Raw genomic sequence first — 122,914 nt, 5'->3', positions numbered from 1 at the left:
AGCAGCAGCAGCAGCAGCAGCAGCAGCAGCAGCAGCAGCAGCAGCAGCAGTGTGTATATCATGTATATTATACAACTTGGTTTGCTATAGTTCAGTTAGGCAATGAATAAAAATTTTAGGTCTGAAAGGAATCCAGTATCATTTTGGTACATCTAGTGGAAGGCGAAGGAATTATGTTTCAGTCCACTGTGAGTGAGAATTTGCTGAAGAAAATTGTGATTTAATAAACCATTTATGAACCTCTTGGTGGCACAATGGGCCTACTAAAAATTTGGTGGGCTGCTTGCTATTTCTTCAGCAAAGAACAATCAGTAAAGCACTTGATGGGCACTTGGGGACAAGAGAGGCAACCATGTGAAGGGCCGCGTGCATGTGACTTTCATAGAAAATACTATTTGGTGATGATGAAGTACGCAAAGGGCAGTTATGCTGAAAGAAAAAACCTAGGGTAGGGGAAGATCAAGGGTGGTTGGCATGGAAGCTTACCCAGCAAAAACACGCAATGCTAAGCCAATTACAGGGATTATATAGTGTCTTAATTTTTAGGAAGGATTCCTTGTTGAAGAGGCCACATTCAGCCTGGGGAGACACCGAGGTAAATTTGAAAAAGACTTGACCACGTACTATTTAGGTACCTTTTCTACATCTCCGAGAAAATTACGAGGCGCACCTTCTCAACATTCTGGTCCCCAAACCAGGCATTTAAAATGCATTAGAGAGGTCTGGGGCCTACAGTTGGCCTCCACTGAGGTCTTTTCGCTCCTTTTTTCCACCCTACCCTTCCCCGAAGAAAAACACAGCTGGGTGTGCCCTCTCTTTTAGGAGCGCAGCCCCCATCTGAGGGGGCGGGTCCGGATCCCGGCGGGCTCAGGCCCCGCAGGCTGGCGGGACTCGGCGGGGGCGGGCCAGCGCGGGTCTGAGAGAAGCCGAGAGAATGCTGGCTGGCGCGCGCCGCGCTCAAACTCGCGCCACCACTAGCTCACAAGCTGCGCCCCACTCCCTCCGTCACCAAAGGCGCCCAGCCAATGAGCGGGCCGGAAAGGCCGGGCCTGCGGGCTAAGCAATGGGAGGGGGAGCGACGGGAGGGGGCGGGAAGTCAAGGGCGGGCCACACTTGATTGATAGCTCTCTGGAACCAATCCTCCGCACGGCTTCTCTTCGCTCTCCTCTTTGCTCGGCTCAACTCTTCGTCCCACCTCCTTCTCCTCCACCCGGCTCCTCGTTCCTTTGCGACCCGCCCCGCTTCCCCTCCCCCACTCTGCGGGCAAATCGCTGCTGGAAAGAGGCGGGGGCCTAAGCAGCGGGCTTGTGTGGCGCCTTGAAGTGGGATTGACAGGCTGCCTGACCAATAGAAGGTACGCTGATGGCGCGGCTGTGGCTGGTACCGGCCAATGGGCTAGCGGGCTGGGGGCGGAGGCCCAGGTTCCAAACGCTCCGCGGCGCCATGGGCTGAAAACTCAACCGAGATGGAATCTCCCAGTCTGAACCGGTTTCAACCGGTTCCGAGTTTGAGGCACTAGGAGGAGGGGGAGAAGCGGCTGCAGCGGCCGCGGCAGGAGCAGCGGGAGCTACAGCATCAGCAAGAGCAACAGTAGCTACAGCCCGGGCGGCGGTGCCTGTTCCAGTCTTTGCTGCTGCAGTCCGTGCAACCACCCAGAGGGGGAGGGGGGAACCACCAGTCGCTGAGGAGCAGGAGAAGGGGGGAAAGTTTAGGCGAGCCTGGGTGGGGGGGGCCAGCGCCGGAGCCGCGTGAGAGAGGGAGCCGTATTTTGGTAGGGGGAAATCGGACTGCAACTGGCAGCAGAGCGTCCCCCGGCCGTGTGGACTCTACAGCCCCTACTCCTGCCGCTCCTGCTGCCGCCTGTGGCTGGAGGGTCCCCCTGGGGCTGAATCTCTGGGACTTGACCCCGTTCCCCTCCCCCTTCTCTCACTCCCCAGCCAGGCGGGAGCATTTATCCACAGATTAATTCCCTTTTTTGGGGGGGGGCGGGTGAGTGTGCGTGTCGGCGGGAGGTGTCCCCGAAATAGTAAATATTGTTGAGCTTTTTTTTTTTTTTTTGCCCTCATCCTCTTCGTTTGTAAATTTCTTTTTTAAGGTGGGAAAACTGTGAAACCCACCTTGATTTTCCACCCCTCTTCCCCCTCCCCGTCCTCCCTTGCCCTAATACCCCGACAAGGAAGGAAGAAGCAGTTGGTTCAATCTCTGGGTAAGTCGACTGTGTCTTCGGGGCCGAGGGTCGGGCGGCGGCGGCGCGGCTGGGCGGGAGGAGGCTGGCGTGGGGCGCGGCGGCGGCGGCCGCGGGAGGCGAACCGGGGAGGCGGCGGCGGGCCCATAGCAGAGCTTGCGATTGAATGGAGCCGCTTCTGCTGCTGGGGGATGGAGGCGGGGAGGCGGCCGCGGAAGGGGAGCGCTGGCTGGGTCATTCGTGTGTGCGGTGAACGGTGGCGGAAGGCAAGGAGCGAAATAGTGAAGTCGGGCCCTGCGCGGGGGTGGAAGGGCTTCTCTCAGCCCGGTGGGCTGGGGAGAACTTGGGGAGATTTCAGGAACATTTCTGTAAATTATTAGGAGTGGAAGTTTCCAGAAATATTTAGTGCAGCAGCATTGAAACGTCCGCCTGCATCACGTGGCCCTTCGGTGGAGAGCTTGGGATCGCGGGAGGGAGGGGCTGTGGAGTCCTTGCTCCTCCTGCAGGTAAACTCAGAATCCCTGGGTTTTTTAAGAGTAGAAACAGAAGCAGGAAAGGTTAGTTGCTTTTTCAGGGATCTGCAGATGAGGTTCCGTGCTGTAGTTTGTTTCGGGGGACTTGGGTGAGTTAAAAGTGATCAACTCATTTACTGCTGGCATTGTACAGTAGGTGATACCCTGATTCTCCTTTATTCCGATGCCTGAGTTTGGGGTGGGTGGGAGGAAATGGTGTGCTGGAGGAAGTATTAAAAGATTTGCCCGACGCGGACCTCCTCTGATCACGCAGAGGCCATGCTGCATAGAGAATGGGGCGGTGAACTTCAGGCGCCTGGTCTAAATGCCTCCTCCCGAGTATGGGCGGGGTGAGAGCGTGCTCCAGTCTGCTATAGTTAGAAGTGCTGCACTTCGCTTCGGGTGGGAAGAGAGGGGGAGGGCGGGCCTTAGTGAGGTGTGTTTCTACTGAATGAAGCAGGCAGTTGCTCACACACCTAAAGTAGCAGTTTCTCCTTGTAGAGACTTGCTTTTTTGACCTCCTATGTAGTTATCATAAAGCAGCGGTTATGATTTTCTGGTTTTGGGATGGGAACGCGCAGTGTGTAGCTGCCTGCCTCTTCAGTTTGAAGTGGCAGTGGAGGTATTTTGTTAGTTACTTGTGGAGTCACCACATGGATGGTTAATACTTTATATTTACTATGCTGTGAGTGGAATTTAGGATTGGATGTCTCAAGAAGAAAAGGCTTTTGTGGTCTCTCTCACCTCTCCCTCTATGGCTTTTTGCTATCTGCCTGATTGTACATCTTAAGCATGTGGGACACTGCTGTTAGTGGAAAGAATGTTTTGGAAGCTATTTGATTTGGGAGACTAAATGTGCTTGGCATTGACCAGAAAGCCGCCATTTCTGTACTACTTACAGTTAAAGAATAGGTAGGTCATTTGGAAGATAGTAGCTAGTTTTAAGGGTGGCATGCCCTGCTGTATTTAATACAAGCTTCTATTCTGAACCTGATCTTTTCACAGGAATTTGTTTCGAAGGAATTTGTAAGGACAGTGTACTTGAAAACTGTTTGAGTCACTTTATTTTTGGTTTTGGCTATTAATTTTTAAGATCGTTCTGATTTTTAGAATTGTATGGCACTCGAATGGGGGGAATTTACATTTGACATTTGTGCAGTATATATATTTTTATTAGTATTTAGATCAAATATTGTGTGTCCAGTATTTTGTATTTGAAATACATTTAATAACTACTGTAGAAAATTTTGAAATCTCACCACTGTCAATAGTGGATGGAAAGACTTAATTCTTAAATTCATAATTCCTCAACTTTTACGTTATATCTAACCTAACTGATCATTCAGACTTTGTTGTAGTTGACATCATTAAAACCTTTGAGTTAAATATTGAAATTGCTGCCGTTATTAAGAACGTTTTTAAACTGTTGTAAAATACCTAAGAAATAAGCCTTTTTCCTAACAAGCTAGTTTGTTCAGATCCAGTGTAATCCGGTTAGCCACCCCATTTCCTGGTCTTGGAAGGTTAAAAAGAGGGGGAGAAGTAGAGACGACCATATGACCTTGTTGGGGTCTAAGTGTTGTAAACCAGGAGTGCTTAACCCAAGGTTTCGTGTGTGGCTTTCAGAATATCCTGAATAGTCTGTAATTGTATATGAAGTTGTGAATTTTTTTTAAATTGGCAAGAGCCATCCTGTTCGTTTGATGAGGCATCTTGACCCAAAAACGGTTGAGTACTGATTTAGCCAGACTTAAGCATCACTTGACTTTGAAGAAAAGTAAAGGGAAAGATTTTTTATAATGTTGGACAATAAAAATGTGCACATGCGCCAGCCCCTTGGAGTAGAATCCTCTTAAAAGGATACCATTGCATGTGAACCAGTAGATTTCAGCCAGTACATTATTTGATGTGAAGAAGCTCCTTTTTCTGTTATGGTAGAATTTGCTTTTTTTGCATGGTGAGTTGTCAGGATAGTTAGCAAGCTTTTTGCTTTGCTAGCGAATACCTGGGAATTTTTCTAAAAAATCTTTAGACATTACTATGAAGTTTTTTTTCTAGACCATATATGTTCAAGGAGCTTGTGCACTTGTAATTTAAACTCCCACATTTATTCAAAGAAGAAACAATATAGATGGTTTCATTGTATGTAGAAGGGTAAATTCTATGTAAGTTGAGGGTATGAGATTGGTTAGACTTGTAGTTCCTGCAAATCATTGCTATATATAGGGAAACTTGGATACCACATTTAGTTTTTAGTGTCTTAGATATGTTTTTAAAATTAAAGTAGCATGAAATAAGGGAAAGTGAACTTTTACTGAGCTAAAAGGCCCTGCTTAGGAAGAGGGGGACATCCATATGAACTTTATCTCCATTTAAAAAGTTGAGATCAGGATTTTCAATTGTATCATGTTAAAAACGGGTTAAGATAACTTTATATGCATGTTAGTAGAAAGAACAGTACGATTTTTCTCAGGTCTAAAAATAAAGTAGATCCTAATAATCAATGTAGTTATGGAGTACCTAAGTAGCTTCAGGATTTGCTTTTACTATCTCAGTTGTTTAGGTAAAAATCTCCAAAATACAAAGTAAAGTATTTGGAAGAACATGGTGAAAGTGAAATAACTAGAGTAAAAACTTTTTGACTGATAATGTCATAGGCGCCTTAAAGTTTTTTTTGTTTATTTTCAGTAATCTATGCCAGCAATTATGACAATGTTAGCAGACCATGCAGCTCGTCAGCTGCTCGATTTCAGCCAAAAACTGGATATCAACCTTTTAGACAATGTGGTGAATTGCTTATACCATGGAGAAGGAGCCCAGGTAAAGTAGCTGACCAAAATATTATTGCAGCATAATAGTTGCCGGGTTTAGAATAAAATTTGAAATTACCACCATTTAAAGAAGTGTTCCATAGTTTGTATTAAGTTGGAATTATATATTAACTCTGAGAAGTGGTCTGTAAAAATAAATCGCATTATATTTTCAAACGGTTTAGAGTGGAATGTTTTGGAATATTCTTGTTCTGTCCTTCAGCAAACTTTATCCCATTTACTGAAAGATCCCAGTGTATTAAATATTTTGTAGATATTAAAAGTCGTATGTCCCCTATATATTGGAATTAATAGAGTCTTCTATTTTGAAACATTTAAATTGTAGAAGTACTTCACAGATAAAACTTTTTTTAGAAATCCAACAGTACCAAGTGTCTGAATTTTAGCACATGTAAAAGTGCTGCTGTTAAAGTAGGAGATTGTCTTAACATATAATGTTTTGATAAGTTTAAGGCATTGAGGTTTTTTTTTTCCCTAAACAGAAGTGTTTGTAAATTTAAACTTTTATATGTTACAAGAAACAACAATCTTGAGTCTTCACCTTGTGTACTTAATAGTGTAAAGTTTTAAATGAGTAAAAGTTTTTGCTTTGGGGTTAAAAAGACCTTTTAAAGTGATGTGACAGATATCTTATTAGTACAATTTTGTTGCCAGAAAGTACATTTCTGGGAGATAGTATATCTTTAAGATACTGAGTTATATTGAATATTTGCCTAATTAAACCCTGGCTACTTTGATAATTTTTAGAAACCTCTGAAAGGTGGACATAGTAGAAGATAGTCTAAAAAACATGGTACATAAATATTAGCAAGTATATAAATATTTCTGTTCCCTTCTGAAATCTAACATTGAGGACCATGTAAGTTGTATGAGTGGAAAAAATAACTCTTCAGTGATTTTGTAAGCTTGTTAGTGCAGTTTTACACTCCTAGGGACTTTTGATCAAAAGCATTCTGAAAAGTATCTGTATTTACTACACTTAGCTTGTAGTAGTTGTTTCCTGATGATTATATGTTCAACATGAAGTTTTAAGCTCCATTTCATCCCAACATGATGTATGCAAAACAGCTGCTTTGGGAAGAAAGTATGAAAGTAAGATTGAAATGCATGAAGTGAGGGGTTTGTGGCTCAGTGCTAGAGAATCTGCCTGCCATTGCAGGAAACATAGATTCCATCCCTGGGTCAGAAAGATCCCCTGGAGAAGGAAATGGCAACCCACTCCAGTATTCTTGCTCGGGAAATTCCATGGACACGAGAGCCTGGCGGGGCTACAGTCTATGGGGTCACATGTTTAGTGACTGAACAACAACAACAAGGTTGGGCTCAACTTTGTATTAGAAGCACAAGTCTGTAAGCCACTAGGAAGATTGACGTTTAATTTTATCACATTATTAAGCTACCACTGCTGTCTAGTCTTTGTTCTTTTTTAACCTGGTTCACAGTGTCTAAAAGTATGATGACTAAAGAGACCAGGGCTCTACGCTTATAATTGGAATAGTGGTTATGAAGAATAGGGTGTAATACTACTATTAGTAATGTTTCATAGTGTTGAGGTATAGTGATTTTGTTTTAAATTTGATTTCTGAATAGAGAGTAGATTTAGAAAAGTTTTACAAATATTTTCACATTTATAAAAGCAAAATTAACTTTCTCAAAAGTAAAAATTTTATGTTAGATCTCTCATAGGACAAATCAATTGTATAAAGATAATCAGTAAGTTGATACTTGTTATAGATTAGGAAACAGGCTTAGAGCCTAAAGGCAGCTAAGAACCCTTTTTCTGTTGGGGTATCTTTAAACTTCCTTGTTCAGTTGGTTTTTTATATACCACCTCTTTGAGGGTTTTTATTTTGGATAAAAAGTTTGGAAAGCATTGTTTTAATGTTAGATGTCTTAATTTTATTCCAGTAAGGTTTCTGGTCATTCCTCTGGAGTCTCATCCACAAAGTGTTCCCTACCTTGGAAGAGACTGGAGGGTTAGTGATGAGGTTTTGTAAAGCACTTGTTACCAGTGACTGCTACTTTAAGGGTACTTTTGAAAGTATAGTAAAGAAGATATGTGATGTAAATGCACATGTATGTGATGTAAACTCATTGTTTTAATATATGGTTTGGTGGGGAGTGTTTGGTTTTGGTTTGTCATAAAATACACGCTGATTAAGCTTTCAAACTCACCTTTATGTAGCCTAACTTTTTAAAAATGATAACATAACTTTGGAGAGAAATTATTAGAAGAGTGTAGGTAGAACTTTTGCTTAGATGGGTAGTATAGTAAAATTTTAGCACTGTAATATTAGGACTACCTTCTGTTATAAACATTTTTAGCCAAGTAGGCCACCAGGAGAAAAAAAAAATGATAGAGTTGGGTGTTTTCTTCAATGCTGTGTTAAGTGTCTTGAACTCTTTTATCTATTGCTTAGCAACTAAAATACTTTCACCATTCAGTTAGTAACACAGGGAGATGCCAGATTTTCTCTTTGGTTTCCTTTTGTGTCTTTTAACCCCTCCTGGGCTTTTAAGTTAGGAAAAGAATATGTTATATAAGGGGACAGTGGGATTAGGATAGTTTTTTAAAAAGATGCAAATACTAGAAGTAACTTTTGAGAGTAAAATTATGACAGAATGAATGATATAAAAGGAAGGAACATGATTTATGCAGAGTTTGAAATGAAAGTAATACTGTGGAAAGTATTCATTTATAATATGTAGAATGCTCATCACTTCAAAACTGATGAAGTTGTATCATGACCAAATAACTTTCTAGGCATGGATGTTTAATACACCTTATCCTCTTAATATGGGTTACTATACTACATTCAAGTCTTTATCTAGTTGGATATTGTCTCTAGTTAGATATTCTCAGGGGAAGAATCAAAACACTGCTAAAATGGGCTTTGACCCTGAATAATTCACGTGACTATTTTTTCTACTTTTGTTGGTTGGTTATTATATAATACAGTTAGAACCCTTTAAAGCCATCAGTGCTTTAATGAAATCAAATTAAAAAATGTATAGTTGTGTTTCAAGACTTGACACTCTGGCTCTAATCCTGGACCCTTAGAGTGAAACCCAGGCACCTAATTTTTCTTTGACGTTCCACAGTGTTTCTGGTGTTATTGTTAGAGTACAGAACCATTACCTAATTTAGTGAGTATTTGTCAAAGTTTTCTTTTAAACAATAAGCAGTGTGTATTGCTCGTTGATAAATGAGAAAAAAATCATGAATGTGATATCTGTTCCCTGAGGAAAAGACTTCTTTCTTAACATCAAAGCTACAAGAGAAGAATGATTTTTTTTGTAAATTGGAATAAAAGCCAACTTAATATTATGAGATGTCTCTGTCAGAGATGATTTAAATAAGAATGCTTTTCTCCTGCCTTTTTGATGATTTCTTATTAATTACCCATAGAGTCAAACCCTTGATCAACTAAATGATCTAACCAGAAGGATAACTAACTTTTTTTTTTTTTTTTTTGGTTACGACATGTGGTAGAAACAGGCAAAAGATAATTAGGATCCAGTTGAGCTACAGATCAGTCTTAAAGGTGAAACGCATTAACCTGTTGGCTTCCTGGCGGGTGGGGGTGGGGGGCGGGAATCAGTAGACTTTATAGCCTTCGGTAAAACATAGTGTTCGTATTATACGAAAAACTAGCAGTTAAAATGAAGAAACTAGATAATGTCAACATGGCTACATGTTTAAAACTGTAAGGTGTCAATCATAGCTCAGTAAAGCGGAGGGGGGGAAACTGTCAAATGGAAACAGCAAGTTGCAGGAGGATTTCCATAGTATACTATTAATATAACATTCAGTAACTATACAGCTATATTTATGAAATTCATACACATGCTGTGAAAATCAAGAAAAAGACATCAGATGATGAAAGTGATTGTCTAGAAAGAAGGAACAAAGAAAGGAAATAGCATTTAAGAAAGGTACAAAGTTCCATAAGTTTTAGATCTGATATTTAAAAGAACAAGTGTACAACAGCATCTAGAATTGACAGGTTTTAAAAACACTAATTTTATTAATGTTCTAGATGTTTTTGTAGGTTAAATTATTTCTGGGTTTGCATTTTAGAACTACAAAAGCAAAAAAGAAATCTCAAGCTAGGAGTTAATATATAAAATTAGAAGGTTTTTCAGAGATAAAGGTGTGTTTATCATAAACCGAAGAGACTGTCTTAATGTTTTGTATGTATCAACAGGTATTTGAGATTTGTAGACTTACTTAGACTTAGCTTTTGTCTGTCTCCCATGAAATACAATTTTATAGATATTATTAAAGATACCTTGGTGACTCTTAACAAACCAGAGTATATACCATTACACAGTTTATCTAGTAGATGTGAATTTTTCTGTGTTGCTTTTTTTTTTTTTTTGGTTGATTGTGTGCTGAGAACCCCTTTATGTCAGAGTAGCTCTTTGTTAGAATTTAAGTTCAGTTTTGAGAATACCAAATAAGGCAGATTAAGGGGAAAAAACACTTCTGTGTTTCAGAGGTATATTTCCATTCTTAACTGAAGTTTTAAGACTGATAATGGACACATTTTTATTTCTGTAAGGAGTTTTTTTTTTCCCCAGTAGTTCCAAAAGTTGATAAAATCATTCTTCTATTTGGACTTTTGTCTTGCTTGATACCTTTGAAAAGAACAAGTTAGCTTAAAATTGTTTTTGTGTACTATTTTAGCAAAGAATGGCTCAAGAAGTACTGACACATTTAAAGGAGCATCCTGATGCGTGGACAAGAGTCGACACAATTTTGGAGTTTTCACAGAATATGAACACAAAAGTAAGCAAGCGGTGGTTTTAAAATCCATTGTTTCTTCTTTTCTTCCAGTCATAAACTTTGAGGAAGGTATCTCATTTTTAGTATTAGCCTTTGTTATCTCAAATCATTTAATAATGTTGACTTATTTCAAAATTTAGTCTTAAACATAGAATTAATTCTTGCAAATAGTCCTAAGAATTATGAATGAAGTTTTGTAATTGGGACTAGTATGCAAGGTGGCTTTTTCTTTTTGTTGTTTTGGGGGTTTTTTTGTTTTTTTGTTTTTTTCCTTTTTAGAATATGTGTACAGATCTCAGCATAAATTCTGAATGTTATTCTGAATGTTATTCAGAGATGAAACATCAGAAGTGTTATTTTGGGCAAGTGATCAATATAACACAGGCTAGGCACCTCCAAAACCAAGTTTTGTGGGCAGCGTAAAACCCGACTCCATGGTACCGATGCTTTTAATGGGACAGCACTCAGTTTTTATTTGCAGTTGAAAATGTTATCATTTGGGTCCTTTTTTCTTAAGTTTGAACAGAAAGGTTGATCAAAATGTGTTTTGACTGTTTAGGCTTGATGATTCACACTTCTCTTTAAACTGCCTTGAAGTAATAAAATACCATGCATGGCATTCTGTTTAAATACACACAAGGTTTCCACTTGGTATACATTGTGTTAAAACAGAAATTAGCCATGTTCACCTCTGTTTCTGAAATCAGACTGTGTTAATTAACAGTTTTAAAATATTAACTAGTTTTGACATCTTATAAATTTTAGGGCAAAAAGACAGTCCAGAACTTCCTCAAAGTGCTAACCTTAAGTAACATAACAGTGTTTGCCTGTTTGCTTGCCTGGTAAATTTTGCTTTTTATACTGACAGACATTACTAATGTTTAAGTTGATTTATCAACAGTATTTTTAAAAACTCAAATTTGTCTTGTGAAAAATGAGATGATTAGAGGAACAGAAAGAAAGCAACAGGTAAAGAATTCTTCAATTTACATAAATTACAAATGATTTGGTGCTAAATTTATGCACTATGACATTTGGCTTTTATGCAATCATTTTTTTTTTCTTTAAAGATGTTAACACTACCTGATATTAATCATAATGTTCCATTATGTTGATTGCTTGTAATAGGAAGAAAAGGGGTGTCTTCCTGTGCAACTGACACAGCTAGGCTTTGACGGCAGGCCTCCACAAGGTCTACCCTTTTGATTCCCTTTAACTGAATTCTGTTCATCAATTGTTTTTGTTTCATGGGTGGTGGGAGGGGAAAGGGGAATTCAATGCGTAAAATAAGTATTTCTAAGGGCTCAGTAGAAATTTCTACCATAGGGATCATTTCATGCATTTATTTTTTTTTTTTTCATGTAGTCTTTGCTGTTATCTGTCCCTCATCTTCATAACTCAGCAGTGGATTTCTCAAGTCCTGACATGTAAAGCAGAAATGTAATACTTCAAAATGATATTTGGATTATTTATGTATATTTCCAAAGTAGTTCTTTACCATTGGCCCTCAGATTTGGCTGTCACTTCCAGATTTTTTCATTAAAATACTCCCTTTTCAAATAACTGAATTCTCATCATTTGTAAAGTCTCAATGTCTAGGAAAGATTGTGTTTTAGGGTATTCTGAAAGTGATCTGTGTCTTCCTTTGAACTAACTTGTAAACAGCTTTTATTGGGCTTCCTACTTCAGCCCTCCTAGCAGAAAGATGAAAATATGAATTGTATCTTCAACAAACTTGTGCTACTTTTTTACAGTTGAAGAAAGGACTAGAGGTCAGTAAATTGGTAATTTAGGTAACAAAGTATCAGATACAAAGGCAGAAGTAAATGAATGCAGCAAAATAAAGGGGGGATATCCTTAGATTAAAAAAGGGGTAAGCTAAAAATATATCAGCTGAATATGGTGAAGTTGTCCTTAAGATTATTACTTCTTAACTGGTGTATTTATGGTGGGTTTTGTTTCTTAGTTTCTTAAAGATCTTTGTAATTGGTTGAAAATTAGCAAGAGGATGTATATTCATTCCATGTAGTAGGAAGTGCATTTGTTTTGACTTGGTAGAACTTTAGCCCCTCTTGACTTCATGACTGTAAAATTAAAGCAAGTTTAGAGTAGTATGTTTTTAAAGTTAATTTAGAATTTTAGTCAGTGAGAACTTTGTGTACATGTGTCTTGAGAGCTAGACCTTTAAAGAGGATAGAAAGCTTCACCATTTGCTGCTGATTATGAAACTTTTGATAGCATCAAATTTATAATTTCAGAATTTTGCTTTGGCCTTGTTTTTATTTATGAAGTATTTTTAAGGAATGTTCTGCAAATGTAGGATTTGGGTTTAAATGGCAAAATTTCCCTTAAAAAGTACAAAATGTTAAAAATGAAAGAAAACAGCAAAAACATTGTTTGAGCACAATGTAGTTTGGGACAGTCTATATTGTGCTTTGGATAAAGTGTGCATTCACATGATCCCTTTGGTTGAAATACTAATGCTCCTATTTTATTGTGTGGTGACTAACCATTTTAAAGATGAACTCTTATTCTCAGCCAAAACTTGCAATCTGAGGTTGTATGTCTATATATGAATGAGTTTGCCTTTCAGGTATTCTAGCTGATTCTTCCCTAGTTCAACCAGTTGAAACATACCACAGCGATTTTGACCCTTTTCTTCCTCCTGTCTATCCACACTAATTGGTCATGGTAATAATTTTGGGTAGTAACTGCTGTAGCCTTATAAATTGTTATAAATATTGTTGACTGTTTAGAGTGAGTAATCAACAGGGGGGACAAAATGGCTTCAAAGTGGTATTTGTATTTATTAATTTACATTTTTAGTTATTTATATACTTGGAAGAAATACCTGAAAGGTAGATACAGATTGCAACATGCATTTGTGTATTATTTTGACTGTGCACAAAAGTTTATCTTTAAATTAGTAGAAATAGCAACTATAAGGGTGGGGTTAAATTTTTAAATTAAACCCGTGGGCTGTCTTGCTGCTCCTTAAGTAACACACCAGTGATGTTTGTAAACAGTTTCTATAGAAAGTATCTGTGACAATACTTTAATACTTGGCCAAGAGTTTACAACTCCTAGAAGATGGTAGGAAGCTTGAGAACATCCAAGCTGCTAAATTCTTAGGAGCCTGGTTTTGTTAAAGTACGTGAGCCTATAAGCAGTCATTTATGCTGTGAATTCATATCTGGCTGCTACATTTTCCTTCTGCAGACCTAGCCCATTTGGCTGCTAAGGGCTTTTTATTTGGTTTTTCCTCCTGGTGTGAGCATGTATAAACAGCAGGACGTTAAATAGAGTAGTAAACAATAAAATGAGGAAAATGCATGAAAATTCAGTATATGGGCGAATGAATAGATCCTTGTTTAATATATGTAATTAAAACTTGGTAGCATACTGTTTTTGAAACTTTAGATGTAAATGTGTGAATGTCTGTCCATTTGTGAATCCTGGAAATTGCCAGTCTTATAGCAATATATTCACATACTTTTATTCTCCAATTTTCAGTATTATGGACTACAGATTTTGGAAAATGTGATAAAAACAAGGTGGAAGATTCTTCCAAGGAACCAATGTGAAGGTAGGAAAGTGTTTTAAAGAATTGCAAATTCAGAATGTATTATCCCTGGCATTTTTGTTAGTTGACTATTAGGAGGAATGTGTCAAATCTTTAATAGTTTATTATGCACTAATGGTTTGTTTACTGCTTTCATCATGTTGCAAAGGCAGATGCTGGGGGCAGGGGAAGAATAAGGTTTTATTTGGGAGAAAGCAGAAACCAGACTGGTCCAACTTTCTCCAGTAAATATTGTGAAAAATTTTTATCAACTCATAGTTAATCTGGACCTGTTTGAAGTGAATGAAATTTGAATATGTGCTCTTATGCATTGTTTTAAATTCATCACATGGTAACAAGTAATGAGTATTAAAATACAAGGAATAACACATAAACATAACAGCACAGGAAAAACCAAGTTTTAAAAATCATAGGACTTTACCTTTTGAAATTCTAAGCATACCTTACAAAAGATTTGCTTCTAAAATAGGAAAGATTTTTTAAAAATGAAGATTTGATGATGCCTGGTATTAATATTTTAACTTTTTCCTTTGTACTACCTTGATAAAAGTAGTCATGGTTTAAGAAACAAGGGGCAAAGTTAGTCTCGAAATTCTTTAATGTGGTTTTCACATACTGCCTTATTAACTACTTTGTTACTTGTTTGTCTGGACTTTATAATGGGGTTACTCTACTTTTGATGGCGTTCTATTAAATCATGTTCCCTTTCTTGGACTGTTGCTTTTTAAGATGTCGTCTTTGACCTGCTTTTTCATATCATCTTTATAATGGGATAGTGACCTGGATTTATGAAATCCTGACTTAAATCTTGACATCTTCATAGCACATTTAGAGGTGAATGGGACAGTTTTTTAACAGCAATATCCCTAAAACATCATAAACTGTGAATTAAGAATGATAGTATGGAAGTATTTGAATACTGCCACCCAAAGAGGTTCTTTAATGTTTTATTTTGGTTTGAAACCATTTTAGATCATGTTCTGTGACTTTAGAAATTAATAAGTATGGTTTGACTCCTATCCCAAATAGATCCTTTGTACTTCATCACTACTTACTTTTAGGGACTTCAGTGAAGTCCTGGTTCCTTTATTATTGTTGTTTCATACTTGTGGCTTGAGCCATGGCTTACCATACCAACAGAAAGTGTTTATTTTTTATTTCATTGCCATTTTACTGTGGTAAGTCCCTCTTTAATTTCTAAACACATAAACCTTTGCTTCTTATTAGATAAGGATTATGCTCGATGATCCTCCCAAGTTATTTTCCAGCTGTAAAATTAAATTATTTGAAGTAATATGTGCTTATAATATCAGAGGTTACAGTTATCCTTGAGAACTTGACATTTTTTGCTTTCCACATGAATAATGGGAGTGGCATGTTTTGGCTTTTATCACAGTCAAAAATTTCCATATATTTCTGTGCATATTCCAGGACATGAGATTTTTCAGTTTTGAAAGTCTTGTTTGGAAAAAAACTGGTGGAGGATTCTTCATGTGTTCCTATTCTGTATTAATGATACACTTCATTTCTCTGAAAGTTATACTTAAAAGAAGACATCTTATCAGAATCACCTTTCTCTTTACATTTCCCCTTAACACTAGTGGTAAGATTGAGTGGGATGTAAATCTTTTCTAAAAATACCTGAAGTTACTATCACTACATACATGGTCGTCGCTGTTGGTGAAGTCATTACATGGAGGGGAAAGTGTAGTGTAATTTCTAGGGTGTTGCAGAGGTTCACTATCAGAAGAGGATGTAGAACAGCTCCTGGAGAATGTTAGTGAACTTTAGATCTGCAACAACAACTTTGCATGATGAATGTAATTGAACTTGTTTACAAAACATTGAGACATAAATTTATTCACTGCTATATTTATGACTCTTTCCAACTTTGTCATTCCTAAGAGGCTTGTACCATCCTAAGATTTTATATCTCACAAAGTATACTAATATTTCCGAATGTTAATTTGTCTTCATCTTTAACTTTGATGTTTGAAATAAATCAGGATAACCCCTGAAACACTATACATTCCTTTTGTTTATAATTGTCAATCTTTTAAGCTGTTACCTTCCATTTGTTAGCTAGTCTTAGTATATATGAGTGCTAGCATGTGGTGAAAGAAAATCTGGTTGGCCCCTTTAGACAAGCTTATTCACAAAAGTGGCAGTGCTTGATGTATTTTCAGAGAAGGATAGGTGTGGCTGTACAGCCAGCCAAAAGAATTTTTGTAATCATTTATTTCAGTCTAGTACATACTTTATGACCTTTCAGTTTCTTATCCATCCATAAGCGGATGTTAATTTCACATGTTTTTAGGGGAATGGCGTTTTCAATTTAGGGCATTGTCTGAAGCACTTTGCCAGAAATAATACCTGACAATTGTAGACAGAGTTAGATGTCTCTTGCCTTGGTTTCCCTTAGTGTGTCCTTCAGTTCAGTTCAGTTGCTCAGTCGTGTCTGACTCTTTGCGACCCCATGAATTGGCAGCACGCCAGGCCTCCCTGTCCATCACCAACTCCTGGAGTTCACCCAAACTCATGTCCATCGAGTCGGTGATGCCATCTAGCCATCTCATCCTCTGTTGTCCCCTTCTCCTCCTGCCCCCAACCCCTCCCAGCATCAGTCTTTTCCAGTGAGTCAGCTCTTCACATGAGGTGGCCAAAGTACTGGAGTTTCAGCTTTAGCATCATTCCTTCCAAAGAACACCCAGAACTGATCGCCTTTCGGATGGACTGGTTGGACCTCCTTGCAGTCCAAGGGGCTCTCGAGAGTCTTCTCCAATACCACAGTTCAAAAGCATCAATTCTTTGGCATTCACGTTTCTTCACAGTCCAACTCACATCCATACATGACCACTGGAAAAACCATAGCCTTGACTAGACGGACCTTTGTTGGCAAAGTAATGTCCCAGCCTGTAGGTTGGTCATAACTTTTCTTCCAAGGAGTGAGCGTCTTTTAATTTCATGGCTGAATCACCATCTGCAGTGATTTTGGAGCCCCAAATAATAAAGACTGACACTGTTTCCACTGTTTCCCCATCTATTTCCCATGAAGTGATGGGACCGGATGCCATGATCTTAGTTTTCTGAATGTTGAACTTTAGGCCAACTTTTTCATTCTCTTTCACTTTCATCAAGAGGCTTTTTAGTTCCTCTTCACTTTTTTGCCATAAAGGTGGTGTCATCTGCATATCTGAGGTTATTGATATTTCTCCTGGCAGTCTTGATTCCAGCTTGTGTTTCTTCCAGTCCAGCGTTTCTCGTGATGTACTCTGCATATAAGTTAAATAAGCAGGGTGACGATATACAGCCTTGACGTACTCCTTTTCCTATTTGGAACCAGTCTGTTGTTCCATGTCCAGTTCTAACTGTCGCTTCCTGACCTGCATACAGGTCTCTCAAGAGGCTGGTCAGGTGGTCTGGTATTCCCATCTCTTTCAGAATTTCCCACAGTTTATTGTGATCCACACAGTCAAAAGCTTTGGCATAGTCAATAAAGCAGAAATAGATGTTTTTCTGAAACTCTTGCTTTTTCGAGGATCCAGCAGATGTTGGCAATTTGATCTCTGGTTCCTCTGCCTTTTCTAAAGCCAGCTTGAACACCTGGAAGTTCACAGTTCACGTATTGCTGAAGCCTGGCTTGGAGAATTTTGAGCATTACTTTACTAACATGTGAGATGAGTGCAATTGTGCGGTAGTTTGATCGTTCTTTGGCATTGCCATTTTTAGGATTGGAATGCAAACTGACCTTTTCTAGTCCTGTGGGCACTGCTGAGTTTTCCAAATTTGCTGGCATATTGAGTGCAGCACTTCACAGCGTCATCTTTCAGGATTTAAAATAGCTCAACATACTCTATCACCTCCACTAGCTGGTATATAATTATTCCATTACTTGCTTAGTATTGAATTATTTCAGTGACTAACACCACTCCTTATTTGGAATTCAGTCCTTTATTTAAGAGCCTAATGACTTTCCCAATATTTTTGCTTTTACATTTTTAAATTACATGTGTACGTATTATATATAGTTGATTTCTTTGAGGTTAAGTTTTGAAGTGAATAACATAGATCAGGTACTATAAGTCAAGACATTTTTTAAAGCTACGGAGTATAGTTCCTTGTGCTGTACAATAGGTCTTAGTTATCTATTTTATATATCGTATGTATATTTTAATCCCAAATTCCTAATTTATCCCTTCCATCACCTTCCTTTTCTTTTGGTAGCCATAAGTTTGTTGCCTTTGAGTCTGTATTGATTGTATAAATTTCATTTGTATCATTTAAAAGATTCCAGATATAAGAGATATCATAGGATACTTTGGTTTGCTTTACTTGGTATGATAATCGTTTGGTCTTTCCATGTTGCTGCAAATGGCATTATGGTTTTCTTTTTTCTGGCTGTCATTGTGTTTCACATCTTTATCCATTCATCTGTCATGGGCATTTAGATTGCTTCCATAGTTTTGTTTCATTTATTTATTTTGGGGTGCACTGGGTCTTTGTCACTGTGCATGGGCTTTTTCTGGTTGTGGCAAGTGGACGCTACTCTAGTTGTGTTGGCTTCTTTTGTAAGAGCATGGGCTAATTCCCCCACCCCACTGCATGTGGAATCTTACTGCACCAGGGATCAAACCCCTGACACCTGTATTGGTAGGCGAATTCTTAACTACTGGACCACCGGAGAAGTTCCCTTCCATAGTTTCTTAAGGAACCTTCATAACTGATCTCCATGCTGGCTGTACCAATTTAGAAGTTTCTTTTTTCTCCACAGCCTCTCTAGCACTTATTATTTGTAGACTTTTTGATGATGGGCCATTCTGGTCAGTGTGAGGCGATACCTGATTGTAATTTTGGTTTTCATTTCTGTTTGGCCGTCTGTGTGTCGTTGGACAAAATAACTTTAGATCTTTTGCCCATGTTTTGATTTTTTTTTTTTTTTTTTTTTGTCTTTTGAGAAGGGTGTTTATATTAAGCTGTGTGAGCTGTTTGTATATTATGGAGGTGAATCTCTTGTCATTTGTGTTATTTGCAAATATTTTCTCCCATTTTATAGAGTGTCTTTGTTTTGTTTATGGTTTCCTTTGCTGTGCAAAAACTGAAGTTTTAAGTCTCAGTTGTTTGTTTTTATTTAAGGTAATGGTTTCAACTAAAGAAAAAGATTGAATTTTAATATATGAAGGGAAATAATTTCCAAATAGGGAGTGGTTCATTTAAACTAAAGGTAGTTTACAGATCGTTACATTTTTATGAAATATATACAGACTTGCTGACATTGAAAAGAGCAATGGTGAAGAAAAGAGTTCATAGTGATAAAGCCATACTATTTTGATTGTCTTGCATGGTTATTGGAACAGGATATAATAAGTAAAAACGCTCTGCATATCTGGGTGCTGACTGTGGATAAACACGTGTATTGTTAGCCCCTTTCCATAAAACATACTTCCACTTCTCTCCATTTCACCAAACACTCAGTATACTACTCTCAAGTTGGCTTGAAATTTCTGCAGTAACATCCTAACTGGGCTCCTTAACACCCACTTCTGTTTGTCCGTCGTGATATATTTTCAGCAAAGGGTTTAGTGTATTTTAGAAACAGAACTAATCGGGTCATTCCTATGCATAAAATCGCCCATTGTACTGAATATCACATTTAACTTGTTGCCTTTAAGCAGTAGTGAGTTTTTAACATTTACAATTAACTATACAAGTTCAAGTATACAATTTGATACATTTTGACTCATGCGTGAAACCACCACTATAATCATGACCTTTTTTTTTGTGAATGCCTTTTCCTTTACCTCCCCAGACCCCAATCTGCTTTCTGTCACTCAATTGATTAGCTAGGAGTAGAATGGCTAGATCATATGGTAGGTGTATGGTTTTAACTGCCCAACTGTTCTCCAAAATGATTGTATCACTTCACATGTTCAGTAGCAGTATGCTTCCCATCCTCACCAAAGCTTGGTATGGTCCGTTTTTTAAAATTCTAGCCAGTGCAGCACATATATAATGGCTTTCCACCGTGACTTAGGCTGTTCAGCATCCTACACATCATCTCTGTATGTATATTTAAGGTAATATTGTTAGGCTTATTGAGCAGAGATAGTTGTTTCCTTTGTTGGTCATTTTGAAAAGAACTTTTAAGTGTTTGGACTCTTAAGGCCATGGCTTTTAAGCAAATCCATGAGAAATTCTCCCCCCACTCTGCAATGTAATGTGTACCAGTCTGATCTCAGATTTAACAAGCACTCTTACTGGTGTATTTTTGCCAGTTTTATAACACGATGGGATAATAAAGCAAACTATTGATTACATTTTATCTGATAACACAATATTTTTTATAATATTATTTTGTATGTCAGCATCATATGTAATTGACAAAAACTGTCTTCCTACCATTTCTATTTAAGGTATAATAACAGTGTGGTCCCCGACCCCCCCAATATTTCCTAGTTATGTGGAACTTCATAAGCGGTCTTTATTTAAGACCTCACAATGCCTAATCCTTACATCACATCCACACAGGAGACGCGAACCCCTATAGATTTTATTAAAGAGGTTTGGAGGAACTGGTGGTCCAGTGGTTTGACTCCAAACTTTTAATATAGGGGGCGTGGGCTTGATCCCTAGTTGGGAAACTAAGATCCCTTAGGCTGACAGGCATGGCCAAAAAATTATTTAAATCCAAAAAATTTTTTTAAAGAGTAGTGGATTTTCTTATGATTATTCTTTTGTTATAGAAAAGTTGAATTTTTAGTAAAATAAAAACTCTTCTGTGATTAAATATACATATTTACCATTTTAAGTGTATGTATGGTTCATTGTCAGTAAGTAAAATTCATAGTATTGTGCAACCATCCTTACTATTCATCTCTGGAATTTTTTTGTCATTCCATTTGAAACTACCCATTAAACCTTAACTCTCTGTTATACTCTTCCCAGTCCCTGTTAACCATTATTATACTTGTCTTTATGAATTTGCCTATTTGGTAACTCATATGTACAGTCATGCAATATTTTGTGTCTGCTTTATTTCAGTAGCATATGTTGCCAAAGTTAATCCATGTTGCAGCATGTATCAATTTCATTCCTTTTTTTAAACACTGAATATTTTATTTTACTTTATCTACCTGTGGGTTGTTTGCAAATATTGTATATTATGAATTTAATAGAATTTTAATTGCTCTTTCTCATTAGGAGTTCTTGTTCAGTACTATTTGCAGTTATAAACCCTTTTAAGAATAATAAATAATAAAGATCCATTCTTAAAACTACTGAACATATCGGCAATAAATTAGTCTAATTCCAATTTATAATCTCTGGGGACTGTAAAGAACCCCTGCTTTTGAATTATTTTTTTCTATTTTTCATTTTGTGGTTTGTTCCCATGAGTATTTCAGTGAATGAGGAATAGGAATATTGTTCTGGATTCCTTTGGCTGATAAGGTAAATAGGACAAATAGCTATATTTTAGCAACTCTGATTATTGGTGGTGGTTTAAGTGGACAGGTTTGTAATAACAGTGTGACATGGGAAAAGCACTTTCCTTTCTGGCCAACAGGCACATATAAAGATGCTCAGTATCACTAGTTGTTAGAGAAATGAAAATTGAAACTACAGTAAGGTATCTCACCACATGCCATTATCAGAAAAGCCTACAAATAATAAATACAGAAGAGGATGTTGAGAAAAAGGAACTCTCCTATACTGTCAGTAGGAATGTAAATTGGTGCAGTCACTATGGAGAACAGTATGGAGGGTCCTTAAAAAACTAAAAATAGAGTTACCATATGAGCCAGTAATCCCACTCTTGGTCCCATATGCAGAAAAGATGAAAACTGATTCAAAAAAATACATGAAACCCAGTGTCCATAGTAGTACTGTTTACAATAGCCAAGATGTTTTTTTGTTCAGTCACTAAGTCGTGTCTGACTCATGACCCCATGGACTTCAGCACACCAGGCTTCCCTCTCCTTCACCATCTCTGGGAGCTTGCTCACACTCCTGTCCGTTGAAGTTGGTGATGCCATCCAACCGTCTCATCCTCTGTTGTTCCCTTTCCTGCCTTCAATCTTTCCCAGCTTCATGATCTTTTTAATGAGTTGGCTTTTTGCATCAGGTGGCTGAAGTATTGGAGCTTCTGCTTCAGTATCAGTCCTTCCTATGAATGTTTGGGGTTGATTTCCTTGGTATCTCAAGGGACTCTCAGAGTCTTCTCTAGCACTACAATTTGAAAGCATCAAATCTTTTTCAGAGCCAAAAAAAATAAAGTCTGTCATTGTTTCCCCATTTATTTGCCATGAAATGATGGAACTGGGTGCCATGACTTAGTTTTTTGACTGTCAGTTTTAAGCCAGCTTTTTCATCCTCTTTCACCTTCGTCAAGAGGTCAAGAGCCAAAACATGGAAGCAGCCTAAATACCCATGGACAGATGAGTGGGAAAAGAAGTGGGTTGTGTGCATACTCAGTGGAATATTGCTCAGACATAAAAAAGAATGAAATAATGTCATTTGCAGACACTTGGATAGACCTGGAGATTATCATACTAAGTGAAAGAAGTCAGAGGACAGATATATGTGGAATCTTTAAAAGCAATACGAATGAGCTCATTTAAACAAAGACATAAGAAACAAATCTATGGTTACCTAAGGGTTTGAAAGGGGAGGAGGGATTAATTGGGGATATGTGATCAATAGAAGTAATATTACAGATAAAATAACAGAGACCTACTATGTAGCACATATCTTGTGGTATATTGAGTATCAATAATCTTGTAATAAACTATAATGGAAGAGAATCTGAAAACGTGTATGTTCTTGCTATTTAGTTACTAAGTCATATCCAACTCTTTTGCAACCCCAGGGATGGTGTAACCCACCAGGCACCTCTAGCCGTGGGATTTTCCAGGCAAGAATACAGTAGTGGGTTGCTATTTTCTTTACCAGGGGATAGTCCCAATCCAGGAATTGAACCTGTGTCTCCTGCACTGGCAGGTGAGTTCTTTAGCACTGAGCCACCAGGGAAGCCAAAAGTGTATACATGCATGTATGTTATATATATATAACTGAGTCACTTTGCTATGCATCTGAAAGTAGCATTTCTTTCTTCCTTTTTTTGGAAAAAGTTTCAGTTACGCATGGCTGTGATGAAGGTGTGTGATTATAGAATACACATTTAAAGTGAGTTTAAGTATTGCTCAATGGTTTGGACTGGACTGAACTCAGTTTTGCCTGGTTGTAGCTTTACTTTTGTGATAGTGCGTCAAGGCTCTCCATTTTCTGTGGTGTATGAAAATTAGCCACTATAAAAGCAAGGGATAAGATTCTGCAACTTTTTCACTCCTATTTTTCTCTCAATGGGTAGAATTCTATACTTGGTTGAAAATATAATGATATTAATGATATAATGATAGTCTGTATCACTGACTAGCTAAGATGCTCATGAACAAACTTACAATTTAAATTTAGAAAGGGCATTTTGCCTCTACAGGAATATGGCACCATCGGTATGTTGTAGTCAGTAAGTTCTCATTTTAAAGGGTTTTAGTGAATCACATTCTGTTAATGCATTTCTTTTACCTTGTCATTAAGTGTCAAATATTTACAAGATGTTCCTAGGGGGTATGACTGTTAATATTGCTGTGTAAATAACTTTCAAGATGATATATGTAACTATTAAGTCTGATGGGAGTTCAGTTGCTCAGTTGTGTCCAGCCCTTTGCGACCCCATGGACTGTAGCACCCCAGGCCTCCCTGTCCATTGCCAACTCCCAGAGTTGACTCAAACTCATGTCCATTGAGTTGGTGATGCCATCCAACCATCTCATCTTCTTGTCCCCTTCTGCCTTCAATCTTTCCCAACATCAGGGTCTTTTCCAATGAGACAGTTTTTCGTGTCGGCCAAAGTATTGGAGTTTCAGCTTCAGCATCAGTCCTTTCAAAGAATATTCAGGACTGATTTCCTTTCGGATGGACTAAGTTGGATCTCCTTGCAGTCCAAGGGACTCCCAAGAGTCTTCTCCAACACCACAATTCAAAAGCACCAATTCTTCAGTGCTCAGTTTCATTATGGTCCAACTCTCACATCCATACATGACTACTGGGAAAACCATAGCCTTGACTAGACAGACCTTTGTTGACAAAGTGATGTCTCTGCTTTTTAATATATTGTCTAGGTTGGTGATAACTTTTTTTCCAAGGAGCATGTGTCTTTTAATTTCATGGCTACAGTCACCATCTGCAGTGATTTTGGAGCCCGAGAAAAGAAAGTCTGTCACAGTTTCCATTGTTTCCCCATGTGTTTGCCATGAAGTGATGGGACCAGATGCCGTGACCTTAGTTTTCTGAATGTTGAGCTTTAAGCCAACTTTTTCACTTTCTTCTTTCACTTTCATCAAGAGGCTTTTTAGTTCCTCTTCACTTTCTGCCATAAGGGTGGTGTCATCTGCATATCTGAGGTTATTGATACTTCTCCCAGCAATCTTGATTCCAGCTTGTGCTTCCAGCCCAGCGTTTCTCATGATGTACTCTGCATAGAAGTTAAATAAGCAGGGTGACAATACACAGCCTTGACGTACTCCTTTCCTGACTTGGAACCAGTCTGTTGGTCCATGTCCAGTTCTAACTATTTGCTTCCTGACCTGCATACAGATTTCTCAAGAGGCAGGTCAGGTGGTCTGGTGTGCCCGTCTCTTTAAGAATTTTCCAGAGTTTGTTGTGGTCCACACAAAGGCTTTGGCATAGTCAATAAAGCAGAAGTAGATCTTTTTCTGGAACTCTCGCTTTTTCGATGATCTGGTACATGTTGGCTGGAGAAGGCAATGGCACCCCACTCCAGTACCCTTCCTGGAAAATCCCACGGACGGAGGAGCCTGGTGGGCTGCAGTCCATGGAGTCGGGATGAGTCGGACACCACTGAACGACTTCACTTTCCACTTTCATGCGTTGGAGAAGGAAATGGCAACCCATTCCAGTGTTCTTGCCTGGAGAATCCCAGGGATGGCAGAGCCTGTTGAGCTGCCGTCTGGGGTCGCACAGAAAGTTCAGGGTTCACACTGTTGAAGCTTGGCTTGGAGAATTTTGAGCATACTTTACTAGCGTGTGAGGTGAGTGCAATGGTGTGGTCGTTTGAGCATTTTTGGAAATTGTGTGTACTTAAATCTCACCTTTTTAGCTAGCTAGTATTGTTATTATCAGTTTGAGATAGTGTGGATTATTTGATGTTAATTTGTTTCTATTTGAAATGATACTGTTAAAGACATTTTTCTTGATATTGAGAAAAATAAGAGTTATAAAAGATTATTAATACCTAAACTCTTGGATAAGGAGCATAAGCCACCTTCATATGCCATAAGCCACTTTCCAGTGAGTATTTGGGCATTTTTATACTAGTGTACCATATTTTGAAGAAACTATGCATGGATGGTCCTTTTTTTAAAAAAAGTAGTACTTTTCAATAAATGATTTGAAGGTTTACTTTAGAAACTTTGGAGGTGAATTTTTTTGTTCCTATTTAGAAGAATGGGATGTGGGGGCTATTGATAGAAGTGTGCTGGATCATTGTAGGAGTCCTTTGAAAGCCTTGGCATAGTAAGCAGTAAGAGCATAATTGTGTTTGTCAGAGGCATACAACCTATGTATGAGAACTCTTCAGTGAAGTGTTCTTTGATCTGTTTAATACATATATTTTACAAGTTTTCCTGATTCCCAGGAAAGAGCTTAGAAGACTGCTGGAAGGAGTATCCTAGTCTCTCCACATATGCTTTCTGAAAAATTGGAGAGAGATAATTTCTGATTAGTATGGTTTTTTTTGGATATGAAGTCTTGTAAAGATAGTTCTTGTTTTAAGAAATTTGTTTTATTTATAAAACAATTGAAGAAACTGAAAGAAAACTTTATTTTTCCTTCCAGCTGGCAGACGAGTTAACTCATTTGGCACAAAGAAATGCTGGGAATAAAGGGGTTTTGTTTTTGTCAAGTCTAGGATCATTTTCTGTTAAATCTGAGAAGCTGAGCTTTCCCTGCTACTTGTAAACATCTGACTTTTCTACCTTGATATGTGTGACACCATTTATTTATTTATTTATTCTTTTGGCCAAGCCACATGGCTTGCAGAATCTTAGCTCTCAAAAAGGGACTGAACTGAAGCCATGGCAGTGAAAGCCCAAAATCCTAACCACTAGGCAACCAGGGGATTCCCACCATTTTTTTTTTAAAGGTGTAATTCACAATTTTAGAACTACTCTTAACTGACTCCTTTTACTTTTTTAATTTTGGTAAATAATGGGAAGAAATTTGGGGAGGGCATTATGGTACTTATTATAAGCTACGTAGCAGGAGATTCTAAACACACTATGTGCAGCAGTACTTGATGGAAAAGGTTTTTACATGTAGTTTAAGTGCTTTGAATGGACACTGATAATTTTAGAGTGATAATTAGTGGTACTAAGTTGAGACTTAGTTTGTCTCTGAGATTCTTACAGGTTGCGTGTGTGTTTACTACTTACTTCACATTTTTCCGGTTTCATCTTCTACTCTTTGCTCCATCTTATAGATGAATTTCAGAAGTTTCTGAAAAGAAGTTATTTAGTCGCTAATAGAGTTGTAGGCTCAGTCTGATTCTGTTTTCTTCTGAGGCTGAGAGAAGCCTCCAAACTCATATGGAGGTAGAAATTGTAGTTCCACTACTGTTCCATGTTTTTGCCTGTATTTAGAGGTTTCAGAGTGATGTTTTCTGTTTATTCAGTATGGTTCTTTTTCTTAAAATTTTTTTTAGGGGCCTTAATGACAATAATTTATCTAAAGAGCAGAAAGGTCAACAATACAAGAATTGTTTTGATAATGATCTAATGGATATAAGGACATGAGATGATTGTGTGGGTTATCCTAACTAAGTGACTTCCCTGGTGGCTCAGATGGTAAAGCATCTGCCTACAATGCGGGAGACCCAAGTTCGATCCCTAGGGTTCGGAAGATCCTCTGGTGAAGGAAATGGCAACCCACTCCAGTACTCTTGCCTGGAAAATCCCATGGACAGAGAAGTGTGGTAGGCTACAGTCCATGGGGTCTCAAAGAGTCAGACATGACTGAGTGACTTTACTTTTTTTTTTATCCTAACTAAGTGGTATGATTTAGCACTCATTTTAAAATAAAACTAGTTCCCCTAGTTCTGGGTGTTTCTTTCTTTTTTCCTTTTTTAAAATCACTTTATTGAATCTAAATCTGATTTTCTTCAGGGTGTCCACAAAGCCTTTTTTTTGAAAAAATAATTTTAGACAATAGAAACATTGTCTAAAATGTTGCCCCCATAAGTACAGAATGTACTTACACCTTTTAGTTTTTCCTACTGACAACTTAGAGACAATTTGTCCTGGAAGTTTTGCCCATTTCTTTCATTTCATTCATTGGGGCTTCCCTGGTGGCTCCGATGGTAAAGAATCCGCCTGCAGTGTGGGAGACCTGGGTTCGATCCATGGGTTGGGAACATCCCCTGGAGGAGGGCATGGCAACCCACTCCAATATTCTTGCCTGGAGAAATCTCCATGAACAGAGGAGCCTGGTGGGCCACAGTACGTGGGGTCACAAAAAGTCAGACCTGACTGAGTGACTAAGCACAACACAGCATGTTCATTGGTAGATCCTGGCTACAACAGTTATTACTGGGGCCTTTGCCTAGTGTAGAAGTTTTTTAAATGTCAGTAACATAATTTTCACTGGATTTTATGTGTTTGTGTATATATAGTTAAATCTTTGGTAACTGGCAGGCAGTTTTTTAAATGATTCTTACATTGTGAATATTGATAATACTTACTATTACATTTTCAGTTGATTAATAACCCTTATTATGTGTCTTTATTTTACTTGTGATATTTTTCATCAATTAGGAAAATGTTTTTATAATTAATGCTTTTTAAAAGTTTTGTCTTTATTTGGAATGTTGAAATGTCCAGTTCCACCATAACTAATAAAAATTATTTCAGTTACCAGTGAAGGAACCTGTGGGTCAAAGAGTGAATTTAACACTTAACTCATGAAAATTGCTCTATTTGGGTAGTTTTATAATCAAATAGGCATTTTGTTGCCTAGGGTTGATTATATTTCTGGGTAGCTGTTTCTTACAAATTATCCAGTGGATAATTGGTCAATGGATATTGAGTCCAATGTAGATTTGCTAGATGAGAGTTGGGACACAGTTTTATAAATGTTCATCTGTATTTCTGAAGTTCAGATAGCTTTGAAAATTTGAAAATCTTCATAAAGCATTTTGTGGCAAAAGCTAAATTATTAAACAGGTGTGAGATTAGTCTTTGTTTTTCATAGGGAGAGATAATTTGTTGGATTAGGAAATCCTGTTTCAGGTCCTTTGGGTATATTAATTTAAAGTGAACAACATTACTTTAAAATTTTGAGGGGATATATAGTAGATGCCCAGTAAATTCTGAATGGTGCAAATTAAAATGAAAGATGTGAAATGTTAACTGTTGAAAGAATAGGTAGTGCTATAAAGATATCCTTAATCATATAAATAAAAACTTTCTTCTTAACTGTTTTTTTCTACATTGTAGAACAAACAAGGTAAAATTACATACAGGATTAGCTTAGTGCTGTAAATAAATCTGACAGGGACTAATCTGACCTTGTGTTTCTTTAAAGGAATCATGTTTCCCCCCCTTTTTTTTTCCTCTTAATTTAAAAATCACAGCTTGGTATAGTTGGCTATCTAGCATTAAATAATATCTTAGAAGATAATTCATAGTTGTCAAACCAATATTTTGTCATTCTTCATGAAACTGAAAAATTAAAGTAGTAGTACTCATTTTCCCCCATAATGTCATAACTGGTGATGGGATTCAGGTGTATGATCTGATCTGGTCTTTACTCTGCCCTCCCCGTACCCAATTTTATAGCATGCTATAAAGTTGAATAATTTTTTTTTTAATAGGAATTAAAAAATACGTTGTGGGCCTCATTATCAAGACATCATCTGACCCAACTTGTGTAGAGGTAAGAGCTTTATTGGAAGCTACTGTGAGAGTGTAAATCATTTAAATATTGGATCTTGATCTTAAACCCACTTCTGTCACAGACATATAGACACATATGCAAATCATTTATGATAGATCTGTAATCACTTTGTTCTTTCTGGCGGGCATGGGTGGGGGGCTGCCTGCAGTTGTTATTGATTATATCAATTTTTTAAAGTCCTTGTTTGAACTTTTTTCTTTTCTTAGAAAGAAAAGGTATATATCGGGAAATTAAATATGATTCTTGTTCAGGTAAGTTTTTACTTGATACATTGTTTTCCCTGAGAATTAAGTGCTTCCCTGAGAATTAAGCTGATAAGTTGAACAAAGTATTCTTTTCTACTTTTATTGATTAACTAAACATCTGGCAGTGTGGTGATAGTAGTTCTCACAGTGTTTATAATAGTTAGCCCATTGTCTAACATTTAAAGTTATTAAGATGCTGTGGTAGTATTTACAAAGAGTACTACAGTATTTACAAATACTATAAAAACTTCACTTCTTTGGCTCCAATATGAGTTAGACTCGTTAAAAAAATTTTGCCTCATATTGTACGTTTCTTTTCCATGTCAGCTATCTCAGTCTTACTGATTCGTTAAAAAATTGCTTTGAATTCAAGCATCCGTTTAATTGATCTTTATACTTTACCTGTTTTTTAAACTTTCTATATTATCTAACTAGAAAATTTTAATTTACCTAACTTCTACAAATACGTACAAAAATCTTCCTGAGAATGGGGCATTTAAGACATAGGACTTTGTAGTTTCTAACTCAGTATATTCTGTGTAGAGACTGGTACATTTCCTGTCTTGATAAAGGGGAACAAAATGAAGGCTGGTTGATGATTTGCTTCTGCTTTTGGTATCACACAATTTCTGTGAAGTTTATTTGCAGTTGACAAGTGAAATGAAATGAACACTTTCTGTTTTATTTTAGATACTTAAACAGGAGTGGCCAAAACACTGGCCAACTTTTATCAGTGACATTGTTGGAGCAAGTCGGACCAGTGAAAGTCTCTGTCAGAATAATATGGTGATTCTGAAACTCTTGAGTGAAGAAGTATTTGATTTTTCTAGTGGACAGATAACCCAAGTGAAAGCTAAGCATTTAAAAGACAGGCAAGTAATTGTTTTAGAATTTTTAAGCAATTTTTCAAACAATTTCAAGGAATTGAGGTAGATTATAAATATTTAAGGAACAAGTTAATACATTTTTAATTCTTCTTGACTCCAAATTTAAATAATGCTTAAATGGCCTAATACTCTAAATTGGGGAGGTTTGAAAAATATGTATGGTATTACAACAGAGTAACTTCATACATGTTATGTGGAAAGAATATAGATTAAGAATTCCCAGAATGCTCTTGGGAGTCTGTTTTATATGGTGTCTAGTTAATTATAGATCCAAGGACATGACTTGTGTCCAAATGTCTACAGAATTCTACTGTTCCTACGTTTTATCCATTTTCCTATAATTAACACCAGAAACATGGCAGATTTTATTTTCTTCAACATAGTAATAAAAATGTGTTTAGTCATTATGGAACAAATATTTTACCTTTATGTGTTTAAAATAGCTTCAGAATTTAGAATTTTTTTCTCTGGTTCCATGTGTAAGCACAATGGATTAGGGATATCTAACACTGCCTCTCTTCATTTGGAGAGTTTTATTTCAACTGTCTGGATTTAAAAGACTAGATTGAGGGACATCCCTGGTAGTCCAGTGGTTAAGACTCAGAATTTCCACTTCAGGGAGCACTCGTTTGATCCCTGGTTGGGTAATTAAGCTCCTGCATGCCATGCTGCATGACCAAACTAAAACATTAGTAAAAGACTATGTTAATTGAAAATTTTCAAATAGAGTAAGGATGACATAAAAACCAAACCTTTAAAGGAAATTAACGTGCTCTTTATAGGTGAGTTTAAAAGAATGATATTTACCCATAGTTTTAAAAACCTATTTATTTAAATATTTATTTATTTATTTACCTGGTGGCTCAGATGGTAAAGAATCTGCCTGCAATGTTGGACACCTGGGTTTGATCCCTGGGCTGGGAAGATCCTTGGAAGAGGACGCAGCAACCCATTCCAATATTCTTGCCTAGAGAATCCCTATGGACAGAGGATCCTGGCGGGCTACAGTTCATAGGGTTGCAAAGAGTCGGACACAAGTGACTAAGCATGGCACATTTATTTATTTGGCTGTGGCATGTGCGTTCTAGTTCCCTGACCAGGGATCAAAGCCAGGCCCCTGCATTGGGAAAACAGTGTCTTAGCCACTGGACCACCAGGGAAGTCCCAACTTTATAACTTTCGATGAAATTATTGATACCTGTGTTTATAAATAGAAGTAACTTGGCTTTTAATGGCTGCTGAAATGTTGTTACTCTGTAAATAGTTATAGCATTTCTTCTAAACTGATCACTTTTTTGTTTTTCTTTAGCATGTGCAACGAATTCTCACAAATTTTTCAGCTTTGTCAGTTTGTGATGGTAAGTGTTTTTAATTTGACTTAAAAAAAATAACTTATTATAGGAAGATGTTAATTGAAAAATATGTTTTTGTTGTAGGAAAATTCCCAAAATGCTCCACTTGTACATGCAACTTTAGAAACGTTGCTCAGATTTCTTAACTGGATTCCACTTGGATATATTTTTGAGACCAAGTTAATCAGCACATTAATTTATAAGGTACGTGAATGCATTTCAGTTATTTTCTTATAAATAAAGCTTGCACAACTATGCTCTTTTGAATAGAAAAACCAATCTGCATTCATAACCATAATCAGTTTTATTTCTGAGATGAGAAAACTACTGAGAAGAACTTTTCTGCAGTTTCAGCTAATTTTTAAGAACAGTGTCAGAATCTTTTGATACTGTCACTTTACTAGGCAGTCTCTCATATTCTCTGTGAACAACTAATAATTTGTTTGCAAGAGCATGTAATGCTTATATAAAGTCTTGTAATTGTTTATCGAAAGATAATTACCAACTGGTTGTATTTTCAGATGTTTTCTAATCAAATGTAATGAATAAATTATGTATTTAATCAAGACCCTCTAAAAGCAGACTGTTATAACTTACATTTAGGGCTTTGTAGATCAGGACTTGATAGGGTCATATTCTAATGTGAACTTACTATGTTGGAGCCACCATTTTATTGATAGAAAGTTTATTTTAAATTGCTTGCTACTGTCAACAATACCACAGGAAATGTTGGGTATTTATGTACTTGTCCAGATACTTACTTTGTGCAAATTTTAATATACGTTAAGCATTGGTATGTCCATTTTTAAGGCTTTTGATGCTCATCAATTGCTACCCACAAACAGGAGGCTACATTTATTCCTTCTCAACAATAAAATAAGAAAGAGCCAGTTTCCCTACACCTTTGTTAATCTTAGGTATATTGCTGATCTCTTAGGATCTTAAACAGTTACAGTTACAGTATTTTCAGATTATACAGAAAACATATCTTTAAAAGTCATGTAGTAGTTCATGGGGAAAGTTTCTAAGCAACTTCGTGTTTTTCAGATGTCTAAAGACACATCAAAGAAAGCACAGTTTGCTTTTAAAGCATTTACTATCTTTCTAATGAAATTTCCTTAAAATATAGATACCAAAAACCTGTATCACCACCTGTTTGCCTGTTCCCCCCCCCCCCCAGTATTCCTGATTTCTAAATCCTTCATTATTTTTTTAATTGTTAATTTTAAGTAAAGTGTTTCAGGCTATTTAATTTTATGCTCCCTCTCTCCCCTTTGTTTTAATTAAAATAGTTCCTGAATGTTCCAATGTTTCGAAATGTCTCTCTGAAGTGCCTCACTGAGATTGCTGGTGTGAGTGTAAGCCAGTATGAGGAGCAATTTGTAACGCTATTTACACTGACAATGATGCAGCTAAAACAGGTAATGTAACACTCTTATTAAACTGACTAAACAGTTTTAGTGCCTTAGAAAAAGTTGGATTTCAGTTTAACCATTTCACCACAGCTTAACATAAATTAGTGCAATGCTGTGTTTGTTATATAAAATGAAGGGTAAGCTAGAAATTCTGAGAATCCTTGAAATGTTCTGGGAATGTTTTGATATGTAATTTCTGCAGAATTTAAAGTTTTGGTTACCGGGGGTTTAATATTCTGCCTTTGACCTTTCCATCTTTTAAATTAAAGGAATTGGGTAAGTCCTAGTTTGACTAGGTATATATGAAATTATCTAGAAGGTTAATCATAAAACTACATTGCTACATAATATGTTTGTAATCTGAATCAACTATATATTTGAACATTTTTAATAACACCAAGGGGGGAAAACTGATTTAGGAAAAATTTCAAAGGATTATCTTTGAGGAAATCTTACTATGTTTTTGATTTAAAAAACAAAAGCTAGGACAGGAAGGTACAAAAATGGATATACTAGACCAAAGCATTTTATTGAAAGATAGCTATTTATTATGTTTTAAAATTAATAAAATGTGGTGGAAATTTAGAACTTAAATGTAGTAACTTTGTTGTTATTTTGAAGGCTTACGATCCATACTTAAATTTGCAGATGCTTCCTCTAAATACCAATATTCGGCTTGCATACTCAAATGGAAAGGATGATGAACAGAACTTTATTCAAAATCTCAGTTTGTTTCTCTGCACCTTTCTTAAAGAACATGGTCAACTTATAGAAAAAAGATTAAATCTCAGGGAAACACTCATGGAGGTAGGCTTTGTGGAGCTTTTGGCTTCTGAAATTAATAATAATTTAAACTGCTTTTGTTCTAAAATTCTTTTGACATACTCTTTGACATATCTTATTGTTTGTCTGCACAATACAATACATGCTCTCAATTCTGGATTCTAGTCAGAAGCCAAGTGTCCTGATTTCTGTGTTCTATTCAATGTCAGATCAGTAATTTATGATGAAAATTAAATTCCAATAAGTGTGCATATGTGTCATTTCTAAGGCAAAGTCTAAAAACCTTATTTTAAAATAGAGGTGCAATAACATACAACTTTTAAATTGTATGAGTGGTATTTAGTACATTCACAGATTGCATGAGTGGCATTTAGTACATTCACAGTGTTTTCAACCATCTATCTATTCTAAAACATTTTTTTCATTACCCACAAAGGATAAGGTACCCATTGAAACAAGTCATTCCATTCTGCTCTTCCCTCTAGTCCCTAGCAACAAGTAATTTGCTTTACAACTCAGTGGATTTACCTATTCTACACCTTTCATATAACTGGAATTATAATGTGTGGACTTTTGTTGTTACTGCTTTCTTTCGCTTAACGTGTTACCATGTTATATAGCATATGTCAGTACTTCATCCCTTTCATGCTGAATAATATCCCTTTATATGGATATACCTCATTTTTTGTGTCCATTCATCTGTTGAACATTTGAGTTATTTCTTCCATTTTGCTGTTACCAAATATCGTTTGATGTCCATATTTTTAAACAATCATGTAAGTTTCTTAGCATGTTCTAGGACATGTCAGAAGAAAGCACACTTTGCTCCTATACAATTTCTATTGTATATTTGATAAATGATGAGACTTCAGAGTGTACAAAAAGCAATATGAATTTTTATTTCCCATTAATATAGCAAATGGAAAACAGTTTGAGGTTGTTAGTAATGTCTAAGGATTGTTTTAATAGTTTTGGTATTCTGTGTAGGCCCTTCATTATATGTTGTTGGTATCCGAAGTAGAGGAAACTGAAATCTTTAAGATTTGTCTTGAGTACTGGAATCACCTGGCAGCTGAACTCTATAGAGAAAGCCCGTTCTCAACATCTGCTTCTCCGTTGTTATCTGGAAGTCAGCATTTTGATGTTCCTCCTAGGAGACAGCTATATTTGCCTGTATTGTCCAAGGTAACAACAGAGTGTGGTTGAGTGTGCTTTTTCTGATTTTGGAGAACCAGATGAAAATGCTGGCTTTTATTTTTTGGCTGATTCTATCCAAGAACAATCTGTGAGTTTGTTAGAAATGCAAATGAGATGAAGGAAAGTTAACAGTTGTTTTTGTCCATGTTTAGATTGAAATTTATTGTAGAATTACATTTTAAGTTTATTGTTTTATATTGTGGGCATGATTGTGTTTGGTATGTTGGTGTTACGTGCCATTTTTTGAGAGTGGGAGTTATATTTGATGTAACTAATTTCAGAGATCTAACAGATTTTTTTTTTTTAATTGCTGAATAGGTCCGTTTATTAATGGTTAGTAGAATGGCTAAACCAGAGGAAGTATTAGTTGTAGAAAATGATCAGGGAGAAGTTGTAAGAGAATTCATGAAGGATACAGATTCCATAAATTTGTATAAGAATATGAGAGAAACATTAGGTAAGTTAATAAATACTATTAATTTAATCCTTATTTTTTAAAAATTGTATTCTTTTGTGGAAATACTGTTTAGGAAACATGCTTAGTTTCTGAGTCTGTTAATAGCCATCCTTACTAGAGTGCTGTTGGTCTTAGTAAAAATCTTCTTGCTCATTAAGTTTTGGATTTTGAAACGTGGAATTTTTTTCTTTCCTGTAGTTTATCTTACTCATCTGGATTATGTAGATACAGAAAGAATAATGACCGAGAAGCTTCACAATCAAGTGAATGGTACGGAGTGGTCATGGAAGAATTTGAATACATTGTGTTGGGCAATAGGCTCCATTAGTGGAGCAATGCATGAAGAGGATGAAAAGCGATTTCTTGTTACTGTTATAAAGGTATGTAAGAAATAGGTGTGAACTAGAACCTTGTTTGTGTATTTTACTATAGATGACTGAAATTTTTCTTACTTTACAGGATCTATTAGGATTATGTGAACAGAAAAGAGGCAAAGATAATAAAGCTATTATTGCATCAAATATCATGTACATAGTAGGTCAATATCCACGATTTTTAAGAGCTCACTGGAAATTTTTGAAGACAGTAGTTAACAAGCTCTTCGAATTCATGCATGGTAAATCCTGTTTGCTTAATATATTTTATTTTTGCTTAATGGAAAAGGCAAAAATTTTATTGATATTTGTTTTTGTTTTGTTAAGAGACCCATGATGGAGTCCAGGACATGGCTTGTGATACTTTCATTAAAATAGCTCAAAAGTGCCGCAGGCATTTCGTTCAGGTTCAGGTTGGAGAAGTAATGCCATTTATTGATGAGATTTTGAACAACATTAACACTATAATTTGTGATCTTCAACCTCAACAGGTATGTGGATCAGTAAGCATATTTTTCTTAGAAAATAACTAATGAGAATTCATTAATGGGGGTAGAATGCCACTAATGGATTCAAGTGTTTCTGTGTTTAAATTTTCATAGTGAGGCATAAATTCAATTAGAAGTGTGTTAAACTGAATTACTACTTATTACTGACATGTTAACAAAATTAGCTTAAGTTGTGTAAATGAATTATTTGTATGTGATTTTCCTTATTATAATGCATACAAGTAACATGTCTGCCTTTTAATATAGGTCCATACATTTTATGAAGCTGTGGGGTACATGATTGGTGCACAAACAGACCAAACAGTACAAGAACATTTGATAGAAAAATATATGCTACTTCCTAATCAGGTTTGGGATAGCATAATCCAGCAAGCAACCAAAGTAAGTTTTAGTTACTGTCTGTAAAAGTTCTAATGGAATCTAAGAAAGTTAAATTTACAAAAGTAGTAAATTTAGTACCTTGACATGTATATCTGATCCATAGTGCTTTTGCACATTGCAAGAATGGTAACATTTTTATTCTGTTTAGATGATATTTTGGGAAATACTTTGCTCCATTCTTTAGTAATAAAGGCTTTTGCAGTACTTTTACACTTTATATATGTGATGGTGGTTTTTAGTGATGTGGGTAATTTTTTTTGCTTTGAAAAAGAATTCTGTTATGATAAGTGGAGTTGTGTTTTGTTCTTAAAGAATGTGGATATACTTAAAGATCCTGAAACAGTCAAGCAACTTGGTAGCATACTGAAAACAAATGTGAGAGCTTGCAAAGCAGTTGGACACCCATTTGTGATTCAGCTTGGGAGAATTTATTTAGATATGCTTAATGTATACAAGTGCCTCAGTGAAAATATTTCTGCAGCTATTCAAGCTAATGGTAAGCAATTCTGAATTCTTATGGAATAATATATTAAGTTCTACATTCACTGCCTTCAGTTCAGTCGCTCAGTGGTGTCCGACTCTTTGCGACCCCATGAATCGCAGCACGCCAGGCCTCCCTGTCCATCACCATCGCCCGGAGTTTACTCAGACTCACCTCCATCGAGTCCGTGATGCCATCCAGCCATCTCATCCTCGGTTGTCCCCTTCTCCTGCCCCCAATCCCTCCCAGCATCAGAGTCTTTTCCAATGAGTCAACTCTTCGCATGAGGTGGCCAAAGTCATAAGCATTTAGCACTTTTGACAAAATACGTCCTGTGTTTTAGGCAGTCCTCAACAATTTTTAATGAGTTGCACATGCCCCTTTCCCTTATAAAATTACTCTATTTTCCCAGGAAATTCATCTGTGTCCCCTTGTTTTTTTGTGGCGTTCGGGTAGCTCAGTGGTAAAGAATCTGCCTCCCAATCATCTGTGGGTCGGGAAGATCCCCTGGAGGAGGAAATGGCAGCCCACTTTAGTACTCTTGCCTGGAAAAATCCCAGGAACAAAAAGATGCTGGCAGGCTATAGTTCATAGGGTTGCAAAGAGTTGGACATGAATGAGCAGGAGCACTCTTTGTCTTTAGGTTTTCTAATGGAGAATGGAAACAAATAGTATCTGAAGTACATGTAACTGCCAATATAGAATTTTAGTTGTCAAATTGGATTCCACCTTATTTTGTTTTTTAGGTGAGATGGTTACAAAGCAACCACTGATTAGAAGTATGCGAACAGTAAAAAGAGAAACTTTAAAGTTAATATCTGGTTGGGTGAGCCGGTCTAATGATCCACAGATGGTAAGTGAGATGTCATTTTTGTTTTTTAAAGTTAATACTGCATTCTATAGAACGTGTATATATTCTGTATGCATTTAGCTACTTAAAAGGTAATTTAGATGTTTACATTTGGTATTACTTTATAGCATTCTAGAATAGTAAGATCCCTTCTCCAGCAGATCTTCCCAACCCAGGAATCGAATACAGGTCTCCTGCATTGCAGGCAGATTCTTTTACCAGTTGAGCCACCAGGGAAGCCCAAGACATACCTTCCTCCAAAGAAATTGCTGTTGGTAGGGGGAGGGGTGGTGATGTAGTAAGATAGTTGAGATGATTGGGTCGTTTTTATTTTCCACGGATAGAGTTCAAATGAAATTTTTTTTCCTGATGGTTTTGGGAGCAATTTGTAAAGCTGTCATAAGAGCTGTTTGCCTCCTTAGTGGGAATAAGCAGTTTCCTAGTTGAAGGTTTGAAAGTCTCTTGTTCTGTCTTATTCCTGTCAGTCTTAAATGGTTTTCAGAAAGTAATTAGCTCCATATGCATGAACGTGGGGGAGCTATTTATGTTTAGTTATTGTTAAACCTTTTGTTCTTTGGATCCTTGGAACATTACGATAAATCCTTTTCTGTTCATCACTATTGTGTGGAAGTAGCATTGAGAACTGCGCTACTTACTTTCATAAATTTGATATTTCAATATTGTTCCTGTTAATACTGGAAAATTTTTTCAGGAAATTACCAAGATATCAAACTAGTTCACAGCTAAGATTTATGTTGAACTTTGGGGCTGTGAATCCAAAGATAGTCAAATAATTCAGATTTAGGGTGTAGGAAAGTAAATTTAGTGTTAAGAGTGGAAATATGAGAGTGGTCAAGGAAAGGATAAATGAGGCATGGGTATGAAGTGTACAGTATGGGAAATAGTGTATAATAGTCAAGAACTAATATTTTTAAGGTAACAGACTATAAATTTAATGCGATCATTTTAGAATATATAAAAATATTAAATCACTAGACTGTTAATAGGAACTAATGTCATGTTGTAGGTCAAAAAAAGGATGTAGTGTACAAACATGGTATATAAAATTTACACTGCTGTATGTTTTGTAAGAAAGTTGAGTAAATCTTAAGCATTTTTATCACAACTTTTTTCCTGTTTATATCTATATGAGGTGTTATATAAAATATCTATGATCACTAAACTACTCTTCTATAATCATTTCATGATGTATGTAAGTAAACTTGTAGAACTTAAACACGTCTGAGTAGAACTTGAAGAAAAAGAAGGGAGAATCGTTTTAGTTAAGAGAAAACCTAGTAAGTAAAAGAAAAATAATTTTGTGCTTATCCTTCAAATCTTGCTAGGCCTGTTTTGTATATTGGGACACTACTACTGTTTAGTTAAATGAAACATGATCATATTTATTGAGCACATCTTAATGGAGGATGCATTATAAAGCATAGAGTTTACACTTTAGACTGTGTTTATTGGGAATCTTGGAAAGCCTACCACAGTCTTTCTGGCATAGTGTAGTTCCTTTTTTGAGAGTAAGTAATGGTTATTATTTCTGATTATTAAACTATCGGTTAGTATTCATTAAATTTAAAAAAAGCATTGATGGTGGATGTCTGATTCTGGTTCGATATGAATACTTCAGTGTACAGTTAGGCTTTACCCTCCTCGTTCCTCACGCACACACAGTATCCCTAGAATCCTGGTCCTGCCAGAATACTTAGAGCTAGTCAGTTGATTTCAGGCCCCAGTTTTCTTTAATAAGTATAGATTTAAGCTGTACAATATCCGTGGCCCTTTTCTGCCTATTCTAATTTCTTGATTTTTCTTTGTAATGTTCTAATACACCAGAATTAAAGCCATAAGAGTTTCCATTTTTCAGTAGATGATCAACCTAAATTAAGTCTTACAAGGTGACAGTGACATAGCTGCTTAGTAAAAGTTAGCAAGTGCCTGAATTAAAATTAAAAGTTTTTTTTTTTTTAAACAGGTAGCTGAAAATTTTGTTCCTCCTCTGTTGGATGCAGTTCTCATTGATTACCAGAGAAATGTCCCAGCTGCTAGAGAGCCAGAAGTGCTTAGTACTATGGCTATTATTGTCAACAAGTTAGGAGGACATATAACAGCTGAAATACCTCAAATATTTGATGCTGTTTTTGAGTGCACATTGAATATGATAAATAAGGTATGCAATTTGCATTTCAGTTACATAATGGCAAGTTCTACAGTTAATCCATATTACTTTTAAAAGCATAAATGATGGCTGTCTATGAGCATAGCATAAATTTTAGGCTCTGATGTTAAAACATTTGAACTTCTAGATAAGAAAAGTACTTGTTTTTTAATTTGGCCAAAGTTTTTTAATCAGATAGCAGCTAGCATTTATTTAAAACTTGAAACATTTTAGTCACTGGGTTTTTAGTTAAAGTTCAGTAAAGTGTAGTATATGTTTATAAAGAATGGGAAAATGTATTAACCAAAAAGAAAAACATGTAGATATACGTGTACACGTTTACACAATAGACTTCTCTAATCTGTGTTACTGATCTCAAAGTCACTTTAAAGTGGTAGCAAATCTCTAGCGAGTCTCAATGCTAATAGAAAATGTGATGGTCTTTGTGGGTTTTGTTGAATTCTCTTTATAATAAGATGACCTTGTATTCCTTCATATTGACAATTCATTTGTGTAATAGTATTTTTGTTCTCCCTTACCAGGTGAATTGTATTATCTGTGAGTTTGACTTCCAGTAGGCCATATATCTTATGGGGTCCACTAACAACTCCAAATATCTATGATGAATTAGAGCTTGCTTTCCCTGTTCCATTAAATACAATTTAAGGCATTGAAACTTCTATTTTGTTCCCACCATTTATTTTTAGGACTTTGAAGAATATCCTGAACACAGAACGAACTTTTTCTTACTACTTCAGGCTGTCAATTCTCATTGTTTCCCAGCGTTCCTGGCTATTCCACCTGCACAGTTTAAACTTGTTTTGGATTCTATTATTTGGGCTTTTAAACATACCATGAGGAATGTCGCAGATACAGGTAAATAAATAAAAATGATGTTCTTGATTCATTTGCCTGCCAACCCACAATCCACATACAGGCACTTACAAATAGACACCCATCTATCTGTGTATTTATAGTTGCAGACAAGAAGTATCACTTCACTTGTCATGGGTTTTTTTGAGTGCATCAGTAATGGATGTGGGAGAGAATCAACTAAACCTTAAGAAATAATGGAAAGGTGGTAATGGTTAATTAGTCTGTAAGTAAGCAATCATTGATTCTAATTTAACTCCATTACTGAGTCAAGATAATTTAGGCAAATAATTGTCTTTAGCTTAAAAAAAAAAGAGAGAGGGACTTTGAATTAATAGCTGAAGTACTATTGTGAATGTTGTCAGTATGGAATAAGTTGGTTGGCTTTATGTGTCTTTTAGGCTTACAGATACTTTTTACACTCTTACAAAATGTTGCACAAGAAGAAGCTGCAGCTCAGAGTTTTTATCAGACTTACTTTTGTGATATTCTTCAGCATATCTTTTCTGTTGTGACAGACACCTCGCATACTGCTGGTAAGAATTTAAAGCTGTAAAAATTCTATGTTCCTTCTGATTGTTAGTACATCTGAGAGTTTAATGATGTTCTTCTTATCAATAGGTTTAACAATGCATGCATCTATCCTTGCATATATGTTTAATTTGGTTGAAGAAGGAAAAATAAGTACACCATTAAATCCTGGAAATCCAGTTAACAACCAAATGTTTATTCAGGAATATGTGGCTAATCTTCTTAAGTCTGCATTCCCTCATCTACAAGAGTAAATATCCCTTTTTATAAACTCAGATTTTTTAAGGTTTTTTTTTTTTTTTTAGGTGATTAATCATTGTGTTTTAACTTGCAGTGCTCAAGTAAAGCTCTTTGTGACAGGACTTTTCAGCTTAAATCAGGATATTCCTGCCTTCAAGGAACATCTTCGGGATTTCCTGGTACAGATAAAGGTACGTATTTTATTTGCAGTTGCAGAAATATTGAGAGTAAATACTGATTGCATTCTTGCATCCAGAATTGACCACTTTTTGTAATGAGCAAAATGAGTGTGCTTTTAAAATATGTACAGTCTTACTCTTTTAAGATAGATTACAGAAAGAAAAACTTAAAATCAAGGCCAGAAGAGGAGATAGGTTTAAAATGTTTGGGGTAACTTATGTCTGTTACAACATTGTGATTGAATCCCGTAGATATGTTTAAAGGAGTGGGGGGAATGAAATACATTGATAGTTCTTTTGGGGGTTTTCCCCATTATTAGTAAAGAATTCATTTTAGGGGGGGAACCATGGTGATTGGCAGATACCGGCCTGTTATTTACTGCTGTTACAATGCTTCGTTGACTTAGGGGAAGAGGAATTTTTGTTGTATCATCGTGTTCTAAAGAAATCCAAAAGAGCTGATGAATTCTTGTCCATATCTATTAAATAAGAATTGATCACATAACATGCAGGTTTTTTCCCCCTCCAAAATACAAAGGTTTTTTTTTTTTTATTAAGTGTAAAAAAAGCTAATTCATACAGTTATAAAGGATGAAAATTGATAACATAGCTATGAGGACAGTGATAATATACTTAAACTTGATCATTAGTCTTTCTTATTATCATTACTCCTGAAGTATGTTTTACATGTGGCATTATACTATCTCTCTTTTGTAATCTTTCCCTCCTAACTAACACATTTAGTCTTTAATTCAACTGTGTAGAATTATATATATAAGCCCAACAATTGATGGATAAATTACATTGCTAAGTATGTTGACAGTTAACTGTCTTTTCACAGGAGTTTGCAGGTGAAGATACGTCGGATCTCTTTTTGGAAGAACGAGAAACAGCCCTTCGACAGGCTCAGGAAGAAAAACACAAACTTCAGATGTCTGTCCCAGGCATCCTTAATCCACATGAAATTCCAGAAGAAATGTGTGATTAAAATCAGAAGTCATGCTGGTTTTTTTTTTTTTTTCCTTTTTTTTCTTTTCCTCTGCAACTCTTGTTAGCAGATGAAAACAGCATCTGGATATTTGTCGACCAAAATGATGCCAATTTGTAAATTAAAATGTCACCTAGTGGCCCTTTTTCTTATGTGTTTTTTGTATAAGAAATTTTCTGTGAAATATCCTTCCATTGTTTAAGCTTTTGTTTTGGTCATCTTTATTTAGTTTGCATGAAGTTGAAAATTACGGCATTTTTAAAAATTTTAACTTCATCCCCATTTTGTGGCTGGGATGGGGGGAGGAGGCAAATCCAATTTGAACATATACTTGTAAATTCTGATGCAAAAGTATACAATTTTTCCTGTAAAGAATACCAATTTTTAATTAGGGAGCATTTTCTTTCTAGCCTGTATTTCAGTCTAGAAGAAAAGATAATGAGTAAAACAGATTGCGTTGTTAAAAGGATTATAGTGCTGCATTGTCTGAAGTTAGCACCTCTTGGACTGAATTGTTTGTCTAGACTACATGTATTACAAGTCTGTATGGCAAGTTTGCAGCAAGATCATGTGCATATCATCCCATTGTAAACGACTTCAAAAAATATGGGAACACAGTTAGTTATTTTTACACAGTTCTTTTTGTTTTTGTGTGTGTGTGCTGTCGCTTGTCGACAACAGCTTTTTGTTTTCCTCAATGAGGAGTGTTGCTCATTTGTGAGCCTTCATTAACTCAAAGTGAAATGGTTAAAAATATTTATCCTGTTAGAATAGGCTGCATCTTTTTAACAACTCATTAAAAACAAACAAAACAAAACTCTGGCTTTTGAGATGACTTATACTAATTTACATTGTTTACCAAGCTGTAGTGCTTTAAGAACACTACTTAAAAAGCAAAATAAACTTGGTTTACATTTATTTTCCCTTTATTGGCTCAAACTTATTCCTGTATTAATGAAAGTGGTTATTTATGTTTAGGTATTAGGTAACATTTTAAAATGAATTTTGATAACTGTTGACTTCCAAGTATTATTTCTAAGGTTATTGAGTAAAGGCAGCATTTGTATAAAATGAATATGTTCCTGAGATATCTTCTGTTCCCAAGAAACAAACCCCTTCTGTGACAGCTTGGCACACATTTTACCTTTACTTGCAGTTAAAAAGCATCTTTCCTCTGGTTAGGAGCTGGGGGTAACAAAGCTGTAGATTCCCTACAAAATATGAAAAGGGAATAGAAAAAGGAAACCAGCTTGGGTGAGCCTGTTTCCAGATGATTCTATATACTTTAACCTAAGCATTTGAAGTGCCTCATGTTTGTGGAGAGTCAGCAATTTCATATAATTGCTATTCTCCTAACTTTTTATATAGGTCTTTGGCAAAGATTGGCATTATTTCAGTAGAATGTAATCATGCATAAAAGTCTTTTTAAAACAACAAATAGTAAGATGTTTTAAATATACAGAGAGGAATGTTGAAGTACTTTGTTTAATACTTTAGCTTTGTTAAAAGCTTTGATTTTCTTACTGGTGTTTGCATATAAATAAGTTTTCTTAGAACAGTAAAAAGAGTTCAGTTTCAAATCATATGCTGTATTTGAAATCAGCTTTCCATCAGTGGTCATGTATAATTTTCTTACCCTACAGCCCCACTGCCTACCTTGATATGTTTTGAATGTTAAAGAAACCAAGCTTTGGCCAAAATGAGAACATGCTAATAGAAAATTAAACTTATTGTGGGCATTTCTTGCTTGAATAAAAGTTAATCATATCAGGCCAGCCTCAACGTGTTTTACAAGAAAGCATACTGATAAACTGGCCATTTGAAATGTTTGGCTCAGTGTTGTTTAACTCTTGAAAAAGGCAGCGTCTCAGTTATAAATTGTGAGAGAGAACTGGAATTGTTTTATAAGTATGTCTGAATCTTGGTTTAGACACCCATTAGAATCATAGACACGTCGTTTGAACTGAAAATGGTCTCACAAAAGCTAATTCCTGAGTCAGGAGGATATCAACAGTTGGATGCTGTTCTAACATTTTAGCATCTCTGAAGATCTGTGGCACCTTAAAAACTGGTGGCTAGGCAGTATTGTTGATAAATTTCCCTGCTTGTCCATGTGCAAACTCAATAATTGTATGCATTTATTGCTATTTAAAATTGTCTTACTAAAAGTGTCTTAGGTTGGTCAACAACAAAATATTACTTCTATGCAAAAAGGCATATGAAGGCAGCAGGATATAAATTTGATAAGGGGGAGTAAATAATCATTGGAAGAATAATCACACTTCCATATTTACTTACATTAGTTGCAACCAAGTTGTTCTTGGGACCTAAGCAGGGAAGCTGTCAATAAGCTATAATGCAAAGAATTGTTCATCAAATACCTCGCAGTGCAGTTTTATTTATAAGAAGTTGATACTGAAGTTTCAAAAAGGCTTCTGTAACCAACTTTTATTTTTAGTAAGGACTATTGTCATAATTGAAAGTGTTTTCTTGTTCTTGATGGTGCATAAGAATACATCTTGCAATTAATTCCTTAGAGTTGGAAAAAAAGAAAGTAATGAAAGTGAATTCAAACTTCACTGGCTATCAACTCCTCATTGAGTCAGGTCTATGATAGGATCTAGGATGCAGATTTGATGCCAACAGACATGCAAGGATAAACTTGGTAAAAATGCAGTATTAGAATACTGTAAGATTAATAGGTCTGATGTGGTGGTGTATGTATTGGGTATTCCTCCCGGAAGGTTTCCAACAGAATTCCATTTTGTAATGTGTGAAGACTCAAGCCTATAGAAAAGTTAAAAGGTTTTGGATGTTCTGATTAGAAGAAACTCAAGGACAAAATGTCTGGATTATAAACAGTTACATAAAAATATAAATAGTACTTTCGGTATTTAAAGTACTGTAGTAAAATGAACAGTAATTGAGTAGAGTTGTAAAGTTTCTTACCACTTTTTGTGCTTTTCATCTCTGACACACTGTTGGTAAAGTTAACCATAATTCCATAATATATCTAGTCCATATTTAGGTTTCCCCAGCAGTTCCTAAGAATGTTTTTCATAGTTTGTGTTTTTCCCAAATGAGTACCCAATTTAGGTTCATGCTTTTTGCATTTGTAGTTTTTAATTTCAGTGATAATTGTTCTCTTGAAAAATATTTGGTAACTATGCAGATCTGTATTTTAAAGTATCTTCTCTTTTTTCATGTTTAAGCATAGTTTATATTCTGTATTGTCTGCTGTCCCAACTAACAAATCCCTCCTGCGTACCTCTATCTGATAACTTTGCTTTCAGAGTACACTTAATTTTATTTACTATTTTATTCTAGAGTCCACAGGAAATAAGCCCCTATTAGCTTGCAAAACAGTTACGCATTTAATAATATTTTTATAAATCAGCATTTTAAGGTGTTTTTGCTCGTGTTACAAGAAATAGTTACTTGTTTATTTTGCGGTGCTCATATCAGTGGTGTCTAGAGAACCAATACAGATCTTTGGGAAGTGTAGCTTTATGATAGAAGGTTTAGGCAATTTAGAAATTTTTTTCTATCCCCAGCACCTGGGTTATACCCCAAGGTCACATATGGTTGTGGAAATTTCGGGTTTTATACTTGGATCCTGGGCAGCATGGAAAATAAAAAACTTCCCTTTTTAAGACCCAGAAAAAGTTGGAGAACACTTTGGAATATTCCAATTTCCATAACCCCGCCCAATAAGAAGCTGAGAAATACCATGCTAAAGCTGTATGCATTGCTGCTCTGAATAAAACTGGTGTTCTATTAATGAGAAAGGGGGAGAGTGAAGTAAGTCTCACTATAAAAGTTGAGCGAAAAGGACAAAAGGCAGTTGACTCCATGAGAAAATAAGTCTAAGCTTTGAGGTATTGAAAATACCAAAGAAATTGCTCCTCTTACAGTGGCAGTTGTTTTTGTCATTCACTGTACACAATTGAAAAAAATCTGTACAAGGTGGCAGACAAAACCATTCACTCCTTGTCTTTGTTACTAATGGCCTTGTGTTGATCTTCAAGGTAGCTGCTGAAGCTAGTATCCTGACACACCAAGATGAAGACTTGAAAGCCTAAAGGAGTGGAGGCATTAACGGAAGTTGAGAGAGTTAGGCCATGCCTAGGAGTTGGGAAAGTTTATATGGGAAACCTGCTATTTACTTTGTGAAAAAGGGTTAAAGCCATAGTTCTTGCAAGCTGGGATACACTTTTTTTTTTTTTTTTTGTACTCCAGCAGGATTATCCATAAGAGATCCATTATGGGTGGACTGAACGTTAATTTTCTGTACTTGCTACCCTAAACTGAAGTTCCTGACCCAGAACATCTTTTTTCTACAACTGTGACAGGAAACTAGGCCTTCTCCCTTTGATCTCAAAAGTTCTGAGATCAGATATTACCAGACTTACTCTGCATGTCTGCATCAGGTAAGAACCAACCATTCTTAAAGTATTTTTGGCCTTCTAGTGATTGATCCAGCTCTTAGACACAGAAAGTAGTGGTGTGTTTTCCATCTTGTTCTTAAGACTGTTGGCCCACAAGAAGTATTCCACCTCAAGTCTGAATCTGAATCAAAGACATTTGAAAAGGTGGGACCAAGTCCTGAGCTTTGGTGTTGACAAGCCTGCCTGCCCTTTAGGTTACATTAAGCATTACAACTGGTGTGTTTGCTTGCTTATTTTAAAGACTAAGCAGAAATGGTTAGTCTGTCTATAGAAGAAAAATTTCTGCTTCTGAAGGTGTTTACAACTAGATCACAAGTGAGCTGTTAAGAGGCTACAACGTTAAAAATAGACCATGTAACAACTACTTAGATTTATCTGTGCCTAGCCACATAGAAAAATCATCCTGATTTTAGTAAGCTAGATTGCTCCCCCAGGATGTTTCTCTTTATTCTGTGAGGTGATGTGCAATAAATTCCACTTGTGTAAGTATTTACACATATAGAGCCTTAGCTGACTACGCATTGCTTTCACTGGGCTGGGTAGGCTGTGCTTGTCTCTTAATTTAAAATCTCTTGTGCTTTCTGACCATCAAGATAAAGAAAGGACTCTCTTAGAAACAATTCTTTTAAAAAAACATAATTTTTCACCTTTTATTAATTCAAACTCTCCAAAACTTCTATTAATTTAAAACAAATTTTGTTTCTACAACTACATGTAGTTATATAGCTAAGGTAGGAAATGGTGTTAGTTTATAAATTGTACCTGTTAATACTCACCTAAGTTATCAAGTTGTCAATCTCCTTAGTTCTTCAGGGTGACCCCTGAAGCCATGTTATTTTGTCATTTTGTCTCCATGAAGCAGCTGTGTGAATCTTGTATCATTTAAAAGAACTTCCAGAGTTCTTCTGAATTCAGTCATCACCTCATAAACATGATTAATATTAATGAGTTTCCTAGATTCAAAGAAACCATAATCATTGAGTAGCTACAGCATTCCTTAGTAGATGTAAAGTCACAACCTCAGGAAAGATTCACAGTTTTTGGTAAATCTGAACTACAAGTTTCTCAGGCTGCCTTTGCGAATAAATTTTAGAATGTGCCTGCATTGTTGGTCATCTACTCCATCAAGATGATTCATTTCAGAATATCCATTATTCTAAAACTTGGAATAAATCTTGGAAAAATATGCATTCAAACTGCATAGTCCAGCTGAGGTTCTGTGAAAGCATATTGTTTTTCATGAAACTACTAAAATAGAAGCTGAAAGCTCTTGAGTTTGGAAAATAGTTTCTCACTGATTCTTAGAAAAAGGCTTTCTAAGAAAATTCCAATAACTATGCATTCAAATGTCAAGAAACCATGTATTCACAACTTTCTTCTGATTTTTGAATTCGAAGAAGGGGAAGAAAGACAGAGGTGACAGTGTGAAACCCCTTACCAGTTTTACCAGCATGATAAAGTTATAGTCCCTCTCTTCCACAACCTTTACTTTGCTCACAAGGAACTTACGAGCTATGCCTTCTGGAATTGTCCCTTGGAAATTTTCACTGTGAGCCAATAGAATGAGAAGTACGACTTTTGTAAAGTGGGAGGTAGAATATTTGAAAGAGAATTGAGTTAAACTAGCAAATGGCTGAAACCTTTTGGGGCAGATCACTTCATAAAGTTCATATTGAGGAAGCTGCTGCTGCTGCTGCTAAGTCGCTTCAGTCAAGTCTGACTCTGTGCATCCCACCAGGCTCCCCCGTCCTGGGATTCTCCAGGCAAGAACACTGGAGTGGGTTACCATTTCCTTCTCCAATGCATGAAAGTGAAAAGTGAAAGAAGTCGCTCAGTCGCGTCTGACTTTTAGCGACCCCATGGACTGCAGCCTACCAGGCTCCTCTGTGGGATTTTCCAGGCAAAAGTACTGGAGTGGAGTGCCATTGCCTTCTCCACATATTGAAGTTGATTCCCCTTAAAAGTACTTAAAGAGTACCCATTGAGAAGCATTTGTGCACCTAAAAGAAGTAAGTAAGCCACTGTGAAGACCTCTGATCTTCAATATGCAGTATGGGTCAGGCTATACCTGTTACCTTATCAAGTTTTGCACTTGGAGAATAATTAAACGAGGTTCATGAAGTTTAGACTTCAGAGCCCCTGTCTCACAGGAGTCCTTTCCAAAGACCTTCGGGGATCTTAGCTGTTTATCAATAACTTCAGTAGTTAAGCCATAGCAACCCCAAAGTATAATAATACATTAGAGGTAAATTTAGAGAACAAAAAGCTTAATTGATTAATTTATTTTAAGATTTGGAGATTATTTAGTTTGACTGTAATTGGTCTTTGCTGCTTTGTGAGGGCTTTCTCTTCTAGGTCCTCCTGCGCCAGCGCAGCGACCACTCCTTGGAGGTGGGGTTGCTCCTCCCGGCCGCCACCCCTGACCTCGGATGGCGGAGGCGGGGAGCTCCTCTCAGTTGCTCCAAATTCAGAGTTAAATTGAAGAAAGTAGGGAAAACTACTAGACCATTCAAGTATGACCTAAATCAAATGCCTTATGATTATACAGTGGAAGTGAGAAATAGATTTAAGGGACTAGGTCTGATAGAGTGCCTGATGAACTGTGGACTGAGGTTCGTGACATTGTACAGGAGACAGGGATCAAGACCATCCCCATGGAAAAGAAATGCAAAAAAAGCAAAATGGCTGTCTGGGGAGGACTTACAAATAGCTGTGAAAAGAAGAGAGGCGAAAAGCAAAGAAGAAAAGGAAACAAACATCTGAATGCAGAGTTCCAAAGAATAGCAAGGAGAGATAAGAAAGCCTTCCTCAGCGATCAATGCAAAGAAATAGAGGAAAAGAACAGAATGGGAAAGACTAGAGATCTCTTCAAGAAAATTAAGATACCAAGGGAACATTTCATGCAAAGATGGGTACAATAAAGGACAGAAACGGTATGGACCTAACAAGCAGAAGATATTAAGAAGAGGTGGCAAGAATACACAGAAGATTTATATTTAAAAAATTAAAAAAAAAAGAATACACAGAACTACAAAAAAAATCACGACCAAGATAATCACGATGGTATGATCACTCACCTAGAGCCAGACATCCTGGAATGTGAAGTCAAGTGGGCCTTCAAGTTAATAAGTTACTACAGTATTGCTGACCATATTCCTTATGCTGTATATTACATCCTTGTGGCTTATTTATTTTATAGCTGGAGGATTGTACCTCAATCCCTTCACCTGTTTCACTCCAAGTCTGTTCCTGTTTTATGTTTATTTTGCTTTTCGTTTTTACTTTATCTTTTTATTTTTTGTCTGTGCTGAGTCTTCATGGTTGCTTGTGGGCTTTCTCTAGTTGCAGCACGTGAGGGTTGCTTTTCATTGCAGCACACAGGTTTCTTTTTGTGGTGGCTTCACTTGTTGCAGAGCACGGGCTCTAGAGTTGTGGCATATGGGCTCAGTTGCCCCATAGCATGTAGAATCTTTCTGGACCCGGGATTGAACAAATGTCCCTTGCATTTCAGGGTGGATTCTTAATGACTGCATGACCAGGGAAGTCCCTGTTTTGCTTTTTAGATTCCACCTTTGTAATCATTTTAATAATTGGCCCATCTGGAATTTTAGTGTAAGATGCTATTATTCCACTGCATATATTTAATATTTTCCTATTCATATTTTTATAGATGTAATCCTAGTATATATACAATTTATATGTATTCCTCAGCCTGGAGAATTGTAATCAGTTTGGAGGAAAATGTAATGAAAGTTAGTAACCCTCCTTCTAGGCAAATGCCTATGTCCCCTAAATTTTGTATATAATTCCAGGTCTCTAATTTGATGTAGTTTTTACACAAATAATACCTTACATACACTGGGCTTTTTCACCTAGTGAGGTGACAATCTTGCCTGTTGTCCCATATCAGTATTAAAGAGCTTCCTCTTCATTTTTTAGGGCTGTGTTATATTCCATTAGAAGAATATACCATCAATAACTTTACCATATAGTCTATAAAATGGGAATAACACCCACCCATAAATTACCTACACGTAATACTTAACCCATAACGTTATACCTACCCATCTATAAGATGGGAATAATACCTACCTCATAAGGTTATGAGGATTAAATGAGTTTATACATATAAAGAATTGAGAACAATGTTCAGTCCAGAAATAAGTGCTAATTTCTTGCTACTACTCTAAAGAAGCTTATACATGTGTGACTATATACAAATGATAAATTTCCAGAAGTGAAATAGTTGTATCAGTGGGTTTGTGTGTTTGTAACTTTAATGGATATAGATATGGGCTGAAGTATGACTTGACTTGCTGCAATGTGAAAAATTACATAAATTCTATAAGTGCATTAGTTCAAGCTAATTATTCTAAGATACCATGATGATCACTGATAAATGGGTCTCCTGTGATAGTGACATCTGAGAAACATTTGCAGCATTTCTGGCAGTTCATTTCATAACAGGAAGCCTGCCCTTTAGAAGGATCTATTTATCCTTATCATTTATTATGTATAATAGTTGCTGCTACTCCTAAATAAAGTTTTTACTCTGGTTTTATTTTTCTTGTAATTTTTCATATGTATACACTGGATACCTTATAACAAAATATTAAAAACAAACACCCAGGATATTAAGACAGCAAAGTGGGAAAAGTTTCATAACTCTCTTTTAAAATATAAACTTGAATCTGCTGGAGGAGAAAAGGGAGAGAGTACTAATGATGAACTGAAACCTGATTTTGGGATACCATACAAAATAGGAACAGTCCAGAATATCTTTTGATACTGTGGAAGAATTGGTACAATAATAAAGCAATTAGCTGTATTTCTAGAATGAAAAATGACTATTATTTTAACAATCTACATTGTTACTATATATTGCTTATTGTGGTTTACCTAAATGTAGATACAATTTAAAATAGTTTAAAAGTGCTGCTGCTGCTACTGCTGCTAAGTCATTTCAGTCTGTCTGATTCTGTGTGACCCCATAGATGGCAGCTCACCAGGCTCCTGTGTCCCTGGAATTCTCCAGGCAAGAACACGAGTGGGTAACCACATATTCCATCTAAATGGCAATTGTTACAGGTTGTGAGTTTTAAAACTTGGAGTTATCAGTAGGGTACTTTTTAAAATAAAAACAATATCATGTTATTATTCAGCAATAAAAGAAAAAAATACTAGTTATGTATGCAACAAAAGGGTACATCTCAAAAGCATTATGTAGATGAAAGAAGTCAGACACAAAGGAGTAAATACCTCCAATTGCATTTTTATAAAATTCATGAGAAAACAATTAATGTAAAATAATAGTGACTACATGGGTACTAATACAACTTAACTCATCAAAATGAAGATTTAATATGTACATTTTTATATTAATTAAACAATTGAAAATATAGTAACAGTTAAGATATAGCATGTTTCTGTGCATGCATTCTGTATGTACAATAAACGATTAGAAACCATAACTGAAGAGTTTTAAAAATCAAGAAAAATTGTGTGTATTTACATTTATGTTAATATGTAAAATATATTTAAACATACTTACAACCATCAACTGATTTTAATTCTATAATTAAAAACTTGGCAACAACATTTTCAGGTATAAAATATTTTTAAAGACTTGCAAAAAACAGAACATACTATTATGTATGATCTAGATAATGGTTCTGGTTTTTGCAAAACATACATCTACTGAAATGTGAAAACTTAAGAAAGTATATATCAAAGTGGTAAAATTTTGTCATTGATGACATTTCAGATGTTTTATAAGTGAATTGTAATAATTAAAACAAATAGAAAAAATCACTAATATTTATTAAGTTTTAAAGCTGTTAGTAGTTTTTAATGATTTTATGGACATGATAGAAACATCTGAAATAACAGATCAAACTTTATTGGTAGTATATTAAAAATAAGTTCAATAAGAAATCTTACATAAAATTCAAATTGGATTTAGTACAGACTGGTTAGAAAGAAAGTCTGGACTTGTAACCAAAAGCTTAGAAAATTTTCTGGATATTTTATTCTAGTTTTTTTTCTCCCATTCTCCATTTTTAAAATATTTTAAAATAATTTTTTTCATGACAGTAGCATTTCAGCAAACAAAACTGCCTAATTTTAAACTAACACTAATTTACTGTATGCAACTATCTCTGGATGATGTGATTTAAAAATGTAAATCACCATAGATAGTTTGATTTTTCTATATCAAATCAAAAGATCAAAGAAATTATATGGCTGAAAGGTAGGGAATTGAAATAAAAAATAATAATTGAATAATCAAAATAATTAAAAAATTGGAAGAATATTTGGACTTCCACAGGTAACCTGTAGTACAAGAGCTGAAAAAGCAGTTTAGAAATTGAATCAAACCTCATATATTTAGAAATTTAGAAATTGTGGGGAATTCCCTGGTTGTCCAGTGGTTAGGACTCTGTGCTTTCAGTCCCTGATAGGGGAACTGAAATCCCACAAACTGCACAGTGCCACCAAGAAAGAAAGAAATGAAATTAGGAAATTGGAGACTTTGGGAAATAAAATTTTTTAAAAGATTCAACTTTAATAAAATATTCTAACATGTCAGTTTTTTTTGGCTTTATAAGAAACCAGTTTGAGTTATTAAAGCTGATTAGTTCAATAATTTAAATGATTAAATTATACAAATACAAAAAATAAGGAAACTATGAAAGATAGTGAAAGATTATATAAATGAAGAAATATGAAATATAAAACAAAAATTATCAAAATTACATATATATAAACATGTTTGTTGTTTGATCATTAAAGTGAAGTGAAAAATACAATGAGCAGTTCTTTCAACAGTGAGTTCAAAATCTCGGCCAGATTATAATTAGCATGTTCTGCGGATTGAAGCTGAGTGAAAAATAATATTACTAAGCTAAGTAATTATGGAATTCCAATAAATAAATTTATGACTTACTTGATAGAGAAATTAAACATACAAAACCTCAGTGTTAGAAAATTTTCAAAGTAATTTATAGGGTAGTTCAGCAAAACTGAAAGATAAATTCTCAACCTTTTTAATACAGCTACTGACTCTCAGTTTAATAGGGAGGACATTGGAACAGTCTCTTAAATCTCTGTAGGGCTACATTTACTTAGCTAAGTGACAGTTGTATCAAATAAAAACTAACACCAAAAATTTCTTAAAATGAATCAAAGACTTGGTAATTATAAGGACAATTTCATGATTGTATCCTAACTTGATACTATATAGTTATGTATTTTTAGTTTATTTAGGGAATAAAAAGGGATATATTTTAATTTATTAATTTTTAGATATCATTCCTGCCTTGCAGAAATACTGTTTTTTTTTTTTTCTTCACAAGCATTTATGAGAATTACTGTTTCTCTTTTTTTTGAAAAGGTGTTTTGTTGCCTGGAATGTTTTGAGAATTTTCAAGGACAGAAGGTAAGTGCAGATTACCTTCCTTTCATTTAGTTTTTTTCCATCTGACTCAGCTACAAAGATAAAATTTTTTTTAAATAGTGCAATTTCACCTTTCATAAGATTCTTTGCTATTATTTCAGTCTGATAGGGATCTTTCAGACTGATCTTTAGCCTGCTAGGGCTACCCCTAGTGGCTCAGAGGGTAAAAGCGTCTGCCTGCAATGCGGGAGACCCAGGTTTGATCCCTGGGTCAGGAAGAAGGAAATGGCAACCCACTCCACTATTCTTGCATGGAGAATCCTCATGGACAGAGGAGCCTGGTGGGCTACAGTCCATGGGGTTGTAAAGAGTCGGACACGACTGAGCGACTTCACTCAAGGATCTTTCTAATCTGTTGACTAATAGTGGGCACACATTAGAAAGCAATTTCACAGTGTCCCAGTATCTTCTAAACTTGTCTAACAGAATGCAAGTTGCTGTCATTCTCTATAACCCAAAAGTGGGTTGGTGGTCTTATGGCTGTAGCCAGGCCACCATGGCAGCATTGTGAGCCCCTGGTACTTCTGAGGAGGTGAAGTTCAGGAAAATGTTTAGTGAGTAAATGTTTTTTAATTCTACAAATGCTGAGTCTGATTTTTGTGTACTGGGTCCTGTTAGTTGCTAAAGTTGCAATGATGAGTAAAATACCTAGGGCCCTCAGTTCAGTTCAGTTCAGTTGCTCAGTCGTGTCTGACTCTTTGCGACCCCATGAATTGCAGCACGCCAGGCCTCCCTGCCATCAAAGATACAAAAAAAATAAAGTGCTCAGTGTTATGAAAGGAGTGGGTACAAGTTGTGATAAGGTATGAAAGCAGGGACCTAATCCAGAATTGACTGGGGGTGATGGGGAAGGCAAGGGACACTTTTGAGTAGCCTTCTAGAACCAAGGAGTCAGCTTTGTGGAGAAGGCAGAAAGGGCAAGAGAGACAGAGGTAACAGCAGGAGTGAATGCCCCAAAGCACAGAGTGGTGTGATGTGTCTACAGTACACACAAGGGAATACTGAGGCAGAGAGTGGTTCTTCTCTCCCTCATTGGCTATCCTTCTGTATAACAAGGGTGGGAGTTGTTGGGGATCTGATGATCACTAATCATAAGCTGCTATAACATTTAATCCTGTCCAAGAACCTTGTCAGATGCCATCATCCCTGTTTTACAGATGAAAGGAATCTAAACAGGTCAGGTTTTCAGTTGCCCATGGTGACAGAATGAAGGAATGATAGAGCAGTTAGGATGCAAATCCTGGCCTGGGTCCATGTGTTCTTTCCACCACTGTTAGGAACGCACAGTGGACTCCAGTAGAGGAAGACAGGGATGTGTAAGCATCAAAGAGGATTACAAATAAGGTGTGAAAATGATGCTTTGATGTTAGAGAATTCTGTCTGAAAGTAATAGCATTAGGTCTTTTAAGAATGCTCTGTTGCTCAATCTCAGTAGTAATCTTGAAAGTACAATTTAGAACAATGAGACAGCATTTCACACAAAGATTAAAGGTCTTAAAAGACCAAGTTTGGTGAGGATGTGAAAAAACAGGAAATCTCATGCTTGTTGCTGTGAGTATAATTAGCACATTCGCAGTGGAGAACAATTTAGCAATATCTAGAAAAGTTGTGGAGGGTGTATATTTCTGAGATTGTTTTGCACACATATCCAGGGAGTTGTATGAGAATGTTTATTGCACTATTATTTCTAACACCAAAAACTGGAAATTAACTAGGTGTCCAATAGAAGAATGGACAAATTGTAATATAGTCATATACTGGGATACCATGCATAGTTAACAATGAATGGACTAAGATAAATTTCAAAAAAACTTGAGTGAAAAATCTCAATTTGCAAAATAGTATACAATCTATGTGGGCTTCCTAGGCGGCACTTGTGGTAAGAACCCACCTGCCAAAGCAGAAGAAATAAAAGATCCCCAGGTCAGGAAGATCCCCTGGAGGAGGGCATGGCAACCCACTCCAGTGTTCTTGCGTGGAAAATCCCATGGACAGAGGAGCCCGGCGGGCTACAGTCCATAGGGGCACACAGAGTCAAATACGACTGAAGTGACTTAGCATGCACGCATACCACCTACTTAAAGTTTGAAAAATACGCCAAGTTGTATTTTTTAATTCGTATAATGTTATGTATTAGTAATATAAAGACGTGTAGTTCTGGGAAGATACCAAATTTAGATAAGAGATTATGATTACTTGGGAGAATAAGGGTGTAAAAAGGTTGTTCAGTACAGGGAGTTTGATGTTTTGTTTCATCAAAAAAATAAATATGGATAAAGGATTTAAAAGAGCAGAATAGTTGATAAATGGGTATTGTGTTAACTATTGCAATATTTTACAGAAATTTTTGAAAAACAAGGAAACTGACAGTTTAATTATCTGCAAAGTGAGAGGTTTTTTTTTTTTTTAACAAACTGACTTTTAAAACTTTTATTTATTTATTTATTTATGTTCTTTTACTTGGCTATGCCAGGTCTTAGTTGCAGCATGCAGGATCTTGGTTGTGGCATTCCAGACCTTTAGTTGTGGCTTACAGGTCCTATTTCCCTGACCAGGGATCAAACCTGAGCCCGCTACATTGGGAGTGCAGACTCACTGGACTGCCAGGGAAGTCCCAAGAGTGTTGCTTTGTTGGTGTTTTCAAAATTAGTTTGTAGAAGGTTGATAAATCAATTTAGTATTTTTTAAATGACTGATTTTTTAATAACTTAAATACGTGTGTGTACATGTGTATGAATGAGACTTTGAAAACATGAGAGTGCTTATATCTCCTTGACATCCTATTTTCGTTTCGTTTGGGTTTATACCCAAAAGTGGAATTGCTGGATCATAGGTAGATCTATTTTTAATTCTTTAAGGAAGTCCATACTGTTTTCCATAATGGCTGAACCCATTTACATTCCCACCAGCAGTATACAAAGTTTCCCTTTTCTCCACATCCTCACCAACACTTGTTGCCTCTTCTCTCTCTCTCTTTTTAAAACACCCCATTCATTTCTGGGAGCTTACTTTTTAATAAATACTTTCATTTATTTATGGCTGTGCTGGTTCTTCCTTGCTACATGGGCTTTTTTTCTCTCTAGTTGTGGAGACCAGGAACTACTGTCTGGTGCAGAGCGGGGGTTTCTCACTTCAGTGGCTTCTCTTGCTGCTGACCATGTGCTCTTGAGCACAGGCTCAGTAGTTGTGGCAAATGGGCTTAGTTGCTCTATTATGGCATGTGGGATCTGAGGACCAGGGATTGCACCCGTCTTCTATATTGGTGGGCCAGTTCTTTACCAGTAAGCCAGAGGGGAAGCCCTCTTGTCTTCTTGACAATAGCTATTCTAAGAAATCTGAAATGTTATCTCATTGCAGTTTTGATGTGCATTTCCCTGGTGATTTGGGATGTTGAGCATCTCTTCATTTATCTGTTGACTGTTTGCGTGCCTTCTTTGGAAAAAAATATATTTAGTTCTTCTTCCCATTTTTTAATCAAATGTTTAGTTTTTGTTATCTAGTTGATGAGTTCTTTATATGTTTTGGGTACTAATCCCTTATCCAATATAGGGTTTGTAAATATTTTCTCCCATTCTGTAGGTTGCCTTTTCGTTTTGTTGATTGTTTCTCTTGCAGTGCAAAAGTTTTAAATTTGAAGAAGCCAGCCTCACTTGCTGATTTGTTGTTCTTGTACTTTTGATGTCATTTAAATGACTAATTTTTAAAATAAAGTAGAAATATAGGCTACATTGTATATAGTAAGGGTAAATATTTTCTCATGAAACATGTTGCAGTTATATATAGATTATACATATAGATGGTCCCCAACTTACAATGGCTACATTTATGATTTTTCAAATTTATGACAGTGCAAAAATGATATGCATTCAATAGCAACCAGACTTTGAATTTTTAATCTTCATCTTTTCTTGGGCTAGTGATTTATGCTACAGTTTTCCTTCATGGTTCCGGGCGGTAGCAGGCAGCTGCAGCTTCCAGTAAGCCACATGACCATGAGGTAAACAATCAATTGACAATCATCCTGTACCCACACAATCATTCTGTTTTACACATTGAGCACAGCATTCAGTAAACTACATGAGGTATTCAACATTTTATTATGAAATAGACTTGTGTTAGATGATTTTGCCCAGTTCAGTTCAGTCACTCAGTCGTATCCAACTCTTTGCGACCCCATGAATCACAGCATGCTATGCCTCCTTGTTCATCACCAACTCCTGGAGTTCACTCAAACTCATGTCCATCGAGTTGGTGATGCCATCCAGCCATCTCATCCTCTGTTGTCCCCTTCTCTTCCTGCCCCCAGTCCCTCCCAGCATCAGGGTCTTTTCCAATGAGTCAACTCTTGGCATGAGGTGGACAAAGTATTAGAGTTTCAGCTTCAGCATCAGTCCTTCCAATGAACACCCAGGACTGATCTCCTTTAGGATGGACTGGTTGGATCTCCTTGCAGTCCAAGGGACTCTCAAGAGTCTTCTCTAACACCACAGTTCAAAAGCATCAATTCTTCAATGCTCATCTTTCTTCACAGTCCAACTCACATCTATACATGACCACAGGAAAAACCATAGCCTTCACTAGATGGACCTTTGTTGGCAAAGTAATGTCTCTGCTTTTGAATATGCTATCTAGGTTGGTCATAACTTTCCTTCCAAGGAATAAGCATCTTTTAATTTCATGGCTGCGTTACCATCTGCAGTGATTTTGGAGCCCCCCAAAATAAAGTCTGACACTGTTTCCACTGTTGCCCCATCTATTTCCCATGAAGTGATAGGACCAGATGCCATGATCTTAATTTTCTGAATGTTGAGCTTTAAGCCAACTTTTTCACTCTCCTCTTTCACTTCCATCAAGAGGCTTTTTAGTTCCTCTTTGCTATAGGCTAATGTTAGTATTCTGAGCACATGTAAGGTAGACTGGGCTTTGATGTTCACTAGAGTAGGTACAATAAATGCCTATTTGACTTACGGTATTTTTGACTTACTGTGGGTTTACTGGGATTTAACCCCATCATACATAAGAGAAAAGTCTGTACGTATGTTTGTGTGTGTGTTGTGTATGTGTGTAAGATGTGTGGGAGGTTAACCACATTTCCTAGTTTCTCTGGGAAATTCCTAGTTTATGCCTGTTAACCCAGGGTAATTTTCAACTGTACCCCTTTAAATCTAAAAACATCCTCATTTAGGAATATAAATTATATGATCATCCTGGTTCTAGGTCTTGTTATAAATTTACTATGACTTGCAATTCTTTAAAAACTATGAAAAATCCTGGCCTACATGATATCTGAAGTACCAGTCTTTCCACACACCTATGGGATCATATCAGTATCCCACTGACCAAAATCAGAGGAAGTCCACATATCGAAACGCTACCCAGAAGGTGAAAAAAATGCTATCCAGTGCAATCTTCTATATAATCATGATGTATATTTATATACATTCATTATATATATGTTTTCTAACATAATATGTGCCATTTATTGAGCACTTGTATTTGCTAATTATCATGCTAAGTTTTTTACATGTACTATCTCATTTAATTTCTAACAACTCTTGTAAAAGATGAAACTGACACAAATTAAAAAAAATTTGTTGGAATATAATTGCTTTACAATGTTGTGTTCATTTCTGCTGTACGACATCATGAATTGGCCATTTGTGTACATATATCCCCTCCCTCCTGACACAAATTAAATAACTTGCCTCAAATCATACAGATGGTAATATGGTAGAGTTGTATGGAATTCCTACAGTCTTCACCTGATTTTCATAATATTAACACAGAGAAGCTTAATAAAATATATTTGTTGTAAACTACTGTGTTGGAATATAGTAGAGGGGAATTCCTAATACTTAGAAATGATCTTCCTTTGACATATTACAAGCACAAGACTGTAAAAATTTACCCCCAAAGTGCGCATTACCCTTACATGTTTGTTTATTGATTGGAATTGTTGAAAAAAGATCTGGTAAGATTTGGGTAGTGGAAGTGAGGCAGTAGTTAATGATCTCTGAAGGCCATATTGATTAGAGGTGATGAGAAACAAGGATTCCAGCTTGACCATCAATAAAGCTATGTTCTTTATTAGTGTACTTTATGATTAATAAGAACTTCTATTATTTAAAAACTGTAACGATATCTTCATTGTAGAAAATGTGCCAAATACAGATAAGCAAAATGTTATCTGTAATGCCTTCAATAATAGTTAACTGTTCACCCATTTTTCCCTAGTCTTTTCAAATAAAAAGGCTTTACCAGGCTTCCCTGGTAGCTCACCTGGTAAAGAATCTGCCTGCAATGCAGGAGACCCCACTTCTATCCCTGGGTCAGCAAGTTCCCCTGGAGAAGGGATAGGCTACCCACTCCAGTATTCTTGGGCTTTCCTGGTGGCTCAGCTTGTAAAGAATCCACCTGCAGTGCGGGAGACCTGGATTTGATCCCTGGGTTGGGAAGATCCCCTGGAGAAGGAAATGGCTACCCACTCCAGTATTCTATCCTGGAGAATTCCACGGACTATACAGTCCATATGGTCGCAAAGAGTTGGACACGACTGAGCAACTGTCACTTCTTTTTAAATAAAGTAGAACAATATAGTTCATACTGTTTGATAACTTTAAAAGAGCTTATATGCCCATTTAAAAACTATTTTTTATTTTATTTTTGGCTGTGCACGTGGCTTGCGGGAACTTAATTCCCTGACAAGAGATCACACCCATGTCCCTGCTGTGTAAGTGCAGAGATCTAACTATGGGATCACCAGGGAATTCCCTAAAACTATTTTAGTGATTACATCATATTTCCCTGCATGGACACATAATTTCCCCGTTACTACTGGACTTTTAGATGGTTGCTGTTTTTTTTCCACTTGAACAAAACTTTGATGAGCATTCTTGTAGCCAAGTCTTAGCTTGCTAATTGTCCTTAGATAAATTATTAGATATGATTTTCTTAGGTCAAACTATATTTAAACATTAAATATTTTAGTATAGCTTCTCTCCAGAAAAGCTGACCAATTTTGTGTTCCAACCAATAATACAGTTTGTGATTTCTCTATACCTAGGCACAAGCTAGAAATTATTATTAAAATTTTTCCTTTCATAATATTGAATAAGGTTGAATTTTTTAACTTTTTAAAATATGCTTCTATCTTATGCCAACCTGTTTTAGTTCCACTTGGTTTTTTATGTTTGTCATTTTCTTTCTATTTTATTTATGATAGTTATATAAAAATTTTAAGATGTAGTCAAATCAGATTATAGATTATACTTTTCATGTCATGCCTAGAGTAAAAGGCCTCTAACAACCTATGATAATATAATATTCCCCTAAATTTTCTTTTAGTGCCTTTATATTAATAGCCTAACTCTGCATTTTTGATAAATAAGGTGAAGTAGGGAATATTTTTCCCTCCAAATGACTAAACATTTGTCCGAATATCACTTCTGCCATCTTATAATAAAATCTTAGATACACATTCTGTTTCTAGATTTTCTACTTTATAACTTTGTTTCACTATTCCTGTGTAAATACTGCTGTTTTATGCTTTATTTCTTATCTTGCTATCTATTATGCCCTGGTCATACAGGCACATCTGTAGTGGGAAAATTTGCTTTTGACAGTTTTGGAAATTATTTATTTGCTGCATCTGGTCTTAGTTGCAACATGAAGTATCTTTAGTTGTGGCATATGAATTCTTAGTCACGGCATGTGGGATCTAGTTCCCTGACCAGGGATTGAACCTGGATCTCCTGCATTGGGAGTGTGGAGTCTTAGCCACTGGATCACCAGGGAAGTCCCTGCTTGTGATAATTTAAATATCAGATGACTCAGTAAGTACCCTTGACAAAAACTCTGCCTTTATGTGGATCCTTACATGAATATTTTGTTATAACTTTCCTGGTGTTCTGCTTCCTATTTAACTTGCCTTGACTTCTTATACTAAAGAAAAATAAATCTCCAAAAGTATGGTCTTGCTGAGTTCATTGACTGAAAGTGCTTGCCTCCTTTACTTCCATTCATCCCCCCAGTCCCACACAAGTACAGACAAGTGACAGCATTTGAGAAACATTTTTTGCTAATGACTTTTTTTAAAAGCTGTAGCTTAAAGGAATTTAAGCTTCCAATAAAATCAAAGGAAGAAAAAAGAAACAGTTTCATACCTGTGGAAGCTCAAGAAAACTTTGGTTATGTTCATATGAAAATATTTAAGGCTTCAGTCAAGGAAAATAATATACTGGAAAATGTGTATGTAGGGGGAAGGCACAGAGTGAGAGCATGAAAGCTAAAAGAATAATTAGGACAAAAGGTGCAGGAATGAGGAGAGAGATGAAAGGAGAGGGAACCATGTGGCAAATTCTAGGGCGAATGTTGGTTTGGTAAAGTTCAATTCATGGAACATGCTTTGCTGTTAACTTGGGTTGTGGTAAATATGTTAATACCTGTCATAAATGGTCCTCAAAATGTTGTTCAGAAGTGAGATATACTTATTAAACTTTCAGTTGTTTCATAGGCAAATTGAAAGAGCCATTATTTTTATCTTTTAGTGGCTGGTGCCAGGGTAGTGTCTCCTAGCAAAGTCAGATGAAATAAAACTCGTTTTGTTTCGTGAATCACAGATGAATTTTGACACTTACGAGTCTGTCTTGGACATCAACCAAACAGTAATATCTAGAAGTACCTCACATAATAACCTAGTCTTGTAGAATGGATTGAGAGGCAGAAGTACAGTTAGACACCACATCTTGATATAAAAGGGTTCAGTTCAGTTCACTCACTCAGTCGTGTCTGACTCTTTGCGACCCCATGAATCGCAGCACGCCAGGCCTCCCTGTCCATCACCAACTCCCAGAGTTCACTCAGACTCAAGTCCATCGAGTCCGTGATGTCATCCAGCCATCTCATCCTCGGTCATCCCCTTCTCCTGCCCCCAATCCCTCCCAGCATCAGAGTCTTTTCCAATGAGTCAAGTCTTTGCATGAGGTGGCCAAAGTACTGGAGTTTCAGCTTTAGCATCATTCCTTCCAAAGAAATCCCAGGGCTGATCTCCTTCAGAATGGACTGGTTGGATCTCCTTGCAGTCCAAGGGACTCTTAAGAGTCTTCTCCAACACCACAGTTCAAAAGCATCAATTCTTCTGCGCTCAGCCTTCTTCACAGTCCAACTCTCACATCCATACATGACCACAGGAAAAACCATAGCCTTGACTAGACGGACCTTAGTCGGCAAAGTAATGTCTCTGCTTTTGAATATGTTATCTAGGTTGGTCATAACTTTTCTTCCAAGGAGTAAGCGTCTTTTAATTTCATGGCTGCAGTCACCATCTGCAGATATAAAAGGGTAGAACACTTTAATTTTATGTTCTGCCTTATTCTGAATTTAAGTTATCAAAGATATCTCTGCTTCCTAATGTACAAAGACCATGACTTTAGAGAAAATAGGTAAGATACATCAGTGACTTCAGAACATTTATACTTCATAATTTAGAATCAGATTGTAAAGAAAATACCTAAGAAAGCATGTATCTCAATCTCCTTTCCAAGACATTTCAGCTCCAGGTCATTTACAGAGTCATGTTGCATGTTTAGTGAATGCATTGACCTATAGGCACTGTATAGCAAGGGACAAGTGATGATTATGATCACTGTTTCAAATTGGTGAGATTCCTGAGGCAAACATTTCCCATAGGCATACATCATAAGTCACTTGGAAAGGGCAGGGAAAATTAATTATTTTACCTAGGGGAAGACAGGGTAGTGAATATTGAGAACAGTAATGTGATTTATAAATAGCAGTGTGTTGACACCAGTTTACTAAATGAACTTTCTTCAATATCCTATTGAATGGCATACAGAGATTTTTCAAAATAGTATTATATGTCTACCTACTATGTGTCAGACACCTGAGATAAAGACTAAATAAGATATACTTCTGTCATTGATAAACTCACTTTTAAAGAGGAAGGCAGATATGGAAGAAGATAATGTGCAATAAGGAATATGAACAAAATATTCTGGGAGCTACATGAATTCTATTGGAGATACGCTTCCCAAAGGAAGTGATATATAACTATGTTATTAGCTTGCAATTTAAAATGAGGAAACATTTTTCATCATTACTAGAAAACTATCTCATGTTATTCTAATGGCAATTTGATATAGTGAAGTTTAGCAATAGCCCTGGTACACTGAAAGTTCCTTGCTTGATTTAGAATTTCAGGTTTATTTTTCCCAGTTAGCAATTTGCCCTAAAACTGTGTGTTTCATAGTAATCTGTTGGGGGCCAGAGTGAGGAACTCCGCCCATGGCAAAGGTCATGAGGAAGGAGGCTTGGCATACGTAAAGGCGTGATCAAGCCTCAGGAAACCCCCTGTTCCCGAGCATTTACCCCAAAACCAGAGTCTGTTTTATGCTCTCGCCTACATCTCTGACTTTACGGGGGCTCTCCCCCATAACCATTTCTCTTGGAGAAGGAGTTAATGCAGCTCCAAGGCAATAAAAATTCCTGGGCGTGACAACAGTGTTTCAGCTTAGGGCGTGACAAGAGTGTTTCAGCTTAAGAACTCCTCTGAAGGTTATCTAGCCCACCAGTATAGGTTTGTCCGGCCACATATGATTGTTTACAGCCTCCCAACCTGAGAGGCACGAGATGTTTTAGACATACTACAGGCAAATTCTCTTGGGGAGTTAGAAATTATTAGTATAGTGGGTTGGTTAGGAATTATATTGGTGAAGGGTTTTTCATTTGTTGTGCCAATAATTGCTGCTAATTCCCTCCCCTGGGTGGGACAAGGATGTCTCAGGTCAAACCTCTCTGCTGACAGACTAGCTTGTGTGACAGGATTATCCATACTCCTGCCACTATGCACATGATTGTTTACTACCTCTCAACCATAAACAGCACAGAGAGTTTTGGAGTATTTTGAGAGTCTTAATTAGCATAGGGCTTTTTCTTCTCATTGAGTCAATGATTGCCACTAGGCGTCCATATCCTTAGGCACCTAGGAATATATTAATCAATGTATTTGGAATATAGAAAAGGAAATATAGTAGTTTTAGATGTTAGCAATACTAGACTTTTTGAGTTAATGGATTTTCTCTTTTGTAATAGATCACTGTGCTTTGCTATAAATCACTGTGTCCTTGTTATGTAAAAATGTAACTTTATCGCTATCTTAAGACTAAATAGATCTTAAGGGGAGCATTGGTAAAAGGATTTTCATTTGTTGGGCTGATGTTTGTTGCTAAATCTCCATATTCCCTGCCCATATAATGAATATAACTAACATATAGGAGAAAAAAGTCCTAACCTTTAAGCATATAGGAGAAATAAGTATTAACCTTTAAGATTAATCCTGTTAACCTTGGGTTAAATAAATTCATTTCTTGATTGTAACTCACTACACCCTCACCCTATGGGAATGCAACTTTATCTGGAGGGTGGTGCCTGGTTTAAGAAAAAACACTCTTGGAAGAAATAAGGTTTTTGGTTATCAGAAAGAAAGGATCATAGAATGTCAGCAGGTCTCACTCATGGCCAGAAGATGATGTAATATCCCTAAGACCCCTGCGTGATTCTGTATTCATCCCTATGTGTAACAAAAGGTATATAAGCAAACCCCAAAATAAAGAAATTGGATCAGTTTCCAGAAAGACTGATTCCACCATGTCGCTTCTTTCTTGCTCCCATTTCTCTGGCTGAATTCCCATCTGGATTTCCATCCTCAAGATCCAAGGAACAAAACAAAGGTCCACTCTCATAGAGCTTATTACATTACTCATAGAGGGAGGAGAAGACAGATAATCAAATGTATTCATAACATAGGTATAGTGGGTGACTGTTGGGCTGCTATCTTACACAGGGAGGGTAGTCAGGGAAGGCTTCTCTGATAAGGAGACTTTTTGACCAGCAAGTAAGGAAGCCTGGCATGTGGTTACCTGGAGGAAGAACATTCAAGGTAGAGAGCAGTGAGAGCAAGATTTCTCAACCACAGCACTATTGACATTTTGGACATGGTAGTTTTTTGTTATGGGTGCCATCGTGCACAGTGTGTAAGATAGTTAGCCACATCCTTGGCTTCTATCCTGCTTCCCAGGTGGCACAGTGGTAGAGAATTGCTTGCCAATGCAGAAGATACAGGTTTTATCCTGTGGAACTGGGTGGGATCTCCTAGAAAGTAAATGAAAAGATTGGTTAAGACTTGGGCACTCCAGTCTTCAGAGATGAAAGGAAGTGAATAAAGGAGATAGAAAACAAACATCCAGAACACAAAGGTTCTATCTGAAGATGGTCATAGGCAGTAACTCCATTTCTAAGAATTTACCCTAAGAGAATAAGTGAAACAGTACACAGAGATATGTGTCAGGGTCTTTGTTACAGTGTTGCTTACGAGGGGAAACTTGGAGACAATTTATTAATGAATGTTCATCAGCTGGGTTCAGTTTAATGAAATTATTGTGAAATCTATACAATGAAATGCCATGTTAAGGACAATAAAAGCGTTATGTATCTATTGTTGTTTAATCGCTATCATATCTGACTCTCTTGTGACTCCATGTACTGTAGCCTGCCAGGTTCCTCTGTCCATGGAATTTCCCAGGGAAGAATACTGGAGTGGCTTGCCATTTCCTACTCCTGGAGATCTTAACGACCCAGGGATCAAACCCAAGTCCCTAGCACTGGCAAATGATTCTTTACCACTGAGCCACCAGGAAGCCTGTTATGTATCTATACATGTTAATAAAAAAATTACTTATTTAAACATTTTAGTCCCATTTAAATAAAAAGATATCCATCCTATTTAAAGAATGAAAGGACACGTGCTTACATGTTGATAGTGCCTCTGATTGGGTATTGGATAATGGTCAATATTTTGTTTATTTCTCTGTGTAAACAAAAAAGTTATTATAATAAGAAATGCAAAATATTGCAAATTGGTTAAAAAAAACCCAATTGCATGAATACAGGGAGAGATTTGGCAGCAGGTAATGTGAAAGAGACCTAGATATATTTTCATTAAGTGTGGTTTAGAGTTGCCATATATTATTGCTAAATTAATTGGAGTACATTGTTTAAAACAAAAGGAAACATAATTTTATATTCCCAGATCTCCTGGAGATGGGAACGGCTACCCACTCCAGTATTCTGGCCTGGAGAATGTGTATTCTCCATAGACTGTGTATTCCATGGAGTTGCAAAGAGTCGGACACGAACTGAGTGACTTTCACTTCACTAGACAGGCTTAATTTCTCAATCAGAATTCTGTACAGACCTGAAATCATATTACATGAGGAAGAGGTACAAGAGCCCTGGATGTTCTGGGCCAAAGAGGAGTCAGTCACAATGGAAACCAGACTTCCACTTTCAAAGATAGGCAGGAGTGTGATGAATAAGTGAGATTAAACCTTATTGTAGTGTTTCAAATAGATAGGGTCAGACAAGAACCATCTGCATCAGAATTACAAGTTTTTAATAAAATAGTTGATTTTTGGCCCCAACTCAGGCCAACAGAATCAGAATCTCTGGGAAACAGGCAAAGAATATGTTTCTTCTCCCCACCCTTCCACACCCCCCATCCCCCGCCAAAAGCAAGGCACTCTAAGATCTCTTCTCATAAGAACCCAAGTTAAAGAATTACTGCAAATAATTTGAGAGTAACTCACCGGACAACATAAATTCTGATGCATTTTTTTTTCTCTCTCAAATAACAGATCATTTAATTCTGTGCTTAGTGTGAGTCAAACACAACTCTACACATTTCATCTGCATTAATTTATTTAATCCTTCCAACCCTGAGGTAGGTACTAGCATTAATCCTCATTGTATAGCTAAACAGAGGCATGGAAAGATTAAGTAACATGATCAAGGTCACAAAGTGGTGGTTATACAAAACATTCTTAGATGGAATGAAAGTCTTCTGCTCCGTAACATCAGGACCATAAATTAAGGATCAAATCCTGTGAATGTTTGGAGTCTTTATGCCTCAGCTAGGCAACAATGCAGAGATTTCAGAGCAGTGGTTTCAGACTAGGGTGCACATACTGAGTTATATGGACACCTTCCAGAAGACCACAGCACGGAATCGCTTTCTTGATCTTCAACTGCGGGTTCACCTAGGGGTGTATGGGTAACAAAATGACAATTCTAATGATTGGTTTTGGGGAAGTTTCCTTTCAGTTCAGTTCAGTTCGGTTCAGTTCAGTTGCTCAGTTGTGTCCGACTCTTTGCAACCCCATGAATTGCAGCACGCCAGGCCTCCCTGTCCATCAACTCCCGGAGCTAACTGAAACTCATGTCCATGAAGTCAGTGACGCCGTCTCTGTTGTCCCCTTCTCCCGCCTTCAGTCTTTCCCAGCAGCAGGGTCTTTTCCAATGAATCAGTTCTTCACATCAGGTAGCCAAAGTATTCATCTTTAGCATCATTCCTTCCAAAGAACACCCAGGACCAATCTCCTCTAGAATGGACTGGTTGGATCTCCTTGCAGTCCGAGGAACTCTCAAGAGTCTTCTCCAACACCAGAGTTCAAAAGCAAAAATTCTTTGGCATTCAGCTTTCTTCACAGTCCAACTCTCACATCCATACATGACCACTGGAAAAACCAGAGACTTGACTAGACAGACTTTTGTTGGCAAAATTATGTCTCTGCTTTTGAATATGCTATCTAGGTTGGTCATAACTTTCCTTCCAAGGAGTAAGCGTCTTTTAATTTCATGGCTGCAATCACCATCTGCAGTGATTTTGGAGCCCCCCAAAATCAAGTCTGACACTGTTTCCACTGTTTCCCCATCTAGTTCCCATGAACTGATGGGACCAGATGCCATGACCTTAGTTTTCTGAATGTTGAGCTTAAGCCAACTTTTTCACTCTCCTCTTTCACTTTCATCAAGAGGCTTTTTAGTTCCTCTTCACTTTCTGCCATAAGGGTGGTGTCATCTGCGTATCTGAGGCTATTGATATTTCTCCTGGCAATCTTGATTCCAGCTTGTGCTTCCTCCAGCCCAGCATTTCTCATGATGTACTCTGCATATAAGTTAAATAAGCAGGGTGACAATATACAGCCTTGACGCATGCCTTTTCCTATTTGGAACCAGTCTGTTTTTCCATGTCCAGTTCTAACTGTTGCTTCCTGACCTGCATACAGATTTCTCAAGAGGCAGGTTAGGTGGTCTGGTATTCCCATCTCTTTCAGAATTTTCCAGTTTCTTGTGATCCACACAGTCAAAGGCTTTGGCATAGTCAATAAAGCAGAAATAGATGTTTTTCTGGAACTCTCTTGCTTTTTCCATGATCCAGCAGATGTTGGCAATTTGATCTCTGGTTCCTCTGCCTTTTCTAAAACCAGCTTGATTAGTTAAATCACTCCATGCTTTTATAGGATCTTTCTTCCCTGCTATACATATTTTATTAAAATGTCAGGCTCTGGCCTATGGTCAGGTAATACCATATCCTTCAGAGGATACTCTAAGTTGGGTCTCAGACTGCTGCAGTGAACCCGATATTATAATTCTATTCATTTATTTATTTCTGGCCGTGCTGAACCTTCGTCGCGGTGCAGGTTTTTCTGTAGGTGCAGCAAGTGGGGGCTACTATCCGGTTGCAGAGCATGGGCTTCTCATTGCAGTGTCTTCTCTTGTTGCGGGGCCTTGGCTCTAGGGCACCTGGGCTTCAGCAGTTGCTGCACCCAGGCTCTAGAGTGCAGGCTCAGCGGTTGTGGTGCATGAACTTAGTTGCTCTGTGGCATGTGGGACCCTCCAGGATCAGGGATTGGCAAAGCTGTGTCTCTTGCATTGGCAGGGAGAGTCTTTCCCACTGAGCCACCGGGAAAGCCCTAATCCAGATGTTATAATTAAATAAGTTACATGGATTTTTCAGTCTTATAGTGCATCTAAAAGGTATGTTTAGGGAATTCTCTGGTGGTCCAGTGGTTAGGACTCCACATAGTCTGAGTCTGAAGTCGCTCAGTCGTGTCCGACTCTTTCAGACCCCATGGACTGTAGCCTACCAGGCTCCTCTGTCCATGGGATTTTCCAGGCAAGAGTACTGGAGTGGGTTGCCATTTCCTTCTCCAGGAGATCTTCCCAACCCGGGGACTGAACCCGAGTCTCCAGCATTGTAGGCAGAGGCTTTACCGTCTGAGCCACCAGGGAAATCCTCAGGACTCTGCATGCTCACTGTCAAAGGTCTGGTTTCAATCCCTGGTTGGTGAAATAAAATCCAGCAAGGTAGGTGGTGCAGCCAAAAATTAAAAAAAAGGTATGTGTACAGCATACTGTAGTGTGCAAAAGCCTTGTCTTTAAAAATGTACATACCTTAATTTAAAAATATTTCATTGATAAAAATAATAGTTTATGGTTGGAAAAAAATGCTGAGCATTCAGTGAGTGGTACTCTTTTTTTTCTGGTGGAGAGTCTTATCTTGATCTTGATGGCTGTTGACTGCTCTATTAGGTTGGTGGTTGCTCAAGGTTGGGGCAGCTGTGGCAATTTCTTAAAATAAGACAGCAGTGAAGTTTGCCACATGGATCAACTCTTCATTTCATGAATAATTTCTCTGTGGCACATAATGCTGTTTGACAGCATTTTATCCACAGGTGAACTTCTTTCAAAACTGGAGTCAATCCTCTCAAACCTGGCTGCGTTTAACAAACTCAATTTACATAATATCCTAATATTCTAAATCCTTTGTTATTTTAACAATTGGTTGTCTGCCACTTTACATGTGTGCTGTTTGTGACACCCCAAAACAATTAAAATAGCAACATCAAAGATCAGTGATCACAGATCACTGAAAAAGTATGGAATATTTCGAGAATTTCTACAATGTGACAGACACATGAAGTGAGGAAGTGGCATTGGAACAATGTTGCTGATAGATTTGCTAGATGCAGGGTTGCCACAAACCTTCAATACTAAGGCAGTTATTTCGGAAGCTCAATAAAATTGAGATATGCTTGTATGTAGATTGGTCTGGTCAGAGTGATTTGTCTCTTTCATTCCCAACAACAGTCAAGAAATGAATAGCTCTTGAGAGAGTGACCTTGTAGGCCAAGAAAGCCTCAAACACACCAAAATGGCTCATCTCCATCCCATATTTAAAGGTAAACAAATTTTTTTTTCAGCTCTTCAATTACTTATTTCTTAGATGTATCATTGGCTGGAAGGAAAATCATATTTGAATAGAAGAAGCAGTGTATTTACTGGTAATGGTGTTTCTTTTTAATTTGGGGAGGGGATTATTGGATACAATACATAAAATCAGGACTTCCCTGGTGGTCCAGTGACTAAGACTTTGTACACCAATGCAAGGGGCCCAGTTTCGATCACTGTTCAAGGAACTAGATCCCACAGACCACAACTAAAGATCCTGAATTCTGCAACTAAGACCTAGCATAGTCAAATAAATAAGTATTAAAAAATAAAATCAAAGTTAAATATTTTTATAGAATTTCTTTCAGGTAAGGTATAAATAAATCAAGGTAATTACAACTTATTTGTCAAATTATATAATATTTTATTCAAATTATAGTCAATTCTTATTTCATCTTATTAAATGTTTTATTTCCTACTCTTATTAAAAAATAAAATTATCTGCTGGTTACTAGGTCAATTAGAACTTAGCAATATATATTTTTGTTTCACTAAATACACAGGAGTTTGACCATGATCTGCCAAAATAAATGTATTTATTTTTGATTTTTGTATGTATGCTTAATAGTTTGCAAAGTCCAATGCCAAAATTTGATACATGTAAACATATACAGTAGTCTCCCCAATCCACCATTTTGCTTTCTGCCGTTTCATTTACCTGGAGTCAACTTTGATCCAAAAACATTTAAGTATAAAATTAATAGAAATAAATAATTTTGCCTTTTATTTCAGGAAAAAACCCAAAAGTCATCTGATGGGAACTCCCTTGACTCCTGATCATCAAATGTACACATGTGGGTACCCGTATCCCTTTCTTCCTTCCTGTCATCAAAGGTCAGTCTTTCTCTCTATGCAATAATACTGATTCCATCTCCTCTTACCTTCTTATAGCCACCACTCTGCCTTTTCTGTCCTAGGATCAACACCTTCTGTCTGTGGGACAAGTTACTTAACCTCCCTGTGTATTGTTATTCTCTTTGGGAAACAGGGAGAATAGAACATTCCACACAAGGTGGCTGTGAGAATTAAAGGAGTGCTGAAAACTGTCACACAGCATGTACCATGAAATTTACCTGTTATTTTCATGTTTCCATTAGCGTTTATACATATTAGTCTTCTTCCTCATCTAGTTACCCCACCTTCTCTTTAGAGTCCCAAGTCTTAAAATCGTCTTCTATTTTAAAAGTTTTATTATAAATGATCTTCTGTCTACTGTAATGAGGCTTCAGCATCTAGAATTCCTCCTCCCATGACCTCCATGCACTAAATCTAATAAATCTAATGAATACTGGATAGATCTCATTTTAGTTGACTTTGCAGCACTTAACAAGTGTAATTTTCATCCTTTTTGAGTTCTGTTCCTTTGGCTTAAATGGTACCCAAATCCCTCCTTCTCCACCATATTCTTTCAAGTCTTTGGGGCATCCTCTCTTCTACCCAAATTTTAGATGTTAAGAGTTCTTTGAGGCTCTCTCTTCTAGGTATTCCCTCTCCCTATATTATCCCATGGCTTCATTTACCACTTGCAGCAGATACTGTAAACTTGGTACTCGCAGCCAGCTAGCTTTTCCTTCTTCCATCATGCAGGCTGTAAAATGAAATACTGGATTTTCAAGCTTTCTTTGAGGCTTAAAGGAGGCCATGTGACAGAGTTTTGGGTAATGAGACCAAATGTAAAGTTAGGATTTCTGGAAAGTTTTTGCTTTCCTGATAAGAGAACAGTTGAGGGAACTGGTTTTTTCCTATTTCATGCTTGAAACCTGTAATGCTAAATATCCAGCAATTTTCTTTTCCCCATAAGGCAAAGAGCTAGCATACTAAGAATTGCTTTCATATTAACACTTCCAGCCCAGAATGTTCTTCTGTGCTTTAGATTCAAACAACTGCTTAATTAACAACTCCTTTTGGTTACCTCTCAGGTACCTCAGGCTGAACACTTCTAAAATAGTACCTGTGGGCTTCCCTGGTGGCTCAGTGGTTAAGAATCTGCCTGCCAATGCAAGGGACATGAGTTCAGTCCCTGGTCTGGGAAGATCCCACATGCCCTGGGGCAACTAAGCCCATATGCCATAGCTACTGAGCCCTGTGTTCTAGAGTCCGCACTTCGCAACAAGAAAAGCCACCACAATGAGAAGCTTGTGCCCTGCAACAAAGAGTAGCCTCTGCTCATGCCAGCTAGAGAAAGCCTGTTAGCATCAAAGACCCAGTGCAGCAAAAAATAAATCTTTAAAAAAAACATAGTACCTGTCACTATACTTCTCTCTGGCTCTCCTTTAAATGATCCCCATCTTGGTGAATGGCACAGCACCACCGTTTACCCACTTGTGCAAATTACAAATTTGGAGACGGCTCTAATACTATCTTCTCTCCCATACCCATCAACCAAGTATGTATTTATTTATTTTTGGCTACGTTGGGTCTTAGTTGTGGCACTCGGGATCTTGTTGAGGTATGTAGGCTTTGTAGTTGTGGTGTGCAAGCTTAGTTGCCCCATGGCATGTGGAACCCTAGTTCCCTGACTAAGGATTGAACCCTTGTGCCCTGCATTGGAAATCGGATTCTTAACCACTGGATCACCCAGGAAGTCCCTCAACCAGTCTTGTGTTTGTTTGTTTTTTTCTTTCTAACTCTAAAATAACCTTAGAATGGGCTCTCCCATTTTTTCCCTTTTACCTTTCTCCAAACTATCATCATCTTTCTGGATTAATATTAATAACCCTCAGTTGTCCCTATCTCCAATCTATTTTCTACAGATTAGTCAGAGTATTTTAAAATACAACCTGATTGTCTTGCTTCCACACTTAGAAGCTCTCCATTGCTTTTGGGAAGATCCGCTGGAGAAGGGAACGGCCAGTACTCTGGCCTACAGAATTCTATACAGTCCATGGGGTCACAAAGAGTTGGACATGACTGAGCAACTTTTAGCTTCACACAGTTTTTAATGACAGCATTGTGCCACAAAACTCCAATAGTGGCCTTAGGGTTTAATTTTTTGTTGGATCATCAAATGTGTTATATAGTAACAAGTAGTTGCTAACACTGATTCAGCTGCTCAACAATGCCACCAGGGACCCAGACCTTTTCTCTTTCTACTCTGTCATTTTCAGTGCCTTGGCTTTTGCTTTGTGCCTATAGATTTATTATTTTGAAATCGGGGCTGCTTCTCCAGATACCGTCCCTGTACTCAAGGCAGACAGAAGAGCGAAGTGGGGCATATAAGATACTGAGAGTGCTCTGCCCATATTCCCTAGATCTTATCACTTCATGCACAGAGGCCAAACTCCCAACTACTAGCACCTGGATTTCTATGTCTGAGGCTGTTCTCTGCCTACCTGAGCAAAGCCAAGCTGGCTTTGCTGCTCATACCCCTTCCTCCTAACAACAATCAATCAGTGACTAGAAGGAGAAGATATAAATACCTAGCTTCTTTGTCCCTCAGGTAGAATGATTTTAAGACGTTTTATACTGGTTTGTAGTTTCCCAGCAGAATCAGGCTCCAGTTACCCTTGGGAGTAAAGAGCTTAATAATTCTTTACTGATTAGTAGCCCCTTCCCAAATTTCCTTCTCACTTTTCAGTATCCTGTGTTTCTTGGGTGTTTCTTGGGATGACACCAAAATGAATTCTCTCCATTTGTGTCCTTGTTTCAGGGCCTGCTTTTGGGGGAATCCAATCCAAGGCAGGACATCACCATCTTTCCTTCTTCTTGTCTTTAAACCAGACAGTTGGTGCTGTGGTGTAAAGTTGGTGCTATGGTGGCCATCTTACAACTAGATTACAAGCCAATATACAGAAGTTAGAAAGAATCTAAGAGCTTGGGTCCATATCCTTGAGCCATTGTATCGGCCCTGACCTAGCTACTGTTGTCTGTTACAAGAGGAAAACAAGCCCTACTTGTTTAAGCCATTTATTCTGAAAAAAATTTTACTTGCAGTCTAATGCATACTGATACAAATAAACAGAAATAATTATAGGAAGAGCTACAGTGGAAATAGTGCTGTGATATAATATTACAGGGGAGTTTTTTAGATGGTGTGTAGGTTGAAACCTCAAGGATAAGAAGTTAGCCATTTCAGAATTAGAAAGCATGTCCTAGAAAGAAACATTCACCAAGAACCAGAGCAGGATGTTTTTGTTAGAAAGCACACTAGCGTGGCTGGAATGTAGAAACAGTGATGTTAAAAACAGGATAGGTGGGGAAGGCCCAAATAGAGTTTATTCTAAATGTAATAGGAAATGCTGAAGAGACCAATGCTGAAGAGACCTAAATAGGGAGGTGATATAATCCAATTTATGACAGCAGTTTAAGAACCAAACAGCAGTTTGCTGAGTTAATGTACAAAGCACTGATCTAGGTGCAGTGGAGAGAAAACAACAGCATACCTGCCTTCTAAGAATGGCCTTAAGTTTCACAAAATGACAATGAGTGTGGGTGTGAGGGAGAAGAATAAATTTTGTAATAACTGTTTTTGGATAGTAATGCCAGGCTTTAGCCCCAAACTCCAGAGACAAAAATCCTGTGATCAATAACTGCAATCAGAATGCTAAGAAGAGCAAATAATTTCCATGGTAATATTAATTTTCCAAGGTGTTTATGTGGGCTGGCTTTCAGTTAAGTACCTAGGAATATACCACACATACACTACAAACTCAAGAATTAGAAATTTTAAAGTAGATTGTATGATTTTACTGAAAGCATAATTCTACCACTAGATGGTGACATGTATACAAAATATTGAAGACAATCAGTCATCTTTATTAGTCTTGCTGTAGAGGGTGTATGGTGATTGCTTATTATTGGTTTGAAAATTCAGATTTGCATGAGGAATTTAGGGGGTATTTAACAGAGATTCAGCTTTATTCTTTTGGAATGCACATCTTTCAAATATATTCAAAGGTCTCTGTTGATACATTTAACAAGTCAGCACAGAAGAGTGAAGATTCTAGTTAGGAGGCAGGCAACGTTGTTTTATTGGCTTCTATGCTTTTCTCTCTTAAGCAACTGAAGTGGATAAAGGGATGGTGAACTACAGCCCACAGTCCAACTCTGGCCATTTTCACATCACATTTTTGTATGTACTGTAGGCTAAGAATGGTTTTCACGTTTTTAAGTGTTCGGAAAAAATCAAAACAAAAATAGTATTTTGTAACACATGAAAATATGAATATCAATTTTCAGTGTCCATTAAGTTAAAATTTTTATTGGAACACAGCCACACTTATTCCATGGTGTATCATCTATGGCTGCTTTTGTGCTAACAGAGTTGAATAGTTGTGATGAGAGACTTGGACTGCCTGTGATGCCTAAAATATTATTTGGCACATCACAGAAAAATTTGTTGAGAGCTAAAGTGATGACTGAAGCGCCATGATCATTCATGACAATAAATCTCAATAGACTCTCAAAAGCATTTTAAACTAAGCATCATTTCACATAATTCCTTAAACAATTGGGTGGCAATTGTTAAGAAGCTATTTCTTTAAAGATCAAAGTGTGTCTTGTATATATCCTGCATGTGCTAAGATGCTCCAGTCGTGTCCAACTCTTTGCGACCCCATGGACTGCCTGCCAGGCTCCTCTGTCCATGGGATTCTCGAGCCAAGAATACTGGAGTGGGTTGCAATTCCTTTCTCCAGGGGATCTTCCTGAATCAGGGACTGAACCCCTATTGCTTATGTCTCCTGCATTGCTGGGCAAGTTCTTTAGCACTAGAGGCACCTGGGATGTATTACACCCTAGTACTCTGCCTTTATAGTACTAGTTGTCCTCATTTTCAAGAACTGTTATGGGTTATCTCTGGTCTTAAAAACCATAGAGGACCGATTCAAAAATAACTGTATCAGTTAGCAATGTGTTTGGCTACAAGTAATGGAAATATAAGAGTGGCTTAAGGAAAAAGGAATTTATTTTTCCTTGCATAATCAGTCTAGGGGTGGAGAGCTGCTAAAAGATGCATCAGGGTCCTACACTTTATTATCAACTTTATGGTTGGCTTCTACCCTGTTGTGGTTTCGTTGTTTAAAAAAATCACAGACTAGATGCTTTATTAGAGCATCAGGATCATGTTTCAGGCAGAAAGAAAGAGTTAAGGTGCAGGTCTGCTGAATTTGTCCTTTTTTTAAAAATTAGGAATGGGAAATTCTTTCTCAAAGACCTGTTAGGAGTCCAAACTCGCTCTGCTCGCCACAAGACAGGCCAATGAAAAGGAGATGAGGTGTTTAGGCAAGGACTTTATTTGGAAAGCCCGGGCTGGATGGAGAAGATGGGAAACTAAAGTCTCAAATGACCATCTGGATGCTAGGATCTTTCACAGATCAGAGATAGGGGGTAGGTGAAGAAACAAAGTAAAAAGGCCATTAATCTTGCAAATATCTCCTAGAATGGCAAGCTCTGAGGCAGAGTATGTGTTAATTTCTTCCTTCCTGCCATCTACAGGTGGACAGGGTTCTGAACAAAGGCACTTTAACAGTAAGGCAGAGGGGCAGGATTCTCTGAAGCAGGCCATTATGTATGATTAAGATAACAAAAGCAGAGAAAAGCAAGTCATCGAAACAGTTCCAACGTGGAGTCAGAATTGGCTTTTCCCTGCAACAGACCTGCTCTGCAGATTTCTGCTTATATTTCATTGGCAAGAACTCAAAACAATATGGGTATCCCTAGAGAAACAATTACATAATGTTTAAAATTTTTTATTTTATATTGCTGATTAACAATGTTGTATTAGTTTCAGGTGTGATTCAATTATACATGTATTTATTCTTTTTCAAATTCTTTCCCACGTATGTTATTACAGCATACTGAGCAGTGTTCATGACATTTTAAAGCAAACACCAAGAATCCCTGGGGCTTTCCTTTCACGTATCAAGCTTCCTGAGTCTCAGCTGCCACCAGTAAAACAAACTAGGGTTTGATAAATTTCCCTGTAGGAAGAGAAGAGGGGTGGGTGGGAATGGATGTTGGATCGACAATGGCTGCTACAGGATCCAAAGTCTGCAGAAACCCAAATTTTCTGGGAAAGCTGGGAAGAAGAGAAGACAATGGCAAAATAGTTACAGCTCCTAAGGATCACCTGCTCGGATGGAACAACTCAAAACAGGTTTAACAGAAACTTTACAGCATCAACTTAAAGCGGCAGAAAGGCAAAGAAAACCGGCAAGGTGGTCCTCGAGTGAAGGGATGGTGTGATCTAACCTCGACAAACTCTGTAAAAGAATTCCCACAAGGCCTCCAAAGCTCTCTGGCTACGGATCTCAAAGATGCTACTATGTAAACTGGACTTCTCAGTCATATCTCTAAAGGAACGTACTAGATACAGAAATCAGTGAGGACAGTATCAGTGCAGGCGAGGAAGATTTTCCCCACGCTAGCTAGTTGTTACAACAACAAACTTCAGCTGAATGGCCTCTTCCCTCCACCTGTTCTTCATTCTCCGCTCTCCGACTTAATTCCCGTATTATGTGCTCTTCGCCGGGAAGCACACTACGTACGCTATTTCAGGCGAAAACTCTTAGGGTCATTCGTAGGGGGCCCTCTGGCGGAAAGAGAAGGAGATGCCCTGGGATACTCCACTCCGCCATTTCTAGTCACATCAATGTATCACTGCTCGAGGACACGCCCGCAGGTTAAGGCAGCCCGGGGCTGTTCCATTCTTCCAAAACCCCGCGGGGAGAGGGCTGCGTGTCCCCTCCTGGGCTGCGGTGTCGCTCCAGCCGGCTTCCCCGAACCCCAGCCTCCCGCAACCCTAAAGGCCTGAGTTTGGGTGAGGGGGACGGGACAAATGAGTACCAAGTCCCCCTGGGGGACCCAGAGTTAAAATGGCCAAGCGCAGGGGCGGAGGACAGGGCGGCGAGAGTGACCCGGCGCTTGCTGGGCCTCCGGGCCCGCGAAGCGGCCTCGGTGGGCGACGCCGCGCAACCACGACACTCTCGGAGCTCCGCCATCTTCTCCAACTCACCCGGACTCCCCCCGCGGCCGCGCTGGCTTCGCGCTTCCCTTCCGGCCGCTGACAGAGATCCGGGCTGGGCGGGGTGGGCGAGCGCGCGGAGGGGGTGGACCGAGGGCGGGGAGGCCGGACGGAAGAGGAAAGGGAGGGCGGCGAGTTGGCCGCGGCGGGGTGTTGGGCGTGCGGCGTGTGTGCGGAGGGAGAGGTGGGAGGCGAAGAGAGGGAGGGAGGCGCAGGAATGAGAGCGCGAGGCCCTTCTCGTCGGCTCCTTCGCCCGGACGGAAAAAGCCGAGCGCAGCCCGAACGCTCTAGTAAAATGGCGGCGGCGTCGGCGGTGGCCGCGGCGTCTGGTCGGTGAAGTGACTCTGCTGCTTCGCTCCCCACCCGCCCCCTCCCTCCCTCTCCCCTCCCCCCGTCCTCCCCCCCCTTCCCCGCCGCCGGCGCCTCCGCGCCCCTCCGGCCTGCGCACCTCCCCTCGCCCCCCTCCTCTCCCCCGCCCGCTCCGGGGACCGCCGGCCCCCTCCCCCATTCTCCAGCTCCCCGCCCCGTCCCCGCCGCCGCCCGCCCTCGTCGCCTCCCCGCCCCGCCGGCCGGCCGGCCCCCTCCTCCGCCTCTCTCCCCTCCCCCCCGCCGATCGGGATCAGTCAGTGCGATCCGAAGCGGGGGAGGGGGGGGGCGGCGGCCGAACGATGTGCGAGAACTGCGCAGACCTGGTGGAGGTGTTAAATGAAAGTAAGTAGCCGCGGCGGCGGCCTGTCGGGGTGTAGGGTTTGGGGTCCCCGCGCCGCTCCCCGGCCTCCCCGAGCTGCCGCGGCCTGCGGGAGGCGGCGGCCGAGCCGGCCGGCGTGCGGGCCTAGCGCCCCGGGAAGGTGCGCGGTGGCGCGGCCGCCGCGGCGCCTCGGGCCCAGCCCGGCCCGGTTACCTGGGCGCCCTAGATGGGCCCGCCGCGGAGCTCCGGCCAGGCCGGGCCTGAGCGCTGTCCGCTCTCGGAAAGTTTCCTCATTACAGGTGTCAATTAACGAAGGGACTAATGATCCTTCGCCCCCTTCGCCCTGACGGGAAGGTGAGGCGAGGTGGGGTCCGAGTACCAGTCTCTCCTCTGCAGTCAACCCTTCGACCCTCCGGCCGCCCTCTTTGATTTTCAGCGTGCGGCCGAGGCCTCTTACCTGCTAATTTTCATTAAACTCCCTGGGAGGTGGTTGGTGGTTTTCCCCTCCCTTGGGGGTGTATAGGTGTATTAAACCTTTCTGCCTGTCCTTAAATAGCTGAAAATGAGCTGTGATAGTGATAATTAGAACCCTTATATCTATTTAAAAAAAATTAATGATGTCTCTTAGTGTACCAATCGTCGTTTTAATGATCAATTCTCATATCAAGGAGAGCACTGTAGTAGATACCATCCCGGGATAGTCATGGTCTGTCTCCTGGAATGAAAGGCCTTATTTCGTATACTTTTGATTATTACAAAGCGTGCATTGCTCTTTTCTAGTTAGATTCCTTTAATTTATTTTACTCCAGACTCTTGTAAGATGGTATCTTAGCTTAAAGAAGCAAGGCATGTTGCAAGTTAACTATTTCTGGGCCCAAAGGCCTAGTTGGGCGAAGTGAATTAGATAAAAGATTAATTTACAAAAAGTTGAGGGTTGAGAAAATGTTCATTTACGAACAGCTTTTGTTGATTTTGGATTTGTATTTTGTGCCTGGTATTTCGAAAGCCTGCCAAACTGTTTACTTTCTAATATTATTTAAAACAACTTAATTATAAAATATATAATCTAGTTTGTGTTTGAGTTTAATGAGCAAAGGCAATAATAAAAGTGGAAGGGTTCTAGTTTACTTTCACCTCTATTTTCTTCCTGACAGGTGGAAGCAGGCTTTTGCACAAATTTAAACTATACTTTCAAGTATGTTTCATTCTAAAATTTCCTGGAATTTTAAGATTATTTGTATATATATATTTAAACTTTATAGTTGAAGGATAACTGCTTTATAGAATTTTGTGGTTTTCTGTCATCTATCAACAAGAATCAGCCACAGGTACACCTTTGAGGTTATTTGTATATATTTTAAGATACTGTTATTTTTGGTGCAAGTGGTTTATGATATGATAAACTTAAGTCCTTAGTACTTATTTCAGTGAACTGTATTTTATATATCTCAGATGCAAGTTGTGGGATTATGGCTTGATTATTTTGAAATTGGAAAGGATAGCTATGTTATTTTATATATTTTAATATTTTATTGAAGGATAATTGCTTTACAGAATTTTGTTGTAAGAACCTGCTTTTAATAGTTATGTTTAAAAATTAAAAACCTTAGACATGCTATCTAGAGAAGCTAAAGTTTGTTAATCCTTATCTTTTGAAAAGAGACATAATGAAAGAACCCCTAGAATTTAGCACTCACAAATGCAGTTGATTTATGGAGAGTTAGAAACTTGGCTTTTGTTACCTTTAATTAAATATGGTTAGTTGAGCCGGTTTCACAAACTGGCAGTGCAGACCCTCTAAAACTTCAGTTTAAGAATTTGACTTATAAACACTAATCTGACAAAGAAGCTTCCTTTAAAAAAAAATTACTTCAGTGATTTCATCTGTTGGTATATCAAGCTTTGACACGTTGCTTGCCCCATTCCTCCCTCTTAGGTGTTTTACATTTGTTTTCATTTTTCCTTTTTTAGTTACTATACCTCAAACATAAGATGCTTAAGTTCCCTGAGAGCAGAGGGTATTAACTATATCTCATTATAGTAACATTTATCCATGACTGGATGGGAGCATGATGGTTGGAACTTGATAAAACTTGTTGTAATTAAAGTAAGTTATGTCTTTCTTGTAATCTCATTCACAATAATTGTACATGAAATCTCTTTTTTTATCCACCATACAGTTGTGCAAAAATGAACATCAGTTCATCCTAGATTAGAAATTCAGTTAAAGCCCCCAAATACTGTGTCTATCTTTCTCTATAACTCCCTGAACAGTTTAACCAAAAGGAGAAATAAGTATATTTTTTAGGTGGTGTGTTGGGAAGATAGAATTAAAATAAACTAAAAACTTACTTCTTGTTAAATTTGCAAACACTGATCAAACTTCAGTCTGTCTGGACACACTAGTAAATGCATAATGTAAAAATTTCGTGTTTTAAGTGAACAGGTAGATATGATGTGGATAGTAGAGCTTTATATCTAATATACTTAAAGTTTTGATAAGGTTAAGGACTTGCAGTGTTTATTTTAAAAATAACAAAATGTAGTATAGTTAAAAATAGATGACAAAATATAATAGCTTCCTCTTGTCATCAGTTTTTGATGAGAATATTGATATTAGTTACACCTCTACTCCTGCTGAGAATCTAAACTTCTCACCGTAGAAATATGTACAGTATTCAGATAGAATTTTGTGGGTTAAGGGCCCACTAAAGTAATGTCTTTGGAACCAGGCTTAGGACTTGGTAATAAGGACCACATCATTCCCTTTTTTTAGTATAGTCTTGACAGATACCCTGAAACTTGAAATTAGTTTTCAAAATAACATTTGGCTTTAGTGTTAGAATAACCAGTTTCAACAATACTGACATATTTGAGTTTTCATATTCTTTCCAGTGCTTTGTTTTTAATAAGGAAGATGTTTTAAAAGTTTGGAATGTATTGAGTGAATTTTGCTCCTGTCAGTTTGGGGAGTTTCGTTCAGTTTAGGAAATAATTTTAAGTTTATGTTCCTTTCCTTGTTGAGTTTGTATATTTGCTGCTTTTATAGCTACTTTTTTGAACTAGGTTACTAAATCTAAAACATTTGTGGATGTTGATGCTTTGGGCCATTAGCATATAGCTAGCTCAACTAGTTAATTGAAGTCACTGCCTTGGTGAAGTAAATTTCTCTATAGCAGAGTGAAAATGGCTTTAAGTGTTCAGCCATCTTTTGAACCATTTGTTTGTTGTGGATTTTACTCTGTGTGTTTAGTGAATTGCACTTCGCCAGATGTTTTAAATGGGCAATTCATTTGTCTTTCCGAGCTGTCCTTTGTGATAGGCAGGAGCAGGTATTGGTATTGCAGTTTTTTTTTTTTTTTTTGGCCTTGCCACGTGGCTTTCAGGATCTTAGTTTCCTGACCAGGAATGGAACCAAGGCCCACTACAGTGAAAGCATGGAGTCCTAACTACTGGACCACCAGGAAACTCTAGTATTTCAGTTTTAAAGGTGAAAAAAGTTGACCCTCAGAAAGACTGATTGGCTGGAGATCACCTGTCACCTGCTTAGTAGTCTTACCTAAGTTAGAACTCGGGCTACTCTGATACCAGTATTGGCAGAATAATTGCTTGCATTTTTACTTTCTTAATGGGCTTCCCTGATAGCTCAGTTGGTAAAGAAACCACCTGCAATGCAGGAGACCCTGGTCCGATCCCTGGGATGGGAAGATCCGCTGGAGAAGGGATAGGCTACTCATTCCAGTATTCTTGGGCTTCCCTGGTGGTTCAGCTGGTAAAGAATCCGCCCGCAATGCAGAAGATCTGGGTTTGATCCCTGGGTTGGGAAGATCCCCTGGGGAAGGGAAAGGCTACCCACTTCAGTATTCTGGCCTGGAGAATGCCATAGAATGTATAGTCCATGGGGTCACAAAGAGTATAAGGCTAAGTGATTGGCTGAAGATCACCTGTCACCTGCTTAGTAGCATTATCTAAGCTAGAACTCAGGATACTCTGATATCAGTATTTGTAGAATAATTCTGTTTGCATTTTTATTTTTAAAGAATATTGAGCCATTTGTGTTGGGAACTTAATTAGTTCTTTGAGGTAGGTACCTTATCACCCCTTTTTAGATAAGAGAACCAAGGATTAGGGTCACTAGACTTTATTTGGTGGAGTCAGGATTTGTAGAGGGCTTAATCTCAGGTTGCGCTAAAAGCTCATGCTCTTTAACAATTAGGCTATGCTGTATAACGGAGAAGGCAATGGCACCCCACTCCAGTGTTCATGCCTGGAGAATCCCAGGGATGGGGGAGCCTGGTGGGCTGCCGTCTATGGGGTCGCACAGAGTCGGACATGACTGAGCGACTTAGCAGTAGCAGCAGCATGCTGTATAAACTTTATGATGATCTGTTCAAATGGAAGACATTATGAGTACACTGATTGGCAAAATAAAAAATTACTAAATTTTTAAGTGTTTTCACAAGTTTGGGCTTGATTCTGTACTCACTGTAAAAAGAATTTATAAGTGGTGGTAAATGTAGCCAAATGGTAGTCTGTCTTAATATATCTTAATATTTATCAGCAATGAGCTCTTTAATAAACCTCATATTTCTAGGGTTTTAAAAATGTAAGTATATAGGCATGAAATAATCATTAGTAATGTAACATTTTTTGGTAGACATTTAATTCTAAAACTTGAACTGATTGGAAATTTGATTTTACTGCAATATAGTACCAAATGACTAAATTTTTTATTTCAGTAAATCTTGCTAAGATTATATTCTCTTAAAATAGTTTGAAATCTTATTTTTCAAAAGTAGTAGAGTTTCAACTCATATATCTTTATAAAGTAACTTATAAATCATAAAGCACTAGTAGATTATTACTAGCTGACTATCTGCATTGTCAGTGATAACTATTGATATCTAGCTATAGCACTGTATTTATGAAATATGTTAATATTTTTAATATGTTTAATAATGATAGTATCTATATATTTACCTTACAAGTATTTATGTGTGGGTTGAATGTGTATTAATGAGAATTTTAATTTTTTTCAGAAAGTGTGAAACTTTTCAGTAATGACCAAGGTGTTTCCAAATGGGCTGTGCTCCCTTTCTCTCTTTCACTTACTCTTATTTTTCCTGATTGCAGGTTGCAGGGACTTCCCCTGGCAGTCCAGTAGTTAAGCTCCATGCTTCCTCTGCAGGGTTGTGGGTTACTTTCCTGGTGGGGGATCTAAGATCTCATGGCATGTCCTCTTCCTCCCTAAAACCCCCTCAAACTATTCAAGTTTAAATCACCCATAATCTTACTATCCAGTGATGATTTCTGGTAATGCTTTGAAATATTTTTACATCATATTTTTTAGGTACATATTTACATTTTTTTTTTTTTTTCTGATGGCACCACTTGGTTTGTGGACTCTTAATTCCCCTGCCAAGAATTGAACCAGAGCCCTCAGCAGTGACTGGGCCTCAGCCACTGGACCACCAGGGGGTTCCCAGCAGTTTTAAAATTGAGAATGAGATATATATATATATATATTTAGTAGCTTTTCTCACCTAAGATTGTTTGATCATTTCCCTTAACTTTTTTAAAACATGTTTTTGTCTGTATGATGTCCTAATTTGTATGCAATTTAATTTTTCCTCATGGTATTCTTGTTTTCAGTTCTTCAGTATTATAAATAAAGCTGCAAATGAACATCCTTGCATATAAATCTTTAATCACTGGGTTTTTAAAAATAGATTCTTAGAAGTGGTTAAAAATACAAACTTTTAGAAGTGGTTTTAAAAATGTAAACTTCTTTGTTTTATATGTCTAACTGCTTTCCAGAGAGGACATACTGATTTCTATTCTTTTAGTAGTGTTTTTGCAACTTAAGCACTCTCACTTTTGCTGAATATTTCAGCAAAAAATGTGATAACCAATTTTAAACACTCATTTTTATTGGCTGTTTGCATTTCTTATTTAATGTGGTGGTGGTATTCTTTTTCCTACTCTTTAGGTTTTAATGTTTTGTGTTATAAAAGCTGTTCACTTACTAAGTGTATCAACCCTAGGTTTAATTTATCAGGTACTTGGCCCCCCCCCCCCGTTCTTGTGTGCTTTTTCACTTTATTTTTAATGATGTGCTCAGTTGCTCCTCAGTCATGTCCAACTCTTTGCCACCCTTTGTGGACCACCAGGCTCCTCTGTCCATGGGATTTCCCAGGCAAGAACACTGGAATGGATTGCTATTTCCTCCTACAGGGGATATTCCTGACCCAGGGATCGAACCCGCATCTCCTGTGTCTCCTTCATTGCAAGCAGATTTTTTACCCACTGAGCCACATTGAGAGCTCCATCACAGCACAGTTTGGCCCAAACTCATGTTTCTAGCCGCAGTTCTCACATTTTTCTGTGAGGCTTTCTTAAAACTTTTCCAGTCTCTCTTAAAATGACAACATATACCTTTCGTTTAGAATATGCACTTAAGTTACAGCCCACCCCCCACCTTTTTTTAAAAGCGAGCCTTCCTTGCTGGATGCTGAATTCCTTGAAGTCAGGGATCATGTTTTGTTTCTTTTCTTAGTACTAATAGGGCTTCCCTGGTGTCTCAGACAGTTGAGAATCTGCCTGCAATGCAGGAGACCTCAGTTCAGTCCCTGGGTTGGGAAGATCCTCTGGAGTAGGGAATAGTAATCCACTCTAGTATTCTTGCCTGTAATATCCCATGGACAGAGGAGCCTGGTGGGCTACAGTCCATGGGGTTGCAAAGGCTCAGACATAACTGAGTGACCAGCATACATGTTAGTAATAATACAGTGCGCTGTAGAGAGTAGGTGCTTAGTGAACATTTTAGGTAATGGAAAGTTCTTGAAGAATATGATTGCCTAGGTAAACCAGTGTTCCTGGGCCTCTTGTGAGTAGTGATGTAGATATGAGAGTTTGTGGATGAAATATACAGATTGTATCACATATGTTATATACTTATACAAAATATCCACACCAAGCTGCTACATTCTAAATTAATAGGTAATGCAAAAAGGCTATTTTTTTTTCTATATAGATGGTGAGATTTGAGTCTGGGATGAACATACACTAAATTACATTTATTTAAAACTTTATATACTAGGAAAATGATTGGACTTTTAACTTTAATGTGATTAACACTTGTTAATGTTATTTTTCTTTAAAATTCTATAGAAATTAAAAAGTCTCCAAATGTAGGTTACTGAGTTAATTGGGATTTGATGTAGTTTACACTTGGCCTCCTCTTGTACTTTTTTTTTTTTAAACTGTGGTAGAGACAACTTTCTCTTGTCCTGGCTATAACCTCTTCTAGAGAGAGACCTTATCCAGCTTACATCCCCTGAAAGGCCCTTCTCTTTAGCCATCGCTGATTGGATTCCAGATAGACTCCCGACCTGGTGGATTGGTGGGACCAATGTCCATGAATCAGATATTTCCTGTCAGAATGTTTGAACTAAAGAACCAGGTAGCTGTGAGTAGCCAAACTAGAATTAGTGCTTTGGCTAGCTGACGTGAAGGAGCAGCAACATTGAGCAAGTGGAGGCAGCTATTTACAGAAGAGAATTGGGGCAGATTGTGAAAACAGTTGACATGGAAGCTCTGTAAAGAGACAGAAGTTAATATCCTGATGGCTTTCTTTCTTTATATACATATATATATACACACACACACACACATATATATATATTTACACATGCATATATATATATATATTTTTTTTTTTTTTTTTTTTTTTGGCTGTGCTGGGTCTTAGCTTTGGCATGTGGATCTTTAGTTGCGGCGTGTGGGCTCTAGTTCCCCAACCAGGGATTGAACCTGTAGTGTTTGCTGGCAGGAGAACATTTAGGAACCCGTATTGTTACTTACTTCTCTCTCTACCAGGGTGCTTAGTCTTTGAAGAAAATGAAAGTAGCTTTGTTGCTTTTCTTTCTAAAAAGGGTACCTGCTTTTTTAGAAAAAAAAAAAACAAATAGTGCGGAATATAAAGAAGAAAATTAGGATAATCTGAAACTCTGCTTTCAGGTAAGAAATCGTGTTGTAGCAAACATCTCTTAAGTCATTCGTTTTCTCTTTCCTCAGATACACGGTTTTATGTAGACAAACTAATTATATGTTACTCTGTTACTTTTATTGATACTAAGTAGGTTCCTTTCCTGTTCATATGTATTTACATTGTCCTTTTTTATGGCTTTAGTGTAGTATTCCATTGTTTGATCATACACTAACTTAACCAGTCCTCTCTTGATGAGCATTTGGGTTGTTACCTGACTTTGGAATTGTCTGATTATCACTTTACATATAGTCTCTCAAATCAGATTGCAGAGTAGCTCATAGAGCATATCTGGAAGGAAATCTGGCAATATGATGAAACTTTATTTTTAAAAAATATTTAGATAAAACTTTAAAAATTATCCTTATAGTGTTAGAGCTCATGAGTGTAAAGGCTTCATAGTCTGTGAAGTGTTTATTCTGACTCTGTGGTTTGTGAGCTGTTTTGGCAGTTTATTGGTTCTAAATCACCACAAGACAAAATTAGAAGGGACTTTTTACTCTGGGTAACTTTGCTGCTAGACTCATGAACTTTATTCTGATTATTGAGAAAGGCTCAGTAACCAGTGATAAATGTAGGAGTTTAAGAGCAGTAGTAAGAGCACTGCTATTACTAAGTTGTGTCAGTCGTGTCGACTCTGTGCGACCCCATAGACGGCAGCCCACCAGGCTCTGCCGTCCCTGGGATTCTCCAGGCAAGAATACTGGAGTGGGTTGCCATTCCCTTCTCCAGTGCATGAAAGTGAAAAGTTAAAGTGAAGTCGCTCAGTTGTGTCCGACACTTAGCGACCCCATGGACTGTAGCCTACCAGACTCCTCTGTCCATGGGATTCTCCAGGCAAGATTACTGGAGTGGGTTGCCATTGTCTTCTCCAAGTAAGAGCACTAGCTCAGAATAAATGGAAACTTAAGAAAATACTTAAGACAATAGAGCTTTTGCATTGTGTTCAAAGTAAGATAAATAAGGGGACAATGGACCCACTGCTTGGTAGAGTGGTATAATAGAGGGTGGTGGTCAGCAGAATGTTCTTTTACTCTAATACTTTGTTTCCATTTTCCCTTCTAAGAGGAATCCCCTAACTGTAAGGATCAATCATATATTAAGAGGGAATCTAACCTCTAGATTGGTAAGGAATGATGAGAGCTTTCTTAGAGTGTTAAGAGAAAAAATTTTCCGGAATGGTACATTACTTCCAGTGAAGGAGATAAAGCTATGGTTCTGTGTGATTATTAACCTTTAGCTTATTAAGTTTCAAGAAGAGTGGAAATTGGCAAGTATTATCTTTGGTTATTCCTCCCACCACCTCCTCATTTTGGGAACTGTGAGAGAAACTTGCCACTACTAAATAATCACTCACTAAAGAGTGAAGATAGTAAAAAAATTGATGTGATACTAGTAATTTATGTTAAACCTGTCATATTTTGATTATATCAAATCGCACAGAATCTGAAGCTATCCTTGTAAACAAAGATGAGGTTTTTTTGTTTTTTTTTTTTTTTTAGTTGACTTGGAGAGACATCATTGGTGGCAAGCCATAGGGTCTTATCCTTAATTTTTTTCTTCTTCAGTATTTTCAGTAAAGATCTGTGGTTTATGAACTGTTCCTTGGAGTAGCATTGCTCCTTTTTCAGTAGAGTGAAGTTGACTTTGGAATCTCCTTCTTTGTTTTAAAATGAAAAACTCATTTTGATCTATTTTGTAAATTAGAATTACATTAAGATTTTGGGAGGAGAAAGGGGGATAGTAGCTACTTTATAAATAAGCTCGAAAACCATTAACAATATTGGTGCTCAAAAAGTCAACACATTCTGAAACTCCATGTATAATGGGTAGTGCAGTGCTTATGAGTTGGAATATTGTGTTGAATTGTATACAACACAATGACAATCTACTTGTGAAGCTATTTGAATATTGTGTAATTTCACATATCTTCATGGCACCTCATAAAAATCGGGAGAAATAGAATGATTTGGCCAAGATTACACAGCTAATAAGTAGCAGAGCTAGGACTGGAATTTAGTTCTTATTCTTAGTATACCTTTCTCTAACCATGTTCTTTTTTTTTTTTTTTAAAGAGGAACTTCACTATGGGAGTTGGCAGTGAAGTGAAGTTGCTCAGTCATGTCCGACTCTTTGCAACCCCATGGACTGTAGCCTACCAGGTTCCTCCGTCCATGGGCTTCTCCAGGCAAGGATACTGGAGTGGGTTGCCATTTCCTTCTCCAGGGGATTGTCCCCACCCAGGGACAGAACCGGCTCTCCCGCATTGCAGGCAGACGCTTTACGCTCTCAGCCACCAGGGAAGCCCTTGAAAACCTGTTAAAGGAACTGTAGAGATTGTGCATGTGCGTGTTCAGTCGTGTCTGACTTTTTTCGACTCCATGGACTGTAGTCTTCTAGGCTTCTCTGTTCTTGGAATTTTCCAGGCAAGAATTACGGAGTGGGTCAACATTTCCTTCTCCAGGGGATCTTTCCAACCCAGGGGTCGAACATGTGTCTTTTCTGCATTGGCAGGGGGATTCTTTACCACTGGTCCACCTGGGACGTTCATAGGCAGATTAATTGTGACTAAAGTGGATTAGGCAAGGTTTCAAGGAAAGTGAAGGATGAACTGATCCTTTCAGTTCAGTTCAGTCGCTCAGTCGTGTCCGACTCTTTGTGACCCCATGAAGCGTAGCATGCCAGGCCTCCCTGTCCATCGCCAACTCCCGGAGTTCACTCAGACTCATGTCCATCGAGTCGGTGATGCCATCCAGCCATCTCATCCTCTGTTGTCCCCTTCTCCTCCTGCCCCCAGTCCCTCCCAGCATCAGAGTCTTTTCCAATGAGTCAACTCTTCGCATGAGGTGGCCAAAGTACTGGAGTTTCAGCTTTAGCATCAGTCCTTCCAAAGAACACCCAGGGCTGATCTCCTTTAGAATGGACTAGTTGGATCTCCCTGCAGTCCAAGGGACTCTCAAGAGTCTTCTCCAACACCACAGTTCAAAGGCATCAATTCTTCGGCACTCAGCTTTCTTTATGGTCCAACTCTCACATCCATACATGACCACTGTAAAAACCATAGCCTTGACTAGACGGACCTTTGTTGGCAAAGTAATGTCTCTGCTTTTGAATATGCTATCTAGGTTGGTCATAATTCTCCTTCCAAGGAGTAAGCGTCTTTTACCTGGATGGAATAGTTACTATGGTTTGTGGATCACTGCATGACACAGGCACCTCATCTCATCCCCACACCTGCTTTGTTTTCTTTCAGCGATGTTCTTTACTGCCATTGAGCTTTTCTTTCCCCTGGAACTTAATCGCCTTTCTGTGCCTTGAATTTTCAGAGAGGCCTTTATTAAACATCCACTCTGAAGTAGTTCTAGTTCTTATCCCTAATAGCACTTACCACAGTTGAGAATTATGTACTTATTTTATTTACTTGTGTAATGTCTTTTTACTTTTGGCTGCTTTTTGGCTTCCAGAATCTTAGTTCCCTACCAGGGATCAGGCCTGCACCCTCTGCAGTGAAAGTGCAGAGTCCTAACCATTGGGATTGCCAGGGAATTCTCTTCAGTGTCTTTGTTATGTAGGCTTGCAAGTTCTATGGTTGTGACTGTCTTAAATTAACTAAGTTTCGCAGTGCCTACACATACTGGGATCGATCTGTATCTGTTAAAATATTTGAAAAATCTTACGATCACTGTAGGTGGTTACTGGAAGATGAGGGTAGGCTGGATGTGGTAGTTTTTCCTGTTTTCTCAGTTTTGGGGAGTGTTTCAAAGTACTGTCAGTCCTTTTATGATGTCCTGCTTTGTACCCCAGCTTCATTAAAAGGTACTTCATTGATGAAAAAAAAGAAATTTTCATTTTGTCAGTTCCCCGCCACCCCTCATGTTCCTTGATTTTAGCACCTATAGAATAAAAGTCTAATATTGGGAATTAGTTTCTGAAGCCAAGTTAGGACTCTGTTTGGACCAGGAAGAAAACCCTATTTAGCAGAAAGAAAAAGGAATTTTTGAAAGCCAGTCAAGGCGTGTGCTGTGTTCTGGTGTGGTCTACTCTTTGTTTGATTTTGTTTTTTAACTTAAACAGTGTTGTGTTAATTTCTGCTGTACAGTGAAGTGATTCAGTTATGTATGTATACACATTATTTTTAATATTTTCTTCCCATTATGGTTTGTCACAGGATATTGAATATAGTTCCCTATGCTATACAGTAGGACCTTGCTGTTTATCTATTCTACCTGTAATAGTTTGTGTCTGCTAACCCCAAATCCCACTCCATCCTTCCCTCACCTCACCTTCCCCTTGGCAGCCACAGGCCTGTTCTCTTTGTGAGTCTGTTGCTGTTCTGAGGTAGGTTCATTTGTGTAATATTTTAGATTCCACATATAAATGATACATTCTAACTTACTTGACTTAGGGTGATGATCTCTGTGTCCATCCATTTTGCTGCAGATGGCATCATCTCATTCTTTTATGGCTGAGAAGTGGACCATTGTCTGTATATGCCACAGCATCTTTATCCGTTTGTCTGCCAGTGATTATTTACAACGTTCCATGTCTCGATACTGTGAATCGTGCTGCTGTGAACATAGGGGTAGATGTATCTTATTATAGTTTTGTCCAGATATGTGCCCTAAAGTGGGATTGCTGGATCATTTGGCAGTTTTATTTTTAGTTTTTTGAGGAACCCCTCTATACTGTTACCCATAGTGGCTGCACCAATTTACATTCCTACCAGCAATGAAGGAGAATTTCCTTTTTTCCTGGTGTGGTCTACTCTTAATCTAAGATCCATATAATATTACAAAGACTCTTATTTCTCTGTGGCTTGCTTTGCTGTGCTTCCTTGGTTTGGCATTTCTCATAGTAGCAGAAATGGCTACTGCACACCAGCTTTATACCACACCAGAAGCCACATATTTATACTACGCAAAGCAAAGCAGAATGTTTCCTGAAACCTACTGTATAAGAACAAAGAAGCTACTTTTTCCAAAACCTTGCTAGCAGATGGTGCTTCATAGATCGTTGGCCTTATTTCTAAAGTAGAGTTCAGAGAGGATAGATTTTGGTTGACTTGAACTGATGACCCATTCCTGAAGCTGATCCCAGCAAACCTCATAGATTTAAAAAAGGTGTTTTCCCCAGAGAAATTTGGCATGTTGTGATTATACAGAAGGTGAAATTGTTTTGGGACAGCAAGGACATAGATACCTAGTACCTTGTACTATACTGAAAACTCCATTTTTTTAACTTTTGGAAGTTTTATAATTTTATTTGACAATCAATGGTTAGTTCTCATCTATAAAGTTTTGGAAGTGATGACAGGTACCTGAGTAACCAGTGTATTGAGTTTGTTTATTGAATCTTCATCCTCATTGTGTTTTCTGGATAACCACACACAGATACAGTATGGGACAGTTCTTATTCCTTTGGCCCTTACTGCTTTGTTGAGCCCAGTGTCAATGGGCACATCTGGACATTCTGTCTCCTTAATGGCAAATTTCTGGATCTCTTTCAGTGCCTGAGAGGCACACTTCTTGATGCCCACTCTATGGATGCACTCATGAATGTTGATGGTATATTTTCTCATCACTAACCAGAATGGTTGAATGGTCTTATTCTCATCCCCCATCTTTGTGGGAGTCATTCTGCTGGGTTCAGGTTGGAAGACTGAAAATCATTTCTTAATATTCTGTTTACTGACTTGATTATTTTTTATGTGTCTTTATCTCTATATTTAAACACTCTTTTCAGTATATAACATATATTGAATATTTAGCATTTGTAAAGCATTTGCTGGGCTCTGTTGTTCTGTCACTAAGTCACGTCTATTTGTGTTGTGACCCGATGAACTTCAGAACACCAAGCTTCCCTGTCCTTCTGTCTTCTGGAGTTTGCTCACACCCTTGTCCACTGTGAGTCACTCTAAGCCTAGCTTGAAGGCTACTGTGGTAGATATAGAAATACATTTAGATATGTATCTACCCTTAAGGAAGATTAGAGAACAATACAGTTGAGGCAGTATGATAGTTGAGTGAGCTCTATGACAGACCTGAGTTCAAGTCCTGTTTCTGTCATGTAGTAGGTCTCTGGCTTTGGTTAAGTTCCTTAATCTCTTAGTGTCTTATTATTTACTTGAAAATGAGGGTGATAACACCTAAAATGCAGGGCTTTGTGAAGATTAAATAAGATAATGCATATCAGTGCTTAACATAGTGCCAGTTTGTAAGAAGTATACAGAAAACAATGGTGTGTGAGGAAAAATGTTAAATTCCATTAAAGTATGTATAGCTGAAGTGCAATGAAGGGAGTAACTTTGGTATATATTACTCCAGCTAATTTTCTGTGAATACTTATAAAAAATTGAGTTCATTTGTACTCTTCTCTTCTCTTATGAACGTTTTCTCATATCCTTATGCTTATTTGAGAACAGAATTTAATGGCATCCTACTTTTAGTCTTTTGAATGTAACACATATTTAACTAGTGTTTTCCTGTGAAGAAAATTAAATATCCTTAAGCATACAAACCTAGGTCATGTCCAAGGTCAGTAAGTAAAAACTTCTAAGACTTCTATTGCTCAATTGCCTTCTAGAAGGGTTCTACTAGTTTACACCCCAACAGCAGTGTTTGAGAGTGCCTGTTTGTTTGCATTAGATATTTTAAAAATTTCATGTAGTAGGGGGAAAACAGATACAGTTACTATCCTAAACTACTTGATTCCTGCAACAGTTCAGATTTTAAGGTGTTATTGCATTGTTTGTATTGATGTATTTGGTTCTTAAGTTTTAGTAGCGAGTAGTCTATTATTTAGAAAGACTTTTCCCATTCTGAGATCACATATTCTTTGCTATTTTTTCCAGTTTTTATGAATTTTTTAGGTTTTAATCCATCTGGAATTTATTTTGGTGTATTATAAAGTAGATCTAATATTCTTTCAAACTACTGTTCATTGATTCTAGCATCCATCTTTTTTTTCACTGTTTTGATATGCCATCTAATTTTTGAGTGTATTCCTGGAGGTCTGTTTTTAAGCTTTTTATTGTTTGTTTGGTTTTACTTTAGTCACTTGATGATACAGTGTAGCACCTGACAATATTAAACCACATTACTAGTGAAAAGTTATTTATTCCTTGAGACAAAACTTCAGAATTCTTTTGTTGTTGTGTTGCTCTCCTCCACCCACATTCTGTTGATTTAAAAAAAATTTTTGTTGGAATTTTTATTGAAATTGCATAATGTTTATAAATAGCAGGAATTGACGTCTTACAGTATTGATTCTTCCACTTCTGGAAGCATAATGTGCTTTCCCATTTATATATTCTTCTCTGTTTCTTTGTGAAATATTGTGGGGTTTTCCCTTTATGTAGATTCTGTGCATTCCTAGGTATTTTTGTTTCTTATTATTAATGGAATTTGTACACACTTTTATCATTATTTTACTTTATTTTTGGTAGCAATTTTTAGATACATACAAGTCACTCATTAAAACTGTACAACTTGATGGCTTTCGGTGTATTCACAGAATTGTGCAATTTTTGCCACAATTTTAGAGCACTTTCATCACCTCAGAAAGAAACACTACACCTTTTAACTATCACTATAAATCCCCTGCCCTCCCAGCCCTAAGCGACAGTCTACTTCCTCTATGTATTTGCCTATTTTGAATCTTTCATACAAATGGAATTATAGTATATCTTGTGACTGACTGCTTTTACTTAGCATTTTCAAGATTCATCCATATTGGAGAATGTATCAGATCTTCATTCCTTTCTGTGACTGAGTAACATGCCATTGTATGAACATACCACATTTTGTTATTAATAAGTATCAGTTGATAGACATTTGAGTTGTTTCTACCTTTTGGCTTTTATGAATAATGCTTCTGTGAACATGTGTGTAAAAAGTTTTCCATGGACTTAGTTTTTATTTCCCACAGGTTATACCTGGGAGTGGAATTATTTGGTTAAGTGGTAACTCAGTTTTATTTTTTCAAAAACTGCCACACTGAGATGGAGGTTCAAGAGGGAGGGGACATATCTAATATATGCATGATTCATGTTGATATATGGCAGAAACCAGCACAATAATGTAAAGCAGTTATCCTCCAATTAAATAAATTTAAATAAGTGGATTTATGTTAGCACAGTATTTGCAAAAAAAAAAAAATAACCACCAAAAACCACCAAACTATTTTCCAAAATGCTGCAACATTGTATATTCCCTTTAGCAGTGTGTGAGGATTCCAGTTTCTCAACCTCCTCAATCAGTACTTGTTGTTTTGACTGTTCTAGCCATCCTAGTGATCTTACAGTGGTATCTCATTGTGGTTTTGATTTGCATTTTTCTGATGAATAATGATAAATATCTTTTCATATGCTTATTTGTTACTTGTGTAATTTTTTTGGAGAAATGTCCTTTGAGATCCTTTGCTTACTTTTAATTGGGTTATTTCTATTTTTATTATTGGGTTGTAAGAGTTTGCAGTTTCCCCCCTCCCCCATACTGTAGGTAGTTGTTTCACTTTATCGGTACTGTTCTTGGAAGCACAAAAGGTTTTAATGTTGAAGTTTAATTAATTAATTTATTTTGTTGCTTATGCTTTTGGTATCTCATCTATTTCCAGAATCTATTGCCAAATCCAAAGGCATGAAGATTTACCCCTGTGTTTTCTTCTAAGTTTTATAGTTTTGGCTCCTATATTTAGATCTTTTATCCATTTTGAGTCAGGGTTTTGTACATGGTTTGGGATAAGGGTCCAACTTCATTTGTTAGCATGAGCCTGTCCAGTTGTTTTAGCACCATTTGTAGAAGGCGGCATTTTGCTGTGAGTGGTCTTGGCAGCTCTGTTGGAAACCTGTTGACCATGGATGCATGGGTTTGCTTTTGTATTCTCATTTCTGTTTTGTTGATTTGTATGTCTTGATTACTGTAGCTTTTTAGTAGTATTTGAAATGGGAAAGTGTGGATCTTCTTTTTCGAAATTGTTTTTGGCTGTTCTGGGTCTGTTGAGTTTCCATATGAATTTTACAGTTAGTTTCTACAAAGAAGCCAGCTGGGATTCTGATAGAGAGTGATGAATCTATAGATAAAGCTGAAGAGTATTACTATTTTAACAACAGTAAGTCTTGATACATGAACATGAGATGTCTTTGTATTAAATTTTTAAAAAACTTTTCAACTATCAGTATAAAATTTGCACCTATTTTTATTAAATATATTCCCAAGAATTTTTTTAATGCTATTGTAAATGGAATTGCTAAGTTTCATCTTTTCATTGCTTGTTGCTAGCATATAGAAATACAGTTGATATTTGTATATTGATCCTGTTACTTGCAGTCTTGTTAAATTTGTTCATTCTCTTTAGTGATTCTTTAGGACTTTCTTAGGATTTACATAAGATCATGTTGTCTATGGTTAGAAACAGTTTTACTTCCTTCTTTTCAATTGGGATGTTTTTTGTTTCATAATATAACCCTTTATTATTAAATCTTGTATCTTTGGCTGGCTCCATCAGTGGTTCTCAAAATTTGGTATGTGGACCCTAGGAGTCCCAGAGAGCCTTTCAGGGGGTCTGAGAGGCAAGACATACTTGCCTTTTGGTTGATGTTGTCACTGGTAGTGCAAAGGCATGATGGATAAAACTGGTTACGTTGCAAGAAATACAGTGGTGTTAAATAGGTAATGTAATCTTTGCTGCCAAGCACTTGCTGTTTAAAAAAAAAATTCACTTGATGCCTTTGAAGCAATGGAAATTAAAACTATTAAATCTCAAAAGCTTGTGTGCATGTCTTTAATATTCTGTGATGAAATGAGAAATGCATATAAAGCATTTCTTACGTGTACTGCAGTATACAGATGGTTGTTGTAGGGAAGTGCACTCGTGATTGGGTTGTAAGCTGAAGTAGTTCCTTTTTCATGAAATACTATATTTGTTTGAAAGAACGATTAACTCAAGTTATCCAGATGTGTGTGCGTGTGTATAATTCCCTGGGTGGCTCAGAGGTAAAGAATCTACCTGCCAAGCAGAAGACGCGGGTTTGATCCCTGGGTTGGGAAGATTCCCTGGAGAGGCTAATGGTAGCCCACTTCTGTATTCTTGCCTGGAAAATCCCATGGACAGAGGCACCTGGCAGGCTACTGTCTATGGGGTCGCAGAGTCAAAGGACTGAACCACAACAACAGTATCGTGTGCATTTTCTGGAATGAATGAAGCAAGCATGTCACTTCAGAGAATGCTGTCAGTGATAGAATTGAGCTTTCAAGAAAAAAAACTTGGAGAACTTGTACCTGTCACTGAGTTTGACAGCTGCCCAAAACTTAGATTTATTATGAGATTGATGGAATTGTTAATGATGTAATTTTTTGATATTGTATAATGAAATATGTGAACATTGGAAAGATTGGCATAACTTAGTGAACTGATATTTTACATATCTCCAGTGCATGATGTTATATAGACATTTATGGATGAAAGAGCTATTCAGAGACCAAGATAGGTCAAAGGATTTTCAGTTCAGTTCAGTTGCTCAGTCGTGTCCGACTCTTTGTGACCCCATGGACTGCAGCATGCCAGGCTTCCCTGTCCATCACCAACTGCCTTGTGGCTCAGCTGGTAAAGAATCTGCCTGCAATGCGGGAGACCTGGGTTTGATCCCCTGGAGAAGGGAAAGGCTACCCACTCCAGTATTCTGGCCTGGAGAATTCCATGGACTGTATAGTCTATGGGGTTGCAAAGAGCTAGACACTACTGAGCGACTTTCACTTTGTCTTCAAATTCAGCAAAAGTGAAATTGAGTACTTCGTGTTGTACTCATATTCATTTTCTTGCTTGCTGCTTTACCTGTATCTTGCTGCTGCTAAGTCGCTTCAGTCGTGTCCGACTCTGTGCGATCCCATAGGTGGCAGCCCACCAGACTCCGCCGTCCCTGGGATTCTCCAGGCAAGAACACTGGAGTGGGTTGCCATTTCCTTCTCCAATGCGTGAAAGTGAAAAGTGAAAGTGAAGTCGCTCAGTCGTGTCCGACTAATAGCGACCCCATGAACTGCAGCCTACCAGGCTCCTCCATCCATGGGATTTTCCAGGCAAGAGTACTGGAGTGGGTTGCCATTGCCTTCTCCACCTGTATCTTGCCTAACTATGAATTTCTCACACCGGAGTTTATTTTAGTACCTGTCCTTCCTTTCAGGCTTTAGGATAGTGCTTCTGAAACTTTAATGTACGTATGAATGACCTGGAGATTTTTTTAAAAGACAAATTAACTCAAGCAGTCTGGAACTTTGAGATTCTTCATTCTAACAAACTTTCCAGATGATGCTGATCTCTTTGGTCCTTAGAACATTCATTGAGTAGAAAAGCCTTAGAGTACATTAGTGTCATTATTCTGCTTTTGTTTTTTTTATACTGTTGTTGTATTTTGATTACATATATTTTTAAAGTTCCATAAGACATTAATCAAGTCAATATTCAATTAGGTTTACCCACATTTATTCTTTTTGTTGCTCTTCATTCTGTTTTGCATCTCTGGGCTTTCATCTGGGGTCATTTTTCTTTCAGCATTTTCTTTAATGTGGTTCTGCTGTGGATGATCTTTCCTGTATTTGCTTGTCTTTTTTCTTAAATTTTAAAAAGTTTATTGTTTTTCGCTGAGCTGGGTCTTCGGTGCTGTGCAGGCTTTTCTCCAGCTGCAGAGAGCAGGGGCTGCTTGCTACTCTAATTGTGGTGCTCAAACTTCCCATTGTGGTGGCTTCTTTTGTTTTGGAGCATGGGTTCAGAAGTTGTAGCTCCCAGGCTTTAGAGCACAGACTCAGTAGTTGTGGTGCACAGGCTTAACTGGTCAGATGCCTGTTGGATCCTTCCAGATTTGGGATTAAACCCTTGTCTCTTGCATTGACAGATTTTTTTTTTTTTTTTAACCATTGAGCCAACAGGGAAGCCCCTGTTTGTCTTTTAAAATAAAAACAATATATATTTTCAAACAAGCAAACACTGAAGTAGAGTACTGAATTACAGATTTGTGAATGCTGTTGCTTCTTTCAATAAATCATTCTATTAAAATTTTTGTGTGTGTGCCTTGTTTGTGTCAATTTTTGTATTTATTTGCTTGGGATTCATTCTTGAAAATCAGTTTTGTAGCCCTTATTTCTTCAGGTATATGTCCTGCCACGTGATTTTGGCCTTTTGGAGCTTGTCTTATAAACTCTGTGCTTTTCAGTCATCTTCCTTGTCTCTTTTGCTCTGTTCTGTATTTTCCATCTTTTTGTCTTTTGTGTGTGTAGCTCAGTCTAGATATTTTATTTAAAAAGTATTTATTTACTTGATTTTAGTTTTGACTGCATCGGGTCATAGTTGTGGCAAGTGGGATCTTCGTTGCAGTTTGCAGACTTCTCTAGTTGTGGCAGTTGGGCTTAGTTGCCCTCCTGCATTTGGGACCTGAATTGCCCAACCAAGGATCAAATCTGCGTTCCAGGCATTGGAAGGTGAATTCTTAACCCACTGTTCCACCAAGGAAGTCCCTAGATACTTATTTATATTTAACCTATCTTCCTTTTCCTAATCCTTCCTTAAATTGTATGTAATCTAGTATTAAAGCCATCTATTGAGAGCTTAATTCCAGTTCAGTTCAGTTCAGTCGCTCAGTCATGTCTGCCTCTTTGCGACCCCATGAATCGCAGCACTCCAGGCCTCCCTGTCCATCACCAATTCCCGGAGTTCACTCAGACTCATGTCCATTGAGTCGGTGATGCCATCCAGCCATCTCATCCTCTGTCGTCCCCTTCTCCTCCTGCCCCCAATCCGTCCCAGCATCAGGGTCTTTTCCAGTTAGTCAACTCTTCGCATGAGGTGGCTAAAGTATTGGAGTTTCAGCTTCAACATCAGTCCTTCTATGAACACCCAGGAGTGATCTCCTTTAGAATGGACTGGTTGGATCTCCTTGCAGTCCAAGGGACTCTCAAGAGTCTTCTCCAACACCACAGTTCAAAAGCATCAATTCTTCGGTGCTCAGCCTTCTTCACAGTCCAACTCTCACATCCATACATGACTACTGGAAAAACCATGGCCTTGACTAGATGAACCTTCGTTGTCCAGTTACTGTCTATTTAATTCTAAAGCTTTTGATTCTCTTTTAATAGATTTTAGAACGTTGTTTTAAAATTCAGGTCTGATAAATCTATCTCATTTTTTGTCTTATTGTTTTTTTTTTTCCCCCTCTTTGTTTTGATTATGTGGTTTATGGTCTTTTTTTTTTTTTGGTATACTTTAGTGTTTTTTTTTTCTTTTAACTTTGTTATAGAAAGAGTTAAACAGTCATGTGTAGAAGTAGGAAGACTCATAGTATGAACCTCTCTCCCAATCAGTAATTATTAACTCATAGGCAATTTGTTTTTGTTCCCTTTGTACATTTCAGTGTAGCTCTCTTAAAAGACAAATACTTAAAAAAATATGTATTTATAGTATCACTGGTACAGTTAAAAAGTTAAGAATAATACAATACAGAGTATCTAGTGAGCAAATTTCTCTCATAGTCTAAAGTTTTTAAAGTTTTATTTAATTTTTCCTTCATTTTGAATCTAGATTCTGTTGAAGTCTATTGTAGTTGCTAATTTTTTTTTTCTTTTTGTGGCCGTGCTGCATGGCTTTCAGGGTCTTAGCTCCCTGATGAGGGTTTGAACGCATGCCCTTGACAGTGAAATTGTAGAGTCCTAACCACTGGACTGCCAGGGAGTCCCCAGATTTATTCATCTTATAACTAGATGTTTGTACTCTTTGACTGACATCATCTCGTTTATCCCACCTCTGCTGGCAACCACCATTCTGCTGTCTTTTTCTCTTGAGTTGAGCTTTTTAAGATTTTATGCATAAGTGGGACCAAGTAGTGTTGTCTTTCTCTGACCTATTTCACTTAGCATAATTTCCTCAAGGTCCATCCATGTTATCACAAATGGCTGAATTTATTTTGTTGTATGTATGAGCCATATCTTTCTTACCCATTCGTCCATCAGTGAACATGTAGGTCGCTTTGAGGTTGTTGTGAAAAATGAGGTTGAGGTAGGTTGTTGTGAAAAATGCTGCATTGAACATGGGGGTATAGTATAGACGTCCTGTTGAGGTAGTAATCCATTTCATTATGATATGTACCCATAAGTGGGATTACTAGATTATGTTCTATTTTTGCATTTTTTGAGAAACCACCATACTGTTCTACACTGTGGCTGTACCAATTTACATTACCAGTTAGAGTGCAGCAAGGTTCCCTTTTTTCCAAATCATCACAAATACTTGTTACCATTTGTCTTTTTTTATAATGGTCATTCTAACAGATGTGAGGTAATAGCTCATTGTAGTTCATTTGCATTCCCCTGATGATTAGTAATGTTGAACATCTTTTAAGTACCCGTTGGCTATTTGTATTAATATGTTGTCTTTGAAAGAATGTCTGTTTTGGTCATTTGTCATTTTTAATTATTTATTTGAGTTTTTTGTTTATGAGTTTCTTGTATATTTTAGATATTAACTGTTTATAAAAGAAATGGTTTGCACATGTTTTCTCCCTTTCTGTAGGCTGATTGTTTCTTTTGCTGTGCAGAAGCTTCTTAGTTTGATTTAGTCCTAGTTGTTTATTTTGTTGTCACTGCTTGTGCTTTTGGTTGTGATAGCCAAAAAAATTGTTACCAAGACCACTGTCAATTAACTTTTTCTTTATGATTTTGGTTTCAGATCTGATGCTTGAGTCTTTAATCCATTTTGAGTTAATTTTTGTGTCTGATGTAAGATAAGGGTCCAATTTCATTCTGTTAGATGTAGCTATTCAGTTTTCCCAGCACGCTGTGTTGAAGAGACTGTTCTTTCCCCATTGAATATTCTTGGCTTCCTTGCCAAATATTAGTTAACCACTTATGCATAGGTTTATTTCTGGCCTCTTCGTTCTGTTCCATTCATCTCTGTGTCTGTTTTTATGCCAGTGCTGTACTATTTTGATTATCATAATTTTGTAATATAATTTGTAACAAGGAGTTGTGATGCCTCTAGCTTTGTTCTTTCTCAGAATTGCTCTGGCTATTTGGAGACTTCTGTGGTTTCATGTGAATTTTAGGAATTTTTTTCTACTTTTTTGAAAATGCCTTTGAAAGTTTGAGGGATTGCATTGAATTTTTAAATGGTTTTAGGTATTATGGACATTTTAACAATGTTAATTCTTCTGCTCTTTGAACACAAGGTATCTTTCCGTTTATTTGTGTCTTCTTTAGTTTTCTTCCTCCTTGTCTTATAGTTTTCAGATTTTCCACCTTTTTTTTTTTAATATGATGAATGTATTTACTTCTGAATATTTTATATAATGCTACTATAAATGAGATTGTTTTCTTTTTCAGATAATTCATTGTTAGTATATTGGAAAATAACTTATTTCTCTATGTTGATGTTGTATCCTGCTACTTGACTGGATTTGTTCACTCTTAACAGTTTTTTGTTTGTTTTTGGTGGAGTCTTTAGAATTATTTTATTTACTGTTTTTTATTTTGGTCCTTGGCTTTTCATTGTTGGGAGGTTTTGATTACTAACTCCATTCCCCTACTAATTATTGTTCTCTTCAGATTTTCTGTTTCTTTATGATTCAGTCTTTGTTGTATGTTTTTAGATATTTGTCCGTTTTTGTAGGTTGTCTAATTTGTTGGCTTATATTGTTTATATTCTTGTTGTTCAGTCACTCAGTTGTGTCCGACCCTCTGTGACCCTGTGTTCTGTAGCATGCCAGGCTTCCCTATCCCTCATCCCCTGGAGCTTGCTTAAACTCAGGAAAACATCAGGTTTACATCTTTTTTATATCAGGTGTCCATTAACATTATCTTAGTTATATTTATTTTTAGCAGTTTTGCCATTTAACCTTTATGCTAAGAGTTAACTGGTTGATACACCACCATATTATAGTAAAAGCCTTCATTTCTGAAGGACAACTTTTCTGGGTTTCTTGGTTGGCAATTTTTTTCTTTCAGCACTTTGAATATATCATCCCATTCTTCCTGGACTCGTAAGGTTTCTTCTGAGAAATCCACCGATAGCCTTATGGGGGTTCCTTTGTGAGGAAGCTCTTTTTTTCTCTTTCAGATAATTTCATTATAATATGTATGGGAAAAGATCTTTTTTGAGTTGAAAGTTTTGAGGAATTATGAGCTTCATGAACCATGGAGGTCCAAATATGTTTATAGATTTGGACAGTTCTCAGCCGTTATATCTTTGTAAACTACTGCTCCTTTACCCTATTTTTTTGCATAGATTGTTTCTCTCATTTGTATCCCAGTTTCTGTGGGCTTCCTTTACTCTTTCTTCTTTTTTTGTTCTCCTCTGATTGGATAATTTCAATTGAACTGTCTTCCACTTCATAGTTTCTTCTTAATCAAGTCTGCCATTGATGCTCATCACATTTTTATTTCATTCATTGTATTTTTTAGTCCTGGAGTATTTGCTTGTTTCTGTTTTATTATAATTTCTTTTAACTTCTCATTTTGTTTGCATTATTTTCTGATTTCATTGAAATGGTCTTTCTGTGTTTTCTTGTAGCTCACTGACCTTCCTTAAAACAACTTCTTTAAATTATTTAACAAAATTTCAGATCTAATTTCCTTAGAGTTGGTTACTGGAAAATTATTGTGTTCCCTTGGTGGTTTAATGTTGATTTTTCATGTTCTGTGGTGCCTTGAGTTGCTGTTTATGCCTATAGGGAAGAAGTAATCTTCAGTTTTTTACTTACAGGCTTTGGGAGAGGCATGTCTTCTGTCAGCCCTGTTAAGAATTGTGAAGCTTTCTCAGATCTTTTAAAGTGATGTGTCTGCTCCTCATTTCTTACTCTCTTTTGGAGCATAATTCTAAGATTGTGTATCCTCTCCTGATCATGCAAATCCAGGTTGAGTGCTGACAGCCTCTCATTTGCTTTTCTTGCAGCTGTGCTGAATTCTCAAGTTTGAGTACTTTCTCCCAACTCTGCAGAGTCTGGACAGCTTTTTGCTCATGCTCACTAACTGTCTGTGAAGGCTTGCTTTTGCTGCCCTTAGGGGTACAGTCAAGGGACCAGCCACAGGGTGAGAGTGTGTGAGTGAGGTACATGGAGAGTGCTGGGTGCTTATGTGGGGTTGGGGCATCTTCAGACAAGATCTCTCTTGGCACTGTGCTGTGCTGCCTTGGGGGAAGGGTGTCACAGGTAAAGTGAAATTGTTCCTCTTAATCTCTTAAGTGTGTCCCAGTCTTGGATATTTTTTGTGTGTGTGTGTCAGAACTTCTCTGCTGTACTCCTAGACATCCACAGAGGCACTGTTGTCTGTGGTGATTGTCAAAATCAGTGTTCTTTGGAACATGGTAAAAAGCTCCCATTTTGCTATTTTGATGACATCACTATCTACTGATGTACTTATACAACCCAAGCTTAGATTGTCTTTTGTGTAATATTAATATAACTAATTAAAATGGAAATAAACTATGTTCTCTATGTATCTGACATTTTTTTCATTTAGTATATCATTGTAAGTTACCCATGTTGCTTATTAGTGTATCAGTAGTCTGTTTCTTTTCACTGTTGAGTAGAAAACTATAATTTTTTTCTTCTTTGGACAGGTGGTTTGTTTCTAGTTTGAGACTGCTTCAGTTCAGTTCAGTCGCTCAGTCGTGTCCGACTCTTTGCGACCCCATGAACCGCAGCACGCCGGGCCTCCCTATCCATCACCAACTCCCGGAGTTCACCCAAACCCATGTCCATTGAGTTGGTGATGCCATCTAACCATCTTATCCTCTGTCATCCACTTCTCCTGCCCTCAGTCTTTCCCAGCATCAGGGTCTTTTCCAATGAATCAGCTCTTCGCATGAGGTGGCCAAAGTATTGGAGTTTCAGCTTCAGCATCAGTCCTTCCATTGAACACCCAGGACTGACCTCCTTTAGGATGGCCTGGTTGGATCTCCTTGCAGTCCAAGGGACTCTCAAGAGTCTTCTCCAACACCACAGTTCAAAAGCATCAATTCCCCTGGGTTCAGCTTTCTTCACAGTCCAACTCTCACATCCATACATGACCACTGGAAAAACCATAGCCTTGACTAGATGGACCTTTATTGGCAAAGTAATGTCTCTGCTGTTGAATATGCTATCTAGGTTGGTCATAACTTTCCTTCCAAGAGTAAGTGTCTTTTAATTTCATGGCTACAATCACCATCTGCAGTAATTTTGGAGCCCAAAAATAAAGTCAGCCACTGTTTTCCACTGTTTGCGCATCTATCTGCCATAAAGTGATGGGACATAGTTTTTATTTATGTTGCTTTTTTGTGTTTTTGTTGTTGTTGTTGCTTCATTGGCTACCTGCCTGGACTAATTCTATAGATTCTGGTTGCCCTGCTGTTTGTAGTCAGCCTTGCTGATGTGTTTGTTGTGGGTGTACATACAGACAGACCAAGATAGCTTTCTGTGAGTCCTTCCTCACTCAGCTTAGTGGTTTTGCTTATTTGTTTCTTGAAACTATTTTAGTTTCCTGGTACCCTTGTTAACCTTTTTTTGGTTTGTTTGTTCTTGTTATTTATCTGTTGAAGAAACTACTGATTACATGGATCATTCCACCCATAAAGGTTTTTCATTTTGGATCTTGTGATTATCCTTGTGGAATTATTGAACATTTTTCCTGTCTCCTCTATTTTTATAATTTGATTATTAGATTTAGAGGCTGGATCAGATTTAGATTAGATTTTTTGGCAAGAATTTTATAGAATGTGTTGTATTTTATCAGAAGGCAGATAATGTCATGTTGTTGCTTTTTTAGTAATGCCAGCAGCCATTGCCTAGATCTTTTACTTCATCAGTAGTTGTGAAATAGTGATATTCTTTTTTAAAAAATAATTGTATTTATTATTTTTGGCTGTGTTGGGTCTTTCTTGCTGCATAGGTTTTTCTCTAGGTGCAGAGAGCGGGGGCTACTCTAGTTGCGGTGTGTGGGCTTCTCATCGCAGTGGTTTCTCTCGTGGAGCACAGGCTCTCGGGTGTAGGGGCTTTAGTAGTTGTGGCATGTGCACTCGGTAGTTGTAGCTCCTGAGTACAGGCTCCATAGTTGGGGTGCACAGGCTCAATAGTTGCGGCACATAGGCTCAATTGCTCTGCGCATGTGGGATCTTCCAGGATCAGGGATCAAACCTGTGTCCTCTGCAGTGGCAGGTGGATTCTTTACTACTGAGTCGCTAGGGAAGCCCCTAAATAGTGATATTCTAACCCTGTCTTTTTTTTTTTTTTAAACTAGCTGGTCTGTCTGTATAAGGAGAGACTTTCTTTTAGTACCTATTACTTTGAATTACTATTTGTACAGGAAGGAGGATACATTTCTCAATTTTCTCTTTTTATTTACCAGCTTCAAACAGTGAATTCTTTAAAACGGTTAACATCTGATTGAAATTGGTCCTCTTTTTTTTCAGGATTATTATAAAATTATGCCATTAAAAGTAATGCTTTTACTTCACCTAACTTTTGGGGAGTTATTTTATATCGGTTTATAAAGAGAACCCTCTTTTTTCCTGATGCATAGTTTTCCATGGTCAGGATGAATTTAACTTGTATTGGTAGACTTTTAGGTTATTTCCAGTCTTTTGGTATTCAGAACAGTGTTGAGTTGAGTATCCTTGGGTGCTATTTTAGATGAGAAAAAGTGTGTTAGAAAAGGAGGATTAAAGTAGTACTCAGGGGATCAGTGTATTTTTCATTTTGATAAATACTGTCTAATTTTTACTGATGTATGAAAGCATAAGTATGTATGTAGGAGGAGAAGGGGATGACAGAGGATGAAATGGTTGGATGGCATCACCAGCTCAGTGAACATGAGCTTGAGTAAGCTCAGGGAGATGGTGAAGGGCAGGGAAGGTTGGCACGCTGCAGCCTGTCGCGTCGCAAAGAGTTGGACATGACTGAGCGACTGAACAACAACAAATGTTTTCTTCTGAGTTTACCAATACTAAGTGTTATTTAAACTTTTTGCAATCTATTTATAAGAAAACATAGTACTTCAGTGGTATATTTGAATCTGATATGTATCATTTTTTCTTTTTAAATCCTATTTACTCAGTTTTTCTAATGTTTTCTAATGTTTATTTGAGCTCAGAGAGGTTACCGTTTTGTAGAGACTTTTCCTGGTTTGTGGTTCCTTTGAGGTTTTGCTTTTTGTTGTTTTTATCTATAATTAAACTTTTTATGTGCTCAGATGTATCAATGCAGAACAGTTTAAAAATGCCACTGCCATCTTCTATGTTATCTAGGATTTCAGTTGACTTTAAAGACTCCCAAACTACAGATAGTACCTGACTTGCAACTTTGTGATGGTGAGAAAGTGATATACATTCAGTGGAAACTGTACTTTGAATTTTGGTCTTTTCCTGGGCTAGCAATATGGGTATGATACTCTTGTATGAGGATGGACAGCAACAGTAAGCCCCATAGCTTGCAATCAACCTTGCTCCCAGTCAACTTTGCAGTCTTGAGGGTAAACAGCTGATATACTCACCATTTTGTACCCGTAGATTCACTCTGATTTTAACTTTAAATACATTATTAAATAAATTGCATGAGAGGTTCAGCAGTTTACTATAAAACGGGCTTTGTGTTAGATGATTTTGCCCAGCTGTAGGCTAATATAAGTGTTCTGAGCATATTTAAGGTAGGTGAGGCTAAGCTCTGATGCTTGGTAGATTAGATGTAATAAGTGAATTTTCACAATTTATGGTATTTTCAACTTACAATGGGTTTATAGTTATATAATCACATTGTAAATCAAGAAAAGTCTGTCATAAGTATTTGTTAATTTTTCATGAGTTTGCTTATTTAGATTTACCCATGTGCTTATCTCCTTCTTTGCGATTTTTTTTTTTTTTTTTGCTTTTTGCTCTTAGATTCTTTTCCTTTTTTCCCTTTTCCCTCACTTTGGAAGTACCTCTTAATCTTTTTGAAAATTTGATTTTTCTATTCATGACCTATCAATGATAAACATATAATACATTTGTCCAAAGTTTTGTTTCACCCTTCCTCTTGAGGTCTACCCTTGGTATCAAATTCTAGATTGAGGCTTACTTGAGTGTAACATGGTAGATTAACCATTATTTTAACATCGTTTTAATGTTTTAAAGAACAGCTTTTTCTTTTGGTCAGAAGTCTGCCTCTCAATCTGTGGTGTTGTTATTCTATGTAGTTTTTTTCTCTGAAGATTTTACTAAAATTTTCTTTGGAAAATTTCTAATATGTGCAAAAGAATAATACACTTATGGTATTAAAAGGTAAATTTTGTCAGTAGTTCATCCAAGTTCATAACTATGTAGTACCTTTCTTCAATTGGCTTGTATTCACTTAATTGGCCCCTTGAATGGTCTTTTAAATGTGTTTGTAACTCTGTCAAGTAGATAACACTTTACCTTGAAGGCAACCAGTTTTAAAGAATTTATGACTTAGGATTGTTGATAGAATTTTCTAATAGCATCTTGTTACATTATTTAGTGAATCAACCTTAGATAATATATTAGCTGCCTCAACAGCTTTATATTCACATCCCTTTATTGAGCTGTTGTCTAGTACATAATGTTGCTCTTAATTGTCTCTTCCTTTGCACATGATGATCCTTCTGACTAGGATTCCATCCCCTGTGAGCTTCTTTGTCATCACTCCTCCTTCTTATTCCTTTTCTACTATCCTTCTTGCTTCCCTTTTTACTAATTCCTATCTTTCAATTATTTCTTTTAGGGAACTTTCCTTAATCCTTTCCAAGACTTTGTTTCCATTTCCTGCTTTTTAGGTTAAGAAAAAAAAAGCTGGAAAGAGTTAGTGATGATGAGTTGTACTAAAAAATTTCTCTTGAACTAGGTATTGTTCAAATAGGTTGGGAAATGTTTTAAAAGTGTAGAAAGTATTCTATATTTAGACTGCTTTGCAAACTGTTTAAATTACTGTAATAGCTGAAATGGAAATGACAGCCAGTGTACTGCTTTTATTCTTTTGAAATAAAAGATGCAGAACTCCAGTCATTGAACCAAAACCCTAAGAAAAGGTCCTATGTCTAAAGATCGGTGAATATATACTATTCCAAGTTTTAAAATGATGCATTAGTTGTAATTTCTGTATACCCAAGGAACAACTCAGGCTAGGTGTGCTAGCTGGTTCTGGTCTCCTGGGTTGTTTATACTTATTTTAACCATTTTACCCACCTGCATAGGTCTCTGTGGCTAACCTTGGTGCTGGCTAGGGTTCTGGATAGGGCCTAGCTTCTTGCATGTACCATTCTTTTGGGACTTTGCTGAGAGTATGCTGTCTCCTACATACAAATGAGTTTCATTCCAAGAGTGTGTTTTTAAGTCCAATGAAGTTAGACTAGGTACCCAACTAATACAATCAGCTATATCAGTTCAGTTCAGTTGCTCAGTTGTGTCTGACTCTTTGCGACTCCATGAATTGCAGCACGCAAGGCCTCCCTGTCCATCACCAACTCCTGGAGTTCACTCAAACTCATGTCCATCGAGTCCATCCATCTCATCGTCTGTTGTCCTGTTCTCCTCCTGCCCCCAATCCCTCCCAGCATCAGAGTCTTTTGCAGTGAGTCAACTCTTCGCACGAAGTGGCCAAAGTACTGGAGTTTCAGCTTTAGCATCATTCCTTCCAAAGAACACCCAGGACTGATCTCCTTTAGAATGGACTGGTTGGATCTCCTTGCAGTCCAAGGGACTCTCAAGAGTCTTCTCCAACATATATATAGTACTGTATTATAATAGATTTGACATGTTTCACAGAAATAATACATACAAGACAAAAACTAAGACATTTTTAATCTTTTAAATTTTAATTTCAAGTGCAATGGTGGCTCAGATGGTAAAGTGTCTGTCTACAATGTGGGAGATCCGGGTTCGATCCCTGGGTCGGGAAGATCTGCAGGAGAAGGAAATGGCAATCCACTCCGATACTATTGCCTGGAAAATCCCATGAACAGGGGAGCCTGGTAGGTTACAGTCCAAGGGGTCGCAAAGAGTCGGACACAACCGAGCAACTTCACTTCACTTCACAATACCTTGAAGAGTACAGTAGTATAGTACAACAGCTGGTATACAGGGGCTGGCATTGAGTGAATAGAAAGAGTTGCTGACTGTGGGAGGGAGAGGAGATGAGAGATGGTATAGTACTACTGTATTCTGTACAGTACTGTATGTATAATAAAGTACACAAGGACAACCACTTGTAGAGGATGCTTGCATGTCATTATATGTGAGGCACGTGAATTAACTTCGGTGATTGGGCATGCAAACACATGTTCACATCTTTGAATGTTTGCAACTTGAAGGTTCATATGTAGGGGACTTTTGTTCCCTTCTTACTGGCTTGTAAGAAGTATATGAGGTTGTGTTCAGCACTTTTGGCCTGGTAGTGATCATGAAGTTTTTCATCTGATAATTGTGAGATTGTGTATGGGAATATTTACCCTTTTCTTGGGGTAGGATCTTGGTCATATCTACTAATGGTTTCTTACTAGATTTGTGGGTTAATGCCTCCTGTCCTCCTATGTTTCCCTTTGGGATTCTGCTTGCCATCGTATTATCATAATGTCCATTTGTGGTCTTGAAGTTTTCATGAGCATTTTCTTTTTAAATCTTAAGTAATGAGAACCATTTACTTTTCACCTTATTTCTGTCCTGCTCCCTCACACATTGTGTCAGTTGGGTACATTTCTTTCAGTTACTGAACTTTCTTGCTTTTGAGGGATGTCTGATAACCCAGCCTTAATGTTTCCAATTCCACTTTGATCTTTTCTCTTGGGCTATTATTTTTGGTGTTCTTTAGATCTGTGTGACAATCCATCATTCCCTCTTAGCTGTCTGGGTGGTTGACCCCTTAGAGTTGAAATACAGTTTCTCTTCTATAGGAAATGGTGGAAGGATTTCTTAAAGTTGCCTTCCTTCTTTCCTGTATTTATTATATTCTGGACTTTAATAGATCTTTGATTTGTAAAGATCAGTGGCTTCTTTTAAACTGAAGTTTGGGCTTCTCTGTTATCTTTTTTTATTGTAGAAAACACATAACATAAATTTTCTCATCTTAGCTATTAAAAAAATATTGGAGTGCATTTCATTTATAATGTGTTAGCTCCTGGTGTATAGCAAAGTGACTTGTTTATATATATATATTTTTTCATGATGGGTTATTCCAAGATATTGAATACAGTTCCCTGTGCTGTACAGTAGGAACTTGTTTATTTCATCTTACTGTGAAGAAGGCTGAGCGCCGAAGAATTGATGCCTTTGAACTGTGGTGTTGGAGAAGACTCTTGAGAGTCCCTTGAACTGCAAGGAGATCCAACCAGTCCATTCTGAAGGAAATCAACCCTGGGATTTCTTTGGAAGGAATGATGCTAAAGCTGAAACTCCAGTACTTTGGCCACCTCATGCGAAGAGTTGACTCTTTGGAAACGACTCTGATGCTGGAGGGATTGGGGGCAGGAGGAGAAGGGGACGACCGAGGATGAGATGGCTGGATGGCATTACTGACTCGATGGACGTGAGTCTGAGTGAACTCTGGGAGTTGGTGATGGACAAGGAGGCCTGGCGTGCCGCAATTCATGGGGTCAAAAAGAGTCAGACACGACTGAGCAACTGAACTGAACTGAACCATTTCTAAGTGTATGATTTAGTGTTAAGAATATTCACATTGTTATGCAACAGATCCTCAGAGCTCTTTCATCTTGAAAACTGAAACTCTATGCCCATTGAACGATTTCTCACTCCCATCTCCTACTGACAGCCACCATTCTACTTTGTGTTTGGCGGGTTAGATTACTCAAGATCTTGTATAAGTAGAGTCGCACAGTATTTTGTCTTTCTGTGCCTGGCTTATTTACTTAGCATGATGTCTTCAAGGCTCATTCTTGTGGTAGCATGTGATGGGATTTTCATCCTTTTTAAGGCTAAATAGCATTCCTCTGTATGTATGCAGGACCTTTTGCTTATTCATCTGTTTGTATACATTTCGGTTACTTCTATCTCTTGCCTATTGTGAATAATGCTGATAGAAACATAGGTGTACAAATATCTCTTTGAGGTTCAGTTTTCAATTCTTTTATATATACCCAGAAGTGGAATTGCTGAATCACATGGTAGTTCTTTTTGAAGTCTTTTGAGGAAGTACTGTATTCTTTTCCATAGTGGTCGCACCATTTAGTATTCCCACCAGCATTGCTCAAGGGTTTTAGTTTCTCCACATCCTCATCTATATCTGTTATTTTATGATATTTTAATAGTAGCTATCTTTAAAAAAAAAATAATTCTTCAGTGGTTGTGCTGGGTCTTCGTTGCTCTTGGCTCTTCTCTAGTGGCGAGCAGAGGCTACTCTCTGGTGGCCATGCACGGGCTTCTCCTGGCAGTGGCTGGCTTCTCTTGTTGAAGAGCATGAACTCTAGGATGCGTGGGCTTCAGTAGTTGTAGCACTTGGGCTCGGTAGTTGTGGCTCCCAGGCTCTAGAGCACAGGCTCACTAGTTGTGGTACACGGGCTTAGTTGCTCTGTGGCATGTGGGATCTTCCCGGACCTATGTGGGATCTTCTTGGACCAGGGATCAAACCTGTGTTTCCTGCATTGTGAGATAGTTCTTTACCACTAAGCCACCAGGGAAGTGGGGAAGGCAATGGCAACCCACTCCAGTACTCTTGTCTGGAAGATCCCATGGACGGAGGAGCCTGGTAGGCTGCTGTCTGTGGGGTTGCACAGAGTCAGACACGACTGAAGTGACTTAGCAGCAGCAGCACCAGGGAAGCCCAGTAGTAGCCATCTTAATGGGTGTGAAGGGCTAGCTCATTGTGGTTTTTTATTTGTGTACTTTGTTTTGAAATCATGAGATTTGAGCCTTCCATCTTTGTTCTTGTTTTACAAAATTGTTTTGGTTATTTGGGATCCTTTGAAATTTTATATAAATTTAAGAGTAGAATTTCCTATTTCTGCAAAAACATTGTTGGGATTTTGGTTGGGATTGTATTGACTGTATAGATCACTTTGGGCAGTGTTGACATTTAATGATGTTAAAAGTTCCGTGGATATGAGACGTCTATTTATTTGTATCTAATTTTTGGAACCTGATGGACTGCAGTGTGCCAGGCTTCCCTGTCCCTTACCAACTCCCAAAGTTTACTCAAACTCATGTCCATTGATCGGTGATGCCATCCAACCATTTGATCATTCTCTGTTGTCCCATTCTCCTGCTTTCAGTCTTTCCCAGCATCAGAGTGTTTTCAAGTGAGTCTGTTCTTCACGTCAGGTGACCAAAGTATTCGAGTTTCAGGTTCAACATCAGTCCTTCCAATGAGTATTCAAGACTGATTTCCCTTGGGATGGACTGGTTGGATCTCCTTGCTGTCCAAGGGACTCTGAAGAGTCTTCTCCAACACAACAGTTCAAAAGCATCGATTCTTTGGCACTCAGCTTTCTTTATAGTCCAACTCTCAGATCCTTACATGACTACTGGAAAAACCATAGCTTTGACTAGATGGACTTTTGTTGGCAAAGTAACGTCTCTGCTTTTTAATATGCTGTCTAGGTTGGTCATAACTTTTCTTCCAAGGAGCAGGCATCTTAATTTCATGGCTGCAGTCACCATCTGCAGTGATTTTGGAGCCCCCAAAATAAAGTCAGCTACTGTTTCCACTGTTTACCCATCTATTTGCCATGAAGTGATGGGACTGGATGCCATGATCTTAGTTTTCTGAATGTTGAGCTTTAAGCCAACTTTTTCTCTCTCCTCTTTCACTTTCATCAAGAGGCTCTTTAGTTCCTCTTCACTTTCTGCCGTAAGGGTGGTGTCATCTGCATATCTGAGATTATTGATATTTCACCTGGCAATCTTGATTCCAGCTTGTGTTTCTTCCAGTCCAGTGTTTCTCATGATGTACTCTGCATATAAGTTAAAGAAGCAGGGTGACAATATACAGCCTTGACGTACTGCTTTCCCGATTTGGAACCAGTCTGTTGTTCCATGTCCAGGTCTAACTGTTGCTTCTTGACCTGCATACAGATTTCTCAAGAGGCAGGTCAGGTGGTCTGATATTCCCATCTCTTTCAGAATTTTCCACAGTTTATTGTGATCCACACAGTCAAATGTATATAGTCTGATCTAGAAAAGGGAGAAGTTTTTAATGTTACAAATGAAAGTTAAGCCATACACAGTTGGTAAATAGTGGAAAGATATTAGTGTAATGGGACATCTTACTAGTTCATATGAGATTTTCCGCCATCACATTGTTTTATAGTAATTCATGCAAGGTTTCTTGTGATTAAAGACAAGACTCTAGTAGTATATGAAAAAAGAGTAACAAAGCTGACATTCCTCAAAAATGCCTTCTTGTGCATGTGATTGCTTTATTGCCTTCAAGAACCCCTGTATTTTCTACTTTGTAGAGCTGTGTGGAGATGCAAAGTCATAAAAAAGGATAGATTCATGAGAATTATTATACTGGATCTTTAATTTTTTGGAAATGATCTTTGTTAGAATTGAATGCCCTCAAGCACTTTGATATCAAAAGATGAAGCATGAACCTCATGGTTTAAAGCTGAAGAATGTTGACTGACACTAGTTAGCACAAATGCCAATGGATTTAACTGTGCTTATATTTTTAAAAAAGCTTAAATCAGACTAGTTACTGGTTTTTATCAGTGCTCTGGTTATAGTTTCATAGGTTTTGAGTAGTCTGCTTGTAACATTTTACTGTTAGTCTCATTTTCTTTATTGTAAGATTTTATATTATATGAGGATTCATAGCAACGTTTACATTACATAGTAGGGATTGCTTGTACAGAGAGATTAAATGTTTTCAGTATGATACTCTTGGCTTTCAGCTATCTGAATGTTGAAAACCCAGCTCTCTTTCTGGTTCAGCATTTCCAGAGAAACTTTTGGAGGGTGTGTGGGTGGGTGTGTGGGTGGGTGAGGGTGTGTGTGTGTGTGTGCGCGCGCGCGCGTGCGCGTGCGTGCGCTTTCACACACACACAAGGGGGGGGGGGGGGGGAGGCCAGTGAAGGGTATTGGGGTTTGTGTAACTGCTTCTTAATAAGACTCTACTAGTTTTTAGCCTCACTTATATTCCTCTTAGAAGTACTCAATATTTCTAATTACTGAGTTTTTCTGAGACTTTGTGGGACAAAGTATCATATTAGTCATTGATTAAACAGATCTATTTTCTTTAGTGAAAGCAAAAACAAATTACGTGAAATATTTGTAAATCTAATTTTTTTTAAGTATGGCTTTTTTTTGGGGGGGCGGCCACTGTGTGTAGCAAGCAGGATCTTAGTTCCCTGATCAGGGATCGGACCTGTGTACCTTGCAGTGGGAGCATGGAGTCTTAGCCATTGGACTGCCAGGGAAGCCCCTCTTGACTTTAATATTGATTTAGCATTGTTTATTCATAATTTAAAAGTTACTTTTTCTACTTTCTTTCAGTATCTGATATAGAAGGTGGTGATGGACTGCAGCTCAGAAAGGAACATACTCTCAAAATATTTGCTTATATCAATTCCTGGACACAGAGGTATGCGTCTTTAAGTACTTTGAAGACTAACTTTGTGAGTTGTATTTTATTTTATATTTTAATTTTTTGTTTTTTTTTTTGGTCACACCCACGTGGCTTATATTATCTTAGTTCCCCAACCAGGGATTTACTTTAACTCTTGGCAGTGAAAGCATGGAGTTCTAACCACTGGATCGCCAGGGAATTTTTAGTTATATTCTTTTTTTTAAAAAAGCTTCATTAATTCATTTAGGCCATGCTGCAGGGCTTATGGAATCTTAGTTCCCTGACCACGGATTGAACCTGTACCCCTGCAGTGGAAGCTCAAGTACTAGACCACCAGGGAATTCCCCCTTGTTATATTTTAAATTGACATTGTCATCAATTTTTTTCTTTAGGGTTTTGGTTTATACACCTTTTTCATTAAATCACAATTTATCAGTATTAAATCTTCTCCAGTTATTCTTGGGATCATTCATGATTTTGTTTTTAAAACATGAATTGTTAAAAATATGAGAATGATTCTGTCATTACTTAGAAACATGGAAATGATTGAAATGGTAAAAAATAATTATTTTGAGAGACTGAACAATCATCATGTCATAGCTAGAGATTATAACAAACTTAATCTTTTAAAACAGTATTATAGTAGAGGACACTTTGACCATTCCTGAAGCTACTTTCTATTTGTTCCTTCCATAATAAATATGTATATTAGGTTAATTTTAAAATTTCATATGTATATATATAGAGAGAGAATAAAATTGTACAGAACAGTCGATATAACCATAGTGAATAGCAGGGATTTGCAAATTACTGTTCCTCAACATGAGTTTAGCTGGTCATGGCTAAAAAATTCTTTTACTTATGTACCTATATGTTTACAGATTCTTAGCTCTTCTGAAATTTTCTGGGAAAAGAAAATGTTTGAAGCATTGTGTGCAGTGATTAATGAACACATTAAATACAGTAATAACATAAGTGAATGTCATGAGGTAACAGACTGATCATGGAGTTTGTCAGAATAGTTTAATTTCAAACAGCATTATCCTGTGTTTTCTCTTTCTCTCTTGTCAATAAAGCGGTGCTTCTATTTGTTCCAAAAAGATTGTAGATTTTAAAACATAAGTGCCATTATTATTGGGCATCTCTTTGCTGAGTCTCATTGACCTGAGTTTCTTTTGACTTAAGCTTGCTGTTTGTCCCTTTCATTATGGTTAGGATAGATGATTGGATATTTTGTAATACTAATGATTTAAAATTAACATTAAGAATCTAAAGTATTTGCTGAGAAATGATACATTTGTGTCATAATTTTGAATTTATTGCAGCTACAGCTCGGTAGGAACATGTTACTTACTGGGATAAAATCTTATTCCTGATTTCAGAATTTATAAGGGTGCCACTAAATAAAATGAAATTCAGAGAATTACCATTTTCCTGGCGCCTCACCATTAGTTATCAGTGGAGCTGAATGAGTCCTTTCCTAGTTCACATTTATCCTAGATGTATACTTATAATCCTTGTATCAGGAAACTTGGAGTCTGTGGATTGGGAATGAAAATATAAATGAAATTTTGACATGTACAGTTTTAGGCAGTAATTTGTAGCTCTCATTGTAGAGACTCTGCCTTTTATCTGATGCTGTTCTGGAATATAGTGGTTAAGAATGTGGCCTTGGAGCCAGGTAGATGTGGCTTCCAGTCCTCCATCACCTGTATACTAGGTGGTTATGACAAATTAGCTAACTTCTGTAAACTCTTACTTCCTTACTTGTGAAATGAGTAATAATAAAGCTACTACTGTCTTCATGAGGTTGAAGAAACAAGATACTTAGTACAGTATCTAAACAAAGGAACTTAATTAAACACTTATTTTAATTAAAATTGTTAAAACTTATTTTAGAAAATGAAATGTATGTTGAAGGGGTACATAAGCTAAAGAATGAAATGTCAAATTGGAAAACAGTTTGTCATATTTATAATGCTGTTCACATGTTGATAAGTAGCGATAGTTATTTAGCTGATAGTAAAAAGTACCAAAAAGTAGAATATTACACTTTTAATCGTTCATAGTGATAGAGAAGTGACAGTAAAACATCCAGTTGGATTGCAGTGCTGTATAGTAAAAGTTGTTGCCTATTCGCCTGCTCTGCCCTCCCTGCTCCTATTTCTCTCTAGGGCATCAAAAAATATTGTTGCTTAGGTTAAGATTGTGGTTCTTGTAGGGAATAATTGGCTACTAATAAGACAAAGTTAGTTCTTTGGAAGGAATGATGCTAAAGCTGAAACTCCAGTACTTTGGCCACGTCATGCGAAGAGTTGACTCATTGGGAAAGACTCTGATGCTGGGAGGGATTGGGGGCAGGAGGAGAAGGGGACAACAGAGGATGAGATGGCTGGATGGCATCACGGACTCGATGGACATGAGTTTGAGTGAACTCCGGGAGATGGTGATGGACAGGGAGGCCTGGTGTGCTGCGATTCGTGGGGTCGAGAAGAGTCAGACACGACTGAGCAACTGAACTGGATTTACAGAAGAAATTCTTAACTTGGTGGCTCATGACCATGGAAGATCCATCAGTGTAACTTCGTGCGCAAATGGACCCATGACATCTCATACAAAATGTTCTTTATAGGTTTTCTGGGAGAAAAGTGTTAACTTTCATAAGATTATGAATGATGAAGAATCACTTTTCTGATACATTGATTGGCCAGGATATAGGTGAAAGAGAATGTTTACTTGAAAACACAGTATGTTAAAAGTTTAATATTTATATAAATTTCAAAGGCTTTAATATTTTATAATATTGCTCCTGTTTAAAAAATATACTTACTGTGAAAATCTTTTTAGAAAATACAGAAGATCAAAGTTTAAAAGAAAAATATGCCACCACCAGATTAACAACTGGTAAATTTTTTTGGCATAACCTTGGTGTAAGATTGGAAACAGTACAGTTTAAAGTTTTACAAAAATGTGATTATAAAACTGTATCTTTGATAGTCTGATTTTTTTCATGTGAACTGTGGTCAGTCTCTATATCATCAAATATTCTTTTAAACTGTTTTATATAATCAGTTAACAATGTTGTGGTAGTTTTAGGTGCACAACAGAATGACTGTGTGATCCTTATTTCGTCATCATTTTTAATTGCTTCATTACAGTAATATAGCTGTCACTTCTTTGTAAGATTTAAGAAGTTATTTATGTATGTTACTTTAATAGATTATCATTATTTTATCACTATTGGAATGGGAAATTGGAATGAAATGGGAAATAAAATGAATCCTCAGAGAATGGGGAGAGAATATTAGAATAAATTTAAGAATATAAATTTGGAAAAGAGCATATATGGATCTGAAAGGAAATGTCATTAATGATGAAGGCATTGATCCTACAAGGCAAATCCTTCTTGTTGGAATTGCTGACAGATTTTTTTTTTTTTGACTTGTTTAAAGCCTATTATAAAATAGGCTTATTATATCTTGCAGATGCTTTAGTAGCCATTCAAGTTTCCTCATTGTCTCCTGCTTTTCTACTTTCTAATCTTATTTCTCCCCTGAAAGAATTCTGAGTGCTAGGTAGGGGGTGATTCTTTGTATTTTCAGGCTAAAAATTGTACCTTTCTTATTTGTCATTTGTTACTTAATAAATATTTGAGGCTATTGCTTATTTTCATTGTTTCAATCAACTTTATTTTTATTTTAAAACTGTTTTAGAATGTTTTTAGATACTACTGCTTTTGAATAAGTTAATGTATATTCTCCACTATTTAAGAGTTTAGTCTTTATTTTGGCATTAAGAAATGTGGCCAGTGGGATATTGATATTGACCACTATTCAAAGTAGTGCTTTTCAGAAATTAACTCATAAATAAACTTTTGCTAAGGTTGGATACTGTAGATGAACAGTTCTTTCTCATGTTTAGCAGTACCAGGCCAGGAAAATGTTAGATCTGTTGGAATATTTGTTAGATCAAATTATGGAATCCAGGTTGAAATAATTTGATTTTGACATATAGCTTCCTCATGAATGTGTAGTTAGTATTTTTATTGTATTAATTAATGCTACGTATTTTATGTTGGGGGCTTCCCAAGTGGCTCAATGGATAAAGAATCCACCTGTAATGCAAGAGACATGGGTTCGATCCCTGGGTTGGGAAGATTCCCTGGAGTAAGAAATGGCAACCCACTCCAGGATTCTTGCCTGGAGAATCCCATGGACAGAGGAAGCCTGGTGGGCTACAGCCCATAGGGTCAGATATGATTGAAGTGACTGAGCACACATGCATTTTATGTTATCGTTTAGAAATTTTTTTCATTGTGTGTTCTTAAGTGTAAGTGTACTCCACTCACATAGGCAGCACAAAACTCTACTTAAGTAATAAAGTCTTATCAGGCTGGTAGTAATAGGTGTAGGACTGAGAATAAAATAGCATAAGCTCAGGTAGTCAAAGGTAATGTATGATTTTGGTGTACAAATAAATACAAAGCAATATGTGTAGAGTTTAAAAAATAAAATGGGAGGAAAAGGCCTGTAAAAAAAGTCCATTGTCTCCTGTCTTCTCAGCCCCGTTTTTGTTTTCAGCTCTTTAAAATGTTGGTTTTGACATTAACTTATTTTCTGAAATAATAATTATATTTCAGTTATATTAAAAATCATAATGCTATTGCTTTATTAATTTAGATATAATTTGTGAACTTCCTTTTCTGATACATAATGGTTTCACCCACTTGACCTTCCCCATCCCCATTATGTCAGTTCTTGAGGTAGTTCTAAAAATGAAAATAATTGCTCAGTTCAGTTCAGTCGCTCAGTCGTGTTCGACTCTTTGCAACCCCACAAATTGCAGCACGCCAGGTCTCCCTGTCCATCACCAACTCCCAGAGTTCACTCAGACTCAGGTCCATCGAGTCAGTGATGCCATCCAGCCATCTCATCCTCTGTCGTCCCCTTTTCCTCCTGCCCCCAATCCCTCCCAGCATCAGAGTCTTTTCCAATGAGTCAACTCTTCACATGTGGTGGCCAAAGTACTGGAGTTTCAGCTTTAGCATCATTCCTTCCAAAGAAATCCCAGGGCTGATCTCCTTCAGAATGGACTGGTTGGTTCTCCTTGCAGTCCAAGGGACTCTCAGGAGTCTTCTCCAACACTACAGTTCAAAAGCATCAATTCTTCGGTGCTCAGCCTTCTTCACAGTCCAACTCTCACATCCATACATGACCACAGGAAAAACCATAGCCTTGACTAGGCGGACCTTAGTCGGCAAAGTAATGTCTCTGCTGTTGAAAATGTATCTAGGTTGGTCATAACTCTCCTTCCAAGGAGTAAGCGTCTTTTAATTTCATGGCTGCAATCACCATCTGCAGTGATTTTGGAGCCCAAAATCAAGTCTGACACTGTTTCCACTGTTTCCCCATGTATTTGCCATGATGTGATGGGACCAGATGCCATGATCTTAGTTTTCTGAATGATGAGCTTTAAGCCAACTTTTTCACTCTCCTCTTTCACTTTCATCAGGAGGCTTTTTAGTTCCTCTTCACTTTCTGCCATAAGGGTGGTGTCATCTGCATATCTGAGGTTATTGATATTTCTCCCGGCAATCTTGATTCCAGCTTGTGTGTCTTCCAGTCCAGCGTTTCTCATGATGTACTCTGCATAGAAGTTAAATAAGCAGGGTGACAATATACAGCCTTGACGGACTCCTTTTCCTATTTGGAACCAGTCTATTGTTCCATGTCCAGTTCTAACTGTTGCTTCCTGACCTGCATACAGATTTCTCAAGAGGCAGGTCAGGTGGTCTGGTATTCCCATCTCTTTCAGA

At 37.5% G+C, this 122,914-nt stretch overlaps 2 protein-coding genes and 1 long non-coding RNA gene across 7 annotated transcripts in view; all 3 read left to right on the top strand.

The window, feature by feature from the left end:
- Positions 1-1,344: 1,344 nt before the first annotated feature.
- On the top strand, positions 1,345-44,603 carry XPO1 (exportin 1). 2 transcript variants are annotated; one of them, XM_040224002.1, is made up of 25 exons: positions 1,345-2,206; positions 5,386-5,517; positions 10,219-10,320; positions 13,831-13,903; positions 28,842-28,903; positions 29,131-29,175; positions 29,860-30,041; positions 31,366-31,414; positions 31,493-31,612; positions 32,701-32,829; positions 33,472-33,630; positions 34,594-34,791; positions 35,122-35,260; positions 35,459-35,640; positions 35,720-35,876; positions 35,962-36,125; positions 36,390-36,524; positions 36,837-37,020; positions 37,752-37,858; positions 39,840-40,034; positions 40,730-40,898; positions 41,297-41,431; positions 41,517-41,676; positions 41,761-41,857; positions 42,687-44,603. In XM_040224002.1, the coding sequence occupies exons 2-25, from the start codon at positions 5,392-5,394 to the stop codon at positions 42,831-42,833; spliced, it is 3,216 nt and encodes a 1,071-aa protein (XP_040079936.1). In that variant the 5' UTR covers positions 1,345-2,206; positions 5,386-5,391; the 3' UTR covers positions 42,834-44,603. The 2 variants fall into 2 exon arrangements, with proteins under 2 accessions (XP_040079936.1, XP_040079937.1); XM_040224003.1 differs by lacking the exon at positions 1,345-2,206 and adding an exon at positions 2,267-3,609.
- Positions 44,604-54,621: 10,018 nt separating this feature from the next.
- Positions 54,622-76,332, top strand: LOC120851318. The gene is made up of 4 exons (XR_005718282.1): positions 54,622-54,719; positions 71,742-71,833; positions 72,615-72,676; positions 75,532-76,332. It is a non-coding gene; the product is annotated as an uncharacterized LOC120851318 (long non-coding RNA).
- A 3,985-nt stretch (positions 76,333-80,317) lies between these two features.
- The window catches only part of USP34 (ubiquitin specific peptidase 34), a 219,721-nt gene continuing 177,124 nt past the window's right edge, over positions 80,318-122,914 (top strand). For all 4 annotated transcript variants that reach the window (XR_005718281.1, XM_040223999.1, XM_040223998.1 and 1 more), the window contains exons 1-2: positions 80,318-80,556; positions 117,027-117,114. Coding sequence is in view for 3 of the 4 variants with exons in the window: in XM_040223999.1 (XP_040079933.1) it covers positions 80,514-80,556; positions 117,027-117,114 (131 nt within the window). In the remaining variant the exon portion in view is untranslated. The remainder of the gene's footprint in view (positions 80,557-117,026; positions 117,115-122,914) is intronic.

This window comes from Oryx dammah, unplaced genomic scaffold (assembly GCF_014754425.2).
Source record: "Oryx dammah isolate SB20612 unplaced genomic scaffold, SCBI_Odam_1.1 HiC_scaffold_25, whole genome shotgun sequence".
Taxonomy (NCBI): domain Eukaryota; kingdom Metazoa; phylum Chordata; class Mammalia; order Artiodactyla; family Bovidae; genus Oryx; species Oryx dammah.
This window is presented reverse-complemented; position numbering and strand designations above follow the sequence as displayed.

Coding starts and splice junctions, on each gene's coding strand:
- XPO1 (XM_040224002.1), top strand. CDS start 5,392: ATGCCAGCAATTATGACAATGTTAGCAGACCATGCAGCTCGTCAGCTG. Junction 37,021..37,751: donor TGCAGCTATTCAAGCTAATG/GTAAGCAATTCT, acceptor TTTGTTTTTTAG/GTGAGATGGTTACAAAGCAA. Junction 41,677..41,760: donor GCATTCCCTCATCTACAAGA/GTAAATATCCCT, acceptor TTTAACTTGCAG/TGCTCAAGTAAAGCTCTTTG.